We start from the raw sequence: 143,136 nt of genomic DNA, 5'->3' as shown, positions 1-143,136 counted from the left end.
GTAAGAATACAATTCTTTAATTCCAGGTCTACTTATTACCAAGGCTTTTTCTACCTTTGAGAAGGTGAAATCAGAGCTCATAAGTTGTGTCCTTAAATGTCCACTATTTCACACTTCAAAGATAGGCAATATCTCTTGTTAGGCTATTACAGTATGAAACAGCCAAGATGTTTTTGGGTCCCAGCTGCTATTGCAACTGTGTGAGAAGTGTATCTTGAAATTGCCAGGTGCTAGAGAGGTGTTGTTCAGTCTGGGCTCATCTTCACAGTGTCTTAATGATCAATGTTGAGCTTCTGAAGTCAGTAAAAACAGCTGATTCCAGCCATGACACTAAACCAGATGTGATTATGACTTGCTAAGATATATGACGTGCAAGGTTTTAGCACAGAGTTTTAAGACGCGTTTCACAGAAGAAAGAAGGTAGAAGCCAGGAACATGTTAGAAAGAACACAATAAATTAAGTGAACTGTCAGGCAGGACGAGGGAAAGAAATGACCTAGTCCTCTGCAAACAAACTCCTTAACAAACAAGGCTGAATTGCTTCTCTTAATGTAGAAAGGAAGCACAAAAATGGATGGTTTAGGTTGTTTCACTATTAATAACAGTAGCAGGAAAGATGTGACTAAAATATTCCCAACTCCATAAGCTGCCTGAAAAAAAATTGACGAAGGGAAATCATTACTATCAAAACCAATCCCAGATAGGTAGGGAAAGAATTGTCACTGTCTTGTCAGACACATACATATAGCCCAGTTGGGGCTGGCCAACAGTGATGAGTGTTCAAGGCTGCCAGGAGCACTGGGGAAACCTATGCCAAGTTTAGTGAAGAAATTGCCAGTCTATGACAAGATGTCCCCTGATGAACAGTACACAAAGTCCCTCTGATAAGTAGCGTCCAGTGCAGAGAGTATCTGAGATGCAGGACTTGTTATAGTGTACAACAGAGATGATGTATTGTTGTAAGTTTTTGACAGAAGGGGCAGTGCATAGAGTGGAATCCAAATCTGATTTAAGTCATTTCTTGAATCATTTGCTTATGGTTACAAGTCAGAATAAAGTAGGACAATAAATGAATGTTTGACCCCCTGAGGTGTTAAAGTTATTGGGGTGCTTTCAGTCCAGTCCCTCTTGCAGTCTCTGGGTATAATATTTCTTTCCTCCCAAGCTGCTGTGCTGGTCTTGATCCTTAGGGGGCTGCCAGGCTCCACCTCAGAGTCAGATTGAGCTCTATGATGGTGAACTGATTTTTAGTATAATTAAAATTTGGTCATTTCCTTTGGAAGGGAAAATCCTTTGGAATCAAATATGTGATGTCGGCATTAAACATGAGCTACTGGTCATACAGTGATGCTTACATTAGATAACCAGCCAAAGGATTGATAGAAAGCTGTGTCACTTGTTAGAAAAGATCTCCTACTATTCAACAGAGCTAAGTGAATAACTGAATTTTTGTTTGTCTGAAATCCTAAGTAAAACACTGCCATAAAGGGGAAGAGAATGAGAAACAGAAATATTTTGCTCCAAAATAAATTAATTTGGGGGAAGTTCTTATTAGACTGAAAAAACTAAAAAAATTCCATTCCAATTTAGGTCTTTTGAACAGAAACAGGGCAACTGAAATAAAGGGTGACTTTTTGGCACCATGCATAAGCATGAGGTTTTTTTGGTTTTGTTTGGGGTTTTTTGCTTAATACCATAGAGATGAAAGATGCAGCTTCCAAACTAGGGTACATGAGGAAAACAGAGGTGAGACTGGAAGACCTTAGAAATGGAGTGTCAATGGAAAAAGGTGGGAGCCCATGTCTTCGAGGCATCTCAGGCTCCATTCTTGGCCTTTAAAGAGTGAACAGGAAACCAGCATCTCCCAAATCACCTCCCTGTAGGCACAGAGTGGTGGCCTTCTCCATAGCTAAAGGAGATTGCCCTGAAAATCACCACCTCTCTAATAGTTGGTGCCATAAAGCTGGATACTAAAGGACTTTGAATGAAATTGTTTAGCAATCACAGACTAACAGTGACAGAGTAACCAAAACGCCTTTTTCTGCTAAACAGCTTTTCGCTAACAAAATCAGAGAATGTCTGAGACAGCAGCAGCTCCATAGGTGGTGTGAGATGATTTCTTCAGGCAAGTATCATCAAGAACATAGCTATCTGAGGTGCATTTATTACACATCTGTTACAAATGGTACTAACTCTGGTGTGCTTAGTGCATTCCAGAATGCTCAAGGAATTGTTTTTGGAGGCAGCTGCAAGGCATGCATAGTGCAACTCATTTCACAGTAGGTCAGTTCACCTGCGTTTTCCTCTGTGCTTTGTCTAACCAGTGCACACTGCACCATGCTCTCCAGGTTCCACCTCTTTCCAGTCTCCTCTGATCCTCTCCATGGTGTTAATATGACAAGAAAAAATGTTTTAAAAAGTATCAAAAAGTATCAAACAGGAAAAAATATTTTGGTGGTTGATTCCAGGTATCATGACTGTGTACATATTAACTAGAAGGTGACAGAGCAGTAAAGAGATTTATTTTTTTCTTTTCATTTGAGAAGTGTTTAAGAGCTTGAGCCAGTAGGATTGTTGCTTTTGCTGTGTAGAGATCAGTCAAGTAGGCTGTAAATATAGGCAAATAGCTCATTTTAAGCTGGCAGTAAGTGAAACGGTGGTTCCATTTTGATTATATGGATGTAAAAAGTCTTTAATATGGAACATTTGATTTTTAAATGTAGTGAATGAAAACCAAAGTAAGCTCTATACTAAAATTAAGCAAGTTATTTTATGTGAATAGGACTTAAATTCAGTGTGGAAATCTTTCCAATAATATAACAAAATACAAAAGGAGTTTTATATAGCAACATATCTTTTAGATGTATATACATACCCACAAACACATATGAAGACATATGTGACAGTAGAAATATATAAAAATAGAGACACTGAATTCTTACAAGTACAATTGCATCACCACCAAACAGCTTCAGACACTAAACCTACTTTCTAACATGGATTTCTGTTCTTTCCAATTAAAATGGGAAATCTTTTGAAGAGTATCCATTTACAGCCTGAGTTGCTAAGCTACAGAACAGAAGGGTACTGTTGTGCACATTTTGTTTTCAGAAGCCACATCTTTGCATTCAAGGACACCAACACACTGATTAAGCTGTTGCCTGTGAGAGCAAGTCTTTTACTTAGAAAACAAAAAGAGCAAGATTTTATTAAAAATCTAGAACGTATATTGATTACAAATTTATTTAATACTTTCAAAATGTAAAGTTATAAAACTGCAATTGTCTTTTGCCATGGTGTTTTCTCCTGAACAGGTTGGCAAACTGTTTTGCTACACTGGTCTCACACCTTTCATTTCCTCTGACACTTCTGCAACAGTTCACTTCTGCAGAGTGGCTGACCCAGTGGACTGCAGCCTTCCTGCTAGCTCTTCTGAGGGGGACCAGAAAGGCACATCTGGTCTATCAGCATCTTTCCTAGTCAGTCTTATGGGACACCAGGTACCACTAGGTACCTGTGGTTTAATCAATAATGTCTGGATATCCCTCAGCTACAGCCCTTACAGAATGGATATGTGACCAATCCCATATATTTCAGTTTGCATATTATTCAGAGACACAACCACTTCTAGGTTTCACCTGTAACCTACTCAAAATATGACTATCTAGATCACAGAATCACAGGAGGCCAAACTCTCCAGCCTGTCCAGGTCTCATTGAATGGCAGCACAGCCTTCTGATGTGTCAGCCACTCCCCCCAGTTTAGTATCATCTGTAAACTGTCTGACAGTGCCCTCTTTCTTCATCAAGGTCAGTAATGAATATATTAAACAGTACTAGTCCCAGCACCGACCCCTGAGGGACCACACTAAATACAGGCCTCCAACTAGACCCTACTCCATTGATCACAACTCTGCCTTCTTCCTTTCAACCAGTTAACAATCCACCTCACTATCTGGTCATCCAGCCCACATCTTCTCAGTTTTGTTGCCAGGATGATGAGGATTAGAAGATCCCACTCTAACACAGTAGCATTTATTTAATCTAGAAGCCGTAGCTGTGTAATTCCCTTTATCTGCTTAACTGTGGTCCATGCACCACTGATGTCTGCAGAATATCTGTAATGGTGATGGTCACAGCATTGTGTCTCAAGGTACTGCTTTAATCTCTCTGTTTCCAGCTGCTAAACAGCAGGACAATACTGATAAACACATAAGAGAGAAATACATTTTCACTTGCTTTACTTGTCAAAGAAATAGTAGGTGATGAAAAGGACAGGATGAAAAGTGATGTGTATGGCTGTGAAAGAGAGAAAAATACAGCTGGGCATCTCTACTGAGGTGCAATCCAGTTTATGAAAAAAAAAAAAAAAAATGGGCTGAGTGCCCTAGTGCAGCACAGGCCTAGATTCTTTGCAAACAGGAGCAAAAAGCTCTCCAGAGAATTTTTTTCTCATTCCTTTCCGTTAACATTGGCAAAGAGTTAGAAATTTCATCAAGAGGAATGATCTCTTGTAAGTCCTTCCTTCTTAGATCTTTTTCCCCTGTTCACTGATGTGAGGATTGGCACCAATTTAAGCAACTTCTTTCATCTGTAAACATGGACATTCTTAAATTGGTTTAACGGTTTAATCTATTTAGCTGAAGTCCAGCCCAGTCAGATCCATTCAAGAATTGCATGGAACAGACCCTCAGTGTTTTACCAAAACCACTGCTCCATTAGCAAGAAGAGTAAGAACTGCAACTTCAGTTGACTACCTCACGTTGCTCCTTCTTTTGGCAACTGACCCTGACACCCTCAGCTGACTCCTGGAAGACTTAGGAGGCCTTGTATATTGGTTTCCAGTGAGAGAGAAATCAATGTGAGTGAGGTTGACTGAGGCTCTACAAGTATGCTGGCTTTTATTTTTATCTGCATGAAAGCTGTTAAAAAAAAGAGGCAATTGCACATTGCCTTTACAAATCTCTGCAGCTTAGGGTCCAAACTAGCACAGCATTACCTTCATCCCAAAAAGTAATCCTCCTTCAGGCCCATTCTGCCATCATTGCAGGCAGTGATTTGGCCAAGGTTTATGGATCTTTTTTCCAAGAGATTTTGCAAGTAGTAGCAACGATGAATGTCAGTCTATCATTCTGCCACGGGATAAACATTTGCTCCTAACTGAAGAAAAGGATGGTCAGCCATCTAGTCCCTCTTGGCACATCACACAGTTGAGTGCTAGAAGGGTTAATGGTTTTTGTATGCCTGTATTATACGAAAGCTAAGAGAAGGAAATTTCCAGGTCTGCTAAACATTTCACCCAGTTGGTGAGCAGCAGTCTGTGGGCTTTGCTGGGCACTGAGGCACATGGAAAAGCCCGTTGTTACCGATGCGGGAACGGGCTGACCCACTGGCTCTTCCCATCTACACTTTCCACTCTGCAGCCTTCAAATTACAGGCTGCACTCGTGTTACAAAACACACACTCTTCCATCCCCCAAATTCGTTATGTTATTTTTACATTCATGAAAACGTTAAAGTCAGGGTAAAAGGGACAAATAGTCTAGATTTGAAGATTTTCCAGCTAGACCAAAAAATGCTGCATGGCATATGTGTTTAGCATTAGCAGGAAAATAAATGTGCTGTTTTCAAATTTTTGCTTCAGGGTCAGCCAACATCAGTCTACCATGTAACAGCTTTGAGGGGGGAAAAAAAGCTTCACTTAAGGATATATCTGCCAGAGTAAACAGTGCCTCAAACCAGGGAAATCTAAAGCACATGCCTTATTGTCAAGTTTGGTTTAACTTGTTTTACAAATCAAAACAGCAGCTCAGTTTTTAAAAAGTATTTTTAAGTCCACTAGAGTTTTATCAAGGAGGTTAAAGACTTATGTTAATGTTTCAGTGTTTTAGTGACCTACATTAGCGTTTCAGCATTTTAAATTAACTATGATGCACCAATTTCTCTTCTGTGAATTAGTCTTATCCCATTCTTACATACAGTTTTTCCTACCTCTTCATCATGTCTCATAAATCACAGGGCAGAACTCCCCATTTTAACTGTCCTGATATGCCCTGCGCTCTGTGGGCAGTCTTTATGTAGCCACTGGGGCTCCTTATGAAATATGTTAGTGCTCCCTGCAGAGTGAGAGCAACTGGTCCCCAGTACATGTTGGAAGCATGCAAAATGTTGTTCTTCTCTGTGTGAACAGGAGGAAGCTTGTGCTAGAACTTTTACTTCTCCTTAGGAAACAAAGCGCATACCAAAAAAGAAACCTCCTGCACTCAGCATAAGTGCAGACAATTCTGATTAATGTGGGAGTTTTTGCATACATATCTTGAGGAAAGAATTTGGCTCTTCACTGTTTAAATAAAACACTGAAGAGTATTTAAGGAGCAAAACCAATCCTGGAATATTTTGAAGACATTTCCAAGAAACTCTAAGAAAGGAAAAGGTCTTTGCCAAGCATAGGCAAACTTCATCAAACTCTATAGCTTCCTTTCAACTTTTATTGTTTCTGTTCCCCCACAAACCAGGCCTCAGCAGGTAATTCTACTTGCTTGACTGCAGCTGAAGTTCCTCTATTATTTTATTCCGGAAGTCTAAGCTGTGTTGAAAGGGTGTGGGTGGGATAGTCTCTTCCCCCTTCTTCATCTACCTAAAGCTACTTGTGCGCTTGCATCTGTGTGTAATTTGTTCTGTTCTGCAGGGAGCTGGATCAGGGAACTGATTCAGCCGAAAATCAGCTTTCCCTCACCCAGCCCTTCATTGCACTTTGCTTCTCCAGCACTGCACAGCTGGATGGTCAGTAATATGAGTACAAGGAAAGGATGGGGATACGTGACCGGATGAGTAACAGAGAGGAGGAGCTGTGGTTGTCATCACAGCCCCCACAGAAGACCGAATGAAGCAAACACATAATGTCAATTTGAATCTAAAGATGTCTTGGTAATCTCTGGATACCAATATTTACAAGAAAATATAGTCTAGATAAGCAGGTAGAGGAGATGTCTCATTTTATATGCAAATCTATTAAAGCTGTACCATCTATCTATGTTATCCAAAGCATGACTTAATCACCACATATTCAAAAGGTACAGAGGTTAAAGTGATGTTTAGCAGCCAAATGATGAAGTTTATTCAAATCTGTGAGGCCAATAAGATTGGTTATATGTGTGCAACTGCTTGCCGATATCAATATGTGTCCAGTGGAAGCTATTTCTTTCAATAAAGCTGCAGCAGACACAGTCATTCAGATGTGAAGCTGGAGTGAGATCCAAACTTGGTTTCAGTCGGTACATTAGCGGGAGTTGTAACACAAGTATTGACTGTAACATGCAGTTGGATTCAATGAACAAAGGCAATAAAGCACATATGATTCTTGCCCAACATTATCCAGATTGTTTTGAGATGAGACGAAATTTAACATTTTAGAAGGATTAGTGTTTGAAGTGTCTTTTCCTTCTTGGGCAGAAAGACAGACTGATTTAGCTTCCAGATACTCCTGTGAAAGTTGCTTAAGCAGGACTTGCCAAGGCCTCCCATGCAGAAACTTGGGAAGGTACACAGCTCTCCAGGAGCATTTGGGAATGAGAAATGCCACACCAAGCAGGCACAGAGCTTTAAACAAAGGGTTTTACCCAGACATGACTTTAGAGGAGGGAAAGGGGAGTTGGCTGACACAACAAAATAGTTGTTTGGAAGAGACAAATGCTCAGCAGTAGACCACCACCTCCTGGTTAGCTTTCAGCTCAGCACTCTGGTGGCTGCCAATGTGTGGTTACCATCATGGGCTTTTCTTGTCGCTGCTGATGTCCAGACCAAAGGTTTTGTTGAGTGGCTGTGGCTTGGAAGGGAAACTCTGCTTGGTTTCTCAGGGCAGCACTTGGCAGCCTGAGTCAAGGATGGGACTGTGCCCTAAAGAAACATCCCTGAGGTGGCCCAGCCCTGTGAATGCTGCTCAGCATATGGATATTCTTGAATGCCCAGCCATATGATCATCTCTGAGAGCTGCCCTGGGAATACTTTGGATCCCTGCAGAGGGATGGCTGACCTTCAGCACTCTCAGAGGACTCTCAGCTCCTGAAAGGGAGATCATCCCTTATTGGTCCCTTTTTCCCACTTTACTCCATTTTTTCTAGTCCTTCCAGTTTGCATCTTGTACCTCAGTCCCACCAGCTGCATCCTGCCTGGAGTCACCCTCCACTCCATGCGTGGCTGACATGGACCATGGACAGAGATGGTAATTTGCCCTATTAAAAGGAAAAATTACCTCAGCCGGTTGCTTGCACACAAATGGCCTCAGTCTACCCACACAGTTCCTTTTATTTACTAAAGAAATTGGCAAAGAACTGCTTCCTCAGCAAGTCTCCATCCATCTGGAGGCTTGGGTTGCCCATACACCTGGTGTCAACAGCAAGCCCCTCAGTTTTTCAAGATTTCAGGCCATGAGGACTGCAAAGAAGTAGAACATACTTTCAAGAAAGGCTCAGTTGTGTCTCTCCAAGAACAACACAAATCAGGTGTGGATCAGATAGATCAGTCACATGCATCCCTGACATGATATTATCATATGTAAACTGCTTATCTAAATCTACTGGTTGACTGCAGTCCTCTCCTGTCGTGTTTGTGGAGGAGGCTGTGGAGGACAAATGGACAAATGGACTTGGACAAATGTTTTGCAGCAGTGCCTAGTGGAATAGGACAGCTAAGAAACCATCCCACTTGGATCACTGTGCAGAAAGCCTTTGTTGCCAACAGCCAACATCTTTAATTTTGCTTCAGGCTCAAATTTACTATGCAGACACTCAGCTCAGAGGAAACATTTTTAGCACAGCTGGACATTTTAATTATAGAAAGAATATAAACAATAAATTTCTAATATTAGATACATTTCTCACAGTCCTTGTTATTGAAAATAATGTCTTAGGGCCATATCCAAGGCCCACTGAATCAGTGGAAAGCGTCTCACTGACCTCATTGTGATTGGATCAGGGCCTTAGTTTCTTAAAATAAAATTTTACAAGGTGTAGGCTAATCCTATTCCACATATTTTTGGTAAAATGGCTGAAAGAGGTGGCTTTATCCCCTATTAAGATCCATAAGAAACCAAGACAGAGCCACAATAACCTCTTGGCACCAAATATTTTATAAGGAATTTAAATATAAATGGTGAGGGAAGGTTAAGATTGGTTTACACCTGGGCTTCAAAACAGCTGCCTCAGAGGATGGGTCCTGGGAGCAGGAGTGAGGGCCTATGGCGATCGGCAGTGCTGCATTCACTCTGTAGCACCCTGACAGCGAGGGCTGGGCAGCCTTTCCCCGGAAAACAAGCAGTGAGCCAAGCGCAAAGCTGTCGGCAGCGCCGGCCGCTCCAGAGCGCTTACTGGATTCCACCAATATTTCATTTGTTTAATTTTTCATATGTAGCCAGGCTCCAGACAGCTGTAAGGAGCTAGAGCTACCAAAACACTGCGTGACAAGCTGTGCCTGTGGTATGTCCAGACACACCAAACCCAGAAAGCAGTAAAGCACTCCCAAGAACATCTGATTTCATGGCTTTCCAGACTATCTTCCAGCTCTTAAAGTTTCAGATAAGTCTTATATACGCAAATGGCAGTGAGGGCGATATCCAAAAGAAAATAGCAATCTGCTTCATTTATTCTACCCCCAGTCACTGGTGCAAACTGAAAAGGAAACGTCTTGAAAGGAGCAGGGAGGTTTGGAGTAAGTGGAGTCATGTGCAGAGGTTTTGTCTCCTGAACTCAGAGGAAATCCCCACCTTCAGCACTACAGGAGCAGCCAGGATAGCAGTCAGAGACTCCCTGAACTAATATCTACAGCATGAGAAAAGGTGTCATTTTTAGAAGGTGTAAAAACTGTAGAGAAAAGAGAAGAGAAAGAAGATAATGTATTAAAAAAAAAAAAAAACAACCAACCAACCAAACAAAAAAAATCCCATGAAAGTGTAAAAATACAGGAGACAAAAATGGAAAGTTAATATTCCCTATATTCCCACACTCTGGTAGTAATTGCCCAAATATTTCTGAGTTTGCTTTCAATTTTACCTCCATGAGCTGCATATTACCTCTTGTGAATGTTAAGGATCCTGTGTCTAGCTGTATGCAAAACTCTTGGACAGTCTGGTGAGCCCTTTTCATGCAAAAGCAGTATAAAAGCTGTGGCACAAATGGTACCATGCCTAAAACCAGAGATAACTAAATCAATGTCATCTGCAGAAGGCCTGATACAATGCCCTCTGAAAATCCTGGATTTTAATGAAATCTGGATGCAACGCTTAGCTAAAATGCATGCAGCCTGGGTTGCAATTAAAATGCTCTCACAATGTGACATGTTCAGAGAGCAATTTGACACGTCAGAGTGCAGATATGAATGTCACAGGTCAGATGAAAGAGAAGGGGCCAGAAAAACACCAGAAAGATAAAATGAGTCCATGACAGCACCACCCAATTTCACCATCGGGAATAGCGTATTTATTTTATGCCTGAGCCAAGGTTTAAATTGCCAACAGCTTTGTCATCATACCCTTTCACCCCTGGCTCACTTTTGCATACAGCATATCAGAAGACACAACAATTCATTTTCTCTTCTGTCGCTTCCTGTCAAACCCTCCTGCATGTTGCATAGGGATTTCTTGCCCCATATCCGGGGATTAAATAGCCAAGTGATCCAACAGTGCAGCCTAGTGCATACTTGGTTTGACATTTCCAGCTCACATTAGTCCAGTCTTTTCCCAATCCCTTGGCCCTCTGAACACATATTCATATTTTTAAATTAATTTTAAGTTTAAAAAGTATTTTTCCCTAAGCTAAAGAAGATCTTAATGGCTGGTCCTAAGCTGGAGACCTCTTCAGAAAGTGGGCAATTATGCACAGGAAGCCCTCCAAGCATGGGATGCTCATGAGCTTCCTCCTCTGCAATATCTGTAGGGTTGTCCAGACCTAGAAGAGCCAAACAAAGGTGAGAAGAGCCCATCATTGTAGTTTGGCCTCCCAGATCCTTCTCAGAAGCACCAAGGCAGTCTCTGGACCTCATGCTGTGGAAAAATTAGGAAAAGAACCATAACAACAACACAAGGGCTAGAAAAATACGCTTTCAAATAAGATGCACAAAGAAAACATTTTATTGTCATCAACAAGGTTAAGGGTGACTCTTATAAGCTGATGTATTGATGTGTCATGTTAAGTATCTACACAAGGATTCATAGGGTTGAAGGTAGGACAGATTTTTAGATTCCATTGTCTAATCTCCTGGATGCATGTACTGCCAAATTTTACCCAGTTACTCCTCAAATTAATCTTGACTTTGTGAAGATGTTACTATTTCCAAACTTATTTAGGTGATCAGTTTGTATTGAACATCTTGGCCAACAAATTTAATCAGTTTTATTCTTGACGCATATTCAAAGGTTTATTCAATGGTCATGAATTTGTGTTTTCAGTAGAACAATTGGTCATTCAACTTCCACTGTGTTGCCCCAGTTCTTCGACTACATGACTTAACCACTCTTTAACGTTTTTTTCCATGCACCTGAAATCATCTCATTGAGTAGACAAATATATGTTGTTGTGCAAAAGAAACATTTCTGCTACTCTGATAAAACTGACCCTCCAAAAGATTTGTGTAACTACAACTTGAATTTATAGAGAAGTGTACAATAAGCAAATGAAAATACTTGGAAATGTAGCCACAGGAAAAGGTTTCAGGATGTTATTGAAATGTCTATAAATAAGTTTTCTCACTACCTGTGAGTTTTCTCACTACTTACCCTGTTGTGCTTAGGAATTCAGACTGTGGATAACATTTTATGCCGATGTAAACTGTTTCACTTCCATTGGCTTCACAGGGGATGTGACACTGAACCCAGTGCTAAATTCTGCACTTTTGTGTTTGGAATTTGCAGACAAGAGAACAGACAGGTATTTGTAGTTGTACTCTAGTCATTTTTAACAACAATATGCAGAAAAGTTCAGCCATCCATATTCATCAGCTAGAGGAAAAGCCTCATAAACTCAAAATGCTCCACTAAGGGCTCTTTTCAGTTTTACTTCTTTCTTCATTTCCTTAAAGAGTGCTTTGTTTCCACTTGTTCCCATTCAACTCTGAGAAATATAAGGTGCATGCTTTACCAGTCTGCCCACCTCCAGATATGCTTACAGCCAAATATTGCTTCCCCTTCACTTTTTAAACAAACATCCTCTTGCTGCTTTCCTTGTGCTGCTCAGAAGACCCTACAGAACTGATTGGGATACTTTGCAGATATTTAACAACCAGCACAGCAGCTATGTGGTTGTAGTGGGTCTGGTTTCTTCAGAGGAGAAACTGCAGAAGGCTGAATTCTGGGGAACTCATCAGGATGCAGCCCCCGACCTGTCCTGAGGAGCCACCCTAGAAGCATGATCTCCTGGGGCCGGAGATCACAGTGTTCTCCCAAGCTCACTCTGACTGGTAGCAAGGGCAACAGTGGGTAGTGGGGAAGGATGGTGCTTCCCCAGACACTTTGATGCCATAGACAACAAATATTTCTGCTGGAAAGAGGAGAGTTGGACAGAACCGACAGTCACCAAGCTGTGGATAGGCAGTCTGGGTCATCATGGTTAGAATCAAGACAAACTGGTAACCCCTCCTCCCTGCTTGGTTTTCTGCTGTTTACTTTCCATGACCACACAAGCTTCTAGTTCTGGGAAAGGAGGGCTTCACACTCCCTTGTCTAGCACAGCAAGCAAGAACAGCAACCAGTTCACTGGTCACACTCCCATCAAAACCACCCTCCTGCACCAGTTTGGGTTTTATGCTTCTTGAAGTGTTTCGGGTTTGCATGTAGCAACCACCAACCATATTTATCATACCAAGATTCCATTTTGCATCCCAATAGCTGAGTTGCTCACACGTGACAGTTTGGTTATTAGCCTTAAAAGTGCTTTAAAATGTAAAGACTAAATATAGAAACACTAAATATTAAACGAAACTGTGGATAATCTCTCCATCAGAGGTCAGCAAACCCTGCCTATCACCCCAGTCACTCCAGGATAGTCTCCTGAGCTACCCTGCTGCAGTATCCAACAATATGTGCATTCCTAGAGGCACAAGTTACACGTAAAGAGTATGCGAATGTCAGTGTTTAGGCCACCAGGGCTTATAAAGGCCATACTTTTATTCAAAGGATGAGATTTCTGCTCTGTGAGGTCTTGTAGATAAAATTTTCATAAGCACTTTATTCTCTGAAGTCCCATCTTCAACATCTAAAAAAATCTTCTCTGAAGCTATGCAAGTACCAAAGCTGCACAAGTGCTGGAATTTAAAAAGCAACAGTACTGACTTGGTCATATGGTGTTTTTGACACAGTTTTGAGCTTCTGAGACTTTGTTCTTAAGAAGACTATAAAAAAAATTCTTTTTCTTAATGAGTAAAATGTATTTTTCTACCAGTGCTGCAGAGAGTTGGATTGATGGGTTCTCTTTGTGCAGAAGACCTAAATCATCCCATTTGATTGCATCACTGATGCAAGTGTTAAGCTGTTATTTTCTAATTTACCTCCAGGGTCTCCATAACTACCACTCCAGATGACAGGAGGAATATGAAAAGAATGATAAGCACCTGACAGTGTCGGAAACCCCCAGGATCACATAACAACCATGTTGAAGTACGTATCAGATCTCACAGGGCACATACCACTTATCACTGTAAATACAACCACTACCTAGGGTCACACAGCTTTAGAGAAGTAGCCAAGTACCTGTGGTTGCTAGCAGTAAATGCTCCCTTGTAAATGATGCTTGTTATATGTAAAACTGGATGATATGTACAGCACTTTTTCTTCCTTTCAAACTAAGCAGAAAGGTTTACTCTCATTTTAATAGTTATTGAAACACTATTAGTAACTAATGCTCTCTCTGATCTACCTCTAAAGAGAACTGAGTGACTGAAAAAGAACCCCCTTAAATATGAGAACTGGTTCAGAAAAATACCTACTAAGTCCTTAACAGACTAGCTGGTGCCTACCTTAATGAGATTTAGCAGTGTGTCAAAAATTGGCCCCACAGATGTTTACAAAATGCATACCCGTAAGGAAGATTTAGTCACAGGTTTTCAGAGTTTCCAGAAATGATTGAATACCAGGTTTTAATTTGCATCTGCAGTTCAAACAGAGGTTCAAAAGGTAGGCATGTATTTGGAAAAAAAATAGCACTTCTTTGACTTCCAGAATTGCAGAAGATCCCATAGGACAGGACATTTGGGGTAGACTTAGAAAGTTTAAAACCAGTTAACACACTGAAATTATATTTTCATATTCCACTCAGATGATATTACTTAAGCATAGGTACAATGCTAAGGATAATGAGCATCAGAGAAACATTTGTTGATTTTCCCAGAAAACACTGTGTGTACACAAGCAAAGTATTTGTTCTTGGGCTGCTAAATGAAGGGGAAGATAATTCCTTTGCTTAGGTTTCTCTGTCATTGCTGATGCCTAAAAAGAAAAGACATTTATATTTTCTGAAGCTTGGTCTAAAGTTAAAAATTTTGTTGGTTTTTTTTTTTTTTTTTTTAATCAGTTGAGTGGATAAGGTCTGCACAATACTGATTACCAGAAGCTGTATCTAGACTGACCTCTTTGCTGGCCTCCTATGATATGAGGGAGCACTGTCCAGATTAACCACCAGCAGATAATGAACCTTCAGGAATCCAGGTTGAATCACTAGATCTAACCAACACATAAGAGCTTCCTTCCTCCAGGAACCTCAGTGCACAGCCTGATACATCCTATGTCCTCTATAGGGATTAACAGAGTGGTTCACACCTGATCTCCAAGCTAGGAAGTTTAGGTACCAGCAAAAGTCCTTCCATGGAAACAGTCACATCAATGTAGCCTGCAGTCCTTTGTCCAGCCTTTGGGTTTCTGAGCACAGGAAAGACATTGACATACTGGAGCAAGGCCAGTGGAAAGCCAACAGGATGGTCAGGGCTGGAGCCCCTGGGGCAGGAGGAGAGAGAGGAAGCTGAGTTTATTCAGCTTGGAAGTGGCCGTGGGGCATTTACTGCTGGCATCAGCTACCTAATGGGAGGGTGTAGACAGGCTTTTCTCTGAGGAGTGCAGAGGTAAGGTAGGGGCCAATCAGCACTCATTATAATATAGAAAAAAATATTATTAGATATTAGGAAAATATTTTTACCATGAGGGTGGCCAAACACTGAAACAGGGACCCAGAGAGGGTGTGGAATTTCTGATTCTGGAGATAGAAAATCTTGACTGCACAAAGTCCTGAGCAACACGATCTAAGTTGGCTTTGCTTTGAGCTGGGGGTCCAGACCAGGTGATCTCTGGAGGTCCCTTCCAATTGAAATTGGATTCAATGAGAATGGATCTAAGTTATACCAGCAGAGCTGTGCCTTCTCTATTAATTGTAAGCAATTTTAACTGTTACATTAGAGTTTGGAATTAACTGGATATATAATCAGCACAGGAAATTAGATTTTCTCCTTTAAATTAAACTGTCATGGTACGAAGGAACATAGGCAGTATGTTGTATAAAATCAACTGCTCTTGTTGTTTTTCCATTTCTGGGTAGGACTTTACCTTCTCAAGTACAGAAAAAAAGTATTTTAAAGCAATATAAAATCAGACAGGTAAGTACTGCTTTTTCCTTCGCTTTCATGCCTCACAGCCCTGCTATACATAACTTCCTCTATACATAACTTCTGTCTGTGTCGCATGGATCTAAAAACTTTTGTATCTGCTCCATTCCCTCAAGTCCTTTTATCTTCTCTTTGTCTTTTCCTCCACTGCTCTGATTCTTGACCCTCCATTTTCCACTCTTTTAACAATAATAATAAATATCTTCACCGGTACCTGATCTATAGGTAACAGAAGAGCCAGAGGCTAATCTGAATTCCTTCATATCCAAGGGATCAGAGTCACTTTCTATATGAATATCTGGAAATAATGGCAGTCACTGTTTGAGACAAGATCACCCAGGCCTGTCCGAAACCAAAGCCACATGGCAAAGGAGGGGGCTAGAACTTGGACTCAAACCTGGGCTCAAACTTGGAGTCAAGTGGTAATGAGAGAGACAGAAAAGCATTTGTGACAGTCAAATGTTCAAGATCCAGCAGAAAGACAGTCCAACAAACAGTTTGGAAAGAAATTGTCTGTGGTCATTTGTTTTTCTTATACTCCTCAAAACAGGGCTTCCATGCATTCCTTGTTAATACGCTGAATTGCGACATAATTTCCCCCTCTAATGGAAACAGCCTGAGAAACAGCTAACATGGGTGTTAGCTAAAACCCTGCATCAGCATGGTGACAGCACAAGTAACCAACACAGAAAGCATGTTTGACCTCTGAGAGAAACCTCTCCTGCAGCCAAAGATAAAAATAGTAAAACACCAGTGTTTAATATTTAGCAAGTATAAATGGGGTAAATCTGAACCTGTGTCATAAATCTATTCTGAGAATCTTGTCTACACACTTTTAAACTTCATCACTTCTACAGCTCTTAGACAACTACATTAAGGTGGATGTAAAATTGGAAGCATATAGGCATGTACTGGCATAAAAAATTTGAGGTTTTTAAGAAGACGGCATTCAAAAAGCATCCCTACTTTTTAAGGTATGGAAATCATCAGAGAGCTTAATCAAGAAACAAAAATTTATCTGTGAGAAATGGTTATGTTACCTCTGATATCACAGTGAAGTCACTTATTAATGATCTCAGCTATAGAAATAAGCTTAATTCTAACTATGACAAGGGCATTAGCAATGTCTTGCTTAAAATCAATTTCATGCAAGGTTCACCTGTATGTCATTTCACCTGTGTGTATAGGCATATACAGAACAAATCTATGCAGCTTCATTTTTGAAACTATCTGTGTTCGAATGAACCCAAGATAAATTTTGCATTTCTTAAGGGACGCACTCATTAAACTTAATCAACTAACTAATCTGAGATTCACTTTTAATGTCTCAAAACACCAAATGATGCATAGAAGGAAAAAAGATTCTGAGCACCTAAAGGATATGATTTATCTACAATGTGCTTGAAGGAAAAATTTAAATCAGCTTTCATTGTCGAAAGTCTGTTCAATCTGATGAGGAAATAGTTCTAAAAGTCAGTCTTTATTTGTATTAGACTAGGGTCATGAATTGCTGTCTGGCTTTTGCACAGTGAATAATCAATGCAAAATGTGAATTCCCTAACATGGAGATGTTGGTGACAAAATGCCATTCCCATGTAGCACATTCAATTTATATGGCATCTCTAAGTGTTGTAATGTTAATACTGACCTCAAAAGTGTGAAATACCAACACAGTTTTCAGGAAACAGCAGTGCTTGTGTGACGTTTCTGACTTCAGTCTTGTGATCCAAAGTGATGACAGAGGTTTGTGAAGATGCCATGGTGAGGGCACAAACTTACCAACACATGTCCTTGCTCTGTCAGCAGTGTGTGACAGAGGACAAGAGTCTCCAACAAAACCGGATGCTTGTGAACCAGGTTCTTTGCAGGTACAAACAAGAGTTTCCTCAGCCTCAATACCATACCATAATTGAGTGTCTCCAACGCTTATATTTAGCTTTACAATCAGCAGTAATTTCAGGGGTGACAGAGGACAGTGTTGCCATTGGTGCTTTGACCTTTACAGTATGTTCTCAATCCTTCAGTTCAGCTGCTGTTCCTGTAAGCAACATTTGCCAAAGACAAAAGCATACAAAAATCATTTGCGTTTCTAGCTGAACCACCCAGGAAACTCTCCCACTGTTTTTGCAAGTAGGTATGTTTGGCCATTTTGCTACAAACTCTTCCTCCTAAGAACTCAATGATAGGTTATTTCTGGGTTTGAATTGGTGAGATAGCTACAGTGCTATGTGTAGAAAGAAGGAATGTATGGATTTGAATGAGCAGGGATTAAATTTGGAAAGATTTCAAAGAAAACTCAGAGTAACAAATAAATCTAAAGCAAAACTTAATTTCCAGAACAGAAAATTCATCTCAGGAAAAGTCAGTAAGCAAAAGATCCTTGCTTCCACAAAATTCACTCTGTGTGCATGCGTGCATGCATGCGTGTCTGTGTGTGGTTCCTGTGGTTATGGTATAGCAGGCCATTGAATTATCAAACCAGTAACTTTGCCATTAGTTTTTCAGCTTCCTTCTCTCATGCATATTCTGTGGTCAAATCCATTAGTAAGTTACAGTGATAAACACCTGGAGTCTATCAAAAACAAAGGGAGTCTTATTCTGTAGGTACAATCAGCCTGGTGAATATAGCAGGCAGAGACTAACTGTATAATACAGAACTCAAACAGGAATATGTTTTTTATGACGTGCCAGCATAAGGGAGATCAAAGACTAAAGCCAAATAAATAGCAACTAGGTACCAGCCAAGGAAACATATTTAGACCTTAAAGTAATCAGAAACAAACCTAGTGTGTGCCTACAACCTCTGAATTCAAAAGTAACATTTTCCTGCTTTTCATAAAAGGTTCAAGAGCTGGTAGATTTTGCTTTGGTTTTAAATCTACTGGTTTTATGACTGGGAAGGAATTTTCATTTCTCACAGACAATAGAACATGAAGGGCAAGAATCATCCACTCACCCCATCATCCACTTCTTTATGGCGATTTTAGGGAGTTACACCCCCTGTTGCCCTCTGATTGAATTTTCCTTGGCCACTTCATGGAATTTGCCAGCTAACATTAACTATTTATTGAGTTTGACTCCTTACCTGGAACATGGCCTGACAAACTGCAACAATCTGTCTGGCACCTGGGGAGTGGCAGAGCAAATTTCCAGGTGGTACAAGCAGACATCCAGAATTACATGCCAACAATATCTTGCAAGATAGTTTGATCAAAAGGAAAAAGCCTAAATGACTAATGTTCAGTGCCCTGATTAGTACTTTCAATGCATCTACATAAACAGTTTTAAATGACTACTAGTACCACAAATCACTTGCAGGGTGAGGGGGACATGAGAAGGGTTCGAGTAGAGAGCACAAGGAAGATGCAAGGATGGCAATGAATTGACAGGCTAGGCCTGGGGGCAAAGAGTTACATCTGTGCTTGATTTGTCAGGGATTTATATTTGTGAAACTTTAACTCTGCAGATGATAAGTAAGATTACACTTACAGTACAAGTTTATGCAAATAAAGCTTAGTCTACGGAGTGTGTGAGTCCAGACACAGTGGTTTTGGCAGGTTTCACTGAGGCTGGTGGCTGGGTTTAATAAGTTCATTTACATAAAGGATTAAGACATCTGGAAAAGTAGCGTGGCAGTTTACAGAGATATAAATAATGTTAATTGAGAGGTCATGTATATGCAAAACACTCTATACATGCAAAAGAAAGTTATGAAAAGAGAAGGGGCAGAGGCTTGCATCTTGCTCTTAATTACATCAAACTAAGCTATAGGTACTAGCTCTCCCATGCTATTCTCAATACCACTGCTGATTTTCATTACAGAACTCTACTTCATGACAGGTATCATAGAATCATAGAATGGTAGGAGTTGGAGGGACTTTTAGAGATCATCTAGTCCAACCCCCCTGCAGAAGCAGGGCAACCTAGTATGCACATAAACAGTACCTTAAAAAAAAAAACAAAACTAAACTAAAATCAGTGTTTCATGTCAAGCAGCATCAGGTGATAGCCAGAATTCAAAGAATTTGTAAGAAAATACGTAAAAATTGTGGTCTAAATAAGCAGTGAGTTAAATAATTGAGGTTTATCTAAAAGCCTAATAACCTGCTCTCATGCCAATATCTCTTTTCAACAGCAGAAGTAACACTGAAAAGTACATTTACACTTAAACCCAACTTGCTTTACAAGTTCTATGATAAATACTTACTCAACTTTTGGCTTTGCAAACTAATATCTTAATGAACTGGTAAGCAAGAGATTACAGCAAGTTGTGCGTACAAGCAGTTTGCAAAAACTATACTGTTTTCCACAATTAATTTAGAGCTTGATGAATAATACTAATTACTTTTCATTGTTTTAAGAGTATAAAATGACAGATTTTCAGCATAAACCAATCATTTAGCATAGCACAGGCAAACCTGTTGTAAAGGACTATAACACCCATTTGTTTATATTTCAAGCAGTTCCCAATGAAAAATGTTTTAAAACAAATGAAATGTTGCTTATACAGAGCTAAAAATAGCTTATTTTGAGATTTTTTTCCAAGTTTTTGGATAAGCTTTGCTTAGTTCTGTCCCTTCACCAAGATATTAAATACAAGCCAACAAAAGATTGGTCCACATGCATACTCATTTAGACATAGCACCTTACACACGCCCTATTGAGATGTACAGGAGAACAACGATGGTAAACTCATCTGAAACAATTTACTGCTCTCTGACCTGGTTCTGCAAAAGCCCTGTGTAAAGCAACTTGGCTTTAACTCTTACCCGAGATAAAGTGGTCTGTTACAACTGCTACCAAACACACTGAAGAAACATCTATGTACAAAGCAAAATGTTTCTAACACCTGCCCTTAAAATAGTCAGTTTTGCCTGTGTGCAAAGCAATTATATAATTGCTATATTCAGCTGGAGTGGGAATGTGGTTGAAATATGGGGCATGAGCAGCTGGGCTTATGTAGTCAGTGAGAATGTTGTTGCTGTACATATTGACCTTATCCAAGCAATTCAACATGTAAAACTAAAAGCCAAGACATATAAGCATGAGGTATGAATATATCAGCAGCCATGTTCAAAAGGGATTAGCTTTTTGAAGGGTGAGTTCAGCTGTGCACTGCTGTTGGCATCTGTTAAGAGCATGGGAAAACACTCTTCATGTCTTGGTCTATGAGCCAGATATATCACTTCATTCATCCTTGCAGTGGGATGTTGATAACATCTGAAAACAAACAAAGGTGATGATTTGGAGTGGCTGCTAGTAAGCACTCGCAGTTCTCTTCCTACTTATCATGCTCTGTTTTGGTTGGATAGTTTCCTCAACAGACAAGATTATAACTTGTGTTAGAAAAGTGGTCATGTTCACTAACAAATATAAATTGTGATCACAGCACAAATGTAGATGAGACTGCAGTACACCAAGAAATAGAACCCAGCTAAATTAATAGGGATTGTACAAACTTGATTCTGTTTGTGAACTTCTCACGTAAGGAAATACATGCCGAAGCGATTTCTTTTCCTCCAGTGTTTATAGTAGACAAATGCCAGCAACTTTCAGCTATTTGGTTCTCTCTGTGGCTGGACTAGTTAGTTCCAGCCCATCCCTGGCACAGGCTGAGGGGAAAGAGCTTCTAGCCTCTGCTGCTCCTCTTTGGCATTCAAGCCATTACCCTCTTCTGAGTCAGCTAGCTTTGGAAAGTCAGAGTTCATTTTCATTCTCCCTGAGAAACATTGCAACAATTATCTTCAATTTACTGTAAATCTCTACATCAAATTCCAGTTATTGTGAATCTATTAAATTTATTTTTAGTCCTTCCTGCACAATATCCATGTCTACAGGAATTATTTAAATAAATTGTATATCAACTACTCAGTAGGCTACAGGTAAAATTACCCTCCAATAGCTCCAGATCTTAGCTAGAGAGGTATGGCTGCAGAGGGCAGAGTATCTCACCTCACTGTGAGTCAATCTGGTTAGCACTGTCCACTGTACAAACTTTCTCTTTTCCACATCTCATGCAGATTGTTACTGAGGATATTTGGTAAAAACAGTCCTGTTTCCCTTGAAGTGAAGATACAGCATTTTCCTAACACAGTATAAAATGTACAGAAAAGCAGCTTATTATTCCCCATCTCTGAACAGGTTAATTGGATATTAAAATTAGAAGTAGTTAAATAATCCCTATCAAATCCTATTAGCTCCCTTACCCTCTTCCAGAGTACCTGCTGAATGATACAAAGCTTGTAGAAGAGTTAATCCTTACATACTTTATGAGTGCAGCTGAAGTATTTCGTTTGTCTCAGTAAAAGAGACCCTCAGGCTTCCCATCATCCACACCACAGGGAGAGCTCACTATTCTTCCATGACACCCTTGACACTAACCAAGAACAGCAAACTGGAGATACTACCCTGTGCTGCAACCATAATTTTCACAGTTGTTCATGACCTGGGTTGAGAATTTAAATGCAAAAATTCACTGAAATCCAAAGCTATAGTTCCCACAGCAGCTATAACTCAGTCATCGGTATTTGGGCATACATTGTGGACTATAGACACAGTAATGCAAAACACTAAAGCTACCTCTGGTTATGGTTCACTGAGGGAACCATAACTCTGAGTTTCCTGACTTTTTTGTTAAGATCTCAGCCATAAATATTGCTTTAATGTAGTTTTGTGCAGTAAGTTTACATTGGCATTGGGAGGTGCTCATACGGAAACAGTAGAGAATTAGTATGGTATGCTTATTAAATGAGTAATGCTTTTAGAGTAATTCCTGGGGTGAAATCATGGCCCCAGTGAAGTCAGTGGAGCCAGGGTTTTAACTCAGAAACATCTTATTTATTCAGGAAAGAAAGCAAAAAATGTCTTAGTGGTTTTGATCTTAATTACAAAGGAATTTCAGATTACCTCCCTCCAAATCAAGGCTCTAAAAGAGTAATCAATATATTCAAAAAGAATTATCAGCCTTCACAATCAGCAAATGGTTGGGGAGGGAGGTTGCCTCCACAGAAAATCTTAAAAGTTCTTGAGTTTGTTTTGTTTAGCTTTCTCCTTTCCCACACCAAATAACCCAGAGTATCTATTTTTTTTTCACAGAAAGTTATTTACCAACTAAAATGATTTCTTTCTAACTTTAACTTGTCCTTTTTTATCAGTAGATGACAGCAGAGTTAGGTATCTTGAAGGGTATCAAACAACAGAGAAAGAGTCCTTATTAAAAAACTTTCAGGAGAACAAGTACAGCCAATCTTGGTATTAATTTCTGCATGCTTATTTTGAAGGAGGAAGTGACATACCATTATTTTGCCTGATCGGATACTAGAGAACATTTCTCATGCAGGAGTGGGTTTTAGCTTATCATGGATCTAGTGTGCACAAAATAACCTACTTTGTTATGCAAATAAAAAAATAATTAGAGATGGGCTGGTCACAAGAGGAGAAAAATTTTCTATCTTGCAATCTGCGACCAGCCAGAGGAATGCTCCATTTCTGCCAATCCGCCTTGTGTTTTCAGCAGGGAAAGACACTGTGCAAACTGATAGCAGATGGTAGAGACGAAAATAGGTGCTTTACATGTTTGATTGGGAGCCAGCATTTTGTCATTTAGTTGTCTCACGTCATTTCACTGCGTTATGTTGTGCAATCGCATGTGACATGCCGAAATCAGCCTTACCAACACAGTATTTGCTGAAATAGGACTCTTGCCCTGATGCAGTGGGCAAGAACTTAGTGTGTTTACTGTTCTTGGAAAGGCTTCCTCCATTGGAAGCCAGCCTGAGTAAAATTTTTGCCAATTTATTCTGATGGGAAGAGTGAATGGTGGCATTTGGAGAAATCTCTCTTAAAAAACTTTTGGGGTAAGAACTCTAGAGTCCTTGGCAAAGGCTGGCACATAGAAGGGGTCTGTGGAGACAGGGTGGTTGCTGCAGAGCAATCATGAGCACAAATCCAGTGCCACCAGTTTGCCTTACAAAATGAAAATGTTCCAGCTCCCTGCCAAAAATGTCATGTGACAGCACACTGACATCTCCTATATTTAGCTTCATAAGGCAGCTATGAGTTCAGCTCTTTCTTTCTTCACTGAAGCAAGGCTCTCAGATTGCTCTGCAATGATCATGAAAGGCATGGTGAAGGCTTTAGTGAAGGCCGAAGTCAGATTATTCAGAGGCTCAATCTCTGCTTTAGTGCATGGTAACCCTAGTCTAGGCTGTTGAGGTTTTTTATTCGTGAATCAAAAATCTACCCATTTCCATATTGGACAAGCAATAGCTCTGCTTCTCCATTACATTACTTCATCTGAGCAAGAAAAAAAGAGGGAAAAGGAAAGAAGAGAAGAAAAAGATCCCTGTATGTAATAATCTATGACAATCTTCCTCCATGAAACTCTTTCCATCATGTTGCATTTGCATCTTCCTAGGCGTTTTTGAATGTTCTTTGGCAAAAAAAACTTAATGAAGCTAAGAATAGCAAAACAGGCCTTCAAAATTTCCAGTAAGAAGCTAATGAATGCAGGTGATTAGCTTAATGGTATTTTTTAGTCTAGGCTGGCTGAGTTTGGCTTACCTGGGAGTCTCTTCCCCTGGTCATCGTTACTGAAGTGTGATCTCTCCTTGTTCGGCTTTTCAAACTTCCTGCAGTCAGTGGACACCATTCCCATAATTTCCACATTTACTGGTGTTCACAAACCATATTAGATGCTTTCCCCCTTCTATTGCTGCAAGTTGCATTAGAAATCAATAAATATGAAGACAAATTTGTAACAAAAGTCAGGATAAAAAGCCTGACTGCAATCCTTCAAATATCTCCTGTGCATTTCTCCTGTAAGAAGACTTATTTCCTCTAAGGTGAAAGACAGTGGAAAAACATTCCTCTGCTGCAATAGTGTCAGGTGTTGGGACAGCAAACACACAAAAGAAGTGAAAAGATTCTTGTATTTAGTCCACCAAACCTGGTAATCAGTGCCACTACAGGTTCAGTCCTCTCATAACTCCTACTTTCTTCCTCCTAACTGCTTAATAAATCTTAAAGTAGTTGAAGAAAGAGCAGAAAAGTAAGCTGCCTAGTATGTCCGCTTTGCTGTCACAATAGCTAGATAAATGTAAATATTTTGTTTTGATTAAGCATTTTCTATGAGATAAATTAATTTCTTCTTACAAAAAACATCTCAGGGAATTACAGCAAGTAAAGCAGCTGAGGATGTTCCTCCCAGAATGGTCAGTAGGAGCCCATATCTACAGGCACATAGACTTAAGAGGACAAGGAAAGCATATTTGATAGGCTTTGCTTTGGAGAACAGATACATTCATGGCCATTTGCTCCCAAAACAGGGGAAGCTATGCCTGATGCATCGCAAATGGAATATAATATTATCTAGAAACAAATATTTGTTGTGTTTTCTTAGCTGTATTTTAAAATAACAAAAACTGTATCAGCAAGATATGGTTATTTAAATTTCCTAAGTGAAAATTGTTGCATGCATACCTTTGGTAGATGTTTTGGCTGATTAAAGAAATAGAATCAAATGAACCTTAACATAAATCCTTAAGAATACCACTGTTGCAAAAATTGTTCAGAAAAATATCCTTTTTTAAAACACTGCAGTCTTCTGTGACAGGTATATTTTGAAGGATTTTTACTTTGCATTTGACACAGCCTTATGTTTACAATTCTTACTTGGTTTTAATCTGATCTTTTTAGTACTTAAGGTATGGGTATGGGTTTTGTTTAATTTTCAAACTACACTGCTTATTTATTGATTTCTGATACAAAAAAAAACCAAAAATCAGGAAAGTTTTAAAGACTTGTTTAAAATTTTTGTCAGATTTTTAGGCTAGAAAATCAAAAACATATTGTGCAAATGTTAAAGACGACACATAAATTACCTATGACATAGAAATGTAAATCCTTCAATATAATTCCAAATGGACTTTCCTTGAGATTTGCATCCAAAAAGTCCATCGGTTTCAGAGGGAGTTGGGAGTGACACCTTATAGCTTGATCACTCCTTCCTGCTAGCAATTTATGCAGGACATGCCCTTATCAGAGAAGCAGAGCCAGCTCAGATCCTGATGTCCTAATTTCTCAGGTAGCTCACCTTCTGCACCTGGAAGGGAGCTCAGAGTCCCTGCAAGAGACAGGGCCTTTCCAACACGTTTCTAAAAGCTTCTCAGGCATAGTCTATTGGGGTCCAAAGACCTCCAAAGCAGAAGCCAAGACAAGCAAAATTATTTAATAGGTTAAAAGCTAGGCCTTCAGTTGAGACATTGATGCAGGCCTTCCACACAGCATAAATTTCCTTGCAGTCACCAGTTTCCCTTCAATGGGAACTCATTTAACCATCTGCTACTTATTCCTTTTCTAACCTATTGCATTGACATTTGCCAATAACTTGTCCAATATCCATAACTACTACAGAACAAGGAATTGGTGCAGGTCTGTGGAAACTACTGAAATCAACAGAGGTACTTCAGACCTGGACAGGTTTATATGGAAAAAAAATCTTGCCCATGCTTCATACAAGGGATCTTTGTTTCTGAAGACTGTGTCATAACTTGCAGGCTTGTTTGGTTTTTTCAGCTTTTTTTACTGGCAAGTACACCATCTTGACCTCTCTCTTTCTTTTGGAGTCTTTTACATAATTGAGACGTTTGGCAGAGTTCTGCTCTTCTTTTTCTTTTTTTTTTTTTTTTTAAACTATTATCTTTCCCTAGAGTACATTTGCATGCTAAAGCAAATGTAATTTGAAAAAGCAACTTTTTGGGGTTTTTAAGGATATTCAAAAGTTTGATCAAAGACAGGTTTTTTAACTAAGAAGATAATTCTGTTAATGCTGAGCAGAATAGGTAAATGCATTATTTGCTAGTAAGTGTCCTATTCTATACAGAAAAGTGAATTTGCTCTCTACAAAAAATGTAACATAATAAACCACGCTGTTTAAAGCAAAATAATACCAGTATCATACATCTGATAAAGGAAAAAATGAAGCTTGCATATTGCTAGTGTAGTATTTTTACCTCAGCACAGAACTAGAGGTACTCATAAATCTGCTTCTTCTCCTGTACACTTCAGTCATAACAAACGGGAAATTTCAAATAATATCTCAAAGGTCATCCACAATTTGAATGCTAAACCACTGCTGAAAATAAATTTGAACTACATCTTTGGCTTGGTGATGTGGTGGTTGAGCTACAGCTGTTGACATTGTTCAGCTACACTGTGCGCGGAAAAAAATCTTTCAAAGAATCTACTTATGTTTCTCTGCCATGCACGCAGTTTATAAACTCACAAAGTAGAGTTTGAGGAAAAGGGTGAAGAATGAAATTAAAACTGCTTCCTACAGTGTGAAAATCAGGACCAAAAAATTTTAACTTCTCCAAAATCTTGAGGAAATTATTCAATCACGTCTGACAGCCCTCCAGGACTGGTGGTACCTATGCGAACCTTCACTTGGTATTTCACAGAGTACACCAAGTAATGTGTACATTTCTTTACAATGTGGAAAAAAGGAGAATGCAAAGGCATTGATTCAAGTTAGTATCTATCTACTTTTTGACTCATATACAAAAAGAGGAAACTGAACACCAGGTTCTCCTGGTGCTCCCTGTCATATCACATCATCATGACACAATGGCAAAGTCTGGAAATGGCATATATTCAAATATTTATAATGGAACAGTTTCCTTTCACAGTAAGACCAAAAAAAAAAAGGTGAAACACAGCTATGATGAGATCTGGTTTACAGCATTCAGACTGGTGTTCATGGACCTTGGGAAAGAAGGAAAACTTTGATTTCAACCTTTTGGAAAAGTGGCAACCTTAAATCAGCTGTGATAGTTTTGCCTGAGAGTTGGCACGGATTTACTCAGATAACTTCATACAAGTTCTGTTGTCTGGCCAAGGAGATCTTAAAGTTAAAAACCAGATAATCTAGTAAAACAAAATAAAAGGCCTAATTAGTGATGGTAGCTCTGGCCTCATAAGAAAATAATGTGATGGATTTGGAACACAGATCAGAGAACTAGCTCCACAGAAGTGTTATTCCAGCCACAGAAGGTCTTAAATACACCTTTTAAAAATCTATAATATAATACCAGATGGTTGAGCCACATTTGAGTTTTTCAGAGCATTTAGTGTGCAATCAAAGTTAGGTATTCACTGAAAGAGGGTAGTTGCTAAAGACCAGCCATTATGGTTAATGTGAGCACTGATAAATTGATTCTTGGTCTTGTTCAGAAAAACTCTTGGTGGGTGGCATTTCTGTGAAATAGGTGTTAACTGAAAGAGGTCTGCTTCAGGTCATGTTTTTCAGCTGCAAATGTAGTTCTTTCTAGTACTTCAATAAAATAAAATTAATATAAAGCAATTGTTTGTCTAACTAATAGCCAAACTTCTGAACTCTCTTGTTATAGCCAAAATGACATACAGCTCTGAGTCAAACTCTGAGTGGTTTCATTCTTGAGCACAATCAATCCCTGGCTGGTCAGTTTGACTGTATATAGCCTCTCTCTTGAAATCTTAGCATCAGTGATGGCTAAACTGCTCTAGTTCACTGACCCAGTACCTATCAATATTGCTGTCTTTAATCAACCTCTCATTTAACAGAGTTATATTTGACTTTATATTGAGATACATAACTTCAGATATGTGCTCACAGGTGTTGAAACTGGCATTGCAGCTAAAGGAGATCTACTCAATGTTGTCAACAGTGTCTAAACAACAGTTCACCTAGACATTTAGGGCATAGCTCATAGAATCATAGAATGGTAAGGTTTGGAAGGGATCTCTAGAGATAATCTAGTCCAACCTCCCTGCCAAAACAGGTTCCCCTCAATTAGGTCACACAGGAATGCATCCAGGTGGGTTTTGAAAACCTCCAGAGAAGGAGACTCCATATCCTCCCTGGGCAGCCTGTTCCTTGTGTTTAGGTGCCTCATGTTATTTGAGGTGCTCTAAGGTATCTGAAACACAGCCACAGGAGAGGTAAAGGGGACATAGGCCTTACAGGAAAGAAACTCATGACCTAGGAGGCAGCCAGGAGGCCAAGTGAGGCACCCTGCAGCATTTTAAAGGGTATGGTTAGATGACACCTATGCATAGACAGATGAATTCTGCAACTGGTCAGTCAAATCTCTCTTTAGACTCCCTACACTGTATTGATAAATTCTCAGTTGACCAGATTGGAATTCAGACACCTATCCCATGTGTAGATAGGCAGCTAAATGTAAAAGCCTGAATTCTTTAGAAGCCTAGGTTAGTCTGTAATTTATAAAGACACATTCAATTACAGCCGCCTAGGAGTTCATGGTCTTTTACATAGGCAACATGAGTCCTCTAGAGGTAGGCTCCCAGGTCGTATTATACCCCATATTGATTCCCACAAACAAAGTTGAAAAATACCAAGGTGGCAGAGCCAGATGACAAACAGCTGTCCATCCAAAGGTAAACATCTGTGCAGGCCTGCACTAGGGAACTATGTGAGCTGAGATCATGGACTTTTCCCCCTTGCCATAAGCCTTGAAGATAGCCTCAGTCCATGTCTGGACACCAAAGTGCACCCATATGGTCTGAAGAGTCTTCACACATATTCAAGCCCAGACCCATCATTTTTTAACCATGATTATTTATTCCTCTATCCCAGAGAGCCACTGGTTACCCACAACACTGTGGAGTAGAAAGAAAATTCATGAAAAGCAGACAGGACTGCCATTGTATGAGGGTTACCATGGAGCTTGTCCTTGTTCACCACATCACTGATATAAAGGACAAAGATAGAGAATTTGTCTGCAGAAAAAAAAAAATCACTTACAGCAGGTACATCACAAAAGACCTTGCCAAGTGGTGTTATGTTCTCCACGTTAAAATTGACAAAACCGATACCCTAGTGTATAACCCACACAGGCAACCGGAAATAGCAAACTATGTTTTGCAAATAACGACAAAAGGTAACAGGTATATTAACTAATAAGGATATAGGTCTAGATATACCTTCCACAACAGTAGTAGAATTTTCCAAGTCATCAGTTTAAAAAAAATAGAAAGCAAAATAATTAACTATTTTATCTTCAGGCCTTTATGATTCTTGATCGTGGGTCAGGAAGGAATTAATGAGAAACCATTATTGGACAAGGAAATAGCTTGATAGCATGTTATTTATTTAGTGCCCCTGCACCCCTGCTGTTTAGCTTGTAAACAATTGTAAGCATAGGCTGATCAGCAGAGCAGGCACTGAAGGTCAACTCCACAGCCCAGAGGCTGGGTATAAATACATTTAAAAGAGATGTCAGACTGGATCCTCAGCAGGTGTCCTTCACAGTAGCTCCACTAATGCCCAATTAAGTCTCCCAATATGCTTAATCTCAACGTGGACTTGATCGACTGAAGATTTTTCTGGGTTTATCCTGGGAAGTCATGACTTGTTGCAGTTCTTTTGCACACATCTAACGTTTTGGTGATTCATTAGTAGTAAACACAGTCATTATAAAATCACAGAAGTTATAGATTGGGTCATGAAAAGCAATTTGGGAGGATTATCTGTTTATTTTTCTCTCTATTTCTAATTAGATGTTTACACAAGACCTCAATATTGATTTTCCCTGCAAGTTACAGTTTTAGTCATGCAAATGTGTCAAATATGTAGCTAGGACCCTTTTAAAAACTATTTTCTTTAATAGAATACTCTATTTTTAATAGCCAGGTACAATGTTCTTACACTCTCTTTCTTGTCGTAAACGTGGTTTCAACTTTTCAACTTTTCACTAGAAAATAAATATTTTTAAATCATGCTGTTAACATTTGAAAATATCTTTACCCTCTTAATGAGATGAAGGAAAAAAGAGTATTTCCCCCCACTCTAGCAAATAAAGTTAGGTTGTTTTATTATGAAAGGCTTGAAGTGTCTATGCCTCCTGCCCCCTGTAAGATTTCTTAAGTATCTAGATGAGTTGCTCTGGACATCCCTAGAATGTGTTAGCCTCAGCAATGCTAAACAGCCTGGGACCTGTGTCAGTGACACCAGGACCACTCTGAGACCATGCTGCAGGGTCTGACCAATTAGATGGCCTCAGAGCACACCTCAGATGCACAGCACAGAGAACCTGATACCGCTGCTACCTCACCTCTTATCACTTCTGGTTAAAAACTCCACTCATCTGTGGTGTTTCTCCCAAGCTCTACAGTATCCAGCTTTTATCATCTTCCACATCTACCCTGCTCAAGCTGTTAGACCTTTCATTGACTAAGTAATCAGCTGGCTGTTGAAGAAGAGAGCGGAAAAGCCCTAGTTTCAAGATCAGTTCTTCGGACAAACACCTGGGAGAAGGGAAACCTGTAATTACTTGACCTGACTGACACACTACCGTTAGGTTCCCTCATCATTTTATTCAAAACATAACAGCTTCAATATGAGAAATTAGAGAGAGATCCCCATCAGAATGCCATTTAGGTGCAACGTTTGGAGAATCTGTCAAGGTGGAGGGAAATTCAGCTTTCTATGCATCCTATGCCAACAGAGAGCCAAGATGAAGGGGTATTTTCTCCTCTTTGTTGTCATTACCTCCCCGTGGCTGGTAGAAGCTCATATCCCCATCCTGGACCAGAGACAGACATATTTTCCACACACAGCAGAGAGGACCAAGCCCTTGAGATGGGAAATCTCTTCAGAAAGATCATGTTTCAGTGTGCTCACTTCTGGTGGAGTCCTAACGCCAGTCACTATGTGGTGAGGCTGCTCTCACCACATAATACTCCAGTTTCCCAGATCCAGCAGGTCTACAGATGTCTTCAATATGTTGTCTTCAAGAAGGCTCCTGCAACTGCTTCGACAACACACCTGTCAGCTCTCTGCTCCATTCCATGCAGCCATTTGCTATTTTGCCCCTCTGGAGAAACCATTCTACAGTCTAGCAGTACAAGATGCAGGTCAGCCTGTACCTATATAATTTGCAGACATCCCTCAACATTTTTGTTCCTTAGGGCATTGCAGCACGTTTATTGAAGTCTGCAAACTTGCCAGCTCCCCAGGACTCCCTAATTAGGCACTTGTGATATGTGAAGCTTCTTAACAATATTATTTACTTTTCCTGAGACATAGCAAAGGAAGATTAAGTTTCTCTCCCTGCAGAAACCAGTAGCATGATGGATGAAACTTCAGGAAATATTATACTGGATGGCTGTTTAAGTTTTAATAGAAAACATACTTGTGTCTGGGCTGGACCTGAGTTTTTCAGAAACCTGAATTCCTGTAAGGATATTTTAATTTCCTTCCTTTGATGCAATTAGGTTTTTTAATCTTTCAGCTCTTTTGTTTTGTCAGGAAAGAAAAATAATTTCAATTCACACAGCTCATTTTAGTATTATACTAAGATGTAAGAGGGGAGACCTTTCTTCCACTGGTGGTGTTACCTCCAATAGAAGGGAAAAAAATCCCAAACCAATTCAACCAATCTGTCAGCCATGTAGACGAGCATGCACACAATAACCAGAGGGGAAGGAGGAGAGGGCAGGTACCCAGATGAGGAGACAAGCACCCTCAGGGGTGACACTCTCTGCAGTGTATTCCTGTGAGGAGAGCAGAAATCCACCTCTCCCACCGCTCCCTTTTCTGCCCCCAGCCAAAGCATAGTGCTGGGACCTACCTTGGTGCCACTTCCCTCAGCAGCTTAAATTTAACACAAAGTGATGCTTTCTTCAAAATGACAGAAATTATGCTCTTCCCCACGGTATCCACTTTCCTTAAGACTTGTTCAGCAAAATGAAACCAAATAATATATGGAGACTTCAACATCCAGTCCTTGAAATTTAATAAACACAGCTACACATCTGAACCACAACTCCCTAGTAAAGTCTGAGAGTAATGTAGAGCTGCTGCTTACTTACCAAACCCAGTGCCTCCACACATGCCAAGGAAGCTAGCAATACTCTGCCACTCACCTCCGCTGCAGCCTTTCCAGGAGTTCAAGCACCTGGGCATGATTTTTGCCATGCTACTAAGCTGTTGTCATGACCAACTGGTTTTTGGGTTTTTTTTCAATAGTATTTTAAGGTCAATCAAATTAGTAGTCTCAGGAAAAATATAAACAAATAAAAATTTTACCATATCTCTCAAATCTAGAAAAAAAAAAGAAGTCTTCAGATGGTGAGCCTTAGAACTTCTTTTTACACCCATGGATCAACCTTGGAATCAGAAGGCACTGGGAGACGGCCTTTCTTACGTTATTCTAGGGATGAAGAAACATATCCCAACCAAATTTAGATAGATAGATAGACAGATAGATAGATAGGAATTGCAGGGAACTTAACACTTTTCAATACATGCTAATGAATAACCAGTCAAACCAATAGAGTTATGCAGCAATACTTGGTTTGTCTCCTCTGCAGCACCTCATACCAATGAAGGATTATAGCAACAGCAATTTGTTTCAGATTTACTCTGTCAGATCAGCTGCTGATAGCTTCAGACCACCCTAATCCAGGAGAGAAAATGAAGCTATCTGTTGACAGAAGAGCTGTTGGTGATTTTCCTGAGGCACTTCATTGTTTATGTAAAACCATTAAGGAAGATTGGAGGAGGGGGGTGGTATATGAGTTAAAACTCATTTTTAAAAAGGTAATCACAAATACTTCATATTTATATTTCCATCTCAGTTCTCTCATGAGATATTGCAATATTCTTGACTCAGAGGAAAAGCAAAACAAAACCAATTGTTACCAAAGTATCTGCTGCTACAAAATATTTGGTTTCTTCTCACAGAACACTAACAGTGGCTTAGCTTTGAGAGCTGTAATGAAACAAACCCCAGAGTTTACATCATCTTAACTATAAACGGTAAATTAAGTGCAATGGAAGTTACATTAGATCTTTATATGCTACTTAGAAGTAGGGCTTTGAAAGATATCTAAGGAATTTAAATACCCAATTCATATTAATTTTAATAGAAAGCTACACTCAGCTCCCTCAAGTAGATTCAAAAACTTCATCTTAACAGACTGTGTTATAAACCGATTAGATCCTTGGATGAGACTCTCACTGAGTTTAGGAGAATTCGACCAGGCTCTCATCATCTTTCCAGGACAGGGATCTCTTCCTTGGGTATCAGGGTCTGCAGCAGAGCAGCAGGGCCTCAAATGCCTCCCTGATTGCAATCTCTTAATAAGCCATTATGACTTTTTTCCCCTAGTGACAGAGTGAAAAAAGGTCTATGTAGTGCACAAGCAAACTTAGAAACACTGCATATGACTACTGCACTCACCTAAAGAGCCTGTAAATTTGCAGACTTTCTTGGTTGAGGAAACTGGCAGCTGCTGTAGCCTCTTCATGTGCCTGGACAGAGCAAACCAGGCAGTCTTGTAAGCTATCTTCCATGTCAGGAGAGAGACCCAGAGGAGGGTATGCTTTATTTTATACTAAGGTGTTCAAGGCTGTCAAACAGCTTACATCAACAGTAAAACTCCCAGTGACTGAGGTGGCAAAGGATTTCCCCAGAGCACCCAAGGAACCAGTCAAAGCATCTGCTGAGCCTTAGAGGTGAATTGCAAAACCCTGGGCACCACAGGTGCCCACACAGTTCAGGCCCATCTCTGAATCTTCTTACTGTAAGCTCTGACCAACACATGGAGGGCATGTCCTCAGGTCTGAGTGCTGCTAACACATTGTGGACGTGTCACGTCAGGACCTTCAGCCCAGGTCTGCCCTGACTGACCAGTGTGCCCATTACCTACAGCTTCATTTAAGGGAACTAGTCAAGTCATGAAATGGTTTGTATTGGAAGGGACTTTAAGGATCACATAGCTCCAACGCCCCTGCTGTGGACAGGATCAGTTTCCACTAGAATGGGTTGCTCCAAGCCCCATCCAACCTGGCCTTGAACACTTCCAGGGACAGGTCATCCACAGCCTCTCTGGGCAACCTATTCCAGTGCCTCATCACCTTCACTCAGTGAAGAACTTCTTCCTACTATATAAATCTCTCAGTTTAAAGCCATTACCCCTCATGCTATCACTACATGCCCATTTTGGCACAGGTAGCCTCTTTTTCCACAGGACTCATTGGAAGCATAAGTTAAACTGTAGTTTCATTCATATGTGAGATTTAAGCTTTTTTTTTTCATCATAGGAACAATGCTGTTTGAGAATCCAGATGATATAACACTGAATATTGCAAAAATTGAGAAAATAACCACATGTAATATTAAACCAAACACAAATTTGTATTAGTTGCACTTGAATTTAAAGCCAAATTTTGGATTAGGGCTCCATTTATTGGAAATTCTGGGAAAAGGTTTCAGTATAATCCTCAGTTAATGAAACCTTTGCTAGTGAATTTCCTTTGTCAACACTGCATTTAATGTGAGAAGTGCTTATACCTGCTAGATCATCAAAACCTGAAAAGCTAATAGACTCAACTGGAATGTAAAAAACAGGGAGGATTTTCATAAAACTTTAATAAAAGTGTTTGGCCTAGAATGGTGTAGGGTGATTCCTCTAAAAACAATCCTACTATTACTATTCTCCAATTTCCAAATACTTTTCTTTGCCATGAAAATTGACAGACAGCTATGCTAAAAAATATATATACATTATAAAGTATTTCTTGGAAGTGTTGCACAAGTAAAAGAAAAAAATCAATTGTAAAATCCCTAGAAACCTAGCCAAGCTGAGCCTGAACTTTAGATCCTTTTGGTCTTACGCAGTGCTTATGGAGTCGGATAGATGCCAAGACCCAAATAAACTGGTCAGAAAGAAAGGCAGTCTTGACCATTGCTTGTAAGCAGCTAGAGCAGAGGCTGCTTTAGTTCACTGAAATGCTGGGCTCCACTGACACAGCACCAGGTTTCCCTCGTTGATGGTCACTGATGGGAGCATAACAGAGAGAAGGTCTAATTGGATCTCCATCCAGCACATCCATCCCACCTCACTGGAGGAGCAGACTGGGTTTTGCTGGGTAGGGATATCTGAGTCAGAGGCATTATAGAAAAATTACCTTTCATGAAAGAGCTGTAGGGTAGGGTTTTCCTGCATATTTTTAGGAGACCTCTGTGCTAAAGGTGAAGTTGTTGACTGTGTTTGCATGATACTCAGAAATGCTCAGGGGTGATCTCTGGCTGGTAGCATCACTTATAGTATAGGAAAAGTATTTCCTCTTTCAGGAATTCAAAGTAAAAATGTTTTTTTCCCCACAGCTTGGAAAACTGCAACTGTAATCTGCCTGGACACTACTTTGTTTCCCTTTATCCGATGAAATACCTCACAGACCTCTAGAGATCATCTAGTCTAAAACTCTTGCTAAAGCAGGTCCACTTAGATCAGGTCACACAGGAACCTCATGCACTATGTCACTGCCACAGCTGCTTATCCACCTGAACTTTAGGTACTGCCTTTGTCCTCCGACATGAAGCCATCTGCCACAAGGACCTGAGAGCCAACAGTGAGCAAGATTTTTAAAGTATCTTTCCTGCTGCATGTAGCATGTGCTGAGACAGGACTTTAGAAATTCAATTAATGCTTCCATGAACACAAGTAATGTCTGAACGTGCCTGTGGCTGTGTACTTCCCTATGAAACCTTAGAGCTAGGATTAAAGTGACTTTCAGGTCAAGCTGGATGATTGTGCTAAGAAAGAAACACTTTATTTTTCCTTTAAAATTTTAAACTTTTCATTTCTACCATGTTGACTTTGTGTTTTCAAAAACAGGAATGGTCATGGAAACAGTATTAAAAATATTTTTAAATACTCAGGAAAAGCAAATTTTGAAGGCTTACAAAAAATATTTGCAGTGGAAATCTCATTCCCCTCATCCAGTCAGGAAACAGAAATACACCGTATACACTGTACAGCCATTACAGCTGTTTGAAGTGTGCCAAGAAATACTCATAAATTAACTACAGACATAGAATTTTGTAAATAAGTTTGATGAATAACTAATCAAATACTTCTCAATGGCAACTCAACTGAAAAAAAGTGGAAACATTTGTTGGAAAATAAGGTATTACAGCCTGCATCTCTAGCTTGACTGCCCAGTTATCTGAACAACTGTGTTGCTTTCTGCCAAATGTATCCTGGCGTACTGGTAAGAAAAATTTTTGCTTTATTTTTCTTCCCTTTTGCTTGTCTTATTGCTAGCTGAGTTTCTCATGGCAGCATTGCCTGAGTGGGATCTATGGGACTACACAGCAAAAATCCTAGGAAAACAAGGGAACTGCCTTTTACAAAAGATATATTACAATCTTACACCAGCACATAAACCTTGTCCTGATTTCTTGCAAAATCCCTTTCTCACATTTATGTTTGAACTCTTAACTTTTAAGAGGCACCTACACCATGCCTATAGTATAACTTAAGCACATGCTTAGGTTTCTCTCTTTGAAATGTGCCTTAACGTGATGCAGACTTGTGATTGACATTAAGCACACTGTAAGCTTGCTCTCATACAGAAATGCTTTTCTGAATTTGAGAATAAGCACCCAGTTACCAGAAAGAAAAATAGATTCATAATCTTTTCTGCTTCTAGTTTATTATAGTGATGATCACCATAGTGCTGTATTGTCTAATTCTGTACAACTAACCTTACTCTGAAAAATAATTATATCATTAGGTTAATACCAAACATTAGGGGAACTGAAGCCAAAGGTAGGATACCTGCACTCAGGATTCCAGTTGGTCATAACATCACCCTTGGCTTCATTCTTCTAGCCATAGGTAGAAGAAATGCTAGCGAAACAACAGATTTCAGTGATGGATGATGGGCACATCAAACTTGATACATACTTCTGGAAACATGGATTCATCCAAGCCTCCAGTGAACAAAACTTGATGTTAGTGAATTAGAAGGTGGAATTCATCTTTAGAAACATCACTTTCATGGTTGCTGAGGAGAAATTTGCATTATACCTGACAGGAGCCAGTGCTATGGTTAAAGTAAGTACAGTTAAAGGAAAATTATTATCTACTATCTGAATTGTTTTGAAATCTCAAGGTTTTTCAAGTGCAAAAGTTTTATTCCTTTTCTATATAAGTTGGGGGGCTTTTTTCCTTATAAGTTTTCTGTCATGTTATATTTTCTATGGTCTGAAAGTTCAGCGATAGTGTAAGCCTCCTTTTTGAGTTGTGTTCTGATGAATAAATGTAAATCAGTTACTTGACTAAAAATGAATCATCTCATAATCAGACTACACTTCACAGGTACAGGATGTTTCTCAGAAAAAAAATAGTTTTCAAAAGTAAGGAATAATAACACAGCTGTCAGGAGAAGATTAGGAGTGCAACCAAGATGATCAGGCGACTGAAGCATTTTTCTTACGAGGAAGGCTACAAGACCTGGGGCTGTTTAGCCTGGAGAAGAGAAGACTGAGAGGGGACTTTATCCATGCTTATAAATACCTAAATTGTAAGTGTTGAGAAGGAGACCTGATCATGGTGGACCTGCTCTAGCATGGGAGTTGGACTATATGATCTTTAGAGGTCCCTTCCAACCCCTACATTCTGTGATTATGTGTATGTGATTAAGCCTGAAGACATTTTCCAGGACAGAAAAATCCTTTGGCTTCCATATGTGTGTAAGTGTATTTAGTCTCTTTGTTCCTCAGGCAGACAGTCCCTGAGTTTCTTATTTCATAGTTTGCATTGGCTGGAAGCAAGAGGAGTTTATTATATTTAAATGTATTTATGTTATACTTGTGACTATTACATTTCTTAATATTTTAAAACGTTATAAACATTTCAAGTGCTGAGGGCTGAATCATTGCAAATCACAATAAATTCCAGTGTTCAGAAAGTAAATCAGAGATTTGTCCCCTCAGCCAAAAAAGCACTGGACCAGAGTAGTCTCTTTCAGGAGAAGTAGAGGAAACCTATGAGCTGAGACCAGGGCTTGGGTACCCAGGAATCTCTGTTAGGTACAAATGGATTTATAGGCTCTAGAAATGCAATAAAATGGCTAGGTTGTAAATATTAAGAAAGTATAGAAAATCTTAGTATAAGTGTAAGTGTAAGTGTAAGTGTAAGTGTAAGTATAGAAAAGAGAAGACTGTGGGGAGACCTCATTAACACTTAAAGTACCTCAAAAGTGAATGTTAAGAGGATGGGGTAGCATTTTCTGTAATGTCTAGAGTTCCACTTAAACATAAGAAAAAATCTACCTAGACACATTCCTGTGCAACCTGGTTGAGGTGAACCTGTCCCACCACAACGGTGAGCCAACATAGGGGCCTCCACCTCCAACTCCTTTCTGGTACAGGGACCTCACAGCAGGACAGGGGACATTAGGGTCCGGGAGTCCATTCTAGGTGCTGTACCAGTTTGCCAAAAAGACACATTACCTCTCCAGTAAAGGTCACTGTCCAGATAATGTTCTGATATTTCTTTTAAATCAGAGAATCACAGAGTGGTAGGAGTTGGAAGGGACCTTTAGAGATCATCTAGTCCAATCCCCCCTGCTTTAGCAGGTCTGCCTATATTAGGTCACACAAGAACGTGTCCAGGTGTGTTTTGAAAACCTCCAGAGAAGGAGACTCCATACCCTCCCTGGGCAGCCTGTGCCAGGGCTCCCTCACCCGCACAGCAAAGAAGTTTTTCCTTCCATTTAGGTGGAATTTTTTGAGTTCTGACTTTTGTCCATTATCCTCCTGTCCTGTCACTGGAAAAAAAATTGTCAACCCATCCTCTGGACATACACCTTTTAAATACTTGTAAGTATTAATGAGGTTGCCCCTCAATCTCCTCTCCAGGCTGAGCAGCTTCTGGTCCCGCAGCCCTTCCTCATACGGAAGACGCTCCAGGACCATCATCTTGGTGGCCCTGTGCTGAACTCTCTCCAGAAGTTCCCTGTCCATCTTGAGCTGGGAAGCCCAGAACTGGACACAGTACTGCAGATGAGGCAGAGTAGAGGGGGAGCAGAACCTCCCTTGACCTGCTGACCACACTCTTCTTGATGCATCCAAGGATGTCATTGGCCTTCTTGGCCATGAGCGCACATTGCTGGCTCATGTTTAGTTTATTATCATTCAGGACTCCCAGCCTGTGTTGGTTCATGAGATTGTTCCTCCGTAGGTGCAGGGCTCTGCACTTGCCCTTGTTGAACCTCATGAGGTACCTCTCCAACCAACTATCAAGCTGGTCAAGATCCTGCTGAATGGCAGCACAGCCTTCTGGGGAATCAGCCAGTCCTCCCAGTTTGGTGTTATCTGAGAACTTGCTGACAGTACACCAGGAGAAGTTTTTTGCTGTTGTTTTAAAGCAATCTTCCCTAGAGGCCTTATTCAGAAGACCCAACTGAAGGAAAACACACCTTCAGACAATCCAGCAAAGCACTGCTCAGGGCTTGGCCAAAGAGAGGCCTTTCCTAAGATCCAAGTTTTTCAGCACTGAAGTCTGAGCAGCATTTTCCTTGCTGCTATATAAAATGAGTATAACTTGGATATTGGCTATTTCAGAGGTAAACATAAATTACAAATATTTAAAAGATCTGCCACGTCTCCAACACAAAGAAATGATACAGTAAGATACACAACATTATACCAGGGCCTAAGAAAGAGGAACATTAGAGCTAAAACTTGTGAAAAAAAATTGTAAAGAGGCTGAAGATATTAGTGCACAAAAGATTTTTCTATGAAGTAACACTGCCTTCAGCTTTTAGGCTCAGTACTGTATTGGGTAGAACCATTTATAGATATGCAATAACAATCTTGTACTGTCTAAAAATGAATAGACGATGCAGAATTTTCCTCCTCTGGTCTTGATAAATGTAAACAGCTATCTCATTTTTTCCTTTTACAGATAATATGATATGAATCTCACTCTCATTTGGATGTACTAATTTTTCAAAAATATTCTCCAAATAGTCCAGCAATATTTCCAGCATAAAAGTTGTCAATTAAAGGTTCACATTGACTAGTCTATATTCAAAAGTAAAAAGAAATTTCTTTGGCTATTCTCCTATTTGAGGAAAACATTTTACACTTAGAAAAATTAAAAAGAAAAAAGAATTATTCTTGGTTAGTCAAACACTCCACCAGATTTCTTACCCTTGTGTCCATTAAACTTGCAAGAATCACGAACATTTACACAAATACTTTTAAGGTACAGTCTGTGAAAACAGACTAGTACAGAACCTAAATCCTTTACCAGCCTCTGAAATTCTCTGAAAGGGCTAGATTTCTGCACTGCAATCTGTGTATCACAGAATTACATTGTATTTGAGTATTTTAAAATTTAACTGTATTAAAAAATCCCAAAGAACAATGCTTTATTACTCTGAAAACTTAGAGCTTTTATTGGTAAAATACTTTCTTGTAGTACTCAAGGTCTTGAGTTCAACAACTTGAACTAATGATCAAAGCTAAGAATGTTCTCTCAAACACCCAAAAATTGGTTCGTGTCTCTGACACAAGAAAAGAACCTATTTAGTAGTGTGAAACCTAAGTCAGAATCATTTTCTTCTCCATCAAGAAGAAAAAATTCTTGCATTTCTTTCTCCCAGAGCATAAAAGTGTGTAAATAAATTCTCATTATTTTGAAGAAGTACAAATAATTCTTCAGTGGTGAGCTTCCTATTTATATTCAGAATTATATAGAGGTCTCATTCTGTTTCATGTAGATGTTAAAATACAGAAACAAGCCATTTTCCATTAGTTATTATTTCAGAAACAGTATGAAATATTACCCAGTTCTTCTAAATTAGGCCATTTAGCAGAAGTGGCTTAAAATAAATTTCAAGGAGGCTTCAGAATAACACTATTTTCTATCTCCTATGGTAGAATTTTTTAAATAAAAAACTGTGAATCTTCTAATCCAGAAGCACATTCTCAGCAAAGATGACTTCATATTAGAACAAATGTATTAAAATATTTATTAAAATGACATAATATCTTAATAATTGCTATATAAAATTTAACCTTTGTGAAGAAGGGATCTTCAAAAGAAAAAAACTTGCATATGAAGTAATTTTACCTAGCTAAAATAGAAGGTAAAAGTGAAGGCATGTTGTGTTGCAGCTGCTATGCTTATTAAGGGCCAGCCTCCTTGCCACTTTGGTCCCATCAGGTACTACCTGAATTCCTTAAGTAATCCCACTGAATACAATGCCAAAGCTCACAGAGTAAGGTACAACTACTGTGATTAACAGTGGCAGAATCTGACCTTAAGGTCATTTTAATAAGCATTCTAGTGACTTGTCATTTCCTAAGGACCCCTTTTCATAATACATTCCATAAAAATAAGCTCTAGAAAGATATGGTTTCTCCTGCTCCAATATTCCAGACATTTGGAAATCCTGGTGAAAACAAAATGCTGCTTGCTTGTCAAAGTGATGAAAATGCCCAGCAGAACATCTGTATACCTTGGGCCACATAAATGGCAATGTTAAATTGTGCATTCTGGGTCTATCCCTGGCTTTTCACTGCTGACAAACCAAGAGCACAGGTTTGACATTGTCCTTCTTGTCTGTGCATCACAAAATTCCCTATTTGCCTGGTAGGTACTTGCTTTAGAGAGGAAGAAATGATACAAACTAAAGGTGAGGAAAATTTATTAGATTATTTTGTTCACCATTATCCTATGGCAAGATTATTCCCTACAGGATATTGTTCAGTACTTCATCTAATATGGTTTAAAGCCTCTGTGGCAGAAGGAATATAGTCCAAAACTGAGCAAGGTTGGCAAAACTGCATGGGGAAAGTTACATTATCCCAGCTGTGAGCCAAAGAGTGTTAGTCCATCACTTTTCAGAGCACAAAACCTAACATTTTAAGCACTAGATTCATTTCAACTAACATCAGCTCTCAGCAGCACTGCAACCACTCCAGGGCCACAAATACCACACATACCTTCAGGACCAGAGCTGTGCTGGGGTCTGGCCACACAGAATGGAGAGCAGGATTTGCTTTTGTGTGTGCACTGGTATGAAAGAGCTAGCTAAAGCCTTTACAAAAACATGAAAGAGGTGTTTAATATTCAATATCAGGAAGAAGACAATAAAATACACCTTTTGCTCCAGCACAAGCTGCATGGCTGCATTACCAAAGGACTAGCTAGACAGGTATTCAGAGAACCAATGCAGCTGCATCTGCTATGAAGCTCCTCTAAAGCAGAGAAATGCTTATAACACTTATTTTCAGTTCAGTGCTGAACTTTATTGGATGGAAAGATATGGCTGATGATGCTGTTGGCTTTGCCAGGGCAAAAAGTTCCCAAGTCCCTAACTCAGGGACTGCTGCAAGGAAACCATCACATAATCTCAGAGTAACTTCCATCTTTGCAGTTTCCCATTGCTGATGGATGGCTCCTGCAGTCAGCAGGCTCTGCCGGATTGGGTGCCCAAAGTGGAGGGTACCCACAGGGAGTTAAGTACAAGTCTCAGACACCATTCCCCTAAGCCTGAGTGCTGAAGATTTCATTTGCTCATGGTTAACAAGCTCTTTTTTTTTTTTTACAGTTTCATAAGTTTACACTTTAAGATACAGGTAACACAGAAAAATGGCAAACTGGCATATCAACAACAAGTGTCTTCCAAAGTGCAGAAATATCTTATGTAAAAGGAACTTGTTGACAGTATTTCAACAGTAGAAAATAGAAATGTGGTCTATTCTCTCTCTGCATTATCTTCTAGCTGTTGTTTCTCTGCAATAGGAAAATAGCACATGGTTTATGAACTAACGTCTCTAGCATAGAAAAAATGGAAAAGATATAAACCAAGTAGTAGTGTCGTTGAAAATATACCTCGGGTCTCCAGAGCAAACTGTAATATCCTACAGAGATTAATATAGGCATGTCAGGTTTATGGTTATTCAATATTAAGCTTCTGGGAAAGCAGAACAATATATCCTGATAGTTTTAAATACATATTAGATCCTCTGAGTCACTACTGATTATTTAGCCCATATTTCTGCCACCATATTGCAAAATTACCTGAGAATGGGTATTCTGAATTTGTAAAGTTACAAGAAAAAATGGCAAAAATAACTTTTTTACCCTTAGAAAGGGCACTTAAATGATGACTGTAGCAGGCTCTCATCAAGAGACCAGTCAGAAAATGGAAGGCAGAAGCAGGAGACAGCTAATAATAACTTTGAAGTGACCCTCAAATGTCAGCTACCAAACAATGCCCTCAGGATCACATAGATTGTATTTCCCATAATGGGAAATAAAAGCCCATCGTGTTCTGCTCAAGCGAATGATTTGCTTTGGTCACAGGACTACGAAGCTAAATATTTCTAGCAAACACAGGTACTTACAAAAGTCCCGTTTTAAAGTCTGCTCTTACGTTGGCCTTGGGAGGGCAAGAGTAACATGGCCCACCTCATTTAAAGTGTAAATAGATCTCTCTTAGGTGGAGAGGAAAGGGTAAGTTAATTAGCCAGCTTTTCTTTTGTCTTATAAAGTTATTTGTTGAGGTGTGGAAGAGAGGGGAGGTGGTTTGAAGAAACAAAACAACCGTTGCAAGAGAGCTTTTATTAATATAACTGAGTAAGAAAAGATGCCAGCTGAATTTAGAGAAAAACCTGCACACAAATCCTGAACAAAATTACAGAGCAATTTATGTTATCTGAGATATTTTTTAATGCATATCAGAGAAGCCTAGCCTATTACAGCCTGGCTTAGATTAGGCACCATCCTGGTAGGTATGGAAAGCACTGCTGAGGAGTTCACAGTTTCAGGAGGCAAGACAGAGCCAGAGCGAGAGGAAATGAGCATGTAAGGCTAATTTTGCAAATAAAATAAAATATATTAGGTAGACAACAGATGGGTGGTTCAGAGAAAGATAAGGAGACCCACACTGGCACAGGTGATTTCCCAACACGCTCCCCTTATGTGTTGTTGGGTACGACAGGTTTAGCTGGTGCCCCTGAGAGTCCTTTCTACAGACTAGTTACCTTTCTACTATCTAGTTACTGGTGAAATCCTTCAGGCATGTAATCACCTCTGAAAGCCTGAGCCTGTGCTGCCCACAGACATAGCTGTGGAAAAGAGTGAGATACAGTCTGTTAATAGCAGCAGTGAAAAGGTAAAACATTTACCATCTATTGGCTTAATTTTGAACTTATCCCACCTAGCTTATCTTCCTTGCTTCCTGATGTGACCAACAAGGAGCTGATGATTATTTCACTTACCACACTCAGCAACTCATATTGCAAGGATATAACCAGCATCCCTTGGCACTAGTTCTCTGGGGGTTCATGCTGCTTTTATAGTTCTGAATCTCTCCTCTTCTGAAGGCAGGACTCCTGAGAAGAACTACCTGTTTTATACACAACATCAAGGTTGCTAAAACAATCAGTCCACCACAGGCTTCTTCCTTAATGCATATGGCTCACTAACCACCACAGCTTTATGTCTATAATTCAACAATTCTACTTAAAAAAAAAAAAACAAAACAATTCAAATCCTATATTAGGTAAAGGGCCATGAACTGAACTCAGCTACTGAAGTCCATGCAGTTTTATGCCCAAGCTGTATGCAAGGCCAGAATTTGATTCCAGCATTACCTTGAGCTGAAAAAAATTAAAATCCTCAAGGCAGAACCTGCCAGTAACAATGGGGACTGCGAGGAGCAAGCCTCTCTGCCTGGAAGTCTCCGTACATCATGGCTAGCATCCTTGGTTTCTCCTGTAGGGAGCCCTGCATCCAGATCTCCATCAACAAAAACTCAGATCCGAATGGATATTTTGTAGGACTTTTTGATGATTGTTGATGTGCTACCCTCCAAAGAGGAGGAAGACAAAGAAGACGAGGAAGAAGATGATGGAGAAGAAAAATAACCTTGGATTTAAAATTTCTCAAAACTTTAGCCTGTAAATTGCACACAGGCTAAGGATTCAGCCCAGGCTCCCCCCGTCCTCGGCCAGATCTGCATCCAGCATTCCTCTCTGTGTTTACAGCTGGGGAGAAATTGAATTACCTATACAGTATTATTTTAACATAAATGAACAGGAAGACTGAACCAAAATTGATGATCCAGCGGGTGTTGCCCCTCCCTGACTGTACTGTATATGCAGAGCTTTCTAGACTCCAATTTATTGGTTTGTCAGAAACTTCAGTTATTTTCATCAAGTTGAGTTTTACATTAAACATTCCTCCACTTAATTGGAACCATGCGGATACATTTGGGCAGAATCCATATTCCTGCTCAAATAAAAGGGGTACTTTGTTACAAATTCAGCATACTTTGCTGTTAAATTATATTTTGCTAGCAATTACAATTAAATATGAAGTTCACACTTAATAGCAGATCTTGTAATTGTGTGGGAGTTGTTCTCCTTCCGTGAACATCATGCATGGGTGAGAAAAGGGAGAGCCTCATTTTAATAATGAAATAAACAGTTCTGCTGGTGATTCGGGGATTTTAAAACAAGGCAGTGTAAGGATAGAAATTGTTTAAGAAGCTTATTTAACCCTCTCACCTGCTACTTCTAATTCTCTCAAGAATCACCCGCCACCCAACTGCAGGCAGACAGAAGCAGCACCCACAGATTTGGGAATGGATCAGGGAGTGGGGCCAGGGAGTTGTATTATGCCTGGTTGTATTTTTGCATTTAATCTCCATGTGAAATATTCGCAGAAAGCTTTTAAAGTTATCTTTTTTCCTCCAATTGAATTCTGAATTTTAATGACAATAATTCTCTAAAAACATTCTGTTTTTCTAGCATTTATCTCAGAAAACTGATAATGTTCTGCAAATTGAGGTTTCATTATAAATTTCATTTGTGGTTTTATATTTTTATGCTTGTTACCATTAGCCATAAATGTGCCTGTTATGGAAAAGCATCAAGTGATTTCATTAGGATACGAAGAGGAATCATTTTCCTATGGAGAAGTAAACGTGCTGCCTTGGTCGGTACAAAGCAGGCTCTCTCAATTTTAAAGAAGAATGTAAAATATTACAACTATTACATGTTAGGGTGGTATTTGTACTATCCTGAAACATTTCTACTGACATGTCATGGAATTGCAGATCATGAATTACAATGTAAAATACAAAATATTAATCTCACTGGAAAAATTTCTCATTCTAACTTTTTGTCTTTCTGAAAAAAAGAAAGCTTTAAATTTGGATTTGTATATGAAGAAAACTCACAAAATAATCTAGAGGACTATATCTGAGAAGATATATTGGGATGAAATCTTCTTTATTAAAACAAAGAAAATCCAAGATCAGCCTGATGAAAATATGTGCCCAGCTCAAGCTAATTTCCTAGCCTCTGCCCTTAAAATCTTTTGCTGTCCTGCAAATGAACCTAATTTTCATGCTGCCCATTTAGAAGCAACTGGAGCTTGTCCTCCACAGTTGACATTGCCCAGCTGCTATCACCAATCAGTTAACCCAAAGGCATGCCCTTGCTTTCCCCCTGCTAAGTCAAGCTCAGTATGTTTGAAAGACAGCTCCATGCTTGTTCAACTCAAAAGAAAAGCAGATTACAAGACTGATGCTATGTCAGCAATTCAAAGAAACTGCCCTTGTTGATGATGGCAGTTGATTGTATTTGAGGTCACACGTTAGTGGCCAACTGAGGACGTATCACAGGGGCTGTGGAGACAGAAGCTGTGTCCCCAGAGACACAACTTCCACATTGAGACTTGCAGTGCATACCACAGAAATCTGCATCAAGCATCTCCTCACTGCAGCATGGAATTTGAAGGAGTGTTTTCTTTCTTTAGCCCACATGCATATGCGATTTGGTTCCACCATTGCTGATCCTGCATAAAGCACTCCCAGAGAAGCCAGCTCCATGCAGGCATAAACCTTTCAGTTCTCCAGCACAGGAGAATTAAATAACTATGAGAGCTACAGAAAACACTATCCTACAGTGTTGTCATCCTATTTCTGATCAACTACAGCACATTGTTCTCACTGTATAGTCTGTCTTACTGTTTCGCAGGAGCAAACTGCTGAACTCCTCTGGTCATTGCCAGAGCTGATCTCTATTAGGGGTTGGCCATCCACACCACTAGCATCTCTTCTGGAGGTTCTAAGGGATGACAAACCATTTTCACAGGTTCAGCCCTTTCTGCTTTTGCCTTTCCTCTCTGCCTGTGAAATCACTAAACATGCAAGTACGGGAGAATCCATCTATTTCAATTATAGATGGGTGAATCTTGTGGCTTTTGAAGCAATGGAGATCTCTTGAGATACTTTGGGGGACGCAAGGCTAGTTCCAACTCAGAAAATACTTTTACTTGGTACAGCTTAGCTTCATGTTTGCCTCATTGCCTGCTTTCCACTTGTAATTTCATTTTAAGCTGGGAGAAGGATTTTTATTTTACACTAGGGCTCTTGTTAAAAAGATGACAAACACGACTGCACACACAGCACATCCAACTTTGGAATATGTGCTGTTTGACTTGTTTTGAAATTTTACAAAATGATAACACTTAAGATTTTCAAGGAGTGCCTCTGAAGTCCCAATGGATCCCAAAGATCTTCCCTGGCCAGCAACTTGTGATTTGTTTCCCAAAGATTCTCAGTGCCAGGCCCCAGCTTATGCTTTCTCCAGAGGTGGTCAAATCTCCTGAAAGGCAGACAATACAAGTAAATTGCAGTTGAAATATTCTACTGAGCCTGAAGCACTGTATTCCTTTCAGAGCTTGAATCCAAGTCTGCATCATCCTGCAAATATGCCTGAAAACGTACTGCACAGAAAATTACTCTGCTTTGCAGTGATAGATGTCTTCTGCTCTTTAAACAACTCCCCTTCAACAACACATATTCTCATCTGTGTGTTTTTAATAGAAGTACAATTTTTGTCATATGTTATAATGAATAGCATACAACTAAACGGTGCATATAAGACTGTAATTCCATCTGGGAGTTCGCTGACATTGATAAACCACTTGGCTTTGCTTTTGTGGTTCATGCCATTACAGCAGCTCAACAGGATTACAGTCCTTGTAGGTATAGCTGGTTATAGGCATTATACCATATGATAACAACAGTGTGTTCTATTAAAGAAGAGATTTAAATTTAAATACGGAATTGAAAATTCTCATCAACGGTCTGATAATATGGCATTTTAAATTATCTTTGTGTTATTACTTGAATGGTTTGTTTATTTTATTTAAGGTTCCTCATCTTGGGCAATGAAAATACTTTAGTTGGATTTAATTATATCTATACTAAGGGACTAAAGAATTTCCCTTGTAATTTTGTGGCATTGCTACTTTTATCGGATATGAAAACCAGAACATTGCACTGGTCATAAAGGAAAATGAACCAGACAAGTCTAGTAATTTCATAGTCTAAACCGAGTTAAACAGATAAACAAAAAAGCAGTTCAACAGATAAAACTGTGGGTTTACTTTTTCTCTTTTTCTTTAACTTCCAGACACTAAAAGTGATAGCAGTGGCACTGTCAGGGATGGTTTAAAATATATAATAACATTTTCCTTAATTTGATTTTAATTAATGTCAGCCAATTTATGTATGTATTTCTTTCAAAATGAAGCATATGTTAAGACACATTTCACTTTTGTCTGCAAGTTATGAAACCTGTGTGAACAGGAGCTTTCATCCTTCTGCACTTTACTCCCAGTCTGTCTGAATTACCATGGGTCTCAAAAATTTTGATCATGCATCCATCTGGTTTCTAATGTGGCCTCACTCTGCTAATTGCCATTTAGTTCACAGTGAAAAAAATCACCCTAATGACTTCAGCAAAGTCCAGATGTTCCAGGTCAGACAGAAGGGAAATATTTCTGATCTGAATTTTTCTACTTAAACAAACCACTGGAACTGGCCACCACTGCCTGACAGAAGAGTGAGGACACTAAGTCTAATTTCCTGATGTTTGACTCTGCCCAGTGTGCTCTGAGGAAAGGTTCTTATCTGCAACATCCTCTGTACTGAATTTCCAGATTGCACTTTTTGCACCAAGTAAGCATTTAGCAGCACTGGCAGAGTATATAGATCTTACTCTCAGCAAGTTTGCTGGTAACACCTAAGCTGGGAGGGCTGGTTGATTCACCAGAAGTTTGTGCTGCCATTCAGCAAGATCGTGACCAGCTTGAGAGTTGGGCCAAGAGGAAACTTCTGAGGTTCAACAAGGACAAGTGCAGAGTCCTGCACCTGGAGAGGAACGACCCCATGCACCAGTACAGGTTGGAGACTGACCTGCTGGAGAACAGCTGTGCAGGAGAGAGACCTGGGAGTCCTGGTTGATAATAAACTGAACATGAGCCAGCAATGTGCACTCATGGCCAAGAAGACCAACGGCATCCTGGGATGCATCAAGAAAAGTGTGGCCAGCAGGTCGAGGGAGGTTCTTCTGCCCCTCTACTCTGCCCTGGTGAGGCCTCATCCGGAGCCCTGAGTCCAGTTCTGGGCTCCTCAGCTCAGAGAAGCACAATCCCGAGTCCAGTGCAGGGCCACCAAGATGATCAGAGGCCTAGAGACTGAGAGGGGAACTTCATCAACACTTATTTAAAGAGTGGGTGTCTAGAGCATGGGGTGACACTTTTCTGTAGTGTCCAGTGACAACTAGGGGTAATGGTCACAAGCTGGAATGCAAAAAGTTATACTTAAACATAAGGAAAACCTTCTTTCCCATAAGGGTGAGGGAGCCCTGACACAGGCTGCCCAGGGAGAGTGTGGAGTCTCCTTTTCTAGAGGTTTTTAAAACCCACCTGGACACATTTCTGTGCAACCTGATCTAAGTGGTCCTACATTAGCAGGGGTATTGGATGATCTCTGGAGGTCCCTTCCAATCCCTACCATTCTGTGTGATTCTGTGAAAATCACTGGGATGGGTCATGGCAGCCCACAGGCACAAGGCACACCACACACAGGAGTACACGTCTTCCCCTTTCCACTGGTGGCTTTCCCAAGTTGCTGGTCATATAACACCCACACACCAGCCTCAGATGCCTCACCCCTACTCCCAGATGTTTGCTCTGTACAGTCACATGAACTGTCATATTCCAGGAGTCAGCAGAGCTATTCATCCCATTTCGAGTTAGGAAAAAGAAGAAACTAGAGCAAGAACATGCAAAGCTGTGGAAGCTATTCTGCTGAAGCCTATGTGCTCTGGATCATTGTCTGGAGGCTCTGTAGGTGATGAATAGCTGCCAAGCAGAGGCAATTTTTGCAGAGGGTCTTCTCTAAAGGTTTTAAGTGTTAAGAGACATTGGGGTACATTTGTCCATTTATCCCAGTTTCATGAAGTTTCAGACTGCATTCTAGACTTGCAAAACCGAAACTGACTTTCAATGAAGTGGCACTTCCACTCTGTAGCTAAGACGTTCTCTGTAGTACAAAATCTCTGCAGATAAGGCTTTCACAACAAACTCTCCAAGTGGAGATGTGGTGTGTACTGGCAAGAGATTTTTGCTAGCAATGTTTATACCAGCTACCCAAATGACATGTTATACCTCTCAATAGAGGTTTTTGCTGGTATAACAACATTTACCAGAATTAACAATTTAATTAGTAGTATGTTTCTTCTCTTCCCATGCTCATAGCTGACAAACTTGTATATGCAAAATGTTTGAATGCAGACAGACCTATTACTTCTGGGGAAGCTGTACAATGGCTGGAAAATTATTCTAGTACTGATGGGGGAGCGGAAGGGCCTGAAGAAATACAGCTATGATGTACGATGGAGCAGCCTTCTCATGGATCCTGGGCAGTGTCCAACAGTAACACAGAGAAATCTGAAGTGGGATTTAGGGACATAGGTTGCTCTTTCAAAAGTTCTCCAGAGCCAAGGTGGAATGAAATCGAAGACAACCACCAAAGAAGCTAGTTTCTCAGTGAGTTAAGATGCCTAAATCCTTTCACTCAACATGTCTACTAAAATCTCATTAGCCTTAAAATACCACAATGATCAGACCTTCAGTATGGCACCTTCCTACTGAACACTGTCTTTGTCATCCAGATATACCTCCTCACTCAACTAAAGAACACATTTTTCCTTTGTTAACACCCTACACTTGTTTGGGAGGGCAAGATGGAAAAGAGAAATGCTTAGGGGGCCAGAATGTGTTCTCTCTTGCACATTGTTAATAACATTGTCAGCTAAACAATTAAATCATCCTCATTAAAAATGCAACACAGAAAAAAACATAACTTCATTCCAGGTGGGATCTGCAACACTGTCAACTTTTTAAAACACTGTTTAACAGAGGCAAATTTGATCTGGAGGCATTGAAAGAATAAATTTGGTCATTTTTACACAATCCCTTTTGCAAATGTAGTAGAACTTTAATGGAAGTTATACTATAGATACACATAAACAAGAGAAAATTACGGTATAACAGTTATGGTAATGTTTTCTGCTGAGTACTGAAAAATTACTCTAAAACCACTTAATAAGTATGTACTGTTTTATAACAGTGTCAGCTGAGTGATTTCCTGTTCCAACGGGAGACACAGCCCTGCAGTTAATTTCACTGGGTTGCACTCATGCACAGTTACCATGCATACATGAGTTCTTAGAAGTTATCTTGTTTCCAATGACACAAAAGAGGGTACTGAACTCACTCTCTGTTCTGTCAAACCCCAGAAGCATGATATAGTTTTGGTATTATAGGCAGGTGAGAGAAAAGGCCATTGAAAAGATTTTTAGAATCACAGAATGGTAGAGGTTGGAAGGGACCTCCAGAGACATCTAGTCCAATCCCCCTGCTTCCAACCCCTCAGTCTTTTCTTCTTCAGGCCAAATAGTTTAAGGTTCTGCAGTCTTTCCTCAAAAGAAAGATGTTTTGGTCTCCTGATCATCTCAGTAGCCCTCCACCGGGTTCTCTGTAGAAGTTTCTTGTCTCTCTTGAGCTGAGGAACCCAGACCTGGACACAGGATGCCAGATGAGGCCTCACCAGGGCAGAGTAGAGGGGGAGCAGAACCTCCCTCGACTTGCTGGCCACACTCTTCTTAACACACCCCAGAATGCCATTGGTCCCCTTAGCCACAAGGGCACATTGCTGGCTCATGTTTATCAAACAAGACTCACCCATATTTTTCAGCTTTATCCTAGTGTGAGAGCCTGGGTATCTCTGCCGCAGCTGAGTCAAGAATGCTCCAAGCTCTATTGACATCATCACTATCATAATACAGCTACTAATCTTTTGTTTAGCTCAAGATTGACACATTATTCAGAAGAAAAATAATCAAGAAGAAGAAAATTAAAACTGTGTGAATAAGACAATTGGGCAGGCATACTGCATGTACTAGAATTGTTGGGCAATTTGCAGTTGGCATTGCCAAGCACAACTAGAAGGTGGTGGCACCTGAAATAGGTACAGGCATGCAGCAAATCCCCTTTTGCTCTTTTCTCCTTCTCTTCATGTGGCTTACCATTAGATCAGAGCTGTATCTTCCCCCTGTCATGTTAACCTCAGCACTGATATGGAGTAAAAAGATTTTAGACTTTATCTGTTGCACTTTTTTTTTAGAGTCACTTTGTTTCCTATATTCAGTGAAAGCAAAATTGTGCATCTTTTCTAGGGTTAGAAACGTTTGGATCTTTGCTCATATTATATTTTGCTAAAGATAGATATAAGTCCTAGCAGATGGTTTCTACGAAAAGTGGGCACAGCTATGATTCTTTATTAGGAAAGGGTGGAGAAACTAAGCATCTTTAGTGACTTTCAGTTTTTCAGAGGAAAGGAAACACCCTAATCATTACTTTAAGCATACCATCCTGAATAAATGTACTGTGGAAGAGGTGTCAAGGATCTTCTGGTTTATTAGGTATTTTCATAGTGTTTCTAAAACTAAATAACCTCCAAACTTGACTTATCAAATCAGAATTGTTATGGTTTGAAAAGACCTTTAAGATCATCAAGTCTAACCACTAACCTTACACTGCCAGGCCCATAACTAAACTAAACCATATCCCTCAGTAATTCATGTACACATCTTCTGAATGTCTCCAGAGATGGTGACTCCACTAGCTCCCTGGGTAGTGCATTCCAATGCTAAATAACCCAATTCAGGCTTTTCCTGTAACACATTAACTTAGGGCTGCTTAAAAGGGGAGCCTTGTTTGACGTAGCTTTGTTCACAGCATCACAAGGGCCCATGCACGAGAGATATGCAGACACTTGGATCAGTTGTCAAAGGCTCCCTTGGGTCAGTTGTCAAAGGCTCCCTTTGCAGTTGCAGAGCAGTAGGTGTTTCTTTTTACTCATTTTGAATACTTATTTTAAGATGAAATTAAGTGAGCCCCATTTTTGTTTTCCATAGGTATTAGGGAGAGTTAGGGGTGATAATTGTACCTCATATATATACAGGCTTGATAAAACAGACTTGAAGTCATAAACAGATACATCAAAAGGCCTTACCAGAAGGAAATCAATAGCATTCCTGGTATTTTGGCCCATGTATATATATCTGTACTTGTATGTGTGTGAACATATCCACTAAGGGAGTCAAGAAAGGAAACGGTTTTATCTTCCTAGACAACCCAGGAAAAAGAAATTTAGATTAAGATTTTTTTTGTTGTTCTTTAAATAAAGAAATTGAAGTTGTGTAATAACAACATAGAATTTTCTCCTTCATGTCAGCACAGATTTTGAAGTATAAGATCATAATAAATTTTATAATGTGATAAATCTGTAAAAGTTCAAGTAAAACATTATCTCAATGTAATTAAATACTTTTCTGAAATAGAGCTAAAAGAAAACATTAACTGCTTGATGCAGTAGCTGCTGTCTTGACTTTATGCCTACAACAAGTTACATGTTTAATGTTGTAAGGATTTGTTTGAGCTTCTCATAGTCTTTCTGTTTGCCTTGCTGTTATTCCACCATACTATGTTCTATGTATGGGAAGTTTACGTAGAAATGTTTGGAGTTTTTTTTTCAGTTGACCACAATTCTTTGAGATAATAGTTTTAACATTGTTTTTATGGCTGGGCTGGTTCAATTCTGTGCAGCATATCAGTTATTTTGTGAGGATCTGCTGAATTTCTTCAAGTGTTTTCTCCCGGGATCCAAAATGTTTTTTTAAATGCTGTTCTTCCATTAGGCCATTTTCTGACAATAAGAAGTAGTAGGCTTCTAAGCCCTGTACACAAGGAAGTCTTCAGGGCATTTGCTTCCATCCTGTTCTTAGTTGTAGGAATTTTCTCATGGCTAACCAAGAGTTTATTACAAAGTTTCCCTAACAACTGCTCAACAACTAGCAGTGAGCACACTCCAGGTTTTAAAGGCCATTCAGATGCTGCAAGATGTCTTCAGACCTGGGAACCACTACCAGCCCCTCAGAAATGAAGAACATGAGACACCACCAGGACTCCCTAGATGAACCAGGGAAACATTTCATGGATAAGACTTGAGTGAGTTAAAAATCAGCTCACTACCTACATAAACCTGTTTTATGAAAATAGGAGTTGGTATACACTGACACTCTCCCAAACCCAAACATTACAGTAGTCATGTCACAATCATGAATCTCTTGTTGGCACATCGTATGTCTGTCAAAGTCCAGGATGATGACAAGTCATTTGTATTTTGGGGGATTCTTTATCAAATATTCAGAAAATTAAACTTCTGTTCTATTCTTATAAGCAGATTGTGACTTTGCGTACAAAGATTGAGATCCGTAATACATCCAAAACAAAGCAGTCTACGTCCTAAAGGTTTTCCAAGATAAGTAGATGAAACACACAACAAATAAAAAGCCACATTACTCTTGATAGTTGGTGAGTTAAGGGACAGATTTCCTCTATGCTTCACAAGAATCACTGGCAAAACTGGGAAATTATTCAAGACCTATGTGTAACCATAAAATCCTGCTTGCTCTTCTGGCATAGAGAGAACCAGGAACATACCAGAGATGCAAGGCAAACATCAAGTTGTAGAATGTGCTCCTAAAGTATTTTGCTCCCTTGAGAAAGATTAAAGTCTTGGAGTACATATAAACACCTGCCTAATGATGACAGCATTGAATTTATTGCTTCATGAAGCAAAAATGCCTTAGAAATAAGACACTAGATGTACTATTGAGTACATCCAAAACATAGCATATGTTGCAGTTATCAGAAACTTCAGGTGATCAGCTTAAAACATCTGTGGCACATCCATGATCTGGTCAACACCAAGGCACAGCTTGTAGAAACTCTGTCCGGGACCCTCCAGAGATTGTAAAGTAGCTGAGACATGATAGACTCGAAAGAACACCTCACTTCATGAACCTCCACCGCTACTCCAGCACAGCAGCTCCAGTGGAAGCCCTGCCAAAGGCCTAAGCTGTGCACCTTCTCCTTCAGCCTATCACACTCCTAGGTTAGTGAAAACACATTTCTGGGGCTGGGATAACAAGTTTGAACAGGGACCTTAACACAGAACTGCTGCACCTTTTCCTTTGTGAATCAACTACTACTTTCTATAAGCATTTAAGACAAAAAGTATTTCTAAAAGAGGAAAACTGGGCTTCAAAAATGTTTATCAAATGCAACATTTAAAACAAATCTTTCAAATTCCTCTTGATACATCCATACATTTGGAAAACAAAGCTATATAATAACCAGCATCTGTTAGCATCATGCCCATACTAGAAAGCTTTCCAGCTCTATTGAGTTTCAAATCGGTATGAGTAAAGTCAATTTCCATTAAACTAAATCTGACAGCAATGTTAAAGGTGAGGTACTGCAATTTATATATTGGCTGTAATATGGTTAAAATTATGGCACAAGTGGCGAAACACTCTACACTACAGTCATCTGATATTGTTGAATTTCTTTTATAAAAAAGTTTTCATGGTTTTTTATTGATAGAAGATGTAATCAAAATGGTTGCTCTTGACTGAAGAGACTTAGTTATGCAGAAAAGAAAGAAAGAACCATATTTGCAGGTCATAAATTAGGTGGAAAAGATCCATGTTTATTTATTTTCATTTCTTCTCATCTGGAAAAAAATATCTTTAATTACCTGCAGCAACCAGGAAATATTTTAAAATACGGTCCTTACAAGTTACAAGTTTGGCTTCACTCCTCAGATATCAGGCCTAACAAAGCATCTAACAAAGAAAAAAAATGAATAAATCCTTGCCCCCACTCACCCTTGCACCACCTTGACAATTCTGTTCCTCTCAGAAAAACTTGAAGAGAAGTGGTGATCTTTGTAGTGTGCCAGAGAAGCCAGTGTGCATGAGTCATTTTAGATCAAAGGAAGAAAAGCCTTCTGAAGTGTCAAGAGCTCCCTCATTATTACACCTAAGAAGTGTCAGTTCAACTTTTCTGATGGATGAAATATCATGCAGAGAGAAGAGCTAGCATCTAATATGGGTAGGTATGGGTCATTAAAGACCTTAAGGAGTGGGAAAAAAAATATAAAAATCAACATTCAACTTCTTTTGGAAATAGCTCATCTTGGTGCACAAAGGCAATATACTCTCAGGGCAATCATCAGCATGTGCCATACTCAGCCCTGCACTCATTTTAGTTTCTGACCTGGTTTGATAAGTAACTCCAAGTGACATACATCACTGCAATGTAATCCCCAAAATGACAAAAGCACAGAAGGTATGTTCACTGCAAAACCAGAGCAACCTCAGAAGGGAAAATACTCAAGAGCTTTTTAATAATATTTCCTGAAAGTATTTAGAAAGCTAATGGGATTAGGTATATTCAGTCTCGTTCATCGCCCAGGTTCCTGTCTCCCACAGTGACTGATGCAGAAGTTGCTTAGGGAGAGCATGTGAAAGGAACCACTATCTCATACTCTTTCCACATCTTACTTTTAGATTTCAGATGTCAGAGAGATATTACTGTCTACTCCACACAGTATCTAGTTTGCACCTTTTATCCATTTGTGTAATCCATTTTGAGCCTCTTGATATGTTCTGACTTCACAATTTCTTGCAACAGCAAGATGTAGAAGTTTATCACAGGCTTTGAATAAAGGCACTTTTAAAAACATGTTTTAAATTACAACTTATCAATGTCAATGCATGTTCTGTGATCTAGTATTGTAGGATTTGGAGCACAAGTTTAGCACTCACCTTCTGTACTGCCTTCTTGATGTTGTAAATCTGCTTCATCTCTCCTCAGACATCTCTCTCCAAACTGAAGTGAGACTATAAGCTTGCTATTACTTACTGGTAATAAGTTTAGGTGTCCTTCTCCATAACTTTAAGGAAAAAAAAACTACGTTCTTCTCGAGATGTGGAGACTAATTGTATGCACTTCTTGAGATGTGGTGGCATGAAGACTTTTCTACAGTGGCAAAAAGTTTGTCATGTTCTCAGTATTCTTCCTGATATGGGCAATTTTGGCTACAGCTGAGCACTGAGTCAATAACGGCCAAGAGCTGCTAACTCAGCATGGCTTGGATTATTCTGAAGCACTACAGAGTTGTTCTGAAGATGTCCAAATTAACTCCAGACAAGAGACTAGATCACACAACAACACAGGATAATGCCATGCAGAGATACTTGCTTAAACTCTTGAAGATAACTACATTAATGCATTGTGCAAATTCCTCCTAGATGTGACAATAACTTACCCAGCTAGGGTGCATACAGCCACAGTACATCAGATTAAATGGCCAGGCCGGTGGTCCCTCCTGTGTATTTTAGATATTCAGAACTATATCTCTATTTTGGGGAACCTTCTCCTCTCCTCCAAAGGCATTCAAGGCTCTGCATCTGATGTGAACAACATCTAAAGTCCATGTACTACAAAGTTAATAATTACAAACACTAGTGACTAACAGTTCTCCCCATTTAAACTTGTTTTCAGTCACTGAGAAAATTTACTAGTACCCTATTTGAAGGCCAAGGCATAGCTGTTACATGACAAAGGAGGATGAAATGTACGATCTACTTCCTCTTCACCCGGTGCTGCACGTCTTCTCCCTCTCTATGTGTGCCACTGATGCACCTAAAAAAATATTTATGAGCTCTCATTCAAATTCTTCAGCTGATAAATTTAATATCAAATTCCCTGGGGTAAGCAAAAAATAAAATATTGCATCGGCCTTCGCACATGTGGAGATTATATTACTTTACAATGAAAGCCAGCAAGCTGTGCATTACAGTTTTTACCACAATCTCCTTAGTAGGAATGTTTCCAATACATTGCATATGTGTGAGTACAATATAAGCATACTGAAACGCTTTGAACACTGTAATACATCAGACACTTGAAGCGGGGGGGGGGGGGGGGGGGGGGGAAGGAGCCTTCACCTATCTTGGCTCATATCTAAAGCATATATTGTCCTTTAAATGCTTAATTTGACACTAGTGTTCTCTGGTCTCATAGATGGTGCTACTGACAACATAAGAAGTTCACTTCTAAGCCACCAACTACTTAAATATATCCCCCAAAGGTCTGCAAGTTTGTACCTTTTTCATTAAATATCTCTGTGAAAGAAAGCAGATGAGAGTGCTTGCTCATGTGGTACGACGCTGAGAAAAACAGATTAAAGGAGTTGCAGATGTACAAAGTTCTCTAGTTAATGCACACACATTTCTACACACTGTAAAAGTCTAAACATCTGACTGACTTGGGATTTTACAAGGCTGCACTACTGGAAAATACGCGTGGAAATCGACAACATTCAAAGGCATTAAAGAGTTTCATTTCACATTTGTTTCCTATGTCGCCAGCTTGCTGGGATCATCAAAGCACCTGCTCCTACAACTCCAGTCCCGGGCAGTTAGGCCCTTCACAGGCCTGCTCCTTTTTGGCCCTGATCCTTTAGCTGTAGCACGGGCGCCATCTCCTGCCTGGCTGGGGAAGCGCCTGCTAGCCGCTTAGTTTTGTTGTCTGTTCGGGACGCACCGCATACAGCCCGAAACTGACACCAGACAAACGCCAACGTCAGTCCCCGGTAGTGCCTGACAATCAGAGAGGGATTTGTCTTCACCATCTTCCCGGGGGGGGGGGGGGGGGGTACTTTCCCGTTCTACACTTTGGGAGACTGTACTTCATAAGCTACAGGCACTCATGCCTGCACACCAGCCAATCTCAGACTCTCGCAACTATTTTCAGGAGAACAAAACAAAACAAAACAAACAACTTGGTAGCTTTTATGCTGAAATCAAAGTGGCAATAGTTGTGAATGTTTGCCATCCCTACAGAATAAGAAACATGCAAGCCACACGCAGAAAAACAAAACACACCATCAGCTCCCCTTTGAGAAGATTTTGAAGTGACTTAGCAATCTCTTAGCCTGCTAACTCAGCAGCAGAGGCAAATCTACATCATGATTTTTAACCAGAAAACCATCCAGGGTTATGGTTGGAGTTACTTTGGGGTTTTGAGCTTTTTGGTTTTGTTTCTCTTAATACACAGCAGCCTCCTTTACACTAGAGCCCCGGATCATTTTCAAGGTCTGCTTTGCCTTTGATTTACTTAAGAAAACTGTAGAAACCTGTGACTGCAGATTTAAAAATACATAGAGGCTTGAACAAGGTGGCACACATAGCCCTTTTATTCCTAGTATTACCTTGAGCATTGTAATCTGCCTTTAAAATGGCACATGCATCACTCTTGTCCCTTGATAATCATTCTCTCTTCAGACCTGTGGTAGAAGGCCATGAGAAACTTTGCCACTCATTTCATGGATGAAATTGATTGGCAAGAAGTCAATGGTGAGACAGAGATCTCCTGAAGCTCAATACTAGACTTTCCTGTGTCTCATTGACTTGGCCTCTGCTTATTCCTGCTCTGACCCCACCTAGTATGAAGTATGTTGATGAGCCTGCCTTTTTTACACATCCATTTCTCCCCTTCACCCATCATCTGGAAGTACTCTCCCCATCCCCACTCCCCCCACTTTTCTATTACATCTCAAGTCCATGAATGGAAACACAAACTTCCCCATGAAAAGATTAGGATGTTAGCAGAGGGTTTGGGTTTTTTTTTAAAAACTCCTATGAAGCAACTTATACTGAACAAGACCCTCGGGAATAGCTATGCTGCTTTAAAGTTAAAACAAAAATATTTGAGATGGATCATCTACAAGGAATAATTTCAGGTCATGAAAAATAAGCTTAACAAAGTTCTCAACAGCATAATCTGGATCTTACGGGAAGGACTAGCTGGCATGATCTCTATTCACAAGTATACTAGCTCAGTCAATAATGGCATGATGGATTTTGTCACAAGATAATGGAGACAGTCCTACAACGGACACTGCCATTTCACCCTCGCATCTTGGCTGTAGGCCAGTTTAGCTCAAAGGTCTTCTCTTCTTTTGAATATATACAAAATCATTCATAGCTCATGTCCAAACAGCACTTTGAGGGGTGTTTTTATGCAACTGCAAGTAGAAGAGGCACACATATTCCAATTAACTTTTATTTGAAGAGAACATGTAAAAAAACTTGAGAGTCAGACAGAATCATCATGTTGTTCAGAATGAACAGAAAATGATCAAGAGATACTGATCTTAAAGGAAAATGTTAAATGCTGTCATGCTGAGTTTAAAACAGATGGTTAGCCATGAAGGAAGAGTCAGAATGAGCTGACCTGGTTAAGATATAAAATCAGCTGATTTAGATATAAAACATATCCATGAGAGGAACGGTAGAGTAAAAGTCAGCTTCCGCAGAAATGGCAACTGACTTGCTATGTTTTTAAAACTACAGTAGCTCACTGAATACCATGCACATAAAGGCAACTCTTGTATATGTGCTGACAAACACTGGTTTTTGCAGCTCTGAAAAAAAAAAAAAAAAAAAGGAAAGGGTGTTGCTTGAATATTGTCCATTCAAATAAATGGATGAAAAAGATAATATATACCATAGCTTCTATTGACATACACTTTTATATATATGGATATCTGAGGGTGTTTCATTTTTTGTGGAACGGTTCTACAAAACATGACCTCCATTCTTTTAAAACACATACTCTTAAAACTAGGAACACTTTGGGCTTTCCCCCCTCATTTGACTTCCTAAATCTGTCCTAAGCATCTGTATTATGTTATCCAACACACTGGCTGCTAACAATACAATCAATATAAAAGGTTACTTAGAGGGCATGGCTTTTTTTTCTGTCCTCAAAATACAAAGCTTATTTTAACAGGGATTTGAATCCTTTCACTGTGGAATATGTCATTAAACCATTTGAAGGTAAAAAGGAAAAAAAAAACTGAAGCATACTGGAATTACAATTTTTTACTATAAAACCAGGAAATTTGCTTTAACAAACATTTTTTCCACATCAGCATAAAACATATTTTTCAGTTTCCTAATTTGATTGTAAAATTTTATAGGGTAGGAACCTGGCATGCCAGGCACTGAGCTAAATGCCCATTGTTCCATTTTTTCCATATTATTGTCTATTTTAGAAAACATTGTCATACTGCTTTACACACTGATGTTTTTGTAGGGTATTGACATACAAACTCTACCATTGTGCTTCAGAGTAAAACCTGTTAATGTCTTATAGATATTAGCCTTAGTCAGTCTACAGCAAGATGAATGGATTCCTGACATTGACTGAGCTAGAGGACTACTTATGAGTATCATTCATCCAAACACATAAGCAAAACAAGTAGGTTCATTTATACATAATTTTTGCCCTGGTTGATATATACTTGAATATAACTCTGCTTTGTGCCTAATAATCTTCCACCAGTGTGAAATATCAGATCATAAAAAGGATTTCTTAAAACAAGCTAATCAGGTAGAAACATAAATAAAGTGATATCACTTTGGAAAATTAAAGCCACTTATCAAAAGTGTATTGTATTCCATTTTATGGAATACAATATTTCTCACACAAGTCTCAGTGAAAGTATTTTAAATACTTTTGAGTACTACAAAAGGTCTTCCCAATGGCTTCTTAATTGGCAGAAGAGGAGAAAAGCTGTAAGCCAAAGTGATTTTCAAATGAGTTTCTGGTAGCTCATATAATAAAACATCATCCAGACACTTGAAATTAGAAGAAGGGACCATGATTACCAAGAGCTGAAAGTTCAGAGTACAGTGGCTTGTATAGCGGTTTACGTCTCTAAAAGATGCCATTTAGAACAGTTCAGCCACATGAAGCAGTTAATGTGGAATCAGGGCTTTTTGTAGATGGACTTTCATTCAAAACTTATGCCAATGGATGGGAAAAATATGACTGTGTGTAAGATCATTATATGACAGCATACTAGCAACTTCATCTGCTCAACTTGTTATAAAGGCTCCCAAAATAAACATTTGATTGCTGACTAATGGCTGAAAAAAAAATCCTGTGTATTTACTTAAATGTCTAAACCCATTAAGAAAATTTGCTATTAATTTTCCTTCAGGCTAGTTAAATCAAGCCACAACCTTGCTCACCCAGTATCCAGTGTCTGGTTCAATTGCCTAACAAATTAAAAATCCTACTGAGACTTCACATTCCAAACACATCATCCTCAAAAGAGGAGAAAAGGCTGACGAATGTACGGTCAGAGTTTCTTTACATCACTGGATGAGACACCTTTGTGAGGTGTCAAGGAAAGGAAACATGTTTTAGGGCCATGTTTGCACCAACTTCAGTAACATAGACATAAGACACTGACTTACACCTGGGATATCTAGGTTCTGTAGTACAAATAAGGAAAAAAAAACCAAACAGGTAGAGGCAATTCTAAGTCAAGTACATGAGCCAGAAAACACTGGGGCTTATGCTTATCTGTTACAGAAAGTTTTAAAATTGCTGCATTTCAATGCTAAATCAATTTTCTTCATTTGAGACTAGTGCTCATCCCCCCTAAAACACTTTATGCATTAAATAAGATTGGAAGATATACTTTTCTCTCAAAGCAGGCAGAATAAACAATGCTCTACAAAGGAATGGTTGAAGCCTACAGAAGTGCTGCTACAGCACAGCTATTTGCTGCTGACCAGCCCTGATGTCCTTGACATTTGTACTACTGTAAAACATATGAGCATATTACAGTGGGAGATCCTGATGTTAATGAGCTGTCCTGGTAAGAAGCTATCTTCAATTGAGTACTCAAACTCCCACTATACATTGTCAGAACACATACTTCCTTCTTAAACAGAATTATTATGGTGTAAGGATGAGGTAGCACTGCCATCATCCTAATCTCCAAGCAAGTTAAAGTGTAAAATGGGCACTGTCATGGAAAAGAGTAGAAAGCAGGTATAATCAGCTCTCCCATGGGAACTAGTCAGGCCCTCAACTCCCATCAAAGTGAGAGCTGTGTAAATATGTGGTAGCAGTGATGCTGTCCAGATGCTCAAATTTTTATCATCTAAGGCAAAATGCATAAGACACAGAAAAGCAGTACCAGCCAAGACAACAAACAAGTGGATCCAAACTAAAATGAGCTTAACTATTGTTTTTTAATATTAAATCTCACATAGTGTTCTTTAAATATTGTCTAGAAGTCTGCACTTAGCACCTTCACAATGACATATCACCATTTCTTCAAAGCATCTTGTTAGCTTTCTACTTCACATACAAACATAGGACTTTGGGCCTGGAAAGGACTACTAATCCACATAAAACCACTAAAACCTGGCATTTTAGTCCAGAAAAAAAGAGAAACTCATTCTGCTTCTGACAAAAAAAAAAAAAGCCAGAAAATGTGCATTGTTGAGCAACTCATTGTGCATTATCTCTGTTTCACAAAGAAAACCTGCAAGGGACATTATGATCAGGAAAAGTGGAGCTGCAGGACTGACCCTGAAAGTCTTCAATTCCCAGTCCTACGTTTAGGGCTGTCTAACCACATTCTTCCACAGATCAGGTAATAGGTACCTTCAGGGTGATTACTACAGCTGTCTAAAATTTAAAGTGCAATCCAAAGTCCACTCCACTGAAATCTTATCCAAAATGCTACAAGACACATGAAGATCAATGCATCTTCTCATGGGTAAACAAAAATAGTATCTTGTGAATAAACTGGATCTCTCTAGTTTGCAGAGCAGAGGTTTCAGAGAAGTGTATGTCAACTCTTCCAGTATGAAGGACTAGCAATCACTTGTCCTCCTCTGACAACTTGAATTAAAAACTTTACTTTCCTGAAAGATTAAGGTGAACCAGAAACTTTGGGTGGAATTTAGTCGTCATCAAATTTTTGAAAAGAAAGCACAGTAGGGAGAACATTAAGTAAAAAGAATAAAGGAGGCCAAGTCTTAATCAGTTCTCCAGCACTGACTGTGTAGGTTCCATGGTCACTTCCAGAAAATAAGAATTTACAGAAAAAAACTAATTTGACACCCAAGTATTTTAATCAGAAGATTAAGATGTCAACCCAAGTCCCTGTGGCAAAAATACTTAGTAAGTGTTGGTTCTGTTCCAATGAACAAACCTTGGCATGAAAGAGCTGTCATTCCTTTATGTTAGTATTTGTTGCTATGTAAATTATGATCAAAGACACACCATAGTCCTAGACTTATTTTGAGGTATGGTTCCATTTTGCAAAAGAACAGTGCCTAACAGACTTGCTCATGGGCTACAGCTCTCCTTATTTAATGCCTCCTCCTAACAGTTCACTGACAATACTTGATAGTAATTGTGAGGAAAAAATATAACCCAGCTACTGCTGAAGTAGCAATTCCAATATCACATGGTATAATGAAGCACAGAACACATTTTAGACATTTTCTCACACTGAGAATAAAATTATCATGTGTTAAATGAAGAATATTCAGTAAAGCTGGATTTGTGCTGGACTTCAAATTGCTTGCAAGTTTAAAATATGCAGAGCTACTTAATCTATCTCCATTACAACAAATTTGCAGCACTAAAGTCAACAGCTAGATATTCAGTGTGCACTTTCCCCCATATGGCTTTTTAAAAAACCCCTCAAACCTAAAAATAACTCAAAGAATTTCATCGCTCTTGTCAGAAGCAAAATGGTATACAAAATCCAAATCCACAAAAGCAGACATCTCACTTCCCTTCCGTGTAAATCCAAAACCAGTGCTGTTGTAGCATTCTAGCCTAGCCAAATGAATGTAATTTTACTTACCTTCTTGCAGTTTGTTAATGTTCATAGAACATCTTTTTCTTTATTCAGCGTTATCTGATTTCTGTACAGTATTAGTTGGGCAGGAAATACAGATAACACAATGCAGCATATCATTTCAAATCAGCCTTCTCCACAAATATTAAGGCAAGTGTAAAAGGCGGACAACAGATATTGAAAACGCAAGGTGAAGACCCTCCATGTTCTCAATGGAGATAAGTTGGTAACTGCCAAACAACTTCAGAATTTTATTAATGCAAAAGGTCATCAACTTTACTCAATCTTTTCAGTGATAGCTACTCTTCTTTTCACTTCAACATTATCTCATTAAAATTCAAATTGACTGGATAAATACTTCTTTCTCCCACCAATACCCTTCTTATTTTTCCCCTATAGCAAGTCATACAATAGTCCCAGTCCTCTGATTTAGTTATGTGTTTGCATTAGTGCTTCACACTGCAAGACACCATTAGTAGACTTGTAAGTTTTACCAGCAGAAACTTCCCATGCCAAGTAGATCTCAAGCTAAACTAAGTTTTACTGATGACAAAATCAATCTGTTTGCACACACTGACAAAATTTTACCTAATAGACCCAAAACCTTAAGGTTAATTTCATGCAATCACACACACCCAAAAGGTATCTATTTATTATTTACTTGCCGAAAATCCCTTTGTAGTCAAGTGTAGCTGAATTAGGGACCATGCTCAGATTCTCCTGGATCATTTTTGTGTTAATAGAAGAATGAAAAGTTGCATTTTAGTCAAAAAAGACAAACATCTGGAAAAACTGTTTGCTTGCACAAGCTTAGCAAAGACTTCCTTGAAATTTGAAATAAATGGATTTTTATCAGTTTTTAAAATCTTCACCCAGTAACTTGGAGGGCCTTACTGGATTGTGCACTTGCTACCCTGCATCCAGAAACGTAAGAAATTAAAAGGACTTCATTACTAGCAGGCAAAAAATGTTGTGGCACAGAAGCATGATCAATTTAAATAATTTTCAACCTCAGCAATCCCCAGGCCATTGAACTTAGGTTATGAGCTCATTTAGATCCCAATTCCCTTTGTGAATTTGATAGATAGCCAAGGAAAAGCAAACCATAATTATCCAGCATTCTTGGGAAGATGCAGCTTCTTAAGACAGGACAAAAGATGAGGTGTGCTTTTGTGTTCAAGAGTCAAACCATGAAAATTAGCTAAATCTCAACTGACAAAGTTTTTTCCATGAAGTGTTTCAAATCCATTTATAAAGGAATATTAAGAGATTATTTCTATTTTTGGTGGTTTAAAACTTTCAGTAATTCAATGAAACCTGCAACTAAGGTTCTTAGCTACACAAGTGAATTTCTGTAGTCTCAAATATGCTCAAAAACATCCAAATGGAAAACAGTAACTCAAGCACTTCTGTTAAATCCTCTTTTATTTGCCATACTAGCTTGACATTAACTAAAATGTTAAAAGCTACTTTAACTCCTCCACCGAGAGCTTCAGAGACAAGACTGAACATTTTTCAGTGAAAGAATACACTACTTGTTTTTAATCAGATTTTAAACAGAGAACTTTTTGTCATTTATTTTATCTAGTGACAGGACAAGGGGTAACGGGATGAGGCTACAACACAAAAGGTTACATTTAAATATAAGAAAAAACTATTTTACTGTGAGGGTGACAGAGTCCTGGCACAGGCTGCCCAGGGAGGGTGTAGAGTCTCCTTCCCTGGAGGTCTTTCAAGACCCACCTCTGGATGTGTTCCGATGCAATCTGATCTAGGTTGACCTGCTTCTGCAGGGAAAGGTCTCTTCCAACCCTATCATCCTATATGATTCAGGTCACCTGAAAAAGTTACTAGATGAACCTCTCAAAAATCCGTGTCAAGTTAGATCTAGCTTCAAGAAAGCTCTGGCAGTACAAGGGCTTTAACAAGAGCTCTGAGAAGGTGCATCTGAGCCCAGCATCTGGAGAAGGTGCCTGCCTCTCTATCACATTACCAGATACCAAAAAAAAGTTTACTTCTCAGACCCTTGGGTTGAATTTTCATTACGGTTTGTAAACAGGTACAACCATCTCTAGTCTACAGATGCCCAGCCCCTCATGTATATCCTACTTATCAGCATAATGGAGCAGCTCTTTGAGTCTACTTAGAGCTGCTTCATAGAAAACATTAAGATGTATATAACAAACTGCATCAGAGAAAGTGATCTTGAATTCCAGTTAGAATCCCACCTCATTTCTAAAAAAATTAAAAAATGACAAAACTTAAGTTCTGTACATCTTCCAACTACTATAGAAAACAAGAGTCCAATATTGCCTTATTTGACCAAGAGATCTTAACTGGCTACCTTGACTACTAAAAGCTCCTACAGAATGAGTAGTACATGACAATGCTAGTTGTAGGAAGCTAATTCCACCCATAATTTGCTTCAGAATTGAGAGGGGAAAAATAGAAACAGAACAGGACATACCTTGTGTCAAGCAAGTTCCATGAATAAATTAAGACAGCATTTAAAAAACTCTGCAACTCAGAAGACTTGGGTAACAGTTCAGGCCATTATCCTCATTTGTTTCAGCAGAGGGAGACAAATTTTCATAGCACTTTAAGACCTATCCTAACAAGTTATTCCAAAACTGCAGAAGGACAGGCCCAAGCACTGCCAAGCAAAGGTTAGAACCAACTGCCAGCATTTTTGCAACTGAATCTGTGCAAAGCTTCTTCAGTTGGTAAGCTCTAGGGTAGGAACAGGAAATAGAGGCACCCTAAGGATGGGAAGAGCAAGGATTCCCATTATCTTTTTAGCAAGCTGTCAGAATTAACATCCTAATCAAATGCACCAAGATCTGCATAATCATTTCATTTTCTGGTGTTATCTTCTGCAACTTAAAAGAACCATTCCACAACATCTAGTCATTAATCACACAACACACTAGTCAGGTTCAAAATTTATTTTCCATTCATTTCTTGCACTTAAAGTACTCTTCGATGACATCTTTGGCCTGAGATTCCTTGCCATAATCCTGTAACACAAGAAAACACATTAATAATATACAGAACCACTCAAAATTTTACAACTTATTTTACAAGGACATGTGAGATTCTGATATTTTTTCTCAAGATATTCCCTAATATTCCCCAAATTACACACAAGTAACCTCAAGCAATCTGCTAGTTGCTTTCCCTTCACTTTCTAGTAAGAAAGTATTCAGTTAAAAGACCACTATTTCATCCACATGCAACATTAATCAGTATAAACAAATTTCTGCTTCAAAAAAGTTAAGTAAAATATTCAAAACAGTAGCAAAAGTATGAAAACACATATACATAAGGCATTAGGCTCTATTGTGAAGATGTAGCCATCTCATGGGACCTCAAAGGCAACAAAGCCTTCAAGGCTCGTACTGTGGCTTTATTTTACCAGTGTCATTTTAAGATATGCTCTGCAAAACATTTGCAAGTTAAGCAGACATATTGAACTGGTATTTTTTGGTGAAGCAAAGTATCTCTGCTCGTTAAAAGGTCTTTCTTCTAATGCTCATTGGTAAACAGGCATATATTTTAAAGGACACAACCATTAACTCGCAAAATTGAGTATTTTAAAACCACATGTAACAATATAGAAGAGTTTGTTAAGTATCCCCAAAAATATACAAGCTGTATTTAATAGATTCTTACTCTAAAGAAAACTTATCTTCATTGCTTTTTTTTCAGAAGTCAAGAAATAAGCTGTAATTAACATCATCTTACTTTGACAACCACACAACTGCAGCCCACCACTTTGCGAGGTTTTCCTTCTCTGTCGATCTTGCAAAGACCTACCCATTCACCCAGCTTCTTGTTGTCATCAACCTGGGTAAAAGATTGCATCACATTAGAACTAGCAGTTTCTAATACAACTGAGTTGAGCAAAAAAGCTGCTGTACTCTCAGAAGTATTGGGTAACGGATGGCTGCTTTCCTCACTAGTATCAGTAGAGGGAGCCAAAGTATCATCATTGTACAGCTTTTACTTTCAACTGAAGTCATGCTGAGACTCTTCCCATGCTTCAAGACCATTTGCGCCATTAATTCTATTTATAATAAAGGACAAAAAAATAATTAACTTTGTGAAATGCCCGATATACATACTTTGCCACTTACATCCACTGTTTTAGTATTGCTTCTGTGACAATCACATAGAATTAAATCTCTGCTAAGTGAATTTTTGCTTAGACAAGCCACATACAGAATTACAGCATAGCTCTTCAAAGATCCAGCTCCACATGCTCAACAAGCAGCTTACACTACAGGCAGGACAACACTTCCAAACCTGTGTCTGAAGCTTACACTCACCTTTATTAAGTTGATCTGATGTTCTGCACAAAGTGCTTCCACTAATTTTACATATGTGGGTTCATCACAATTTGAAGCCAGAACACAAAGATGGGCTTGGCGTCTAAAAAAAGAATTAAAATTGACAAATGTAACTTCAGAAACTGCTTAAATCTGCTTTTTAATTAAAACAGTCAACAACAAAATTCAGCAAGAGTGTTTCTAGAAAACCATTTCTTCAATTTAGCTTCTGGTATTAAGACACTATATGCTCTTGAAGTAGTAAATATAATTTTTATATGATCCACTAGTTCTTCTTATTCTTAAGAGTACTCAAGACATTGTTACCTGTAGTATCAGATTCTATTCCAGTACTGAAAGTTTCCAATAATCCCACTAAATAAAACTTTCAGCTATTAGAAAAATGTGTCATCACTGGAAAAACACTGGTTCCATGAAGAACTGGTTTCACTATTTGAAAACAGCCAGTTACAAGTTGGGAGGAAGGGGACAGTTACCACAGATTACAATAATTTAACATCAGATCTGTAATTATTAAAAGCTTAATTCCCACACTGAGTTGTTATAAGCTCTTTGGAATTTTTTTTTTTTTTTACTTACGTTCAAAGAAGCTGTTATGACAGGGCCTCAATTCTAATTAGGATCTTTGCATACTGTGGTACAAGGTTAAGAATACCAAAGGGATACCTGACAACAGAGAGAGCTGTGTAGATAGGTATGCTTAACCTAATGTAATAATTTGACCACTGCAAACAAAAGGCCTTCTTCACCACAGGTTTCACCAGAATGTTTTAGAAACTGTTTTTAGCAAGAACTATCCCATATAGAAGTATAAAAACTTGTACAGACATCCTTCTTCAAAAACATAGGATATGAAGTTGTAGCTAAACTCAAAAGAACTCACAGACTAGTTGTCTGTCACCTAGTTTCCATTTCTCTTCCACTACTTGGTACTTCCGTAAGTTTTTTGCATACAGGTTTGTCAGACTGCTGCTTTCACTCAGAAGACGAGTGAAGGGGTATCCGACAAACTGTTAAGTCATCACCCAAACACTGTAGCATTACATTTAAGCACTATCTAGTCTTAAAAGTATGTGTGTATCAACTTCAGGCACTGCTTCAACTCACTTTATAGTCAAAACAGTCAAAAAGAAAATTTAGCAAGTGTGTTTCAAGACAAAAACTTCCTAGGTTTAACTTTTGTTTTGCGATACCCCATGATTTCGAAATACTAAATATATGTATACATATTTGTATAGTATTACACCCTACCAAGAAACTCTAGGTTTTTTACCATGGATGGCACATGTGTTGCAAGTTGAAGATCCCAAAGCAGAGATACAGCAAAAGACAACTATGTGACTTCACTGGCAGAAAAACATAGTCTTCCAAAAGCTTTCACCTAAATACCTGGAAAAGGTGACCACTGCATGTGTTTAATATGTTTCATCACAACATCTCTGACCCAATTTTGTTAAACACCATAGACAAAAAGGAAAATTAACACTCACTTGTCCAAGGCTTTGGCTGCTTCACGAATACCACGAGCTAGGCCATCATGGATGAGTGCGGTCTTCAGCACTTCTTGCAGGGCGGTGTTAACATCCATTACACCTCCAGCAGTAATGCTAAAGAGAAGATAATATTGCTCCAATCGAACCAACACCTTACAGCTATAAGAAAAAGCTTCCCATCCACCTTTAAGCATCCAACCACTAAAAAGTAGGGGAAAAAAGCAAGCCGAAGAACTAAGTCAAAAGACAAACTGAAAAATAAAGAATTTAAAAGCTTAGATTAAATCCTGCGGGTGACCCAGGCTGCTGTGCTCTCTCCACGCCGTATTACAAAAGAAGGAAAGACGCGCAGACAGCAATTCGGCCAGCCAGCTGCCCCGGCCAAATACTCAGCCCCGGGCCTGCAGGCAGCGTGCGGCAGCAGACGGCGTGGCCTGTGAAGGCAGCACCTGGACGGAGATTCCCGGCTAGAGCTTCCAGACCCAGCGTGAAAAGACGTGAAACGGCGCCAAAGTCCGGCAAAACACGGCCCTTCCATCTCCCCGCCCCTCCACGGCCCCAGCCCCGCTCACCCTTCCTCGGCCATGGCGCTCTCGGTGGGTGCTGTTCCCGCCCGGCTTCCTGCTGCAAATACAGACACAGGCCGTCCTGGTGAGTGGCGCTGACCGCCCCGGGGCCCCCGCCCGGCCCGCTCCCGCCGCGATGCCCAGCCGACAGCGAAGATTCAGCTCGGCAGGCCCCGGCGCCATTGTTGCTACTCACCCCGGCACCGCGGCCAGCTACCAGCGAAAGAGGAAGGCGGGCCTTCCGCCTCGCTTTCTTATAGCACACGAGGACCCCAGCTCGCGCGGGCGTGGGGCTGTCGTCCGCGCTGCCTGATCCGCCACAGCGCTAGCCGTGCGGCAGCTCCGGCGGAGCCTGAGGAGCCTCATAGAATCAATCACAGAATCACAGAATCACAGAATGGTCTGGGTCCGAAGAGATCATCTAGTCCAACCCCCCCGCTCAAGCAGTTCCACCTAGATCAGGTCACACAGGAACTTGTCCAGGCGGGTCATGAAGACCTCCAAGGAAGCAAACTCCGCACCCTCCCTGGGCAGCCTGTGCCAGGGCTCCCTCAGCCTCACAGCAAAGAAGTTTTTCCTTCTGTTTAAGAGAAACTTTTTGTGTTCCAGCTTATGCGCATTACCCCTAGTCCTGTCACTGGACACTGAAGAACAAATCCTCTTTACGTCCACCCTTTAGGTACAGTGGATTGCAACCGCTACAACCCCAAGATGCTGTTGAACTAGGAGGGCACACTGGTGACAGAGGATGCAGAGAAAGTGGAACTACCAAATGACTTCTTTCCTTCAGTCTTTACAGCCTGGGGAAGCCAAGCCTTTGGAGAATAGTGAGATAGTCTGCAGAATGGAAGACCTTCCCTTGCTGGAGGATTGGGTTAGAGACCTGTTAGGCAAGCTGTACACCCACAACCACCCACAAATCCATGGGTCCTGACAGGATACACCCAGGAATGCTGAGAGTGCTGGCTGAGGTTGCTGCTAAGTCACTTTCTATCATTTTTTAATTTTCATGGAGGACAGGTGAGGTATCTGACGACTGGAAGAAGGCCAATGTCACTCCAGTCTTCAAAAAAGGACGACCCAGGAAACTACAGGCTGGTCAGCCTCACCTCCATCCCTGGAAAGGTAATGGAACTATGTCATCTCTAAACACACAAAGAAAAAGATGGTTATCAAGGAAGTCAACGTGGATTCACCAAGGGGAAATCCTGTTTGACCAATCTGATCGCCTTCTGTGATAGTATAACTACCTGACGAGATGAGGGGAGAGCAGTCAATGTAATCTTACCTTTACTTCAGCAAGGCTTTTTGCCGCGAAGTTTTCAGCTCTTGGCCTGAAAAACCCAGGCTCAAAGCCTGAAACCCAGGCACAAAGCCTGAAACCCAGGCACGAAGCCTGAAACCCAGGCACGAAGCCTGAAAAACCCAGGCACGAAGGCCTGAAACCCAGGCACGAAGCCTGAAACCCAGGCACGAAGCCTGAAAAACCCAGGCACGAAGCCTGAAACCCAGGCACGAAGCCTGAAAAACCCAGGCTAGAAGCCTACTTCATGCAGCGATCAACCCAGGGTCCGATTCTCAGCTGGGTGGGAAGAAATCAGTCCTACTCAATGTGAGTGATAGCAGAAATCTTCTCCTTTATTGAGAGCAGGCTCTAACTTATATACACAGCAGCTTCAAAACTAGCTCAGCAACAGCAGCTAATAGATTACATTCTTATGTTCATCCTACTTGCGGTTTCTGCGATAAGCAAGCTCCCTCACATTTTCCCATCTTGTTTTTCTCCCGTAGTTGTTTTCCACCTTGGGCTGTTAGCTCGTTAGCTGAAAACAGCCCGACCTTGAAGGAGCAGAAAGTGGCCTGCTGTCTGCGCTGACTATGTGACAGCAACTGCTTTAACCATGGCTCTGACTTGGGTCTTGATTGTGCATTAAATTCATATAACTAGAACTCAGATTGCCTTGCCCCGTCGGGCCTAACATTATACCCTGGGGTCCATGTCCATTCTCCCTTAACCACTCCTCGACAGCTTTTGACAATGTCTCCCACAACATGCTCATCAGAAAGTTCAGGCAGTGTAGTTTGGATGAGTAGACACTGAGGTAGATCAAGAACTGGCTGAATGGCAGAACCCAGAGGGTGGTGATCAACAGTGCCGAGTTGAGTTACGGGCCTGCGGCCAGTGGAGTTCCACAGGGGTCAGTTCTGGGGCCAGTCTTATTCAATGTCTTCATCAATGACCTTGATGAGGGGACAGAGTGTACCCTCAGCAAGTTCACTGGTGACACCAAATTGGGAGGACTGGCTGATTCCCCAGAAGGCTGTGCTGCCATTCAGTAGGATCTCGACCAGCTTGAGAGTTGGGCAGAGAGGAGCCTCATGAAGTTCAACAAGGACAAGTGCAGAGTCCTGCACCTGGGGAGGAACAACCCCATGCACCAGTACAGGCTGGGGGTTGTCCTGCTGGAAAGCAGCTCTGCAGAGAGAGACCTGGGACTCCTGGTTAACAATAAACTGAACGTGAGCCAGCAATGTGCCCTCATGGCCAAGCAAGCCAATGGCATCCTGGGATGCATCAGGAACAGTGTGGCCAGCAGGGAGGTTCTGCTCTCCCTCTCCTCTGCCCTGGTGAGGCCTCGTCTGGAGTCTCGTGTCCAGTTCTGGGCTTCTCAGCTCAAGAGGGACAGAGAACTTCTGGAGAGAGTCCAGTGCAAGGCCACCAAGATGATCAGGGGACTGGAGCATCTTTCGTATGAGTAAAGGGTGTGGGACCTGGGGCTGTTTAGCCTAGAAAACAGAAGACGTGAGGGGGGACCTCATTAATAGTTACAAGTACTTAGAGGGTATATGTCAAGAGAATGGGGTGACACTTTTTTCTGTTATCTCAAGTGACATGAACAAGGGTAATGGACAAAAGCTGGTGCAGAAAAAGTTCCACTTAAACTGAAGGAAAAACTTATTTACTGTAAGGATAAGGGAGCCCTGGCACAGGCCTAGGGATGGTGTGGGGTCTCCTTCTCTGAAAGTTTTCAAAACTACCTGGACATGTTCCTGTGTGACCTGCTTCGGCAGGGAGGTTGGACTAGATGAGCTCTAAAGGTCCCTTCCAACCCTTACCATTCTATAAGTATATGATTCTAAGACAGGTATTCTCCTTTAGCAGCTCCTGTGGGACATTTGGCCATGATTTCTCTTCCTCTACAAGAGATCATGGGAACATATAATTTCCTTTGTACTTCTCAGACCCTAGAAAGCACTGAAACACACACAGATTATAATAGTCACCTTCCCTCTCTCTCTCCAGGGAGAATCTTCTCTATATCCAACTATCAATTTTCTTGTGCTCCTTAAAAGCCTTGAAACACCTAATCTATAGAGGAGTTTCTGTATTGAGTGAAGAGATCGTCAAAGGACAACAAGAAGTCCATAGGCAGTCATAAGACATATCAGTAACTCTTGATAAGTGCAATATATATTCTGTCTGGGAGATAGAAGCATGCACATCTGAAAGATTTGTATTGCAACAAAAGTGATAATTACAGTCAAATTATAACCTAGTATTCTAGAAGTAGAATATGCAAAAATAATTTTCCTAGCACAGTTTCAAGATAGCAAAGTTGTGCTAAAATGAAAGTTATACATGTGTAGAGGTGAGGTTTTCATTAGCACTGAACTTTGTGTTAAAAATTTGGTATAACACAGTAATGCATGTAATAGGTAATGGAAGAGTTTGAAAGTTAACTCTACTGAATCATGTGTTAGGGTGAACTCAGTATTCATGTAGGCACTCCACACACTGTTGACACTACTCCACCTATTCCATCTTTCTGTCCAGATCCCAACAAGGAGTAGCTAGTTTCTTAACCTCTGAATTCTCTCTTGGAGTTATGTCCATTTAACACCCTGCAGTTTAAATCATAGAATCATAGAATGGTGGGGGTTGGAAGGGACCTTTAGAGATCCAACCTCCCTGCAGAAGCAAGTCCACCTAGATCAGTTCACACAGGAACGCATTCACGCAGGTCTTGAAGACCTCCAAGGAAGGAGATTCCACAATGCTGGCATACAGCCACAGGGCATGACACGTTTAAGCCAAGGATTGCAGTTCTGTGCTAAGAGAGTACTTCTAGTATGCTCAAGAATGACTGAGCAGAGTAAAAAGCAGAGTGCTAGAAGATGAAGACCTGCCACATGCAGTGCAAGAACCTGCCTGGGCTGAGGTGATGTCAGTGCAATCGCTGTCTGGCCTGGTGTTTTCACCAGACAGCCAATCCCACCAGAGTAACTCAGTCATCTCAAGATTTGTTTATATTATCAATAGTATAACATGTTGTCTATAAACTTGGATTTGAGGAGAAGTCTAACTACAAGCAGCTAGCAGATGACATTCAAGAACTTGTATTCTCACTAGCCTGCTGTTCTGGGCAATCCTTTCGGACTCACCATCCTGCTGCAAATACTTAAAAATCTTTTGGTTATAACTGCTTCCTTCTGTGCTCTTCATTCTGTTCCTTGTCTCCCCCTGACTGTCCTCTCTTTTCTTTTTTACCTGTATGATCAAAATGGCAACTGAACTTAGAGGCTTTTTCACAAGAGTGATACTGCAGTGAGCACACTATGGTTCACTCTGTCTCAGCCACTCTCTTGCTCCTTTTTGCTTTCCCTATTTCACTCCTTGCCTCTTGCTGTGGTAGCTTTTACCTCCACCCTATGGTCACCCTGGCAACTCTCTTTTCTTCAAATTTCCAGATGCCAGTGATAGGCTGGAAGGAGGATCCTGGGAACAACAAGCCTGTCAGCCTGACCTCAGTGCCAGGGAAGGTTATGGAGCAGATCATACTGAGTGCCATTGTGAGGCACATATAGGACAACCAAAGGTTCAGGCTCAGTCAGTGTGGCTTTATGAAGGACAGGAAGGCTCTTCAGAGGGACTTGGACAGGCTGGATCGATGGGCCAAGGCCAGTTGCATGAGGTTTAACAAGGCCAGGTGCCAGGTCCTGCCCTTGGGCCACAAGAACCCCATACAATACTACAGGCTTGGGGCAGAATGGCTTGAGAGCTGTCCAGCAGAAAAGGACCTGGGGATGTTAACTGACAGCCAGCTGAATGTGAGCCAGCAGTGTGCCCAGGTGGCCAAGACAGCCGATGTCATCCTGGCCTGTATCAAAAATAGTGTGACCAGCAGGAACAGAGAAGTGACTGTCCTCCTGTACTCAGCACTGGTGAGGCCTCATCTCAAATACTGACTTCAGTTCTGGGCCACTTACTACAAGAAAGACACTGAGGTGCTGGAGCGTGTCCAGAGGCAGACAACAAAGCTGGTAAAGAGTCTGGAGAACAAGTCTTATGAGGAGTGGCTGAGGGAGCTGGGGATGTTTAGCCTGGAGAAGAGGAGGCTGAGAGGAGACACAATCACTCTCTATAATTACCTGAAAGGAGATTGCAGCAAGGTGGAGGTTGGTCTCTTCTCTCCAGCAATGAATGATCAGACAAGAGTAACTGGCCTCAAGTTGTGCCAGGAGAGGGTTAGATTGGATGTTAGAACTTTTTCACCAAGAGGCTTGTAAATACTGTAAACTGTGGAGACTCAGGAACTGAGTAAGTCAAATGAGGGCACAGTACAGTGAGGCAGCCAAGTAGGTAGGCAAAAGCGTCATATATTATAAACTCCCAAGAGACATCTATAACACTGTTAAACTCTGAACAATCAGTCCTGAATTTCAGTTTTTAGCAATCCTTGCAGAACTTATTTCCCTTTGACATTTGTTTCTAATAATACAAAGCACCGGCACGTGCTACATTTAGATTTCTAATGTCTCATTTTCATTCCAAAACAGACATGATTTCTCAGCTCTATGGAATGATGAGTTGGAAGCTTCCTTGCAAGTAACATCAGTGCTCATTTCATGCTACTCTTCCTAAACAATTATCTTATTCATTTCCTGGTCACATAGTCCAATAAAAGGTTATTAATCATAAAGATTTCTGTAAAGGGCAAGTTATTTTTACCCATTTTCTTGCCCTTCCACAGAAGTCCTGCCCACCAGCACAGAGGCAGTGTTGTGTATTTACACGCGCTTCCAGGTAATGGTTCAGAACAGTCAACCATATGCTGCCACTCAGGAGCACAAGGGATATCTCTGTTGAGTTTCAAGCCCCTGGAGAAAGTATGATGAGAACTTTCTGGAGACTTAGAAAGAGGACAAAATATTGCATAGCAATACCAATTTGAAAAGAAGAAAGGTGTTGATGTCATGATAACAGCACAAAACAGTTTGTCGATTTTCATTGCCTTCCACGTATTCTGCATTAGGCTCTCAAAGGCTGTGGTTATCATGTGGTTACATTGGAGCTATTTTAAACTCTCCTGAATACCTGTGTGCAGCCACTATGACTGCTATCAAAAGAAACAGTAATGTGATGCAAATAATCACTGGCTGAATGATTTCTGGGTTGTAATACAAAAGTATTTCTATGATCTCTACAAATATACAAAACAATAACAGGATAAATTTTTCAACATGTGCTAAACATTTCAGAATGTCCTGGACATCCAGGAAAGAAGCTGCTCTTAAAACAACTGTTCTTACAATGTTTTTATTTTGTGGACATAGATTCTACTTGTAGTATTTCTAGAGGGCTAGTGCTCCAAGGCTTGAATTCTACACATGGTTTGGGATCTGAAAGAAAAGATACATTGTTTTCAAAGTTGCTGTAGACATGACATAAGCAAGAAAGGCTTGTATGCTTTAAAAAAGAGTGATTTGTTTTAGACTTGAAAAACTATGTTGACAGGGTAGTAACAAGTCCAGGTTAGAAGGTTAACAAATATTTATAGCTTATGAAGAATAGATGAGCAATTAACAAACATGTTTCATCAACTACTTTCTTCTGACAATAATGAGCAGCGTGTACGTAAACTGCACACACACATGGCAGGTCATAGGCCTGCTTCATTACTGGAGCCATAGCTCACTACTACTCCCACACTTCATCCTTCTACTGAAAGCATTGACTTTGTGGAAATCTGACTCTGTAAGCTTTATTGGATTACTCATTACTTACATGTAATTATTAATGAGAGAAGGACTTAGTTTTGAAAGTAGTTGGAATCTGTTGTAGGAGAGTCTAGACTAAAAAGATTTGTTGGAGTAGGAGTGAAAGCTATTTCACCACTTGAACATAACTGTCTATCTCTGTCCACAAAAGGAAAAGTTTTATTCTCTCTTCATGATTACAATCTCTCCCTACAAATTTCTCTTATTTGGTTTATTTGTGTGTCATGTGCTTCATAGATCACTTTTTTCTTATTATCCTTTTGCTGAACAGAAGATGACTTGCAAGTGCTCTTCCCCTTTTTTTCAGAGTTAAGGCTGTTCAAGAGACAGTATCTATTATAAGGATTGATTTTCTATGTTATTCTGGAGACAGACAGAAAAAAATAAAGTATTTCCTAGGGATTTTTTTTGCTTCACAGCCATAATATATGTCACATACAATATTTTGTCAAAATAGGCTTCACCAAATGAATGGATGGCTGTTATCTTTTGTGGCTGCTAAAGTTTTAAAGTTTCCTAATCTTGTGATAAGGAAGTAAATCTGTTTTTTCCTGTCACATGGAGTGTGAGATTCTAAAGTTAGGTACGTGGCAACATTTGCTCTGAAATGCCTTGTTATACATCTTAATATAATAATCAGTGAGTAGATGGAATACTGATGCCCTAGTTAAAATAATGCTTTAAAGAAATATTTTTTTTTTTCCCCTCTTCAAGCAATAGGTAGTCTTTCAACAAATTTTGAAGAGGTCCCCATGCCTCATTTCCCTTCTCTCCATTCTCCCCTCCCAAAAGGAACTTGTGCCATCACTTCTTCCTCATCTCCAGCCTGGATTCACTCCTGGCCAGCTTATATACAGCTTATGTAGTTTATAGCTATTGGTTCTTGTGACAACTTTGACATTTAGCTCTTCTGTTACAGTTTTATAGATCCTGCAGCTCGCTAGAGGCTGTTCATTGACACTGTTTGGTCTGCCAGTCCTAAGAAGCCATCCTGAATCTCCCTGTTGGTATGAAAGACAGGAGCATTACAGGTCTTTTTAAAGCAGAGAAATGCTTGTGCTTACAGGGCACATCACATAGGAATTGCCAGCCACTCCTGAGGAATCTTAGAGAGTGAAGCTGGGCCAGAGAGGTGAAGTTTTCAGGAAATGCTCTTGGGTTCGTCAGCTGGAACAGGTGTAACATCCAGGCTTCCTTTAGCTGGGTTGTACAGCTTTGTTCACTACGTCCTCAGTTTTATTCACCTCTAACCGGTCAAAGCCTCTGCGTTTCGCGTTTTACCAGGGCCAGCAAGGCAGCAAGTGCCCTGAGCCAGGTGTGCAACACACCCTGGAAGCCAGCAGGTTACTGTCACGCTGCTCAAAGCCCTGCGCCGGCTGCCGCCTCAGTCCTTTGCCCTTCTGGGCTGTCAGTCCCCTCTGGGCGCAGCGGCAGCAGCCCCTGTCTCGCTCGCAGCAGCCCCGCAACGCCCCTCCTCCTGGCTCCGGTTGGGACCCGAGCTGCCGGTGCGGGGCGCGGCAGACGAGCAGGCTGAGCATGCTCGGTGCCGGCGGTCCGGGTTCGTATTCGCCCCGTTGCGCTGCCAGCCCGCTGCTGCTGTCAGACGGGGAGCTACCGCACCGCACCGCACCGCACCGCACCGCACCGCACCGCACCACACCACTTCACTTTCCCATGGGCAGCCGGGCGGCGGACGGCGCAGGGAGCCACCGGCCCGCAGGTGGGAGGCGGAAGCTGCTCCACGTTTCTCCGCCGGCGGGACCGGAGGGGCAGCTGCCGCTCCGCAGGCGCTGCCGGCTGCGGCCGGGCCTGTGCTGAAGGGCCGCTCCGCAGTGCCGGAGCCCTCGCTGGGCAAGAGAGCGGACGTGCAGGGGCTGCATTTCTCTCCGGGGCTGCATTTCTCTCCGGGGCTGCATTTCTCCCCGGGGCTGCATTTCTCTCCGGGCTGCATCCCTCAGTGTTGCGTGCTGGGGTTCCCCCCGTGCGGTGTGTGCGCCCACGCAGCGGCACGCGTGGTGCGGGGCCGGGAGCGCGGCGGCACGACTGTCGCGGAGCCCGCTAGCTGAGGGCCGGCCGCCGGCCAGCACCACGCGGGGACGGCGCGGCTCGTGCTTCGGGGACTGCGCTCCTGAATGAGGGGAAATAAGAGCGAGTAGTACAGCTCGAGTTAATTTCCTAGAGTCGCAAGTTTTGGGCGGATGTTAATTTTAGAAGCTGATTTGCAAGCTGCGTTTCCCTCTATCAGTTTATTATACTTTTTTTTTGTTTTGCTTTTTTACTGTTTCTTTTGTATTTTAAGAAGATGGCATGCCAGAAGCACTTGGTGAGGAATCAAGAAGGTTTACCAGAGAACAGATCTTTACAATGTCCGCAACAGCTTCTATAAACTTCTGTTCAATGATATGCTATTCAATCCTGGGACCTTTTTTCCCTTCAGAGGTAAACAATTTGGCCAGCTGCTCTTCAAATTGGCTTTTGCATGTTGAAACTTTTAAAAGGATCTTGATCACCACAGGACCTCTATGTCTGTCTGTAAACTCTAAGTTAGATGTTTCAGCTGTGGGAATTCCTAGTGATAGCCTGATGCTGGCTAAAATAGATTAGAGTGTATGTAATAGTGACCTGGATCCTGTCCATGGACTAATTTCATCTTTCCTGTGACTGCAGAGCAGAAGGCAAACTAATGATATACAACTGAGACTGAAATGGAGAAGTTAAATAGTTTTTTGCCCAGTGTTGCATAGCAGTTTGGTAGTAGACCTGAGATCAAAACTGTGCCTGTGTCCTGACTTGTATTTCAGTGTCTTAGCCACTCAATGACTTTAAATAAAAAACCACCTCTCTGTTAACTAGTGCCGGGCCATCATTCAGTGTGTTAAACTTCCCGACCTAGCAACTGTAGGGAAAAAAATATTTCAGCTTATGTTGAATTAATCCAATGTTATAGGATGTCATATACAATGTAATATAGGATGAAAAAAAAAGGTCATGGTTCCTTTGCAGAAGTCCATTTCTGTCATGACCAAGTTATTCCCAAGTATTAACAAAGAAAACGTTAAAGTTCTTTTTTCTCTAAATATTCCTACGTACTGCTTATACCAAATAAGTGTTATTTTGTTAGTTGGATAAGTAAAAAAAAAATGCTTGGGTCTTGTTAGGAGGCGGCATGGTACAGCAAAGATAACAGTTATCTCTGTTCACTACCCTTTCACCTTGCGAGGGATCAAAGCTTGGTAACTACCTCTGTTGCACAGCAGTAGAGGCCACCTGTATACAGACTCATCACCTGTTCAGTAGTTCAGCAAACAGCACAGTATTTTCTTTCCTTGAGGAATGAACATTGCTTTTCCCTTTTATTGCATGCAGCTTAAATAGGAGTGCAACATGTCTTTAAATTGCTATGTTGTTGCTTTATGTGCCCCCCGCTGCCTTTGAGGAAGGAATTGGCTTTGTAGGTGCTCCAGTAGGAAAAAAAAAATGTACAAGGCATGAATGTTATTTACCTCAATAATTTGTCTCTATCTTTACAAAGTTGTGATATTTTTTTTTTTTTTTTTTTTTTGCAGGCAGAAAAAAAGGGTGTCAGTAACACCGTTGTTGGACAGATTTTTGGATGTTTTGCTTTGACCAATTTCTTGTCTTCTTTAATCTTGGGAAATTATGTAAGTATAATTGAAGCTGTAACTTCTCTGTGTGATGACACAGGTTGCTACTTGAAGGCAGTTTCCTAAGGCCAAGAAAAGAGAAGTCACTTCAGTAACATATCTGCAGGCTTGTGACTGCAAGTAACTGGAGCCTGTCCAGTGAGCCAGGGCAGGTGTCAAGAGGATGGAGCCAGGCTCTTCTTATTGATGTGCAGTCGTAGGACAAGGGGCAATGGGTACAAACTGGAACATAAGAGGTTCCAAAGAAATACAAGGAGGAATTTCTCCACTGTGCGGGTGAGCACTGGAACAGGCTGCCCAGATGGATTGTGGAATCTCCTTCTCTAGAGACATTCAAAACCCACCAAGATGGGTTCCTGTGTGACCTACTGTAGATCACCTAGTCCAACCCCCCTTGCCAGAGCAGGACCATCTAGACTAGGTGATCTTTCGAGGTCCCTTCCAGCCCTAAAGATTCTGTGATTCTGTCATTCCATAATCTCATCTAAGTCTTGTCAGTACAACTTAAAAATTACTCTTCCACAGTTCTTGAGGGTAGCATAAGGTAGAGGACACATGGTTGTTTTGTTTCTCTGGTTAACTGTTCTATTTGCTTCAGAGTAATCTGGCGATCAATTATCTTTTTTTTTTAATTACCTCCTCTCCCCCTACCTCCATTTAATTTATTGCATTTACTTAATATACTCTTGTGGCTTTGTACAGCTAGCACAGAAGCATCATGACAGTCTCTCACCCACACCCTCATTAGGATGGCAGACATCCCAGCAAAATGGGAGAAAAAGATAACTAAGGTTGTTGTGAATTGAGACAGGGGCAGGGAGGGCTCGCTGCCAGTTACAGTTCCGGGCAAAACAGACTCCAGTCCTTGACTTAGAGAGGAAAGTAGGAAAGTTTATTCTACTACCTACAAGAAACAACAGAACAAAAATCAAAAAGAGAGCAGAGGATTGAGAAAATTACAACCAGCACTTTAAGATCTCTCCCTCCCTCATCTCTCCTTTCTTCTCAGACTCAGCTCACTGCTCCTGATATCTCTACCTCCTGCCCCTTCAACAGCTCAGCGGGACAGGGAATAGGGGATGTGATCAGTCTCTCACAGATGTTCTCTGCCACTTTTCTCAGAGGAGGATGACTCCTTGCATTCTTCTCCTGCTCCAATATGAGGGTCCTCCCCTGGGACACAGTCTTTAACTTCTCTAGAGTGGGTTCTTCCCCACAGTTGCAGTTTCTGCAGATACAGGGTCCTTCACGTGGGACACAGCCTCCTCTGGCCCTAGTTACTGCCACTAGCACAGGGTCATTAATGAAGTGAGTCACTGCCCCTGATGCAGGGTCTTTAGCAAAATGCAACAAATCTCAGCTTCACCAGTCCTCTCTGCAGGATGCAGGAGAGTCTCTGCTCCAGCACACCTTCTCCTCTCTTCCCTCACTGACCTTGGAGTCCCCATGGTTGCTTCTCTCTCTCTTCCCATTCCTTGCACCACCACCAGCCAGAAAAGAAAGAAAGAAGAAACAGGAAGAAGCCTCCTTGTCCAGCTTCTTCTTAAAAAGTGATCGTGGAGGCATCTGATTGGCTCAGCCCCAGAAGTGGGTCTGGCTCAGAGCTGGGGAGAGTTGTGAGCTACTTCTTACAGGAGCCATCTTTACAGCCCCTTCCCCCTTACCAAAAAAAGCTGTCGTGTCAAACCATGACAGTTCTGTTTGCCTTTGGTGATGTTCTTAAGGTGTTTTGGCTTTGTTTTATTTTTTCTTTAGTTAGCTGCACCCGTTCTTTTTTTTGTGGTACATTGTCTTAAGACTTCCTGCTGTTATAACTCTGCTGTTAACTGTTTCCCCTTCCACTTCATTATACAATAACATTTTCTCCACTTCTTGCAACTTCAGTTTTCCCACAGTTTCAGATTTTTTCTCATGCTGGGGAAATTACAAATCAGTTAATATAACAGTTTGTGTATTTAAATGGCATGTTAGAGCACTATTATCTATGCATTTTTGGCTTGGGCTGCTTGGGATCATGCCCTAAGTTGGGGCTGCTGCAGTGTCAGTCTTCTCTTTCTTTGGCTAGGCAGTCTCTTTGCTGACCTCATGGTGAATTATTTTCTCTGATGATGAGGTGGGTTATCAAGGTGTCACACAAGTACCATTGGTATGTCCAATCTTGGTGTTTATAATTGCATTCAACTATGCCACAACTCTCACTGAGTAATTTGCAGGCAGGAGAGGAGAGTCACTGCAAACAAATGAGGTGAACATCAAGAGAAGTGAACTGTCCAGCAATCAGAAACCCTGAGGGTTTCAGTGAAACTTGGCAAAATATGGTGTTTAGTAATAATGGCTGAAATGCAGAGACTTTGTCTGGGCCTGAACAGGAAAGGAGTCTGAAATACCTACTGTCCTTAGGTAGTAAGGACAGTACAGACTTAGAAGCTCAGATATACTTTGTTACGGGATTGAGTTAGCTTTATGGCATGCCTGTAATCATCCTTCACCCTGGTGATGGAGTCAGATATGAGGAAATGTGGGGTCCTTTCCCCGGTAATGACTGGGGCAGCCTGAAGCAACCATGTTTCCTATGCCAAAGCTTTGTGCTATTAAAGGTTATGGTAGATTTGCTTTAAAGTCAGCTTCCATTGACTCTCCTTAGGCATATATGTGACAGGTACCAGTGACTTGGAATCACTGATGATGCTGGAGGGGGGAATGTATTGCTTATTGTTTGTTTGTAATGATGAACGCTGCTCTAACCTGCTGCTCTGCAGAAGCTGCAGCGTGTCGCTGTGAAATAGTTAATGGCACCACTGTCTTAACCATTCTGAAAACTGGGTTAAGTCACTTAGCTGTTTAGAATATTTTTAGGTTCAGTATTGCATGAAGGCACACTGGCAGGAGCAGTGTTACATATGCTATAAAGTACCCATAATGTTTTAATTTCTTAAGAGTAATTTACTTAGATTTTTTTATCTAGGTCTGAAATAATAACATGTAAAAATGGTATTTCATTTACAGATTACGCATATTGGGGCAAAATTCATGTTTGTGGCAGGGATGTTTCTTTCAGGATGTGTGACCATTCTGTTTGGGTGAGTAATTTTTGTTGTTAGTTTTTGTTGTATTTGTCTTCTAATCATTTTCATCCACATGAAAACAATGTACACAAAACACAACTGGAACCTCTCAGGCATCTTTCATATGTTGGTTAGATCACCTAAATTTTTGCATCTTTACTTTTTATCTATCCCTTGTAAAGCAGAATGAACACTTCTCACATTGAGTAGGTTTCAAAGCCTTACTACTTTGAAAGCAAAGGAAGGTCCTACATATTGAAATAACTTCTGTAGTTCATGAACAGCCAGAGGTCTGTCAAAGTGCAGCAATAAGGCAACTGTAATGCATGAAATATTTGTGCATAATGAAGGAAACTCTTGTTGCGTGGCTGTAACGGATTGCATCAGACTCCTTACACAGTTGCTTGGAAAAGCTATGAAGTACAACAGAAGATGGCATTGGAGTTTTTCACGGGTTAAGCTTTTCACCACTAAAGAAAGAGGAAAAGATGAAAGCTACCAGAAGTAGTTTGGTTTCTGAATGACTTCACTGATATGACTCAAAAAGATGTGGCAATAGAAAGCATTGTCTCATAACAGTGTCATTCAATGATTAAATGATACTTCAAGGCCTTTAGTGGATGACTTGTATCCTGACAGAAGTCCACTTACTGGGGTTTTTTTGTTTGTTTGTTTGTTTTCAGATTGCTGGACAAGGTACCAAGTGGACCAATGTTCATAGGTTTCTGCTTTTTAGTAAGATCCGTTGATGCAGTGGGTTATGCAGCAGCAATGACAGCATCATTTTCAATCCTTGCAAAGGCATTTCCCAGTAATATAGCTACTGTCCTGGTAAGTGCAAAAACTGGTGTTACAGTGGAGTACCTGAAATATGATAAATTGTCAGCAGGCAGCCTGAAACCACTAGGAGAAAATTTTCTGTCTTATGTGCAAGCCTATTTGAAATCCATTACATAACTTTTATTTGTAATCTAGAGTCACAGTCCTAGAACACTTTAGACTTTAGCATAACTCCAGTTAGGTGGAAATTAGGCAGTCTGTATTAGTGGGTTATGGTGTATTAGTGGGTTAAGACAGATGACCATTGATGGTAGTTATCCCTTTGGTGGCAATCAGACTACTAAAATACTAATACAGTGTTTAGTGACTGCTTCTGCATGGATAGTAAGAATCCATATGGATTTATTCAAGAAATTTGATGAATTCAAATATTGTTGATTTAAATGACTGAGATGGAAAACTGGAAGAAATCCTGTTTTCATTTTTCTAATCCATTGATAAAAGTGATATATCAGAAGATGAGAACAACTTCTTGAAATCTGGTGAGCACTGTTTCTGATCATCAGTGATTTATTTCAATAGGAGGTAGTACCGCAGCTGTTTAGTCTGGAGAAAAGAAGGCCCAGGGGAGACCTTATTGCTCTCTACAACTACCTGTAAGGAAGTTGTAGCAAGGTGGGGATTGGTCTTTTCTCTCTTGTAACAAGCAATAGAACAAGACAAAATGGCCTCAAGTTGCACAAGAGGAGGTTCAGGCTGGATATGAGGAGGAATTTCTTTACTGAAAGGGTTGTCAGGCATTGGAACGGGCTGCCCAGGGAGATGGTGGAGTCCCCGTCTCTGGAGGTGTTTGAGAGAAGGGTGGATGTTGAACTTAGGGAAATGGTCTAGTGGTTGATAGGGCTGAGACAAAGGCTGGACTTGATGATCTTAAAGGTTTCTTCCAGCTGAAACAATTCTATGATTTAGATGAGTTTTATGATATTGGGGAAAAGGAGTTTTATATTTAATAAAATGCTACTTTCTCTATCTCCTGTCAGTAAATTCTGGTTTCAGTTCAAATATAGAGGGGCAGAGGTATCCAGGTTAAATTTTAATGAGTGAACAAATGCTAAGAACATAGAATCATAGAAAGGTAAGGGTTGGAAGGGACTTCTAGAGATCATCTACTCCAAACTCCCCTGCATCCTTCAGAACATTTAATAAAATTGGAAAAGTTTATGCTTTTGTTAATATTGTTATTAAGATCTATAGTTACTTCTGTGAAAAAATGTCTCTAAAAATACATCCTTCTAACTAGCAAAAAAGTACTAAATATATCAGCAATGAGGAGCTGGCAGTTTCCTTGGAAAGCAGGTTTTATATTGTAATTGTAGTTTGGATTTATTCTGTGAATAAGTTTAAGGTTTCCAGTTTGCAAATTTTAAAATATCATTTAACCTCATATCATTTAATATCAAGTAACCTTGACTTAAGGAGCCTTGTAATCAGACCTAAAAGCAAGTGAAATTCCATGGCAGCAGCACAATAAATGTGATGAAAATGGTATGTGGTGATGAATCATAGAATCATTTTGATTGGAAAAGACCTCTAAGGTCATCAAATCCAACCACTAACCTAAGACTGCCAAGCCCACCACTAAACCATGTACCTCAGCACCTCATCTAATATCTCCAGGGATGGGAACTCCTCACCTCCCTGGGCAGCCTGTGCCAGAGTTTAACAACTCTCTCAGTGAAGTTCTTCCTAATCTCCAATCTAAACCTCCCCTGACACAACCTGAGCCCATTTCATCTTTTGGAGATGAGTGTCTGGAAAGCTGTCTGGCAGAAAAAGACTTGGGGATGTTGATCGACAGCTGGCTGAACATGAGCCAGCAGTGTGCCCAGGTGGCCAAGAAGGCTGGTGGCATAGAATCATAGAATGGTAGGGTTGGAAAGGACCTATAGAGATCATCTAGTCCAACCCCCCTGCCAAAGCAAGTCCGCCTAGGTCAGGTCACACGGGAACGTGGCCAGGTGGGTTTTGAAGACCTCCAGAAAATGAGACTACACACCCTCCCTGAGCAGCCTATGCCAGGGCTCCCTCACCTGAATGGCAAAATAGGGTTTTTCTTATGTTTAAATGGAACTTGTGAGGTTAACTCAAGACCATAACCAGAAATGCTAAATGGCTGTGTCTTGGTAACTACCTTTGTTTAAAACTTAGGAGTGATATCAGAAGACAGATCACTTTTAAATATTGGTCTGTTTGCCATATTATAGGACTCCACTGTCTTGTTCTGCTTAAGAATAAAACCTCTTCAAATGTGTTTCTGTAGACTTACTGTCCTAAACGGACATGATGGGAAATTCTTGTTACTGTGAGCTCTGCTCATGATGGTGGCAGAGGCACGAGGCAGAATAGCAAGCTGATTAGCTGAAGCAAGGTGCATCCTACACTAAAATCACAAAGTCTGAAGGAAAGCCTTGGTTTGCATTGCCTTTCTTGATAGTGGTAGATACTAGAAAACACTTTTCCTCTCATTACCATTTTGGTACCAGTTTTCAGACTACCTTTTACCCATTGAGTAGTCCAAAGAATGTATGGTAAAGTTACTGAATGTAAGCATACCAGCCTTGTTCAAGGGAGATATTCAGCATCTGTCAATGTGATTGCTCTGTTGGAGGTATGAACTTCAGAACATAAACAATATCACTTTTCTTGCAATACCAGGTTTACCTTTTCCTCCCCTGATCTGTGAGAATGCAATGCCTCAGCTCACCCCAGCCTCTTGGTAATTCATTAACTTAGAAGGACCAAGTGATGTATAGCCTGATTTGAACTGAAAGTTCCCCAGTTACTCTTTTTTTCTTTCATGATTGGTGAGCAACATAAATAAAAGCATTATTTGGATGCAGTTACATTAACTCATAGGCATTCCATGTGTTGAAGTTTACCAAAATATATCAAATAGATCCAGAAATTTTGAAGACTTGCAAGTCATATGCTATTACCAGTCTCCTTTGCTTTGCTAGGGAAGGAAAACACTGCAACTCTTGACTGACCTAGGGTGAAGAATTTGGCTATTGCTGACTGTGTCCATGCTTGGGCCATTTGACCACTCTGGTATCAGTAAAGTTAAAGATGAGGATGAGTCCCTATGCTATGTTTCTTAGTCTCAGATGTTGGTAAAATTTAACAGCTGATGCTAATAACTAAACATTGATTAATCAAGTGTTGAGGCAGATATTGACAGTGGTGACTATGGTGTTGTAACACAAGGCTTAAGTGTAAACATGTTATTGTCCTTTTTTAGTATCTTATAAAATATGTCAGGTTATTAAAATATAGCCAAAATAATGAGTTATCCCCATTGCATTTCACTCTTACTTCCTACCCCTAGTTAGTGAATCCAAACAGTTGATTATGGAGAGAAAGCTTTATCTTGGCACATGTGCCTCATCCCACATCCCATGAGATAATGACCCATCCAAGTAGTCTTGTTTGGGTCCTCCCTCTAGCCAGAGCATTTGTCTTGCCTCAGGACTAGGTGACAGCATAGTGGCTGATACTGCAGTACAGGTATTTCCTTCTAGTGAAGCAAAAAGAAGTGATGGCTGTCACACAGACAACTGTGAAATTTCTTTTGCTATCTGGCTTTGTGAAGGTCACTAGTAGTCATTATCCCCTTTAGTGATGCAGTGTTTTTCTCTTTTCACTGGCTTGACTGCTGCTCCTCAGACAAATGGCTTGGTTTTTGTTGTTACACTGGAGTTTCTCAGCATTGTGACTTTTTAAATTTTTCTTACTTTCTTTTTGATTTAGGGCAGCCTTGAAATTTTTACAGGACTTGGACTGGTGCTGGGCCCACCTTTAGGTGGCTTTTTATATCAATCATTTGGTTACGAGGTCCCTTTCATTACACTGGGATGCATAGTGTTGGTCTTGACACCTGTGAATATGTATGTATTACCAAAATATGGTAAGCATCCTTCTTCCTGCCTCCTTCACTCACTTTAATTTCTCATATATTTAACTGTCCTCTAAAAAAATATCAGCTTCTGGAGTCTGATCCAGCTCAGAGGGCAAAGCTCTAGTTGAATTAACTTGTGATCTTGATTAGGTCCTTGTTTTAAATGTCACCTAAATTAATGGATGCAGATGGCTTGGAATGAATCCAAGACCTCATGTCCTTCTCTGCAAACACTAAGAACTCTGTGTGGAAATGAACTGAGATATATTTTTTTTTCCTTTTGTATCCTTAGCTTCAGGGCTTGTAGAGGATCAGTTACGTCTGTGTAACATCAGCCTATCATTGCAGCTTGTTGGAGAAAAAGCTGTAGATAAATTTTGTTTAAAACAAGAGAAGTTGACATATTTGAGGGGTTAACGGTGAGGGGAAAACCAGAATTACAGGAAGAACAAAAGTGGGTTATTTGTACTGAATGATAGAGGATCTGATTAACATGAAAGAATGTTGAAGGTAATAAATTGAGGGGCTCAACTGAAGTGCTGAAGGTCATATAAATACGGTTAAATTTTAGATGAGCCTACTTGGACGTAAAGCTGACTTAAAGATAAGTCTTCACACAGCAACGTAATTGCAAGTTTACATTTCTGTTAGTCCTTTCTAGAAAAAAAACCCCAAACAAACTAGTAACTTTCAAAAGCCAGAAGTATTTTAAATCTTTTTTTTCCCTCTTAAATATTAAAACCTTGGAGAATAACTTCATATGTATTGGCTTTTAGAAGAAACATACAGTGGTTAACCATGCGCTACTACTGGCTTCCCTCCCCTTCTTCCTGAGCTCTGAAATTGACTGTAATTACCAGCAATTTTGAAACTATGTTAAATAAATGTTAGCTTTGAAATGGTAGGTGCTAATGAATGGACTTTTAGTTCTATGTATGCATTAAGACTCCATTCAACTATTAAAGCACCAACAGCATCAGGAAAGGAGCCTGCCTTAGAAATGACACCTAACCATGATGTCTGAAAGAAGATTCCTGTCTGCAATACAAATGGAAAGTGTTAGGAAACCCAAATGACTAGTTGCTTAAAAATTGCGGCAGATCTCAACTTATAAATAGCAATCTCTTTATTTTACTTTCAGACCACGTTTCTCTGATTGGTTATGAATAGTTCATGCATGTGTGTGCAAGTTGTTTTAAGTTGATGAAGACCAATCCTGAGAGTATGCTGCTGAAAATAATGCATTTTCCCCAACTTCTCTCTTGAAATAGATTCAGTCCCTAGCAAGGACTCCTTTCGGAAGCTCATTCTTCTGCCAAAAGTCTTACTACTCTGTTTTACTATATTTTCACTAAGTGCATGCTTAGGCTTTTTGGATCCCACAATGTCTCTATTTGTCCTAAAGAAGGTAAGTCCTGTTAACATGCACGGAAGTCTAGACTTGCTAAATATGATAAATAACCAATGATAAATAATTGATTATAAATGTGGTTTCAATAACTTAAACAAAATTAGACCCTATCCAATTGCACTGCTTTATTTAACTGTTAATAATATGATTTCCAAATAACTTGATTTCCACAGCACTGACAAATTGGTTTGAATCTGTTACCACTGGGTAACTTAGAGAATGAGGAAATGTAAGACTTCTAAAAATGTGCTTTTTCCCCCTTAATTTGCTTTCAGCTGCAGAATATGTTCTCTGAACAGAGCATAACAGCTGGTTTTGTAAATGAGGAACATTTTCCTCCTTTGTGAAAGGAGGAAAGCTCTGTAAAACTACAACAGTTACTGACAATGTTATATCTCTTGATGTGGATGTTTGTTTTTGGAGATCTGATGTTGCAGCTCTGCCTTCTCTTACAGCAATGCCAATATTAAACAGGTTTCAAATATGTAACCTGCCAGATGACTTCTCCACTCAGTAAAAAGGCAAATGCCATTTTATTTATTGATTTTTAATTTACTTAAATATTTAGTTGCTTGTTTTCTGCTTCTTTTTTTTTTTGTTTTGTTTTCCCCGTGGTGTTTAACGTAATCAATTTGAGGCAAACAGTTTAAGATTCTATTCCTGTGTGAAATTAAGCAATTGTTCTTGAGTAGTTTTATATATTAATTTTTTTTCCAGGGAATAGCATTTCACAGATTGTTGGTGCTCCTGTTTTTAGTCTGTCTAGTCTAGAGTGGAGAAGACTTGGTGCTGACCTCTTCCATCAGTGGAGACTTGAATGTACATCTTCCATCAACCGAAAGGGATCTATAACTATCCCAGTTTAGAATATTGTGCACTTGTGTGGCTGTTCTGCTTTACTTCTACTCTATACTAACAGGTACCTGCCATGAAAGGGCTGTAGCCTTCTTGGCAGGTGTTATAACCACTAAATTAGAGTTATTATTGTATGTTTGCATATAGCAAGAAATAGTAAATATTTATATAATCCATGCTACATGACACACCTTGGAATAGCTTCTAACTGGTAGTTAAAGCACTCATGGCATAGTGCTTCCTCCTGAGATTATTTAGCCTTTATCTGAGTGCAGTTGTGTCACGTGTTTTCACTCCACATCTTATGAACAGAAGTGGAAGGAAACTGGAGCTTTGCCAATGACTTCGAATAGTTGCAAAATTGCTGTATGGTATCATTAAAAACCTTTAAGTCATCCATTTCAGTATTTTGACCTAACATACAGTTCTTGGATTGACCTTTAGTGAATATAGTATATATGGTTTGATGGTTTGGTTTTTGTTTTGTTTGTCTTCTTTTCTTTAGTTCAAACTCTCAGCTGGTTATGTGGGCTTGGTATTCCTTGGTTTGGCACTTTCATATTCCCTGTCCTCTCCGCTCCTCGGACTCCTAAGTGACAAACGGCCAGTGAGTACTACCATGCTGTTTGTGCACTTTTAGTAAAGCAGTCTTTGCATTCAGTTAAAACTGGAGGCCTTCCTATATTGAAGTGGTGGATGTAGGCCTGAACTTGTAAAGAGATCTGTTTTTCAGGGCCTTGTATGTGAGAGCTTAAGGTCTCTTTTGGAAGGTGCAGGTGATACAAGAATATCCAAAATAGTAAAGCATGTTAAACAAATATCCTGTAGCTGGAATGTGTTGAGCTTTTCCAATGGACTAAGCACAATCTGTTTCCAGGAAATACGGAATGAAGAGTGGAAAAATATATCCGACTTATCCATGCCTTTGACCACCTATAACTTTTTCAGTTTTTGGGGAATAAAGATATTCTAGTTAGCTGTGTTGATTTCTCTCTTAAAAAGTGTGATATCCAAATTAGATCATCACACCAATTGTCTGTGGTTCTCTGCCTTGTAACTGCAGTGATATACCTACAATTGCCTGGTTTACAGCCACTCCTAATTGATCAAGGAAACCTACACTTTGAATTCTGTTTGAATTCTGCGTGAAGGGCGGTGTCAGTTTTCTGACAGCGCTTTTTCCTGACACTAATAATGAATGACACACAATGCTACATGATACTTCTTATACAGAAGAAGAGTAAGACCTAATTATTTCACCAGCAGAGAAGCCCCATTACTCACTATCCTGAAGAAATCTCTTCAGGAGATTAAGCAGCTGCTGCCAGTGATTGCGTTGGTGGTGAGGAAACATAAATTCAGTGTTTTGCGTTAGTGTTCAGAACTGTCAGAGAAATTGTGAATTCCCAGTTTGTGTGTAGTGATGGTCTCTTGAGGAGCTGTACTTTTCAGGACATGAAGATACAGGAGAGGGATGTTAAAAAAGACAAAATAGTTACCATTACAAATTCACATCTTTATGTTACATGCCTGTTCCTTTTGTTTCACAGTACCTCAGAAAGTGGCTGTTGGTATCTGGAGGCTTCATGTCAGCACTGTGGTTTTTCATGTTAGGACCTGCACCTGTTCTGCACATTGAAAGGTACAGAACTGCTTCTCTTTGAGCCTGTCCCCTTATGTGATGTTTTAGTGATAGTTATCACAACCGTAGTCGTATATGTCCACAAGTTGATAATTGTCACTTTTTGACTTCTAACATGAGACCATGAATGTAAAGCTATGGGAGCATCCGGAAATAGAGATTTTATAGCTTTCTGAAATAGAGCCTTTGCTTTTTATTATTACTGTGTTTGCTCATGTTAATGTCTGTAGTGGGAGGAATGCTGCTTTTTATTTTCCTTGCCTCCCAATTCTATGGTATTTCCAGTGCAGCAAAACAAAGTTCTCCTTCTGTTATATTTTCCAATTTTCTCTATTTCACGAATGTTTCTTAACTACAGATTTTATTTGCATGGCTGTGCAACACTAGGGATTTTTTTATTCTCTCTGTACATATCTTACTGTGAAAAGGCCAGATTATAGCTTTATTTTCAGCTAGCTAAGTAAAGACAATGTCTGTTGAATCCAAAAACTGCATTGCCATATCTCTCCAGTTAATTCGCAGCAAACTACTCTGCTACATTTGCAAGACATCTGTACAGTTCTTTTGGCCTAGGTGATATACTCTATTAAAGACGATAGTAGACTTGCTAATGTGCAGGATTAGTCAGCTTCTTCCTCCTAGAATTCTGTTTTATAAAGAAAATAATACATTTGAAATTGGTGAGTTCGTGCACTTGAGTGGGTGAGAAAAAGAAAACAGCAAAGTCTTGCAACAGTCTTTAAGTCTATTTGGTTATCATGTATTAGGCTACAAAATTTTAGCTGCAAAATCCTTCACTTGCGCAACAAGTCAACCCTGGAGCTTGGACAGGTATTGCTGACTTAAGCTCTTCTGTATACCTCTTCTCTGTATGCATGGACAGCATTTGATAAGGAAATATTTCATTTGAGCACAGAATTTTTAAATCCTTTCACAAAGTTTTCTTTTAAGTGTAGGACTGTGTATTTCAAGTCTTAGCATTCAATTGAACTAGAGTTCGTTTTAGCTTCAAGAAACCTAGTTTTCTGGTCAGTCATGGAGAGGTGATATAAATGTCTTCAATCAAATGGAGTCATGCAAAAAGAGTCTTCAGCAGCTAACTTTTAAAATGCTTCTTCTTCAGTCAGCTGTGGATGTTTGTGCTAATGCTGGTTTTGATTGGCCTTTCCCTTGGTATGAGCATTATCCCAGTGTTTCCAGAGATGCTGCACTGTGCGTAGTAAGTAATTTGGTCCAACACATCTTTCATGTTACTGACAGTAGAAAACTAATTAATTTTCAGGGGTGAATATGAAGTAGGGTTTTGCTGTGGCTTGTTTCCCCCTTTTTGGGACAAAGGCAGCAAGTAACACTTCCACTACTCTTTTGTCTCATTTTTTTTCTGTCTGAGCACCACAGTCATTATACTCCAAATATAATATTTTTGTAAATGTGTATCTCAGTACTATGAACCTACTGAAGTCCATCAGACTTCAGTTCTTACAGCATGAGGTAATCTGCATGTGGTTTCATATCCATAGGATTTATTTCAGCTTCTGAGGATCATTAATAGCAAAGTGTTTTCACTGGATTTTCAGATTGCATTGGCTTTAACAGCTGCGTCTTAGAGCAATCATACGTGCTCAAAGTACAAGGTCTGTGATGTGGCTTGGCGGTAATGATCTAGAAGGGTCTTCATTTGCTCTTTTTAGTATATTCCTCTTGGAAAAAGGCCTTTCTTTCTTGGGAAAAAAAAAGTTTTTCCTTCTTAAAGGCCAACTGCCACTGCTTTACATTTATCATATGAAACATGGGGAATGAATGGTGGTGTGATGTTAGGAATCTTACTTGGAAGACATCAGAGGTGAGGAGTAGTAGTGCAATCCCCCAGAGAGGCAGCAAAGAAAGTACTGGGTGAACAGACATGATTCCGCTGTACACTTTTTCTTGTTAACTCTATATATTGTGTGTACATTAAAAGGAGAGAATAAATTCTATAGAGGAAAGCTATACACAAATATGTATTGTACTACTCCCAATTGGTCTGTTTCTCTGCAGTGAGAATGGATTTGAAGAAGGTCTGAGTCTTCTGGGATTGGTGTCTGGACTCTTCAATGCCACGTGGTCCCTTGGGTAGGTATGCAGTCACCTTTTTGTAAGCTATAAGCATTCAGTTGTTCTGCACTATCACCTCACAAAAGCCTGCTTCATTAAGACCAGAAGTCTTGTGTTGCAGTCATTGTGTTGATCTTGATTCAGAAGGTTCTTATTAAACAGCTGCCCGATTAACATGTTAAAACAAAGCTTTTTACTCAGCAAAGGGAATATGGACTCTGAACCTGTCTTCCTTGAAATGTATTGCCCTGCAAATCCAAAAGCTGCAGTGATTAAGTGGGTATTAGGATGCACACCCATGTGGCTATTTTTGTTGTCGCTAAATACAGAGAGAGGTGGATCCTAATTTTTTACATGGAGAGACCTAGAAGGTAATTGACTAATTCTGTTCCTGACTAATTGTGACCTCCTTTTTCCATTTTCTACATTTCCTCCCTTTGTCTGAGATAGCTTAAAGTCTTCTCTTTCAGTCACAGCCATTATTTAAGACCTATGTTTGCATAGCTTAGCAGAGAGTGTCTGTGTTGATTACCTGGTGGTTATCACAAAAATGAGTGAAAGGTGCTGCTGGCTGAGTGACCCTTTGGAGCTGTCAGTCAGTCAGAAGTGACAGAGTCACTGTATTGACAGCCATTTCCAGTATTTTTTTTTTTTATCTGTCCTTTTCCTCTGTGGCTACAGTTGAATTTCAGCGGTACAAATTTACACTTTTTTTTTTTCCAAGCTAACAGAAATTCTAGCTGGCACATTTATTTGATGTAGGGTTCACTATGGATATAGGCAGTATAAAGTTACCAAACCTTGGTTTTATGCTGTTATCAAACCTGGTTTTATTATATCATTTGCTTTCAGGAAGTCTAGTTTTACACAGGTTTGTCCCTTTCTGTAGCAAGAGACCGTATCACGTAAGACCTTTCATAAAGTGGCAGCAGCTGCACAACCTTTCATGGCATGCTTAGGCAGGTGCAGGGCAGTTACAAACAGCTCAACCTTGCATTGTTTGCATCTGTCACAATGTACCTTCTCACATGCTTTATATCCATCAGTCTTTTGTCCTGAAGTTTGCGAGGCTTGTATTTTGAGGCATGAGAGTTTAAATTTTTCATAGAATGATAGAATTGGTGTTGGTGGTCTGTTAGAATGTGGTCCTTAACAGGCACTCTAAGCCACTCCAGATACAGAGATAGAGAAAGGAATCCATTCACCTTTCCCTTGCCATTCCTATTTCCAAATGAGGAGGTAACTAGATAGGTTTAGTGAGGCCATAGCAAAGAATTAATACTGGCTGTGAATCACAGGAAGTTTAGGTCTGTGGAAGACAATCTTTTTGTAGATGGAGGAAAGAGAATCGATAGAAGTAGGCCACAAAAGGCAATAAAAAAGATCTCTGAAAAGACAATATTTTATTTTATTCATTTGGGATGTGGAGTCTCCTTCTCTGGAGGTTTTCAAAACTCACCTGGACACATTTCTGTGTGACTTGACCTAGGTGGACCTGCTTCCGCAGGGGGGTTGGGCTAGATGATCTCTAGAGGTCCCTTCCAGCCCATACCATTCTGTGATTCTGTGGGTTGACAACACCTCATTTTGCTTTGATGCAGGGCATTTGCAGGCCCCACTCTAGGAGGATTTCTAAATGAAAAGCTGGGTTTTGAATGGGCCTCAGCTCTTCAAGGAGGATGGGTACTGCTAAGTGTAAGTAATTACACCCTTTTCGGTTTTTATATCTGTTGCAGTTATGAGCTATTACATAAAGTTGGTATTATTATTAGAATTGTAACTATCTGTTTCCTCAAAGGGTCTTGCAATTGGAATATTCTATATCACTGAGGCAACAAGGAGAAGGTATGCTGAGATATTTATTATTTGTTTTGCATGCAACTATATAATGCAAACCTTTGAAAGTTGTGCTTCCACTTTTTTCCTCACTAACAATCTGATAATCAATGACAAGATGAGCAATAAAAATACTGCTTGAGTACTTTGACTGTGTGCTTTCCTAAATCCTTGATGACCTAAACAGAGAACTAAACCAGGCAATGCCTGTTCCATACAAGCAGCAAGACTATGGCATTAGCAAGCAAATCCTACTGGTGGTTCCTCAAGAAGTGTCTGTGAGCTGGAATTGACTGGATGGTCACATCCAGAGAGTAGTGGGCTCATTGACCAGGTAGTGGTCAATGATGAGTTGTTTCATTCAGGGATCTGTACTGGGAGCAGTACTGTTTAATATCTTCACCAACAACATAGACAGTAGGATTGAGTGCACCCTCAGCAAATTTGCAGATGAAACCAAGCTGAGTGGCGCACCTAATATGCCTGAGGGATGGGGTGCCATTCAGGGGAACCTGAATGAACTCAAGAAGTGGTCCGATGTGATCCTCATTAAGTTCAACAAGGCTAAGTACAAAGACCTGCACTTGGGTCAAGACAACTCCCAGTATTATTATGGGCTGGGGGATAAAGGGATTGAGTGCAGCCCTTCTGAGAAGGGCTTGAGGGGACTGGCTGTGGCCAATGTGTGCTTACAGCCTGGAAGGCCAAGTGTACCCTGGGCTGCATCAAAAGCAGCATGGCCAGAAGGTTCAGGGAGAGAATTCTGCTCCTTGACTCTGGAATGCTGACCCAGCTTTGAGGTCTTCAGCAGAGGAAAGACGTGGATCTATTGGAGCAGGTCCAGAGGAGGGCTACAAATGTGATCAGAGAGATGGAACACCTCTGCTGTGAGGAAAGGCTGAGAGAGTTGGGATTGTCCAGCCTGGAGAAGAGAAGGCTCCAGGGAGACCTTATTGCAGTGTTTCAGTACTTCAGAGGTGGCTTATAAGAAGGATGGGGACAGACATTTTAATAGGGCCTGTTGCGATAGGAGAGGGGTCAATGGTTTTAATCTAAGAAAGGATCGATTCAGACTAGGTATGAGGAAGAAATTTTTTATGATAAGGGTGGTGAAACATTGGAGCAGGTTGCCCAGAGAGATCATAGGTGCCTCATCTGTGGGAATGTTCAAGGTCAGGTTAGATGGGGCTCTGAGCAATGTGGTATAGCTGAATATATCCCTGCTCATTACAGGGGTGTTGGATTAGATGACCTTTAAAGATCCCTTCTAAGTGAAACCATTCTGTGAAATGATGAATGTCAAAGCAATAGTATATGGTTTTGTGCAACAGTGAGGAACCAAATCCAGTGACCCATGTATCTCTTTCCATGTAATATGTGGCTTTTTTTGCTATAATGTTGATATTGCATAGAAGTATCTAGAGAATATTAAACTTGTTTCTTCCCTCCTGTTCTTTTCCTTGTGCCAGCGGTTCCAGTTCCAGCCTACAAAATCCTCCCGGTAGTAATGAAGAAAGAACTTACCTATTGGGCAGTGAAACATAGCCAGACATACCTTCAATTTTCTGTTTACTATTGTGGTTTAACCTAGTCTTGAGATGAGTGGACTTAACAGTGTTTCATTATTCTGCATCTGGGATACATGATCCCTTAGTGAATAACCAATTGTGGCTTAGTTGTAACTGCATTACTGTTTTGAAACACTAAACACTGACTGTCTTTATTTTGGAAGTCCTCACACAGATTGGCTGAAGTGATGAGTAACCCTCAGATGTCAGCACATTTATTTGTATTCCAAATACAGTGCACCACTGTATGTGGAGAGAAGTGATTTGAAATGTCTGGTTTCTATACTTCAGCCTGCTGTGCATTATCCTTGGGTAAAGCTACTCTTTTGCTACCATGATTTCCTGTATTTTTTAAAAGAAAGTTAATTATCTTTTAATACTTTAACCGATAACATAAAATATTTTATGACAATATTCAATGACAAAGCATTAACCCAAATATTGCTTTCAATAACATAAAACATTGAAACCAAGTTTGAAATGATAAAGCATTAAGCACAACATTGCGTTCAACAAAGCAACTTTTTTTCCCTAAGTTTTGTGAATTTTCCTAGACAACAAGAGTCTAGAAGATTTTGTGTCTATCAGCACTTTTATTGTCTTGAAAGTGCCTGAAGATGGAAGGCAAAGATGATGAAAAGAAGACTTAGCATCTCCACACAGAACTAACTGATCTAAAGTCCTGGAAGAGACTTGGCATCTTGTGTGTATGTCTGTATACATATATGCACAGATGTATGTGTGTTTGTAGTACATACATCTGTGAGATCCATTTTAATAATAAATGCCAGCTGGAGTGTTTGTACCAATTGCCTCTGCAACAATAACTCTATCAAAAGTCTAGGGCTATTATTTTCCAACAATATTGAAAATATAATCCCCTTACTCCCTCCAGGTGCTTGGTAAAAAAAGGCAAGAGGAACTGAGGCAAGGGCGTGCCTGGCAAATTCACACTAGACTTCGTGACTTTGGTTGTGGCAAAAGTCTTTTTATTTGCCCTTGATACCAAAACTGAGTCCTAGAAGGGATCCTCTGTGGTGTACCCATTTGTTCCACAAATAAGAAAATGGTTGAGTCCTAGCAATTTCCCATCAGTTTCTCTTGTGAGTACTGGAATTTACAGAATTTACATGAGAAATAGCTCTTTCTCTGCCAGAGCCCTTTTTTGAGGGACTAGCAAGAAAAACTGCTATCAGCCCGCTGAACTGTGAAGCTTTAAGGAACAAGAGGCAAGCTTCCCCTGGGAACATCATGGCTACAGCTACCTTCCTCTTTTGATGCAGGTGTTAGACTTTTCTGAAAGTGGGAATGTACGTCTGAGTCTATTACAAAGTGCTGCCCCTGCCAATGTCAATAGTGAGAAGGAGCTGAGAGGACTAGAGGTATACACAACATGCACAAAGATGCAGATCTGTTGACATGCGACATAATTAGCTCTCCTTGAGGAATGACTTGTTCACTTACCTGACTTGTGCTGTTAGGACGTGGAAGTGGCCAGGATTACCAGAAGGAACACAAATGTCCTTGAAGTTAGTGAGCTGTCCTGCAATGCATGAACTTTATCAGAACTCCACTAGGAATTAGACAGGCTTAACTAACACTTCTAGTTTTCTGGCAACACATCTTCTCTCCGTTCCTTCACGTGAAGAATATAGGGGAAAAAAAAACCTGAAGAGGAGTCCTGGTTTCCAAATTTTTTGTTCAACTCAGAAGCATATCCTCCTGCCATGGTCTTAGACAGATGGTTAAAGCAGAGCAGTGGGCTCTCCTATGGAAAATTCAGCAACTTCCTGGCTGGGGTTGTGCTTGTCTCCTGTGAGGGCAGGTCTAAATACCCATCTGTCATTACTAACAAGGTTGTGCAATCCGTGAAGCTGTGAGATGTATACTACATGTGGCTAGATTGGAGCAGGCCTGAGCTGGAGTGGGACAGACAGTGTGCATGTGGCAGCACAGGACTGGGGCCCAGACACCTGCCTCCTGCTACCCATCGTGTTCCCCCAGGCGAGTCTGATGGAATGTGTCCATGATGGTCTTTGCTGAGATTTCCCAAGCTCTGCCTTGTTTTCCTGCTGGGAGCTGGGCTTGCCTCAGGTCACATTGCTGCTGCAGTGCCACACCTGCATCATTTGCAGATCTGGCAAGCAATGTGTTTCTTCAGCTGTAGCACAGTGGTGGCTTCCTTGTCAGTGGTGTAAGGCAGAATTGCTCAATGCTGGCAGCTCCCTTCCCTTTGCTCTTGTCAGGCTTTCCAGGCAGTGTGATTGTATCTCCTGCTGGCAGCTTTCTGCCACTCCGGGGAATTCCCAGGTGTTGTGTAAGACTGTCCTTTTAAAGCCCCTTGTGTTTGCTTGCCCCTGGCCTCCTCTTGGGTGACTTCCAGGCTCCAGCCATGAGGCTTCGTGAAGCTGGTGCCTCTGCTGTGCTTGTGGTGCTGTGTGCTCTGGAGGCCTGTGCCCTGGACAGCTACATTGCAGCTGTCTACGAGCACAGTGTGGTCTTGTCAGAGGACACTGAAGTGCCGGTTTCTCCTGAGGAGGCCTTGATGCTGATGGAGAAAAACATGGCAGTTTTGGAAGTGGCCATCAAAGAAGCAGCCAGACAGGTATTATGACAGAGAAATTCGTTTTGATAAATACTAACCATTTATTCATTTTCTTAATGGTCTGTTTTGGGGTTGTGTGTTGGTACCAGGGTGCCCATATCATTGTTACTCCTGAAGATGGCATTTACGGCTGGGTCTTCACAAGGGAAACAATATACCCTTATCTTGAGGATATCCCAGACCCACAGGTGGACTGGATTCCGTGTGCTGATCCTGGAAGGTACTGTCCCTACTGTGCACGTGGGAATGGTCCTGTGGGAAAGACAGCTACCTTCCGAGTGGTTGATTATTTTAAATGTCTTAAAACAACTGCTGTGAAATGAAGGCAGATTAGACCATGTTATTACTGTAAATTGGTTTGGACAACTTAGTCATTTTTCTTTGTCATTTTTTCTCACTATAATTCTTTTGATATTAGCTATTGTACTCATAAAGGTTTTCATGCTACAATTCTTTTGATTTAAGTTAGTGTTGAAATTTATTTAAAAGAAAACAAAAAACTTACAGAAATTTCTCTTTCAGTAGTTTTACAGTACTTTTTTATCAGCAACTTCAGCATTGCATGTGTGTTGTAGACAATGTTTAAGATACAGGAACATTAGGAATATTCATGACTGAAGTAATGGTTACTACTGAAAAGATATATTGTACTATTTAGAATTTGTGGTTTTGAAATGTGACATAGTAACCCTTTTATTCTGTCATTTTCCTTAATGAATTGCACTATTTTTAAAAAATGGTAATATTTAGTGAAAGATAACAAAACACACCATAGAAGAAACAAACCCTAAGATTCCTCATCACAGCAGCCAAATTGAGAACTGAAGCACAATGGCTGTGTTGAACCTATGTATTAGTGTAACATCAGTGCTGTGCTATGCACCAGCAGCAGAAGGGAGACTTGAAGGTGCAAAGATTTGCTCTCGGTGCAAGGGAACCCCTGTGTTTGTTGCTTGGTTAATGGGAAGTGAAGCCAGAGTTTCATCACGCTAAGTTTTGAAGCCCTAAACCGCTATCTTCCATTGAATAACAGAAAATTACAGTCTCCTATTAGATATGACTAACTTAAACCTATTATTGTTGTGAGCTGTAGTCTTAGTGTTGGCACTTTTATAGGTTGACTGGTTTTGATGTTTTATTTCCTTTTTTCCTTCCCCGCTGTTTAGGTTTGCTCCCTCACCTGTGCTGGAAAGACTGAGCTGTCTGGCAAGGAATAACTCCATCTATGTGGTTGCAAATATTGGAGACAAGAAGACCTGTAATTCCAGTGATCCGAGGTGCCCAAGTGATGGTCGCTATCAGTACAATACCAACGTTGTCTTTGACTCAGAAGGCAAACTGGTGACTCGATATCACAAGGTAAAAGGATTTTACAATATTCAGGAAGTGTGTGATCCTCTGGTGATTAAAGATGTAAAATAGAAGCTACTTCTCAGGCTTAAATGCATTTGTATATAGAGCAGGTGTAAGCCACTGCCTTATGATATCTTAATTCCTGTTATTCTGAATTTAATAGCAAGTAATTAAATTAATTAAATCTAAATAAGCCTTCTATTTTTTTACTGCTTTGCAATAGGAGTGGCACCTGAGATGTTAAAATATTAATGTCCTAAACTCTTCCTAAGTAAATAGAAATTCTCTTCACTGGTATAAATCAGAACCATGGATATTTGTGCTTGCAGTGTTATGAATTCTCCTTTTCAAAATGAAGATGTAGCATATTCACAAAACATGCTCTCTGTTACTGATATTTAAGTGAACAAATATTAGTCTGATTTAAATGGTCTGATTTCTTTTCTATTTTTTTTCCTCTCCATTCCTTCCCTACCTTGAACAGTACAACCTTTTTGTGACAGAGAAACAGTTTAATTACCCCAAGGATCCAGAATTTGTGACTTTCAATACATCCTTTGGCCACTTTGGCATTTTCACTTGTGCAGATATACTCTATCATGACCCAGCCGTGGTCTTGGCAAGCATATTTCAGGTTGACACCATTCTGTTCCCAACTGCCTGGGGTAACACTCTTCCACTGTTGTCAGCGGTGCAGTTTCACTCAGCGTGGGCCATGGGGATGGGCGTCAACTTTCTTGCAGCAAATACTCACAACTCCACTTTAGATATGACAGGTAATGTGATATTGCTCTAATTGGTCTTGTTTAAGTGGACAGTGTTTAAATCTATGTAGTGCAGTAAACCTGAGCAGAAATTCCCATTAGGTTTAGGCACGCATATACGTCAACAGGATTAGGACAAGAGAACTTCTACAGATATAAAGGAAATAAAAACATGCTCTGTAAGAACTCAGAAATTCTAAAATTGACTGGAACACACACAGAATCACAGATTTGTTAGTTTATGCTTGTGATTCATCTTCTGACCCTGATATTTATTGACGTTGTGGTCATGCGAAGGCTCAAAGTTTTTTTTCTTCCACTAGGTGGAAACCTAACTCTGGGAAACGTTCTTGATTGTCTTGCAAACTTCTGGGCGGAAGACCTCCTGCCAAGTTTTCTTTCCGGGCCCTGTTTTCACTATGTATTTTTCCTGAGCAGAGAAGTACAAGTTTTGTGAGCTTGTGCTTGCAACTGCTGTTCTTAAAATGTAGCCCGGTGGCAGTTGCAGGCCATTCCTTTAGTTCTCAGTCATTGATTACCTATGTCATACAACTCATATTCTTTATGGATAGGTTTTAGACCGAGCTTTAAAGATTTATGTGTTTATGTAAAGAGCTTGACTGTTGGTGATTTCTTTTACTTATCGATTTTTTTTTTTTTAGTTGACAATGTTGCCATTCATTTTAATCAGAAATACTGATTTCTAAAGCAGACAGTCTTAATGAGAAATGTGTAACTTCAGCTACCTAAATCACATATAATGGCATATAATTAGCACACTAATCTTGTCACAATACAGAGTTAGGTCTACCTTCCATTGATTGCAAAAAGCATTAGGTTAGGACTGTAGTCTGTGAAGGCTTATTTTAGCTTCAAAAAAATCTAGTAAATATTAGTTTAAAAACAATCTATTAAACATTAGAATAAAATCTGACATGTGTTTAGTTAGTGAAGACTGCTTGCTTATGCCATGCACTTGCCTTCAGATTAAAAGATTTCTGGTGTTATGTGTTTGCAGGGAGTGGTATTTATGCCCCAGATGGTCCGAGAGCATACTATTATAATACAGAAATGGAAAACGGTCACCTTTTGGTAACAGAACTGAGTTCATACCCACGTCTCTCTCCGGACTATCCTGCTGCTGTTAACTGGAGATTACATGCCAGCGGGATCAAGCAACTTCCATCAAACAACCACTATTTCAGTGGGGTTGTTTACCATGACCTCTTCTCCTTCACGGTGCTCACTGAACCTGAGGGAAACCGTGCCATTTGCCAGCAAGACCTCTGTTGCCATCTGAGTTACAAGATGGTAGAGAAGCAGAAAGATGACATTTATGTTTTGGGTGCCTTTGATGGGCTACATGTTGTTGAAGGAGAGTATTACTTGCAGGTAAAAGTCTTCTGTTATTAATTGGACAGTGGAAAGGCTGCAGTACTCTCTTTCCAACTCGTTTGCAATTGTCTCAATTTTGATTGAAGGGGTTTAAGAGGAATTTTTTAGGCCCCTCAGAAAACATTTGTTTTCTTCATGGTGCATTTTGACTTCATTAGGGGTGTTGCTCCTACTTTTCTGTTTATGTTATAAATTATGAAAGTGAAGACCCTGAGCTGACCCTGTGCTAAAACACTTCAAGGGAAAGAAGATTGTAGAGTTCACTCTTTCTTCATAGGGATGCTCTTGTCAAAACTGAGAGCTATTCTCTGCTCAGTGATTTTTACAGTTGTGCCAATGTGATTCTTTAACATACAGTTATCTAACAAAGGTAAGAAACTGAATATGGGTATAAGATTTGTATTCACGGGGCTTGGCAATGCGCTGATTATTTTAAATTTCACTATTAGGCTTTTTTTACGTGCTATGTCTTTACCTTTACAGTACTTCCACTAGAGTAGGCAAATAAGTATGGCTTCAGTTTTTTAGGAGACTCAGGCAGAGATGAGTGACTTCCTTAGATCACAAACTATTTCACATCTATAACTAAATATAGACACAGTATGCATGAATGCACACTAAACTTATAAACATGTATGCACATGGTAGTTTGCTGTGGTGCTGGCAAACAACTGTCTTTTTACAAAGTTTCAGGTGCTACACATGGATAATCTTGGCCTAAATAAATGAATACTTTTGTTGGATCATTTTTTCATTATAACAGCTTTTCTTACTATGAAATTCAGCTTTTGATTAATGAAAGTTTAGCAAAATTTTGACTTTCTATATCCTTCTCCCTGCAGATATGCACACTGCTCAAGTGTAAGAGCACAGATCAGAACACGTGTGGGCAGCCAGTGGAGACGGCTCAGACCAAGTTTGAGATGTTCTCCCTCAGTGGCACATTTGGCACCAACTATGTCTTTCCAGAAGTCTTGTACAGCGGAGTGCAGCTGGCCCCTGGGGAGTTCAAGGTAATGGGACGCTCTTGTGAGTTGTCAGGCTTGTAACACAAATGGCCAAAAAAGCCACTACAGGGCACAGGAGCAAATTGGTGGTTCTCAGTGTCCTCTATTTTGGCAGCCAACGTGAATCCAAGACAGCTTTATTTCTGCTGCATGTTCCTGGTTGCATTCATGCAGCAGGTCCATTTTGCCTGTTCTTTTTTATCCTGTCCCCCCAAATCCCCTAGAACAAGATCTCGCTCAAACAGAAGTGTGGTTTTTCTCAGACCTTGTCGTAGCTCCACATCTCTCAACTAGGTCAACATTAATGAATATATTATTTTGTGTTTGTCATGCAGTAGTACTGCTTCAGTGATATTCCTGTTTATTTTACTTTTCCATGACTAGGTACTAACTGATGGACGTCTTGTAAGTCGGAGTAGTACATCAAAGCCAGTTTTGAGTGTAACACTCTTTGGGAGGTGGTATGAAAAGGACCCTCCACACACAGAGCAAGCTTCACTGTGATTTGACCTGCAGATCCTTTTAAGATATCTTCTGCGTATTTCTACAGTGCTAATTAATAATAATTAATCATAATGTTAATTAATGGTAATACCTATAATTATAATGGCATTCTATTTCTCAGCTTGCCTTATCTAACTGTATAGTCACTGCACATTGATTTGTTGACTTGATTTTGAAGCAAAAATGAATTACTCTGATGTGCAGTTCTGTATGTATTTTTATATGATACCATTTGCTGTCATAAGCTTGACCTTGACACTGGAGACAAAAAAAAAGATTCTTCTGACTTTAGTGGTGTAGGATTCAGGCATGTAGCAGTGGGTTGTGGCCCAATAAGAACAGATTTTTAATTCTTTGACATTTTTGGTGGATGTCCTGGTTTAGGCCCATCAGGGAACAAAGACCACGATTAGCCTGAGTACCGAAGTGGGTGAGAATTGCTCAAGGGCAGGGAGAGCTTAATTGCCGCTTAAGGTTCAGGACAAAACAGACCAGGCTACTCGGTTTGGGGAAGAAAACAGAGAAAAAAATAATTTAATGCAACATCAACTAAAACATACCCCCAAAAACCCAAAACATAACCAAAACGAAACAACACAGAGTAATACATCAATGAAGAGTCCAACCAGCCTTTTTAAGAACACCTTCTTGCCACACCTCCCCTCTTCCCGGGCTCAGAGCCCTGATCCCGGAGTTTTTACCGTGCCTTCCCCCCCGAACGGTTCGGGGGGGCAGGCAGTGGGGGTTTCAGTTAGTCTGTTCCTGATAGCTTCTGCCGTTTGTCCCTCCTCAGGACGGGTGAACTCCACGCCAGTCGTCCCTGCAAGTCCGTGGGGTAACTCACACGCATGGCAGACCTGCACGGGCTGCTCCGACGTGCACCCATTCCAAAGGCTGCAGCTCCTCTCTGCCTCTCGTGTGGGGCTGCTCTGCGGCGTACAGGCTCTCCAACACGGCCTGGGCCATGGCCGTCTCCCCACACAGTCCCTCGCCCGTCCGGGCTCACTCACATGGAGCTGCTGGTAACTCTCGGTCCTGCCAAGGGTCTCCATAGGTTGCAGGGGCACAGCTTGCATTCTCGCCATGGCTTGCAGAGGGGTCTCTGGTCTACTGCTTCTCCTTCCTTCCTCCTCTGGCTGAAGGGTCCGCGTGGTCACCTCCATCTTGTATCACTCTTACACCTCCTGACTCGCATTTCAAATTCCCGTCCCCTAAATAGTGATGGCAGAGGCGCCAGATTGGCCCAGCCGGGCCGGAGGTGGGTGTGAACCCAGGAGCCGGGGGAGAGTCCGCAAACTCTTTACCGGGTCTTCACTGCAACCCGCTCCCCCTGTTACTAAGCCAAAAGCTGCTTCTTGCTAAACAAGAACAGTGGAGCAAGAAGTGGTTTCCACAATACTGTTCTACCTCATCTCTGAATACACGCACACATTTCTAAACTGGAGTTTAACTGAACCTTTGAAGAATGAAAGTTGAACTTTTATTGTTTACTTTGAAAAGTAAACACAAGTTTTCAACATCTTCATCAACGACCTGGATGAGGGGACAGAGTCTACCCTCAGCAAGTTCCCTAATGACACCAAACTAGGAGGACTGGCTCATTCCCCAGAAGACTGTGCTGCCATTCAGCGGGATCTCGACCAGCTTGAGAGTTGGGCAGAGAGGAACCTCATGAGGTTCAACAAGGACAAATGTAGAGTCCTGCATCTGGGAAGGAACAACCCCATGCACCAGTACAGGCTGGGGGTCAAATTGCTGAAGAGCAGCTCTGCAGAGAGAGACCTGGGACTCCTGATTGATAATAAGCTAAACATGAGCCAGCAATGTGCCCTTGTGGCCAAGAAGGCCAATGGCATCCTGGGATGCATCAAGAAGAGTGTGGCCAGCAGGTCAAGGGAGGTTCTTCCACCCTCTACTCTGCTGTGGTGAGGCCTCATCTGGAGTCCTGTGTCCACTTCTGGGCTCCCCAGCTCAAGACAGACAGGGAAGTGCTGCAGAGAGTTCAGTGCAAGGCTACCAAGATGATCAGGGGAATAGAACATCTTTCATACGAGGAAAGGCTGAGGGAACTGGGGCTGTTCAGTCTGGAGAAGAGGAGACTGAAGGGTGATCTTATTAACATTTATAAATATGTAAAGGGTGAGTGTCAGGAGGTTGGGACATCCCTTTTTTCTGTAATAGCTAGTAACAGGACAAGGGGTAATGGGATGAAACTGGAACAGAAAAAGTTCCCCTTAAACATAAGAAAAAACGATTTCACTATGAGGGTGAGTGAGCCCTGGCACAGGCTGCCCAGAGGGGTTGTGGAGTCTCCTTCCTTGGAGGTCTTCAAGACCCGCCTGGACATGTTCCTATGCGACCTGATCTAGGTGAACCTGCTTCTGCAGGGGGGTTGGACTAGATGATCTCTAGAGGTCCCTTCCAACCCCTACCATTCTGTGATTCTATGATTCTAATGTGTTTTCATGCCATGTTCAACAAGTCTGCTTGAATCTTTCTGGACAACAGTTTTATTTTAGTGTGTGGAAAATTTCATTTTCACAAAACTATTGATAACTGTGTCAACTTTTTCAAGCAGTCAGGCAGGTCCATATGAAAAAATCTGCAATTTTGCAGGTGAATATCTCTCTTCCCATGAAATTGTTGCTCATGCTAGTGTGCAAGCAAGAGTTGGGGCTGTGCAGGCAGATATTGGGGAAGGGTAGTGAACATTTGAACAGATGAATGCACTGGCTCATGTGTGAGTGCAAGCACTGCAGACTGTACTTTCTAATCAGGTGGCCTGGATTATATTATGTGGTGCAGCTCAAGTTTCTACATGCAGTAAATGCTGTTTGATCTGTAGGTTTGTTTTGAAATCATAGAATTACAATGGTTAGAAAAGGCCTTTAAGATCATCGAGTCCAAGCACTAACCTCCCACTGCCAAGCCCATCACTAAACTAAATCATATCCCTCAGCACCTCATCTATGTGTCTTTTAAATATCTCTAGAGATGGTCACTCCACTGCCTCCCTGGGCAGCCTGCGCCAGTGTCTAAAAAGCCTCTCAGTGAAAAAGATATTCCTAATGTTCAATCTAAAATTCCTGGCACAACTTCAGGCTAGTTACTCTTGTCCTATCATTCATTACTGGAGAGATCAACCCCCACCTCACTACAGGCTCCTCTCAGGTAATTGTACAGAGTCATCATGTCTCCTCTCTGCCCCCTCCTAGGCTAAACATCCTCGGCCACTCCTCATAAGACTTGTTCTCCAGACCTTCACCAGCTTTGTTGCCTGTCTCTGAACATGCTTCAGCACCTCAATGTCTTTCTTATAGTGAGGGACTCAGAACTGGACACAGTATTTGAGGTGCAGCCTCACCAGTGCTGAGTACAAGGGGACAATCACCACTTTGGTCCTGTTGGTCACATTATATCTGATAGAGGCCAGGATACCATTGGCCTTCTCAGCCACCTGGGCACACTGCTGGCTCATGTTCAGCGGGCTGTCAATTAACAGCTCCAGGTCCTTTTCTGCAGGACAACTCTCCAGCCACTCTGCCCTAAGCCTGTAACACTGCATGGGGTTCTTGTGGCCCAAGTGCAGGACCTGGCACTTGGCCTTGTTGAACCTCATGTAATTAGCTTTAGCTTATTGCTGCAGCCTGTCCAAGTCCCTCTGAAGAGTTTTCCTACCCTCAAACAGATCTATGTTCCCGCTCAGCTTCGTGTCATCAGCAAAAGTATTGAGGGTGCAACTCGATCCCCTCATCCAGCTATTTGATAAAGATGTTAAATAGAACAGGCCCCAATACCGAGCCCTGGGGAACACCACTGGTAACCACCTGCCATCTGGTTTTCCTGTATGTGCCTCAGGATGGCGCTCGGTATGATCTGCTACATACCCTTCCCTGGAACTGAGGTCAGGCTAACAGACCTGTAGTTCCCATGGTCCTCCTTCCAGCTCTTCTTGTAGATGAGTGTTGTCAAACATTGTTCACATTTAATCCGACCAATGCCACAAAAAATAGACTTGCAGAATGCAAAATACATTGTTTTTTAACAAAATAAACATTGTAAAAAGAAGATTTTTGGACTGTAAGAGTATTAAACTATAGCCTTCTACAATTCATACAATAGAAGTAATGGAAAACTATCTTCTTGTTTGTGGAGAAAAAGCATTATATCTCTGCATTTATATCTGTGCCCTAGAACGTGGTGTCCTGTTACAGGTAAACAATATAACCATGCCCTGCTGCTAAAAATAAGCGGCCTCTGAGTTCCTTATCCCTGCCCACACTTCCTCACTGCTTTGCAGTGATTGCGTAGTCACAGGCGTGACCTTTCACATGGACTTTCTACAGTAAGCTTAATCCTTCAGACAAGGAATAGTCTTCCACACGGTCTCTCTCAGCACAAGAAACGGAGCAGGACCAAAATCTGAAGACAGACTACCTCTACAGCTAAGTTTCACAAAAGTACATCCTCAGATAACCACCATTCTTTGTCAGTATCAAGACGGGAAGGAAGAGTTCAGTACAGGGGTGAGCGGAGTGGATCGGGACAATAAAGGTGTGAAAAATAGAGGGAGCTGTGGGGTAAGCTTTCTTTTACATTGCCCTCAGCCATATGTAGCCTGAATTGCTGTAGCTGTGTTAAGTTTTATTTGATGGGTTCACTATGTTTGTTCATTTAGCTGGCATTAGTTCCTTTTTCCGGGTTGAACTCCCAGCTCTGAAAGCAGTAGGTGGTGATGCCTGCTGGAATAGAGGCAGACAGGGATGCATCCATCCCACTGTGCTACAGAAACCCCTATGTCCTGGCAATGTGACTGGAATGTTGAGGGGCAGTACCCTGGCCTTGCCCCTTGTAACTTTTTCTGCTCAACCTTGCCAGGGCAGTCACTTTTCTGGACTGCCTGTCGTCTTAGCTGCTGCTAAACGAGGGAGTTTTTACTGCTTCATCCTTATGTTTGGTTGTAGTTAATGTTAATACATGAATACATATTTATTTTGGTAAGAAAAACAAGGCAGGGGGATGGGCTTATACGTTATGTTGTTTCAATCGTCACTGAAATCTCTATTGCAGCTTTTTGAAGGCTCATATTTAAGATGCTGGAAGGAGCATGCAATATCTAGTAATGTATGTAGAGAAGTACTTAGAGGTAAACATTAACTGATATAAATCAATGTTCCTACTGACTGACACCCTCCATCAATGCTGCTCCTGCAGGAAACTCTCTGGTGCTTGCACTCACTCATGGTTCTGTCTTTTCTGAGACAGCTGTGCAACAACAGTCTGCTGCAGCTGATGGCAGACAGCCTGTTCTGCTTCCCACTATTCAGAAAACTTTTTCCAAATGAGAGTACTGCAACAACTAGAAAGTAAAAAAAAAAAATGGAAAATGTCATAGAAAAAAAAAGCGTGTTTGAACTGAATTGAAGATTAAAAATTAATGCGCCTCAGTACAAAGCATGTTCGCAGGCACAGGAAAGGTGAGCAGAGGAGCAGGCATGTTGCTGCACCTGATGAACCAGCCTGCTCTCCTGCTTCAAGGTAGTGACAGACAAGCAATGAGGTACTCACCTGCCTTATTTCCAGGGAAAACATTCCCTCCAGATGCATATTTTTGGTGGAAGGCTGTTGGAAAGTGATGTGCAGCTAAACACAAAAGTCTGGGAGAGCCACTAGGATAAATGCAAGTGACAGTTCTGTTGCTGGCATATTAAGTGTATTAATCTAGGTACAGTGAGATCCTAATGTAATGACTTTGGTCTAGCAAAGTTAAGCAAGCTGCACATATTGACGTGTAGTGCAGGAATCAGAGAATATGAGGACATTAGCTTAAAGCAGTTTTTAAGACATGCACCTTTGCCACTAAAACTTTACACAAGGCTATATGCTGGGGTGACACATCCATCTTTCACCTGGGTATCATTGCTGAGCCAACATAGATAACAAAAGTCTATTGCAAACAATTACAGAGAAAAGTATAACAAAAGAAATTGGACCACTTTTCTAGCCATATGTTTAATAACTTATTGCTCAGTTTTTTAGTCTCGTTGACTACTGTGTACTGTTACACTATTCCACGTCACCAATGACCCTGATTCCAAGATAATGCTTTGCAAACCAAGTGCTCCTACCTCTTTCAAAGCTGAACTTTGTCCCCTGTGGTGGTTTAGCCCGATGTCCACCAAGTCATAAAATCACTCCGCCTCCTAAACTGGACAGGAGAGAGAGAAATATAACAAATGGCTTGTGAGTTGAGATAAGGATGGAAAGATCACTCAACAATTAGCGTCACAGGCAAAACAGACTCAACTTAGGGAGAAAAAGGTTTGATTTATTAAAGGAACAATAAGAGCAAGGAGATGAGAAATAAAACCATCTTAAAAAAACCTCCCCCTACCTCTCCTCTTCCCAGGACTCCTTTCCCCCGCACCACAGCAGTGCAGAGGATGGGGGAAGGGGGTTGCGGTCAGTTCAGTACAGATGGACTTTGCCACTGCTTTTTCTCAGGGGGAGGCCTCCTCACACTGTGGAGTCCCTCCCCACAGGAGACAGTCCCTCACAAACTTCTCCAGTGTCGGTCCTTCCCATGGGCTGCAGCTCCTCATGAACTGCTCTGGCACAGGGCCTCTCACAGAGGCAGCTCCTCACACCCTGCCCCAACACGGGTCATCCACCGGGAGAACAGTCCTTCAGGGACTGACTGCTCCAGGGTGAGTCCCTCACAGGATTACAAGTCCTGACAGCAAACTTGCTCTGGCATGGGGTCCTCTTTCCCCACGGACTCCCGGGTCCTGCCAGGAACTTGCTCCAGGGTGAGCTTTCCACAGAGTCACAGCCTCCTTCAGGCATCCACCCTCTCCGGCATGGGGTCCTCCACAGGCTGCGGGTAGATCTCTGCTCCCTGGTGGACTCCATGGACTGCGGGGGGATAACCTGCTTCACCATGGTCTTCACCACATATCACAGGGGAGCCTTTTCAGTGCCTAAGCACCCTCCTTCCCCTCCTTCTCCACTGACCTTGGTGTGTGCAGAGATGTTCTCACAATGTCACTCCCTGTTGCTGCTGCTGTTGAGCAACTGCACAGCAACTTCTTCCCCTTCTCAAATATATTATTCACAGAGGCGTTACCTCCATCACTAATTGGCCAGGCCTGGGTCAGGTGCAGGGTCCAGCTTAGAATTGACTGGCCCTAACCCTATGAGCTACAGGGGAAACTTCTGTCAACAATTTGTTTAAAGAAGCCACCTCTGTAGCCCCCTCACTACAAAAAAAAACTGGCCCAGGCAAAATCACTATATCCCTCTTTCTTCTTTCTTTTTTTCTTTTTGCATTTTGCTTTACCTTTTGCTTTTACTCTGCTTTTTGCTGTTGCTTTTTTCTTCTGTTTTCTTTCCAATGCATTTCTCCATGGATCAGAGCACTCTAGGAGCTGCAAGGTACCATCCAGTGTCTCCTACATGCTACGATGTTTGTACTCACAGTCCTTCAGACTCTTGCCTTCAGCACCTTTGTTGCAGTCACCTACAGGCACATGGTCATCCTGTCCTGTGCTGGTGGCAAGCACGTTAAGCTGCAGTGTATAAGTAATTTTAAAATACTCATCTGTAAAAGTAATTTCAAATTGCTTATTGTGCAAAAAAATGCCTTATCATAGAATGGTTGGGGTTGGAAGAGACTTTTAAAGATTATCTAGTTCAACCTCCCTGCAAGAAGAGTAAAAAACTCAACTGTTTAATCCTTTCTCCCACAGCAAGTGAGTACATGTATCTCTAGGCAGATAGATCAGCACAGTTCAAAGGTTAGTGTATGTTGCAGCATGAGCTCAGGAGAGAGGACACTCTCAGGGCATCTACTACAACTCCAAGGAGCGCTAGGCCAAAGGCAAGAGGCATGACAGATTCATACATGTCCTAAGAGCTGATGGATCATCCCCACTCTGAAGCACACAGCTGTACCTCATGCAGGTGGTTACCTTAAGCACCAGCTGAATTTTTAACCAATGGCAGCCACGTGCAGTAAGGTTATATGGAGCAGTTTGACCTAAGCAGGGAAGTCTGCATTCACCCTGAGATGGATTTGGAAGCCTGGAGGGGAATGTGCAGATGTCCATTCCATGGAGCTCCCTGTAGATCAGTACTGCATCTGACATGGTCTCTTAGCCTTTTCTTCACCTTTCATTTATATATTTTCAAATTAGAAACAAGGTCTCACAGCAATGTTTATTTGAGTTCTCTCTAAAAAGAAATATCCTAATTGTTGGCAGACCTAAACTGTACTTTCCCAGATTGCTCAATAGAAGATTATTTCCAAAGGAAGCTTACTGGTGTCTGCCTCTCTCTGTCGGGTTTATATTCCCCACGCCTGATGCAGGAGCCACAGGCAGCAGCCATGCTCTCTCCCAGGCCTCTGCTGTGTGCTGCCGTGTTTGCGCTCACAGCCCTCCACACCCTGGGCTCCGACACCTTCATCGCCGCCGTCTACGAGCACGCAGTCATCCTGCCAGAGGCCACCAGCAAGCCCGTCTCTCCTGAGGATGCTCTGGCCCTGATGAACAGAAACATGGATGTCTTGGAAGGGGCCATCAAGGAAGCTGCGCAGCAGGTACTAGGTGTATTGTTGATAGTGAGAGGCTTCTGCTCCTGCAGACTCTTCTGGTTTTCTGTTGATGGGTGAGTTCTTAACGGAGCCTGTTGTGTCAGGGTGCCCACATCATCGTGACTCCCGAAGATGGCATTTACGGCTGGCGTTTCACGAGAGAAGCCATCTACCCCTACCTGGAGGATATCCCGGATCCAGCGGTGAGCTGGATTCCCTGCACCGACCCCACAAGGTGATTCCTTCTGCAGTGGTTAGTGGGATTTCAAACTGGTGTCTCATGGAGTCACGGGCTGCTCCCAGCAAATGCTTACGAAATGCTAATACTTGTGACATGAGGGTAAGTTTCACTTAAAATTGCATATGAAGGTAAGTTATGTGCTAAAATATACATCATGTCCATAACTAATTGCTGAAGAATTAGTCACTTTAAAGAGGAATTCAGACAATTTGGGTTATTGAATATAGATGAAATGCCTTTTTTTTTACTTTGAAAAGATTTGAAGCCAGAACCTGCTGCTTCTTATTCTGCTTTCATTTTTTCCATACTGTTTTGAGATCAACTGAATGTCAGTTGTTAGCACTAGTTTTTTTGTTGATGATGATTTGTTTGTTTGTGTTTTTTTTACTTTTTTTTTCAAAACAAAACCACACATGCCTTTTATTGGTCAGTAGTTTCTGTGCAACTAGTAACAGAGGTGTTGAGGTCAGTAGCCAAAACCTCTGAGGGATACAAACCCAGAGACTTTTAATCTTAATTTTTCACAATTAGGATAAAGTCTGCATTTGTAGGGTCTCTGTGCTGAAGAACTTGATCTGTTGTTCAAACATCATGTTCCAGCAGCAATAAGCTAACCTATAGTTGAAGGCTGCACTTCGGTTCCATACAACACACAATAAGAAGCTCAGCCATGAAACTACAGCTATGGTCTGCATTTTCCCCACAGCTTTCTGCACCTGCTTGATGATGAGTTATAACATCTGTGAGGATCTAATTTCTCTGGCATCTCAAGAGGAAGATTCACAATAAGGAGAAGTGTAGGATGTGTAACTTTTATTGAGACACAAGTAGCGAAACTATACAGAGTCTTGCAGTGAATGTGAGGTGTAGGGTGGCAGCATCTCTAAGCAAGTCTTTATTCCAGTTCTTCCCACAGTTAGTTTTTATGAAGTTGATCAATGTATCTCTTCACTACTCTAAATCAGAGTTTTCATTAGGAGCTTGTGGGAATATAATGGGGAATGTAGCGTCCTCAGGTGCCGCTAAACCAGATACTAAGATATTCTCTTATATGATACCAAGTTAGTCTCTTCCTCTGCCCAGTAATTCTTTTCCTGCCCTTTTCCAGACCTAGGGTTATCTACTTGTTGCAGAGCACATTCTAGTTGCCAAGGGCTGGTGGCAGGTAGCCCAGGGGTGATGTCCCTCCAGCTCATAGAATCACAGAATCATAAAATGGTAGAGGTTGGAAGGCACCTCTAAAGATCATCTAATACAACCCTCCTGCTCAAGCAGTTCCACCTAGATCACATCACACAGGGAGGCATCCAGGCGAGTTTTGAAGACCTCCAGAGAAGGAGACTCCACACCTTCCCTGGGCAGCCTGTGCCAAGGCTCCCTCACCCTTACAGTAAATAAGTTTTTCTTTAAATTTAGGTGGAACTTTTTGTGTTGGAGCTTTTGTCCATTAACCTTGAGAAGCCAATGGGAGGACTCCAGGAGCTGCCCCAAGGTGCAGGAAGGAACCCAAGGCAGTGCTGCAGTAACCCTGTGTACCTATCTGCCCTGCCATGAGTTCAGGACCAGAGATGCTGCAGGGCAGATGCTGCCCTCAGCACCCTAGCAATGGACACGACCGACAGCATGGGTTTTATTAATCTTTTTTTTTTTTTTTTTTTTTTCCAAAAAATGCACTAGGTTTGGTCATGCTCCAGTGCAGGAACGACTCAGCTGCATGGCCAGGAATAACTCCATCTACGTGGTTGCAAACATGGGGGACAAGAAGCCCTGTAACTCCAGTGATCCTGGCTGCCCCAGCGACAGTCGCTATCAGTACAATACTGATGTTGTCTTTGACCCAGAGGGGAAGCTAGTGGCTCGTTACCACAAGGTAAAGAGGCCTTGCAAAGTCAGAATCTATTTTCCACTACTTCTAAAATGTCTGCATTTGGCAAGAGAATTAAATGCCAGTCATTGTCCCCTGGCAGATTTTTACTTCTGTTAATAATTTAAAAGAATCTCTCTTCTGAAATGTTGTTTCTAAATTTCATTTCCTGGAATGTTTCTCAAAACAGACTAAAATGAAAAATGATTGCACAGGTCCAATTTAGTGGCATATGGTTTTGATTGGCATCCTCAGTACATTAACTCCTTATTACTGGAAATCCTGCTGCTTAAGCAGCTTTAGTTTCCAATGCCAGGTTTTCACCAGATTACCCCTTCACTGTCCAGGATTTTAAAATATTCATCTGCATCTCATCTTAGATGAGTAATCTGATTTAAGGAAGATAGGCCTTTTCCTACTGGGATTTTGTTTGGAGTTTTTTCTGATAATGTTTCAGCACAGTTTTTGTGTAGTGGGAATTATCTGAATAAAATCATAGGCCTAACCTGGGAGTGAAAAGAGATGAGAGTATTGAAACGTTTGCACCCAATTAAAATATTTTCTTTCATTTTTTTTGTGCTTACCTGCAAGATTTGTGAAAGCTGTTTGAGAGTTGAGTGCCAGATATCACACTGATCTGGCTACTCTGAAATCAGGCCCAGTAGTTCACCTGATTCTTCCAAGATGATGCAAAGTTTTTCTTTGTGAGAAAATTGGGTGAGAGGGATATTGATGATCTCTCTTGTGCCAGCCTTATGGCCCAGTTGCTAAACTCCAGGTTCAGTAAACTTCAATTCCTTTTCTGGCTCACTGCATGTTTATATTCCAGGCCACTCAGAGATTAAAGGACTCTTTTGCTAAACGTGAATGTGAGGGAAGAAGGAAAATGTTGGAAAGCTGAGAATTTTGTAAACTTGGATTTTTCTCTTTGCAGAGTATGTCATAAGCTTGGATTTTCCTTTTGGCTGAGATCATCTTTCTTTCCCCCATCACCACAGACTTCGTTTTCCTCTCCACTCTGTGTCTTCTAGTACCATCTCACTTTTCCTAGGGGTGCCATGTGCTTCCAATCCTTCTGTGTATCATCACACCAAAATCATCAGTCTTATCTCTTTGCACCAGATCCTCCATGCTCTTCTTCCACTGTTATCTCTCTTCTGTGAGCCTTTTGGGTCACCAGAATTACAAACAAGATGAGAAGAGTGGAGAGATGATTTTTGTGAGAGTTGCAGGTGGTTGACATCAACAGACCTGCAGATAGCTAGTTGCTTTCCTAGGTAGATGACTGGGCAATATATGTCTCCTCATATCCACTTTTTGGGCACTATGGTAACTATACAACTTTAGCCTGACTTCCTACATATGAAGGCTTCAAACAGAGGTCAAAACCCTTCTCTGGTCATTCTGAAGAGTTTTAAGACATGACTCCAGGATATTGCAGTAAGAATCTTTAACCTCTTTCTTGTTTTTACTTCCCCTACAGTATAATCTCTTTATGGGAGAAAATCAATTTAGTTACCCAAAAGAGCCAGAAGCCGTCACCTTTGAGACCCCCTTTGGGAAGTTTGGCATTTTCACTTGCTTTGACATCCTTTTCCGTGAGCCTGCCGTGGTCCTGGTGAGCGAGTTGCAGGTGGACACCGTGCTCTTCCCGACGGCTTGGATGAACGTCCTGCCATTTCTGACCGCCGTTGAGTTTCACTCTGCCTGGGCTATGGGCATGGGTGTCAACTTCCTAGCTGCTAATACACACTACACCCATCTGTCTATGACAGGTAATGAATGCTTACATTGTCTGAAAAAACCCTTTATAATCATGAATTTATATTCCTTGTTCTGCAAGCTGATTCAGCAGAGGAATAAAAGGTATTTATCTGCAAGGTGAAGAGCCTCGTCATCAAATTTTAAACCTTACAAATACAGACCCTACTGGTGCCATACAAAGCATGGTAAAACTTATGGTGTTTTCTTTTCTTTCTGTAGCTTGTTGGGATTTTCCTTTCTTCTTTTCTTGTAATGTCTCTAAACAACAAGTTACTACCTCTTCTACCTGAGTAGAAACTTCCAAAACTTAGGCTCTTTTCTTCGCCACCTCTAAGTCTATGCTTGAATGCCAAACTGTAGATTTACTTGTGGACAAATGAAAGACTGTAGGTGTTTGTAGCTGTATTGAACACAATTGTGGAAAAATGCTAAAAACAAATTTTCAGACCTGTTGCACTAATGTTGCTGAGAAGTCTGCATTTTCTTTTAAGAGAGTAGCACTGATTTTCTAGAATGTAGTTTATGGGATAGTGTATTTCAGATAGACCAGGGTCTCCACTGAGCTGTGAACCACAGTATTGTCTTGGGGCTTCCTACTTGAAATGCCTGACAGGCTACTGCTTGTTGTCTATTTCATGTGTCTCTTTGGCAGTGATGGGTATAACAGATCTTCAGTTTCTCTCTGTCATTTTTCAGTGGTCAGATGTGAATTTCCTACGTGAGGAGGAACCCTAAGTCAGTGTAAACAGAGCTGGACAGCTGCCATGTCCTTCTGTATTCACCAGGATGGGCCTGTGATACTTGCCTGTGTTGTGTTTTAGATGGTCTCAATATGTAGATGGTCCTTTTGCATCAATTAGCTGAGTATAAAGGAATCCTCGAGCAAATGCACTGCATATAGGAGAACAGAGAACTGGGGAGGCCATAAACACAGTATCCTCTGCCTTTGGCTACAGTGAGCAGACCTTACTCAGGGAAATAAGTGCTATTCTTTGCCAAAGAGTGAGCTCTACATATAGAGGTGCTAATGGTCATTCACAAAACAGTGGATAAACTAGCAGTAGGGACAGTTATAAGGATGATATGAAACTTTGCATTCCTTTTGGACTGACTATTGTGCTTTCCTCAGGGAGCGGTATTTATGCACCAGACGGAGCCAGAACGTACTACTACAATATGAAAACTGAGGATGGTCACCTCCTCATTGCTGAAGTAGATTCACACCCTCGCCTTTCTCCGGCTTCCTTGCCTGCTGTCAACTGGAGTTCATATGCTTTGAGTGTCAAAACATTTTCACCCAATGGTCATGATTTTGAAGGACTCGTCTTCCATGACCGATTCACTTTCACTGAGCTCACTAAGCCTGAAGAGAATCTCACTGTTTGCCAGAAAGAACTCTGCTGTCACTTGACCTACAAGATGGTAGGGAAACAAGATGAAGTTTATGTGCTGGGTGCTTTAGATAGGCTTCATGTTGTTGAAGGACAATACTATCTGCAGGTAATGATTCTTTGGAAAGGAAGTACTTATTTTAAGAAGCTTCTTTACAGGGAGAAACCTTCATCTTTGTGGGGGAAAGAGACAATGGCTTTCTTGTGTACCAGAGTCCTGGTGTCCTATTTGTTAGCAGTGGGAAGTAGTTGCTAAAATGTCCAAGCCTGCTTACCTTTAAATCCCGCAAATGCAGTGAAGGAGTCTCTAAGCCTCTCTCAAGTTCCCAGAGTGCATGTACGGCTTTTTTTAGGTGTGGAGTATTTTCTAAGATTCGGTCCTTTTTTGGAACTATCTGCAGTAAATGTCCTGAATCTCTTCTGTAATCTTCATCAGACAGTTACTGTTAAAAAGTCAATTGATAATATCTATGAGACACCCTAATAATTTAGAGTCACAGAGATGTTAATATTTTTGTCATTACTGAAATTGTAGAAAAGAAGTTTACTGAAATTAGGTATGGCTTTTACTAGAAATGTCCACTCTTCCTATGTTTTAATCAGATATTTAAGAAGACAGTGAGTTACATCTGGGTTGAACTTGCTCAAAGCCATATTAGAAAACTCTTGTTGCCTCCATAATTAAGTTGTTGTGACAGCAGATTATTCTTTTTTAGTTCCTTCTGTCTACCAATACAGCCTTTGCAAATCAGCTCGTACAGACTCCAGGATATGGGGGAAGGTGTTAGCCAGCAAACAGCTCATCTAATACATTTAAGAAGGTAGCTTGGGTAAATTTAGTTCTTGGTGAGCTCACTTGGAAAATTTATTTCAGTGACTGTGGAAGCTGCCAGATGGTCTCTACCAGTACTGAATTTTCTAGATAAGGCAGGAATTTCTACTCTTCTCTTTCCCCCCAGTATTTTTTCATTTGCTCAGAACATGCTGAGGGAATTTTATTCTTTATTTTTCTGCTTCTTTGCATTTCAATGCAAAGACATATTTGCTGATGATTAATACTTCTGATGTTTGCAAATATGATGCTTCTACCCACCCAATATCTGACACAAACAGAAAAGCTCCATCACCTATCAGCAAAACCAGCCAACATTCTTTGAAACTTCACAGGAGTGCTAGATATATTTCATATTTCTTCATGATGTCCATAAACACTTATCAGCTCTAAAGACAAACTGAAAACATTGCCATTCTTACTTCCTCTGCGTTCCTCTATGTGCTGCAACCACTAACACAAAACTATAACAGAGGATCCTAACTTCATCACTGGGACATTTATTCACCAGGAGTTGGAAGAAGAGCAACAAATTCAGATTTCCAATGGAGTGCCATGCCATCTAATGAATTGTCATTAACAACATGTACAAATAAGAGGACCTCTGTGAACAGTTACACAATGGACCCATGAGGCAGACTTTGTTTCATTTGCCTAAAATTTTCATTTACAAACTCATCTTACTGAGACACAAACAAGAGAACTGGCAACTGGAAGAATGAGTGAAAGTGACTGCATTCAGGCTTCAGGAACAAAAAAAATAAGGTGCTCTGTCAGCACTTCTAAGGCAGTGCAGATCTGAAATATCCTCAATCAGATCAAGGATTGCTAAAATAAGCTACAGCTAAAAAGAAGGTGCTTAAAGATTCTGAAAGAAATACTGTGATGCTCACCTGCTCCAACTCATAGTACCTTTGATGACACAAACCTTTCCTACCAGAGTGTTTTTGTCTTACTAAAAATGCTGTTGTCCTCTCCCTGCAGATATGCACACTGCTCAAGTGCAAGAGCACAGATCAGAACACGTGTGGGCAGCCAGTGGAGACGGCTCAGACCAAGTTTGAGATGTTCTCCCTCAGTGGCACATTTGGCACCAACTATGTCTTTCCAGAAGTCTTGTATAGCGGAGTGCAGCTGGCCCCTGGGGAGTTTGAGGTAATCAGATCCTGGGGCTGTGTCCTGCTAGACTCTCTGTGGGACAGTAATGGAAAAACCTGTCTCGAAACAGCCAAAGTGAACTTGCTCGTAGTGAATTGTCAGATCTATTAAATATCTTAATGAAGTCACTAGTTTTGGTTGGAGAGAGGGGCTGATGTACCTTCTTCCTGTTTTGTCACATTTTTCTGAGCTCTGTGCATGTTCATATGATTACTTCTCTAATCATGTGCTTCTCTTACCTTTTTCAATCAGGTATTGAATGACGGCCGCTTGATAAGTAAGACAAGACCAACAAAACCAGTCATTACTGTGACACTTTTTGGACGGTGGTATGAAAAAGATCATGTGAAACAAGACCCACAACCACCAGCCATCCCATGATATTACCATGGCTGAAGCTGTAGAATATGAATATTACGTTCAAATGAGATGCAACATTGTCTGCTACAATCCCAATTACATTTCTTATTTCCAGCTGCACAAACTCTTTAGCAATATGCTACCATTTATTGTGAAATGTCTATTTTATATAATAAGATTAGTCTTCCTTTATTAGTGCAAAACAGCTGTTGTGTTTCTGTTTTCTGGATTTTAATTTTTCTAGCCCTCCGAAAACTTATATTGCAGTCTAAAGGATACATTCTTATTAAAATGACATTGCATATTTTGTAGTTACAGATCATTATGAGACCAGTAAATAAAAGTGAAGGTGTGATTTATGGCAGCTCTACACAGAAAAGCTCAATAATGCTTTGTCTTTGATATACTTTTGCTGATCTATGCAAGTTTGCTCTTTTACCACTTTTTTTCCTATTTGCGTTGCTTTGGTTTTACTGCCTTTTATACCATTGGTGCATGTCATGTGGTACACGACAGTGTAGAATGGTACATCATGGAGGCTGAGTAACAACTCAAAGAGCCAACCCTGAAACAAAACCTGCCACCAATTCTTGGTCAGAACTCTACATGAATCATAATTTCTTTGAAATCTCTATTGAACCAAAACTTGGAATTGAAACCTCAAATTATTCTGCTTGTCAGTTCTGAACAACAGTTTGTCAGCAGCTGCTGGCTGCACTGGATACTCTTCAGTGCTGTAATTGTTTGCACCCAGTAAAGAAGATACCAAGTGATCTGGTATTGTATAGCAGCTCCTCCCTTGCATTTTCTTTCCTTCTTTCTGGATACATTACACCAACACATGTGAAGTAAGCTTTGTCCTTTGTCCTTTGCTCCTTCTTGACAATGGTGGGTTGTGATACCCTGGAGATGAATTTGCTGTAGGGACTAAGTGGTTCAGATTTCTACTTAGGACCAGCTAATCCCAGTGAGAAGGCACTGTTCACATCTTTGATTCCTCACCTCCTTCAGAGAGCTGTTGCTGCTGCTGGACTCTAGTGACCATCCTTTACCATATCAGTGTATAAACGTGTGTATGTTCTGTGTCTTTAAGAGAGCTCTTAAACTAGACTGCAAGTATAGTTTCTCCTTCCTTTTCCCCACACTGACACCACTCCTGGACTCAGCATGGTAGTCTCAAGTTCCTCAGTCCCATGTACTTCTCTTATGGAACTGGTGAGCACTGGGAGTGGAAATACTATTCAAACTCCGGTGCTGATTATCACTGCTGTGCATTGTATGAGTTTTGTGTTTTCAAATGTAAGAAACTCACATGTGACATTCATAGTGTCATATGACATTGTCATGCTTTGACATGACAGCCTTTTCTGATAAGGGGGAAGGGGCTGTAAAGATGGCTCCTGTAAGAAGTTGCTCACAACTCTCCCCAGCTCTGAGCCAGACCCACTTCCAGGGCTCAGTCAGTTAGATGCCTCCACGATCACTTTTTAAGAAGAAGCTGAAAGGGGAGGCTTCTTCCTCCTTTTTCTTCCTGTTTCTTCCTTCTTCTGTCCCTTTTTCTTCTTCTGTCTGGTGGTGGTGCAAGGAGTAGGAACAGTGAGAGAAACAACTATGCTGACTCCAAGGTCAGTGATGAAAGACAGGAGGAGGTGTGCTGGAGCAGAGACTCCCCTGCATTCTACGGAGAGACCTGGTGAAGCTGAGATTTGTTTGCATTTTGCTAAAGACCCCGCATCAGTGGTAGAGACTCATTTTGATAATGACCCCATATCAGGGACAGAGACTCATGTTGCTAAAGCTGGTCCTGGACCAGGGGCAGCAATTCACTTAATTAAAGGCCCTGAGCCAGGGACAATGACTATGGCCGGAGGAGGCCATGTCCCATGGTAGGGACCCAATCATTTCACTACAGATCCTGAGCCAAGGGCAGTGATTTTCTTCTTTAAAACTATGGCCAGAAAAGGCCGTGTCCTGCAGAATGGACCTTGTATCACTATAGCTGAGGGAGGCCGTATCCCGAGGAAGGGACCCAATATCCACAGCTGTAACTGTGGGGAGGAACCCACGACAAAGCAGCTCATTAAACTTATGCCCAGAAAAGGCCTTGTCCCGGAGAGGGATCCTATAACTGCAGAAACTGCAACTGTAGCAAAGAATCCAAGCCAGAGATATTCACCAAGGACTGCATCCCGTGTGAGGGACCCTATATCGGCAGAAGCCGCAGCTGCTGGGAACAACCCACACCAAAGAAGTTTGTTAAGGACTGTGTCCCGGGGGAGGAATCCCATGTTGGAGTAGGGGAAGAATGCCAGGAGTCGTCCTCATCTGAGAAGATAGAAGCAGCAGAGCCCATCTGTGAGAGACTGACCACATCTCCCATTCCCTGCCCCCCTGACCCGTTGATGAGGGAGGAGGTAGAGATATCGGGAGCAGGGAGCTGGGTCCGGGAAGAAAGGAGGGATGGGGGAGGGAGATCTTAAAGTGCTGGTTGTAATTTTCTCATCATCCTACTCCCTTTTGCTTTTATTCTGTTCTGTTTCTTGTAGAATAAACTTTCCTACTTTCCTCTCTAAGTCGAGTACTGGAGTCTGTTTTGCCTGGAACTGTAATTGGCAGCGAGCCCTCCCTGTCCTTGTCTCAATCCACAACAACCTTGCTCATCTTTTTACTCCCATTTCGCTGGGGCCTCCGCCATCCTAACAAGGGTGGGGGTGAATGGAGGCACCAAGCGAGAGATTGTCGTGGTGCTGCTGTACTAGCTGGGCCAAACCACAACAGATATGTTTAGCAAAAGCTCCAGGCAACGTACTCATGACTCATGGAAGCTCAACATCACTGCTGCTAGAGCCGCCTTCTCTTAAAACCTTCTTACTTTTAGAGTCAGTTCCTATCTGACCATAGACAGATCTCAATCCAGCAAGGCATTATCCAGGAAGATTCTCTTCCCATTGGTACAAGCTCAGCATGGAGACTGTACTTGTCCCCTGGAATGTGGTGGGTGATACCTCATCTCTCTCCCAGGGAAAGGATCTGGATTTAAGGGAGGCTATAGCAAGAAGATCTCATCCAGCAATGCAGAAGGGATTCGGTGAGTGTGTGTGGCCAGTGTCAGAGCTGAGGGCTGCTCCTTCGGTTTTGCTCACTGCTGATGCCAGTCCTACAGCTAAGGGAATGTGTATGCAGGAAGGATATGATCCTAACCCTGAATGCGGTGAGTATCTTGAATTGAGGATTCAAGATTGGTTCAAAGCCATTGCGGTTTTGTTTAGGTACATTGTATGTTGTTTTCCTATGGAAGACTGGCATAAGCTGTCACTATGCTAAATTCTTGCTACAAAGATTGCATAACATTTATTATTGTGAAATGTGTTATTGTGTGAAGTGAGTCAAGAATATAGAAACTAGTCCATTATCCACATACTAACTCAGTCTGTATAAAGACAAGACTGTATGTAACCACCGACAATAAATACTTCTTCAAGGGACATGCAGAAAAACAGTGTTTTGTTACCTAACAGCTGAGTTAGAAACAAAGAAGCTAAGAAACCCAGGCAACTAGATACAAGTGATTTTTGTGCATGTGCAGCATTAATGGCAAGATTTCTGTGGGAGTGATCTGTAGACGTAAGAAAGCAGACTGCAACATTTAGAAATTCTGGGTTCCATTCATTAAATTTTTGCAATAGAGATCTTTGGGAACGAGAGGCTTTCAAAACTCAGTTAGTAAGCAGTGTGCTGTTGGGTTTGTCAGGCAAATAGGCTGCCTGGCAGCCCCCCTTGATTTGCATCTGCCCCAGAAGGCACTGCAATGCTGAGCTGGTGCTTTGGTGAGCTGGGGTGGGACAGGCAGTGTGCATGTGGCAGCACAGGACTAGGGCCCAGACACCTGCTTCCTGCTGCCCTTTCTGCCCCAAGGGCCCTCGAGTCTGACAGAATGTGTCCATGATGGTCTTTGCTGAGATTTCCCAAGCTCTGCCTTGTTTTCCTGCTGGGAGCTGGGCTTGCCTCAGGTCACATTGCTGCTGCAGTGCCACACCTGCATCATTTGCAGATCTGGCAAGCAATGTGTTTCTTCAGCTGTAGCACAGTGGTGGCTTCCTTGTCAGTGGTGTAAGGCAGAATTGCTCAATGCTGGCAGCTCCCTTCCCTTTGCTCTTGTCAGGCTTTCCAGGCAGTGTGATTGTATCTCCTGCTGGCAGCTTTCTGCCACTCCGGGGAATTCCCAGGTGTTGTGTAAGACTGTCCTTTTAAAGCCCCTTGTGTTTGCTTGCCCCTGGCCTCCTCTTGGGTGACTTCCAGGCTCCAGCCATGAGGCTTCGTGAAGCTGGTGCCTCTGCTGTGCTTGTGGTGCTGTGTGCTCTGGAGGCCTGTGCCCTGGACAGCTACATTGCAGCTGTCTACGAGCACAGTGTGGTCTTGTCAGAGGACACTGAAGTGCCGGTTTCTCCTGAGGAGGTCTTGATGCTGATGAACAAAGATAAGACGTCTGGGTGAAACTACACAGAAAAGAGGAAAATAATGTCACCAATATTTTCTTTGGTTTCTTTCTGATTAAGAAGGTTATGTTCCTTTACCGTCACAGACATACTGCAGGTCGAACAAAAGTTTTTTTATGAAGCACCAGAAACTATAGAAGTAGCATTCTATTTCCAAAATACTAAGCAAAAATTGCTTTCCATGAGAAAAAGCCTGCTTTGTACAACTAAATGCAAATTGTTTATTGTGCAAAAAATGCCATTTGTAACAAAAATAGTAAGAAGCCAACTGTGTTATTTAATTCTTTCTCACAAAGCGAGTATGTTTCTTCTAGGCAGAGATCAGCACAGTCACCTTATGCTGGAGTATGGGCCCAGGAAGAAGCATCATTTCAAATTAGAAACAAGGTTAGGGAATGTTGCAGCATGAGCTCAGGAGAGAGGACACTCTCAGGGCATCTGCTACAACTCCAAGGAGCGCTAGGCCAAAGGCAAGAGGCATGACAGATTCATACATGTCCTAAGAGCTGATGGATCATCCCCACTCTGAAGCACACAGCTGTACCTCATGCAGGTGGTTACCTTAAGCACCAGCTGAATTTTTAACCAATGGCAGCCACGTGCAGTAAGGTTATATGGAGCAGTTTGACCTAAGCAGGGAAGTCTGCGTTCACCCTGAGATGGATTTGGAAGCCTGGAGGGGAATGTGCAGATGTCCATTCCATGGAGCTCCCTGTAGATCAGTACTGCATCTGACATGGTCTCTTAGCCTTTTCTTCACCTTTCATTTATATAATTTCAAATTAGAAACAAGGTCTCACAGCAATGTTTATTTGAGTTCTCTCTAAAAAGAAATATCCTGATTGTTGGCAGACCTAAACTGTACTTTCCCAGATTGCTCAATAGAAGATTATTTCCAAAGGAAGCTTACTGGTGTCTGCCTCTCTCTGTCGGGTTTATATTCCCCACGCCTGATGCAGGAGCCACAGGCAGCAGCCATGCTCTCTCCCAGGCCTCTGCTGTGTGCTGCCGTGTTTGCGCTCACAGCCCTCCACACCCTGGGCTCCGACACCTTCATCGCCGCCGTCTACGAGCACGCAGTCATCCTGCCAGAGGCCACCAGCAAGCCCGTCTCTCCTGAGGATGCTCTGGCCCTGATGAACAGAAACATGGACGTCTTGGAAGGGGCCATCAAGGAAGCTGCGCAGCAGGTACTAGGTGTATTGTTGATAGTGAGAGGCTTCTGCTCCTGCAGACTCTTCTGGTTTTCTGTTGATGGGTGAGTTCTTAACGGAGCCTGTTGTGTCAGGGTGCCCACATCATCGTGACTCCCGAAGATGGCATTTACGGCTGGCGTTTCACGAGAGAAGCCATCTACCCCTACCTGGAGGATATCCCGGATCCAGCGGTGAGCTGGATTCCCTGCACCGACCCCACAAGGTGATTCCTTCTGCAGTGGTTAGTGGGATTTCAAACTGGTGTCTCATGGAGTCATGGGCTGCTCCCAACAAATGCCTACAAAATAGTATTTAAAGAAAAAAAAATCTATTTAAAATTCTCCAGTATCATAACAATGGGATGCATCAAAAAGAACTGTTAAATGGTCATGGGATTATGGAAGGTCAGAAGCACTGAAGAAGTCTTACTTTTTAAAATCATAAAATGAGGAAACTTTAGACAAAATTATTGTTCTTGTAACTTGCAAAACTTTATCACTTCATATCAATTGTGCAAATCTTCTGTAAGTTAAAGCTAATTTATTATCATGTCAGGTGCACAGATGAGACAAGGTGAGTCAAACCTCAGCTTATGTGTCAGGGTGATTCCAAAAATCAGATTGCACAAAATATGTTTCTAGATCTGAAAGAAATGCCTTTTAGAAATCCAGTCACTCATAAATTCTGCTGTTACACAGGGCTGCTCTGAATGCATGTCAGTGAGGGACACCAGCAGAACCAAATCTGTGTCTAAGCTAAGCTTTGGTACTCTTCTCTTCTGAGGCTTTATTAATCTAGATTTTAGGAGTCTTCATCTCTGTATATGCTATTTCCTTTTGTTTACTAAAGGCTTATGGGCAGCTGCCTTAAACAGAGTTAAGTCTTAAAAGAAGCATATAGTTATTTTTGAAATCAAGGCTTCTATCTGCCTGAAATTTTTTTTAAGTTACTTTAAGTTTATGTCTATATACTGATTTATCTTCTTTGTTTTCTGAAGTTCTCCATATATTTTTATGTGTATTAGTTGGGAATTACAAACACACAGAAAATAACAATTTTTAGGGTACAAGAAAGGCGAAAATGCAGAGACTACTTCTTAAAGTTAAAAGACCAACAAATTAAAATGACGCTATGAACAGAGAAGAAAATTAACAGGAACTATGATTTGATCTACCCCTTTTTCAGCACCTGTGGATGTGTAGTTAGTGGAGCAGTAATTTTGAATGCATTTCTTCCACATCTCGACTTAAACTTTTAATTTAATTTTTTTTTCTTTCACCACCAAAAATGCACTAGGTTTGGTCATGCTCCAGTGCAGGAACGACTCAGCTGCATGGCCAGGAATAACTCCATCTACGTGATTGCAAACATGGGGGACAAGAAGCCCTGTAACTCCAGTGATCCTGGCTGCCCCAGCGACAGTCGCTATCAGTACAATACTGATGTTGTCTTTGACCCAGAGGGGAAGCTAGTGGCTCGTTACCACAAGGTAAAGAGGCAGTTCAGCATCATGGTGTAATTGGCTTGAAATATATTTTTCATCTCTCTGGTACCAATTTCTGATGGCTTTTACAATAATTTTACAATATCATAGAGCAATAATCAATCCAGGATGATCTGATGCAAGGATCTGATGGCCAGAAGGAAGAGCAGGCAAGTGTTTGATCAGTCAGGCATTATTCCCAGAAGCACTGCAATGGCAGAATGCATACTGAATACCAGATACTTAGGGACTACATTTCTGATAATAAGTAGGAAAGAAGCCATGATAGAGTTTTCAGTACTCTTTAAATATTAGCTCATCCTTGATACAATTTTAGCCAATCCAGACAGCACTTTTGCAGGTGACATCTTGGCAAGGTTTAGCAGTTAATATTCTCTGTACATTGCTTCCAGGATGAAGCTGAGGCACAGCTGTAGCATTTTGCAGGGAGAGAGAGTTGGCTGGATGGATTTAAACCCACTACCCTGGCCAGCTCATGTATCTCAACCCACAGCTTTGCTTTAAAACCTACCTCAGACATAAAAGTAGCTGTTCTTAATCTTGCTTACTTTTAGTTTCTAATATGCCCTTTTCTTCACCTGCAGTACAACTTGTTTAGAAGAGAGACTCAGTTTAATTACCCAAAAGAGCCAGAAGCTGTCACCTTTGAGACTCCCTTTGGGAAGTTTGGCATTTTCACTTGCTTCGACATCCTTTTCCGTGAGCCTGCCGTGGTCCTGGTGAGCGAGTTGCAGGTGGACACCGTGCTCTTCCCAACGGCTTGGATGAACGTCCTGCCATTTCTGACCGCCGTTGAGTTTCACTCTGCCTGGGCTATGGGCATGGGTGTCAATTTACTTTCAGCAAATACTCATAACGTCAGCTTGGCAATGACAGGTAAGCTGTATGTTAGCCTCAGAGTACTGGATTCAGAAGGAGCAGAAATGTTGTACAAATAGTGAAGTCTCTGGAAAATAGTGTTTCAACCAGAATAAAAATCTTCCATTGTATTGAATGTAATAATTCAGGCAAGATAATATTGAATATTCCAGGAGAGGTAAAATTAAGAAGTCCATGGCATTACATTTTGATAATCTAAAAGTGAAATTTTATTTACATTTTTGGCCTCTCATTTAGAAGCAGCATTTTTGTTTAAAATCCAATCAATAGTTAAATGGAAAAAAAATGTTTTAGACAGAATTTAACAGCCTAAAATGAGAAGGAGGATTCCTCTTGTATATCAAATAAAACATTCTCAGACTTTTGTGAATGCTGAGGAATTAGAGATATTTATGTTTTGTTTTAATCTGAATAGTTTCTTACTGCCATTTAAATTTTTTTTTCCTAAAAACTGAGAAAATGTTGCTCTGGTTGCTTCTGTAATTCTCCCCTGAAGCTGAAGTGAAAGCCACAAAGGAACATTTCTGTGTGCCTTAAATATAGTATATGGTTTATAAATATATAAATCTAGTACATATAGAGTTTAGGCCACAGGGTTTCCTTCCCTGAAATGTAATTACATCCAAATTTGGGTTTTTTTTTTTTGGAGGGGGGGAAATATGCCACTCTTAGAGATCTGATTTGTATTCCAATTAACCTAAGTTCATTTCTTTTTTTAAAAAAAAGAATAGTCCCGTGTCAAATTGTCATTTAAGACTCAGATTAAAGATCCAGAAAAACACAAAACCTGTGAAGTTTTGGTCATATTTTTATACTCTGATGGGTATTTTAGCAGCTTTATGCTTTAAATTTTTTTCAAAGTTCTCATTCATGTGTTAACTAAAGCTAGTATGATCAAACAGCCTCTGTGTGTCGGATGGGGGTTGGCTGACCCCCATCAAGCCGTGCTCCAGGGTACCTGCTGATGGAGGGCTGGTGGGTGTCCTTTGCAGGCAGTGGGCTCTTCTCGCCGGAGGGACCTGTTGCCTACCATTATGACAGCGAGACTGAAGAGGGTCATCTCCTGCTAGCAGAGTTGAGATCACATCCCCGGCTTTCCCCCACCTACCCGCCTGCTGTCAACTGGAGCTCGTATGCTGCAAGGATCAAGAAATTTCCGCAAGAAAAGAATACTTTTTCAGGAGCTGTTCGGCGGGATATATTCACTTTCACTGAACTCAGACGCAAAACTGGAAACTACACAGTTTGCCAAAGAGACTTGTGCTGTCATTTGGTCTATCGAATGTCAAACAAGAGCAAAGATGAAGTTTATGTCCTCGGTGCATTTGACGGACTTCATGGTTCTCTCATAAAGTACCATTGGCAGGTAATTGACTTTGCGGGAGTTAAATGTAGGTTGTATATGCCTACATCTCAACCACTCCAAAACAACTATCCATGACTGTATCATGAGAACTTTTCTTGCTGTCAAATCCAGCTCTTGATTAATGAAAGTTTAGCAAAATTTTGACTTTCTATATCGTTCTCCCTGCAGATATGCACACTGCTCAAGTGCAAGAGCACAGACCGGAACACGTGTGGGCAGCCAGTGGAGACAGCTCAGACCAAGTTTGAGATGTTCTCCCTCAGTGGCACATTTGGCACCAACTATGTCTTTCCAGAAGTCTTGTACAGTGGGGTGGAGCTGGCCCCTGGGGAGTTCAAGGTAATGGCATACTCTGGAGCTGTTCGATAAGAGGTCTTCCAGGCTATGGTGCTGGAAGACAATATGATAGCAAATTCCCATCCACAACCAGCTTTCTTTGGTTCTGCAGATAATAAACCAAGGGAGCATTTAGAAGGATAAATTGAATTAATTCTTACTGATGAGAAAATGTACATGCTAAGGCTAACCTCTGCTGTGTTTTCTTTAACACATATACCTTCTCACTTCAGGTCCTAAGTCTAAAAATACCAGCAATTAAGGTGCTATTTTCTGCAGGTTTCTGCTGATAGACATTTTAGGCCACATAGAAATCAAATAGCCTGATAAATTGTCCAAGCAAGAAAAATTACTGATGAGTATCATGCATAAGAGCAGAGATCCTATGCAGTTGAATACATTAAAGGGGATTTTTAAGAGATTTTTAAGGTTTACTTACCCTGCCCTGGTGAGGCCTCATCTGGGCTCCTCAGCTCAAGAGGGAAAGAGAACTTCTTGATAGAGTCCAGTGCAGGGCCACCAAGATGATCAGGGGACTGGAGCATCTTCCTTATGAGGAAAGGCTGCGGGAGCTGGGGCTGTTGAGTCTGGAGAAGAGGAGACTGAGGGGGGATCTCATGAATATTTACAAATATCTAAATGATGGGTGTCAGGAGGTTGGAGCATCCCTTTTTTCTACAGTAGCTAGCAACAGGACAAGGGGTAATGGGTTGAAGCTGCAACACAAAAAACATAAGAAAAAACTAATTTATTGTGAGGGTGATGGAGCCCTGGCACAAGCTTCCCAGGGAGAGTGTGGAATTTCCTTCTCTGGAGGTCTTCAAAACCAGTCTGGATATGTTCCTGTGTGACCTGATCTAGGTAGACCGGCTTCTGCAGGGGAGTTGGACTAGATGATCTCTAAAGGTCCCTTCCAACCTTACCATTCAATAGGTTTTTTTATTTGAAACTTAATTGTGTATTTTTGCCAAAACATGTTTTCATTCATAGACCTTAGATTACGTTTATGTAAGAGGCTAAGTGAAATCTTAATTTATTTGGATGTGTTATTTCATAGCTTACAAGAGACAACAAAGACAGTGGAAAAGACTTGAAAAGTTTCAGGAGAAACAAGGATGTTTTTTTTATGAGCTAGATAATGGAAAAGCATTACTCACCCTACATATTTGGTTTGGATGGGAGTTCTGTAAAAGCATGTGCATCACAGGACTCATTGATCTGCTGAAGTATGACCATGGTCTAATTTATAAATACAGTCTATGTTTTCTTAACAAATACGTGCTTATTGTTGTCCCAGAGACACTTAAAAAGTTCACAGTATATGAACAACAATGATTCCAAACTGATTTGTAAAAAGCAACTGAGAAAAACAACATATGGCCAGTAGCTTAAAATTCTCTACTTCTACCTGAAAATTGTTTCTGGGTTTACATAAAAAAAAAAAAAAATCAAATTACTGTCTTAGATATAAAGTGTGGATCACCTTCATCACCATGTATGAGTAACTAACGAGAACCTAACAAATCCATTCTTCTCACTTTCTTCTACTCTAAGGTGAAAAATATGACGGTTTTTTTTTCCTAAAGACGGAGCTGGAGGAAGTTTTAAAGACCTTCAGGTCAAAGGAAATTTGGCAAGTCTATGGCAGAGCCAGAGAGAATTCTGATTTCTTTCATTGTCATCATTGCCTTTTAAAAGTACCACATAAAAATATTCAACATCTAAAGACTATCCTTTCTGTACCATGTGATATTGCTCCTCTATTACTGGACTATTAGTGTTTTTCTGTCTCTTTACAACCAGGTGCTACATGATGGACGTTTGAAAAGCAAGCACAGTACATCGAAACCAGTGGTAACAGTGACGCTTTTTGGAAGGCTTTATGAAAAGGACTGGCCGCATCCTCTCCGAACCTCCCATAATGTAGCTCCTTAGGTGTTACACAGCCACAATAGACAAGAGGGGAATTTCCTACAGTGATCCACCTCCTCACGATCTGTGGTAGTTATCTTGTATCATTCCTGTTCTGCAGTCTTCCACTTAACCTCAGCAGCTGTGGTAGTTGGATTTATTTAGGAGAAAGCAATGTGATCACTCTGTTGAGTACATGCTTTTAATAGCACTTGAGACAGCTGAATTATTTTTTAGCATGAATGCTCTGTCACATCAAATCTTTAATTAGAGGGATTTTTTTTCTAAAGATATCATGTAGATTGTCACAATAATACTAAAAAGAAGATTGATACTGAAATGTGTGAAGTTTGTCAGTTTGCTGCAGAACAAATCTTTTCCAAGGAAGCCTTTCTGTCCCTTTCCTGTTTTTCAGACTGTCTGTTTTTCTCATCCTTGCACACCAATGAATGTGTCCTCTCAGTGGACCTTGGTCCCATTCTGATTAAACAACTGTGCAATGGAGAGAAAACCAGTTTTGAGATGGTTTTAGGTGCAACTTTAGAGAAAGAAAGTGATCCTTCACAACACACACAGACGCTGAGTCTGGCTAAACCAGTTCCACAGTGCTTCTGAGCTTGCACTGCTTTGTGCATGGCAGATGTGTGTTGAGTCCAATGCATTTCATATCAGACTTATCACATAAACATAGTGTGCCAACACCTTTCCTAGGTATTAGGAAAATGTCTTCTAAACTGTGAAAACACAGGAAATAAAATGTTTTAGTAGCTGAAATAATTTTGCCACATAGTGTGAAAAATGGCATCATTTGGAACTTGTAGCATTAACAGGTAAAATTTGGCAGTCCTGGGCCTGATTTGCACCACATGTGCCTTGGAGTGGTCTCTATCTCAATGCTTATCCCATGGTCTTTTGCCTCTACCACCCTTCATATCACTCACAGACTGCACCATGCACTGAGCTGTGCCAAATGTGGCACACAAGAAAGACTCTGTGATTTCCTACCCCAGGCACACCAATGTGTGTTATCCAGAAGTTGTCAAAATCACATTAGTTCTGTTTTCTCATATGCTGCTGTTTTTCAGCACACAGCTTTGGAGGCTCCTTCTGGGACTTGTTTCATCCTGGAAATAAAACAGCTGAGATCATTCTCAGGGGAAGGACTGCACAGCTTGGGACCAGTTATTGAAGTCAAGCAGGTCTTCGAGGTCATGCTCGCTGGTGACTTGTCCAGCATCTTGCCTATTTGTCACCTCACTTGTGGTTGTAACCCAGACTAGGGTTACAAGCAGAAGTTTTGGTCAAGAAAGGTGTTGTGGTTTAGGCCCCTCAGGGAACAAAAGACCACAATTAGCCTCAAGTGCCAAAGACCTGGGGATTGCCAAAGGGCAGGGAGAGCTTGATTGCCACTTAAGGTCCAGGACAAAACAGACCAGGCTACTTGGTTTGGGGAAGAAAACAGAAAATAATTTAATGCAACATCAACTAAAATAACCATAAAACCCCAAAACATAACCAAAATAAAACAACACAGAGTGGTACAATGTTGAAGAGTCTGACCAGCCCTTTAAGACCACCTTCTCCCCACTTCTCCCCTCTTCCTGGGCTCAGAGCCTTGATCCTGGTGTTTTTACCTCCTCCCCCGCTGAACAGCTCAGGGGGGCAGGCAGTGGGGGTTTCAGTCAGTCTATTCCTGATAGCTTCTGCCCTTTGTCTCTCCTCAGGGCAGGTGGGCTCTGCACCAGTCCTCCCTGCAAGTCTGTGGGGTACCTCACACACATGGCAGCCCTGCACGGGCTGCTCCAACATGCATTTATCCCAAAGGCTGCAGCTCCTCTCTGCCTCTCGTGTGGGGCTGCTCTGTGGCACACAGGCTCTCCAGCACAGCCTGGGCCATGGCTGCCTCCCCACACAGTCCCTCGCCTGTCTGGTTGCACTCACATGGAGCTGCTGGTGGCTCTCAGTCCTTCTGTGGCCCCACATGGGTTGGAGGGTACAGCCTGCATTCTCACCACGGCTTGCAGAGGAATCTCTGGTCTGCTGCTCCTCCTTCCTTCCTCCTTCTCTGACTGTGGGGTCTACGTGGTCGCCTCCCTCTTGTATCACTCTTACACCTCCTGCCAGCACTTCAAATTCCCATCCCTAAATACTGATCACAGAAGAGCCAGATTGGCCCAGCCGGGATGGAGGTGGGTCTCCAGGAGCCAGAGGAGAGTCCAAAAACTTTACCGAGTCTTCACTGTAACCCACTCCCCCTGTTACCAAGCAAAAGCTGTTCCTTGCTAAACCATGACAAGAGGTTATGACCAATCTGTGGCAATAATCATCCCACATGAGTATTGGGTGTGTAGTGTGTATGAGGCCAAGAATTTCAAGATGCAGCCATCCATGCTCAAGGGTGGGAGCTGACTCTGTTACCTGAGCCAGTCTGATACACTCCAGGAAAACCTTGTCTTGTCCATAATAGGCTGCAGTTTGGGAAGGGCAAACAAGGTTGGTTATGTTGGTTATGAAGGTCTGTATGGCCATCCTGTTGACCACGCAGGTCTGTTGGTTTGCACTGGGGACAGCACAGTCAGACATACATTGCAGAAAGTATCTCTTCAGTAGAGCAGTGGGAAGCTTTGCCCTGGGGTCGATCCCCACAGTGGTGCTTCCTCATCCATCCTCAGAGCTGCTCACTCAACTCTCTGTCCTGGGAGAGCTCAAGGAAACGCTTTAAGAAGGACAACAGCTAGCCCAATTTGGAAGCTCCAGTACTGAAAAAGTTGTAAAGTAGTTTTTAACTTGAAAACCTAATTCTTTCTGCTGACCCTGAACCCTGCTTTTTCTTCTCTTGACTCCAGAGGAGGTACCTCTGATTCCTTTCTGTTCTAGTCTTGGTCTCTCCTTGAGACAAGACAGGCCTTGGCTCCAGGGGGATAGGGCTGGAAGAAAGAGGGAATCCCACAGGGACTGCAGAAGGCTGCTGCTTCCTGCAGCCCCCTGACCTCACAAGAGCTCCAAGAGCTGTAAATCCATCCGTGGAGCCAGTAACACACTTCCTTCTCACATGCCCTGCTGCTTACCTCCATCTCCCCCTGGGCTGCTGTTCAGGTGAAATATGCTTTTATTACCTGTCCTAGAACCACTCAGATGGAAAAGTAAAAAAGTCAGTGTGAGTTTGTTAGTGTTAATGAAAATGTGCCCCTGAGGAGATTACTACATTTTAAATAAATATTTTTCTTTTATTCAAGGGTGAATTTATGCTGCATTCTGTTCACTTGTCACTATTCAACCTGTGATTACTGGACGTAAAAATATCTCTCGTGTTGCTTACTGGTGTTTCTGAAGTATGGACTTCTTCCCAGATACATGCAGAGCTTAGCTTGCTAGTTGAGTAGCTTATAGGATATCAGGAATGACTCTAGAACCTCATCCATTAGGGATGCAGAAGTCCAGGATTCTTTGAAAATGGTAATAAAATCAAATTTGAAGAACAGTCAACCTTTAGTTTTCAAGATTTGCTGAACACCTTTCCTCTATCTGAGAATGTAATAAGTGCCATGCAATGGACCAGGACTATTGCAGAAGTCTTAGAATAACTCCATCATTTTAATGCACCAGAACCAGGAACCCTGCTTTTGTGTAAGGACTCCCTGAAAAAAACAAGTAGGTCTTCAACTGAGGAGCTCGGTGTTCACAGTGACTACATGAATTAGGCTATGTGAGTTTTTGTAATAAAGGCCAATTTCAGATGATGCAAATTACAGAAACATTCAGAATACAGAAATAGACAGATAATGAATCACTGATGCAACAAATCACATCCACTGAGAACAGTTTCCATTCAAGTCATGGAAAGTTAACTGGTCACAAGCTTACTTTCCTACCTGATAGGTGAGAGTTAGAACAGAGAGTTTTCCTTAAGGGACAGAATTTGAGTTTTTAAAAGAACAGGAGTGTTTACTGGCTCTGAGACAGATACACCAGAGCAGAAGAATCAAATTAATTTCTATGTAATTCATGTCAATGACTCCACCTCAAAAGCTACTCCAGATGGTATCCTAATGAACTTCATGCTTTTCTGAGCTGGAAAAGCCTGTCCTTCACACATCATTATTTCTTCCTTGTACCTTGATGCTGGCCAAAGCAAACAAGACCCACCTGTTGGCAGTGTTTTTGATGATACAGAAAGAAAAACAGTAGATTTTATTGAGGCAAGGCTTCAGAAGAAGTTAGAAAAATACTACATTGGAACAAATGTGGTCCAAATAGCTGACTTAAGACTGTTATCACTTTAGGGAAACTTTAACTTTGAGTAAAAACTAATGTACTTCATTGTAGATACTGAATTAAAGCAAGCAGATCTAGAGCTAAAAGTGACAAATTTTAATTTTGTTGTTTTGTTTTTTTTCTAAAGAGAGTAGGACACTACAGCCGTGCTTTTGTATGCATATTTTAGTCATCATAACCCTATTATCCATTAAATAACTTGTAACAGTGAGGTACAGTCAGAGTTTGTGCAAATATTAGACTCAGTAACACAATACTAGTGTTTATTAAAAACTCATGTTATCATAAGTGAATTGCAGGCAGTATGGGACATGGTTGCTAGGCACTCAGGATCTGTGGTAGACAGAATGACCTTAACCTGAGTTTGAAGAATTCATGTATTTCTAATTAACCATGAAATGCATTATAACCCCACCTCATCCAGGCAGTGTTGGTAATATCACTGTCCACCATGAGGACAGGAAAGCTCAAAAAGAGAACTTCTAAAGGCCAATAAAGACAGCAGAAATTATTATAAGGCTTACCACAGTTAATACAGGAATGATCCTCAGTGCTTATGATGGACTACGAGATGTCATGGAGTTCAACAGAGAAATAATTCCAGTAAATCTTCTAAAAGTTAACCTCTCAACACCATAAACAACAGCATCTCTTACTGAAGCCACAGATGAACATTACAACATTGTCTACCCGTGGATCAGACCCAGCTAGAAATGATCAGTCTTTGTGAAACAGAATCTTAGCATATTGACAGCAGTATGTTAATTTCCTTTCAGTTTAGAAAAGAATTAAGAATTAGTAGAAGCACTTGTAGCCTCCATCTGTGAAAGTATTAAATTGTTTCTTGTAGCTACTCATTATTATAAAATTGTAAGTGAAATACTCCATTGTCTGTTCAGAAATTCTCATGGCAGCAGTGACTTTCCACTACGAATATGTACAATATAAGAATGCATTGTAACTACATGACTTTAACTTTGCTTATCCATCCTCACAGGTTAAAGTTATTTTTATGAACTTATGGTCTGGTAGCTGTGATGCTGTCAGGATGCAAGAACAGCAAGGAGTGTAGGAAGCAGTAAAATCTTTTAATGTCAGAAAAAATAGTCATTCTTTCAGAAAGTCCTTTGCAGAAAAAAAGAGAAGTATTTGCATACAGTGGCTTGCTTAGCTCGTGTGCTGCAAAATAACATAAAACAGTAAAAAAATCAGAGGAATACCTCAGAGATAGTCCTCAAGATAGGGTGATGACTTTTGTAACAGAGATTTCTGAACGTTTACTTCTAAATGATCATTAGGAGTGTCAGATGTATTAGAATTCATCAAAATCAAATGCATGGAAATGTTAAGGTCAGTTTTTATAGGAATGTTATTTTTCTGTTCTGCAACTCACTTTGTTGTGTTCTCTAGCCTTTTGCATTTGCTTTTTGTACACTATACAGTTATAGTTTGAGGGTTCTTTAAGGAAAAGACATTTTATTTTCAGGCAAAACTTTCTTAGTAATTCATGTTGTGCTTTTGAATGGTTTTGAAAAAAATTTGAAAACTCATTCTGCAACACTTATAAAAATCTTAGGCAAAATATAACAATGACAATAAGTTTTAATACCCTAGCGACACGTCCATTAAGCTGAGCAAAGGCAGTACAGTGAACTTTAAGCCTATGCCATTGCCAAATCGCTTACAAACTCTTTAGGATACACTCTCCCATACTTGTTAGAGTATGTTTTCCATAAAGCATTTATTACTGTGCTGGATAAGTGCTGTTATCTATACCCAAGTTTTCTTTTCTTTTCTTTTCTTTTCTTTTCTTTTCTTTTCTTTTCTTTTCTTTTCTTTTCTTTTCTTTTCTTTTCTTTTCTTTTCTTTTCTTTTCTTTTCTTTTCTTTTCTTTTCTTTTCTTTTCTTTTCTTTTCTTTTCTTTTCTTTTCCTCTCCTCTCCTCTCCTCTCCTCTCCTCTCCTCTCCTCTCCTCTCCTCTCCTCTCCTCTCCTCTCCTCTCCTCTCCTCTCCTCTCCTCTCCTCTCCTCTCCTCTCCTCTCCTCTCCTCTCCTCTCCTCTCCTCTCCTCTCCTCTCCTCATTTTGTCTCCAGTAAGAGCCAGAAAATCTTGACAATGCTCTTTTCATTGTCGTCCAATAAAGTCAAACAGTGCCAGTGAGTTCGCTATACTAATGCTAAAATCAGTGGTGGTACATCAGTTTACGTCTGTTGATTGTGCATTTGCACAGACAGAGATGTTATACATTTACTTTTAAACTCAGATAGTTGTATTCAGTTTTTTTCATGGAGGCTCTCACACAACTTGACTGGGTTTGATTGGAACTAGAAGTCATCATCCCTGCCCAGGAAAGTTCATAGAGACAGTGATCCATACAGCTCCCACCCTGGTGGACGTTAGGCACACTAGCCCTGTAAAAGCCCTAGTATCTTGGTTTGTCACCCAGCTGACAAATTGCACTAAAATTGACAAAAATAGATACAAACCTTTGTTTTTTTCCCATCCCTTCCTTGGTTGGTAGTTGCTCAATTTTCTCAGAGATGTTCTTATGCTGAGTTGGCTGCAATAGATAACATCATAACCAAATTGTGAAAACACATTGTAATTCATTTCTGGAAATTTATTCTTCAAAGGAAGAATTATATTTGCCTACGTAGAAATCAAATATATCTGACACCAAGACAGAAAATGGAAGTGCAAGCTGTAAAAAGGGACCACTAATGGACAGTGATGTACTTCCTGGCAGTTGGAATAGAAGACAGAAAGCCTTTGGCAGGTGCAGGTAAAAATACATATGTGATGCCTTTCATAACAGACATCAGTTAGCTGTACCTCAAGAGTATCAGATGGCTGTATGTATAAGGACCAGAGCTATAAAAAATTGCTCATTTGATCAATCATCATTACCTAGCAACAGACTTAAATATTTATCTTGTTGAAGTCTATCTAAGCCTATCTTTAATTTTCCACCAGGCATTTTAGATTGTTTATTCATGCTTTTGTTTGCAGAGATTCTTAGAAGTTCAGCATTAGACTAAAGAAAAAGCAGGTACGAAATCTCTCCCGTTTGAGTGTCACATAACAATGTAATCACAAGTGCATTTTGCCAAGGGAGACGTAAAATGCCAGTTGTTTTCTGCAGAGTCGGTCTTACAGATCAGTTCTGTCACCAAGGTTGCAACCCATACCCCTTCTCAGTTTGCTAAAGCTCCTCATTAAAAAATGTCTTGATATCTCACAAACATTTGCAATGACAGCACTTCCATGAAGCTAAGAATAGTCTTTATTCTATAATGTAGATGAGGAGATGAAGTGCGATGAAACTGATGTTGACAATAGACTTTAATTTATCCAGCTAATTCATCTTGTAAAAATATTGTATATAGTCAAAACCTGATTGTCACTGGATTCAGCTATAAGTATTGACTACCTGTAAAATTCAGCTCCTGGCATGCACTCAGAAAATGAAGAGCACATGTTTAGCAAAAGCTTAAAAACTTATGGTATGAATTTACCCCACCTAACATAATT

The 143,136-nt window shown here is 40.9% G+C and overlaps 5 protein-coding genes and 3 non-coding genes across 14 annotated transcripts; 4 read left to right on the top strand and 4 right to left on the bottom strand.

Annotated features, from left to right (window-relative positions):
* Window positions 1–68,404: 68,404 nt before the first annotated feature.
* RPS12 (ribosomal protein S12) lies at window positions 68,405–72,127 on the bottom strand. Of its 2 annotated transcripts, none has more exons than XM_061990721.1 (6): window positions 72,079–72,127; window positions 71,889–71,940; window positions 71,314–71,430; window positions 69,803–69,905; window positions 69,219–69,320; window positions 68,405–68,491 (listed from the first exon to the last, which is right to left on the bottom strand). In XM_061990721.1, exons 2-6 carry the CDS (start codon window positions 71,900–71,902, stop codon window positions 68,429–68,431), a joined length of 399 nt encoding a protein of 132 aa, XP_061846705.1. In that variant the 5' UTR covers window positions 71,903–71,940; window positions 72,079–72,127; the 3' UTR covers window positions 68,405–68,428. The 2 variants fall into 2 exon arrangements, with proteins under 2 accessions (XP_061846705.1, XP_061846706.1); XM_061990722.1 differs by having other exon boundaries at window positions 71,889–71,937; window positions 72,079–72,103.
* On the bottom strand, window positions 68,820–68,954 carry LOC133625050 (small nucleolar RNA SNORA33). Its single transcript, XR_009818348.1, has one exon. It is a non-coding gene; the product is annotated as a small nucleolar RNA SNORA33 (small nucleolar RNA).
* Window positions 69,388–69,474, bottom strand: LOC133625052 (small nucleolar RNA SNORD100). The gene has a single exon (XR_009818350.1). It is a non-coding gene; the product is annotated as a small nucleolar RNA SNORD100 (small nucleolar RNA).
* LOC133625041 (small nucleolar RNA SNORD101) lies at window positions 70,780–70,854 on the bottom strand. Its single transcript, XR_009818339.1, has one exon. It is a non-coding gene; the product is annotated as a small nucleolar RNA SNORD101 (small nucleolar RNA).
* An 8,348-nt stretch (window positions 72,128–80,475) lies between the features above and the next one.
* Window positions 80,476–100,617, top strand: SLC18B1 (solute carrier family 18 member B1). Of its 4 annotated transcripts, none has more exons than XM_061990712.1 (14): window positions 80,476–80,661; window positions 81,244–81,380; window positions 82,508–82,603; window positions 85,613–85,686; window positions 86,355–86,502; window positions 90,259–90,415; window positions 91,678–91,814; window positions 93,178–93,279; window positions 94,223–94,314; window positions 95,438–95,533; window positions 96,352–96,426; window positions 98,010–98,103; window positions 98,207–98,253; window positions 99,714–100,617. In XM_061990712.1, the coding sequence occupies exons 1-14, from the start codon at window positions 80,478–80,480 to the stop codon at window positions 99,787–99,789; spliced, it is 1,515 nt and encodes a 504-aa protein (XP_061846696.1). In that variant the 5' UTR covers window positions 80,476–80,477; the 3' UTR covers window positions 99,790–100,617. The 4 variants fall into 4 exon arrangements, with proteins under 4 accessions (XP_061846696.1, XP_061846694.1, XP_061846697.1 ...); XM_061990710.1 differs by having other exon boundaries at window positions 81,241–81,380; XM_061990713.1 differs by lacking the exon at window positions 95,438–95,533 and having other exon boundaries at window positions 81,241–81,380.
* Window positions 100,618–100,704: 87 nt separating this feature from the next.
* LOC104551148 (pantetheinase) lies at window positions 100,705–109,147 on the top strand. Its single transcript, XM_061990718.1, has 7 exons — window positions 100,705–102,417; window positions 102,507–102,637; window positions 103,584–103,776; window positions 104,255–104,546; window positions 105,553–105,926; window positions 106,772–106,942; window positions 107,321–109,147. Exons 1-7 carry the CDS (start codon window positions 102,205–102,207, stop codon window positions 107,438–107,440), a joined length of 1,494 nt encoding a protein of 497 aa, XP_061846702.1. The 5' UTR covers window positions 100,705–102,204; the 3' UTR covers window positions 107,441–109,147.
* A 2,441-nt stretch (window positions 109,148–111,588) lies between these two features.
* LOC104550535 (pantetheinase) lies at window positions 111,589–124,002 on the top strand. 3 transcript variants are annotated; one of them, XM_061990716.1, is made up of 8 exons: window positions 111,589–111,994; window positions 115,809–116,039; window positions 116,138–116,268; window positions 117,952–118,144; window positions 119,622–119,913; window positions 121,032–121,402; window positions 123,110–123,280; window positions 123,536–124,002. In XM_061990716.1, the coding sequence occupies exons 2-8, from the start codon at window positions 115,827–115,829 to the stop codon at window positions 123,662–123,664; spliced, it is 1,500 nt and encodes a 499-aa protein (XP_061846700.1). In that variant the 5' UTR covers window positions 111,589–111,994; window positions 115,809–115,826; the 3' UTR covers window positions 123,665–124,002. The 3 variants fall into 3 exon arrangements, with proteins under 3 accessions (XP_061846700.1, XP_061846701.1, XP_061846699.1); XM_061990717.1 differs by having other exon boundaries at window positions 111,589–112,020; window positions 121,032–121,324; XM_061990715.1 differs by having other exon boundaries at window positions 111,589–112,020.
* A 5,019-nt stretch (window positions 124,003–129,021) lies between these two features.
* LOC104551731 (pantetheine hydrolase VNN2) lies at window positions 129,022–136,268 on the top strand. The gene is made up of 7 exons (XM_061989759.1): window positions 129,022–129,329; window positions 129,428–129,558; window positions 130,632–130,824; window positions 131,424–131,715; window positions 132,711–133,084; window positions 133,253–133,423; window positions 135,224–136,268. Exons 1-7 carry the CDS (start codon window positions 129,093–129,095, stop codon window positions 135,353–135,355), a joined length of 1,530 nt encoding a protein of 509 aa, XP_061845743.1. The 5' UTR covers window positions 129,022–129,092; the 3' UTR covers window positions 135,356–136,268.
* Window positions 136,269–143,136: the final 6,868 nt, after the last annotated feature.

The sequence above is a fragment of the Colius striatus genome, chromosome 2 (assembly GCF_028858725.1).
Source record: "Colius striatus isolate bColStr4 chromosome 2, bColStr4.1.hap1, whole genome shotgun sequence".
NCBI classification, from domain to species: Eukaryota; Metazoa; Chordata; class Aves; order Coliiformes; family Coliidae; genus Colius; species Colius striatus.
The sequence above is the reverse complement of the archived record's forward strand: the minus strand, read 5'-3'. Positions and strand labels throughout refer to the sequence as shown.

What these genes read in the sequence shown, in the direction of transcription:
- RPS12 (XM_061990721.1), bottom strand. An exon ending in GCAGCCAAAGCCTTGGACAA is followed by an intron (nt 69,906 to 71,313) that starts GTGAGTGTTAAT and finishes TTCTTTTTTTAG; the next exon opens with ACGCCAAGCCCATCTTTGTG. An exon ending in GCAGTTGTGTGGTTGTCAAA is followed by an intron (nt 68,492 to 69,218) that starts GTAAGATGATGT and finishes CTTGTGTTACAG; the next exon opens with GATTATGGCAAGGAATCTCA.
- SLC18B1 (XM_061990710.1), top strand. Translation starts at nt 80,478, where the DNA reads ATGCTCGGTGCCGGCGGTCCGGGTTCGTATTCGCCCCGTTGCGCTGCC. An exon ending in GACCTTTTTTCCCTTCAGAG is followed by an intron (nt 81,381 to 82,507) that starts GTAAACAATTTG and finishes TTTTTTTTGCAG; the next exon opens with GCAGAAAAAAAGGGTGTCAG. An exon ending in TCCTAAGTGACAAACGGCCA is followed by an intron (nt 93,280 to 94,222) that starts GTGAGTACTACC and finishes TTTGTTTCACAG; the next exon opens with TACCTCAGAAAGTGGCTGTT.
- LOC104551148 (XM_061990718.1), top strand. Translation starts at nt 102,205, where the DNA reads ATGAGGCTTCGTGAAGCTGGTGCCTCTGCTGTGCTTGTGGTGCTGTGT. An exon ending in CCGTGTGCTGATCCTGGAAG is followed by an intron (nt 102,638 to 103,583) that starts GTACTGTCCCTA and finishes CCCGCTGTTTAG; the next exon opens with GTTTGCTCCCTCACCTGTGC. An exon ending in CTCCACTTTAGATATGACAG is followed by an intron (nt 104,547 to 105,552) that starts GTAATGTGATAT and finishes ATGTGTTTGCAG; the next exon opens with GGAGTGGTATTTATGCCCCA.
- LOC104550535 (XM_061990716.1), top strand. Translation starts at nt 115,827, where the DNA reads ATGCTCTCTCCCAGGCCTCTGCTGTGTGCTGCCGTGTTTGCGCTCACA. An exon ending in TCAAGGAAGCTGCGCAGCAG is followed by an intron (nt 116,040 to 116,137) that starts GTACTAGGTGTA and finishes CTGTTGTGTCAG; the next exon opens with GGTGCCCACATCATCGTGAC. An exon ending in CACCCATCTGTCTATGACAG is followed by an intron (nt 119,914 to 121,031) that starts GTAATGAATGCT and finishes TGCTTTCCTCAG; the next exon opens with GGAGCGGTATTTATGCACCA.
- LOC104551731 (XM_061989759.1), top strand. Translation starts at nt 129,093, where the DNA reads ATGCAGGAGCCACAGGCAGCAGCCATGCTCTCTCCCAGGCCTCTGCTG. An exon ending in CCCTGCACCGACCCCACAAG is followed by an intron (nt 129,559 to 130,631) that starts GTGATTCCTTCT and finishes AAAATGCACTAG; the next exon opens with GTTTGGTCATGCTCCAGTGC. An exon ending in TCATAAAGTACCATTGGCAG is followed by an intron (nt 133,085 to 133,252) that starts GTAATTGACTTT and finishes TTCTCCCTGCAG; the next exon opens with ATATGCACACTGCTCAAGTG.